At 45.8% G+C, this 121,285-nt stretch overlaps 2 protein-coding genes across 5 annotated transcripts; one reads left to right on the top strand and one right to left on the bottom strand.

Annotated features, from left to right (window-relative positions):
- The first annotated feature begins 62,263 nt into the window (after positions 1-62,263).
- On the top strand, positions 62,264-69,065 carry dusp4 (dual specificity phosphatase 4). The gene is made up of 4 exons (XM_018749069.2): positions 62,264-62,847; positions 64,392-64,519; positions 65,308-65,527; positions 66,691-69,065. Exons 1-4 carry the CDS (start codon positions 62,472-62,474, stop codon positions 67,089-67,091), a joined length of 1,125 nt encoding a protein of 374 aa, XP_018604585.1. The 5' UTR covers positions 62,264-62,471; the 3' UTR covers positions 67,092-69,065.
- A 558-nt stretch (positions 69,066-69,623) lies between these two features.
- Positions 69,624-120,128, bottom strand: tnksa (tankyrase, TRF1-interacting ankyrin-related ADP-ribose polymerase a). 4 transcript variants are annotated; one of them, XM_029252770.1, is made up of 28 exons: positions 119,284-120,128; positions 116,937-117,161; positions 108,860-108,955; positions 92,496-92,532; positions 90,929-91,004; positions 84,043-84,063; positions 82,286-82,380; positions 81,628-81,694; positions 80,106-80,292; positions 79,364-79,485; positions 79,103-79,194; positions 78,901-78,979; positions 77,722-77,893; positions 77,548-77,627; positions 77,278-77,423; positions 76,881-77,046; positions 76,544-76,763; positions 75,522-75,631; positions 74,882-75,070; positions 74,507-74,744; positions 74,323-74,405; positions 74,127-74,247; positions 73,800-73,897; positions 73,599-73,673; positions 72,764-72,869; positions 72,167-72,353; positions 71,796-71,952; positions 69,624-71,589 (listed from the first exon to the last, which is right to left on the bottom strand). In XM_029252770.1, the coding sequence occupies exons 1-28, from the start codon at positions 119,825-119,827 to the stop codon at positions 71,503-71,505; spliced, it is 3,876 nt and encodes a 1,291-aa protein (XP_029108603.1). In that variant the 5' UTR covers positions 119,828-120,128; the 3' UTR covers positions 69,624-71,502. The 4 variants fall into 4 exon arrangements, with proteins under 4 accessions (XP_029108603.1, XP_029108604.1, XP_029108605.1 ...); XM_029252771.1 differs by having other exon boundaries at positions 74,323-74,402; XM_029252772.1 differs by lacking the exon at positions 84,043-84,063.
- Positions 120,129-121,285: the final 1,157 nt, after the last annotated feature.

The raw sequence follows: 121,285 nt of genomic DNA, 5'->3' as shown, positions 1-121,285 counted from the left end.
GGCCTGCCTGATCTGAACTTAAGCAACAAGTTACGACTAGAATTCCATGCTCGTCACAGACTGGCCATAACAAACACCACTTCCAATCACAAGTGTACATGGAATCAGAGTACCTCACAGCAAAGGTTGACAATTCGGCAGCTGGTAGTGTACTGGTTTGGTTTTAATCCCACCTCCAGCTGTGATACCACTGAGAACGGTGCTTACTCTAAATTGCTCCAGTAATGTTGCCCAGCTGTATAAATGGGCAAAGAGTTATAGGTAACTTTACACTGTAAGTTGCCTTGGAGAAAAGCATCAGCTGAATAAATACATGTAATTGACTTTGTGCTTGTTTATTGGCCATGTGTATGACAAGGGGTGGTGAGCTATGAACAGATCATAACCCTGGGGTGGGTTGGGTCACGCCATTGGTGAGAGACCAAGCAAATGGTAGAGGAATCCTGTGAGTCCCTGGTGGAAATCCTTTGATTTCCACATACGTATTTCTTTGGTTTGTAGGAGAAAAAAACAAAAAAGCAGAATAATTTCCTAATCTTAGGTTATTCCATGGGAAATTTTTTAATTGCCCAGACAATATTACTGGCAAGTACTTAGAAATAGGTAGATTTCAAGTAAGTGATTCTGTATTGCTTTGTAACTGAACTCACCTGTGGTCAACTGCACAAGCCTGCAATATAAAAATCCTTCATTCAATTAGCGTGAATAGAGAAAGGGACACATTCTCCTTTTTTGTGTCACTGTCTGTACCACCATGAGCATGGAAAAAAGAAAGAAAACCAACCAATTGTCTGAGGTCAGGCAAAAAAACTTCTGCTAATCATGGACAATCTGAAGGGTACAAGTCCATCTCCAGAGACCTTGATGTTCTTGTTTTCACCATACATAATTGGAGAATGCCCGATGGGCAGATGAGACCAAATTAGAGTTTTTGATGAAACATATCATCTCTACAGAAAACAAAATGAATCCTTCAAAGAACAGAGCACCTTTCCTACAGTGAAACACAGAGGAGGTTCGGTGACCTTTTGGGGCTACTTTGCTGCTTCTTGAAATTGGTGCGGTAAACCTGTGCATGGCCTGATAAAATCAGGAGAGTACCAAGGCATCTTGGAGCATATTATCACAGTCAGTGTCAGAAAGCAAGGTTCCTGTCAAAGGTCATGAGTGTTCCAGCACAACGACCTGAAAAACACTTCAAAAAGGACCCAGGAATGATCCAGGACAAACCACTTGAGTGTTCTGGGGTGCCAAGCAATGATTCCAGATCTAAATCCGATTGAAAATGCGTGGAGAGATCTGAAAACAGTTGAGAGAAGGCACTTTTTCACAAGGCATGGGGAATGAGCAGCTTAGTTTATGGTCATGAGTTTGGATAGTGACCAAAAGAAAATGACTGTGTATAAGAAGTGGAAATTAAGTTCTTCTGCAGGGCGGTGGGGCTCACACGCTGTAACAGGTTATTGAGCTCAGCAATCATGGAGGCCTTCAGAGTGGAGCTGCTGCTCCTCCAAATTGAAAATGCTGGTTAAAGCAAATACGAAAATATTAAAGATATCTAAAATTTAACATTTTGAGATGGACTGTAATCAGTCCGGGGGTGCGGTGGCGCAGTGGGTTGGACCGCAGTCCTGCTGTCCGGTGGGTCTGGGGTTCGAGTCCCACTTGGGGTGCCTTGCGGCGGACTGGCGTCCCGTCCTGGGTGTGTCCCCTTCCCCCTCTGGCCTTACGCCCTGTGTTGCCGGGTAGGCTCCGGTTCCCCGTGACCCCGTAAGGGACAAGCGGTTCTGAAAATGTGTGTGTGTGTGTGTGTGTGTGTAATCAGTCCTTTTACTCTGCTAATCAGATTGCAGTTTATGTAGACGCAGGATGCAAATATTTGGCTTTCCATTGACACCCGGGGAAGAAACCTCCACACATGCTGACCTGCAGCAGAAAACCTATTATTTATATGTAGCAGATCACTGATAGCATGGCAATAGAATGGAGATTAGTGAAATGAAGCCATCCTGTCACCACAGGACACAATGCTGACATGTAAATAAGGAAAGCAGAACTAGAGGAACCACAAGATTTTCTTTAGAAATGCCAGGTTATGGGTCATTCATATTTTATATCATCAGTGTGGCAAAAATATAAGAACTTCTAACAAGCAGAGCAGCCCTCTCTTAAGTAATCAGTCTAATGTTAATTTAAAAAAAAAAAAAACCTGAAGCTGCCAGAAGATACTTATCAATAATAGCAGAGCTTTATTTTATGGACAGAGAAGGAGGTGACATCTGCTTTGTCTGCTCACAATGGCATGTTATGTCTCCAAATCATCCGTTATTGTTTCTGTTTCGCGTTGAAATCCACCTAGTGGGTCCATTCTCACTCCTCCAGCTTAGTTCTTAAACCTGGGTCCCACATAATATTGTTCCGTAGGACCTGATGTACGTGCAGAAAATCAGTCTCTTCCTTCAAGTGCTGAAACGGATATTGAAAGTTATTTCTGTAACATTCGGGTTCACTTCGTATACCGTATTGAGTTAATATTGCTCCAGTTGTGTCTATGTTATTTTAGATTTGAAATATTTACATGAGACTCTTTGTTAATAGTTTACTGCTGAGCAGGAAGAAAGACAAAATGAAAGCAGAGAAGGAAGGAGACACGGAACAACGAAGGCCCTGTGTATAAATCTGTCAGCACATCCCAGCTAAAATAAGAAATCTTTCCTCCTATATACACTTGTTTTAGAAATGACTGGGCAACATTTTAAAGTTCATTTATTCTTATTTTCATTTTCTTCACTCATCTATTTTCTAAAAATTCTGTCTGCTGCAGAGCCATCATGCGGCCTCAGGGGGTTGAGATGGACCCAAAAAAGGTGTAGGCTCTGCTTTCTTGGCCTTTGCCGAAGACGGTGAAAGAAATTAAGAGAGTTTTTGAGTTTTCCCAAGTGCTATTGCCGTTTTAGCAGCATTACGGCATCATCCGCATTGAATCGGGGCGGCTCAAGATGATCTAGAACCCAAAAGCGCTGCAAGCTTTTGATGGACTGAAGCAACACTTCACCACATTCCCTATCCTGACATCCAGATCCATCATTGCCTTTTGTGGTCGAGGTGGATGCATCAGAGGTTGGGGCTGAGTTGTCACAAAGGCAAGGAAATCCTCAGAAAATGTGCCCCTGTGCATTATTTTCGCCCAAGTTGTCCGACTCTGAAAGGAATTATGATGTCGGAAACAGAATTATTGGCAATTAAACTCGCCTTGGAAGAATGCGGGCATGTACTATCTGGTGGACCAGGAGAGGTATGGGTCAGAAGAGCAATCCTGGGTCCCTGCAGGTGGCATCTTAGACTCGAGCCTCATAGAGGACTTCCACCAGGTGCATCCTGATCATCTTGCTTCTTGCCCAAGGGGGTGTCCTCATCAGCGACAGAGAGGCTAGAGCCGCTCCTAGAGAAGGGGGTACCGTCACGACCCCTAAAAATCAGACTCGGGATGAACGTAGCAGGCATCACCCTCAGAGCCACTCAGCCACATCACGTACACCTGAAGTGAATAAACACCAAATCCCCAGCGCCGCAAAAGAAGTGACGGACAGACATCTAGTTGCGGACTCTTGATCAGCTCTTCAAGGCATTCCCTCACAATTTCATAGTGATGCTCATTCTCTGTCAACTCACCTGCTTGTAAAGTCCTGTTCTCAGTGTGTCTTCTAGTCCTTAGCGCCAGTCCCGTCTCCATCTGTCCTCCGTGCTCTTGTCCCGGTCCCGTGTCCCTGCCCGGTTTAAGTCACGTTTCCGTGTGCTCAATCGGTAGACTACAGTCAGCGTGTCCCTTCGCTCCATGTTTCTCGTCTCACTTCAGTAATTCCTTTGTTCGCGCCGTACACACCGGCATATATTTTATTTATTTGTTTGCTTGTTTATTATTATATTTCTGTATTTATTTTTCTATATTTTAAATACACACACACATATGAATTATATATACATATAATTCACTCTGCTTTTGAGAACATCGCCCTTCTCGTCTGCATTTGGACGCGCAGCAAAACACATCCGTGTCCGTGTTACCTCCGGATGTGACAGGATATACGCCTTGGATATAGAAACAAATAAAATGTCATAGTTCTGGTCCCAGTTCAAGCGTGTTTGTAGTACTTGCAGTACTTAATAGGTCTCATCCCAGTCTTCTTTACATGGTGGCACATTGCAGGTATGTCATACGTATACTGCGTCATACTAACACTGGCGTCGTTGGAGTTTTTTTGTGTTTCTGACCGTTATAAACAGTTTTCTTGGCATCTCCCCATCTGTGAAGCTGGACTGAGGCATCAGCCCTGTCTAACATCTCTGTCAGCAGACAGCATTCTTACGCGAACAATCGATGCGACTGCTAGCAAAAGTCAGCTGTCGCGGTCTTGGGATCTGACTATCAGGCAGGTGTTCCTGCGAGGGAACTTCATCATTGTCGGTAAACTCAGCACCGACAACAACATTCTGTTGTATTCCACCCCAGAGCCATCGTGCCACACTAAACACCAGAATAATTTGTTTACTGAGCAGCGGTGACATTACTCTGATAGGCCTAAAGGGGGGACAACTTGCGGCACAATCTCCGTCCCACGGTGTGTGGCGCCTGACCAGAAGACCTCCTTTACAGGAAATGCATCTTTTACCACAAAACTCACCACAACCCGCACGCCTGCAGGTCCAAACAAAAGTTCACCTAACAAAGGCATTACCACATCTCTGCCTCCTTATGGCCATAAAGTATCAATCTAGGTAATAATGCTGTCAGGTAAAAAGTACTACAAACACAAATGTCAGATACATTGTTTAATGTCATGCTATTTTACATTTATTCACTTAGTAGACACTTTTCTCCAAAGCAACTTCCAATGAACTCTGTGTAGTGTTATGAGCCCACACCCCTTATTCACCGTGGTGAATTACACTGCTAGATACACTATTTACACTGGGTCACTCATCCATACATCGGTGGAACACACTCTCTCTCTCTGTCACTCACACACTGTGGGTGAACCTGAACAGCATGTCTTTGGACTGTGGGAGGAAACGAGAGCACCCAGAGGAAACCCATGCAGACACAGGGAGAACAAGCAAACTCCACACAGATCGAGCAGGGATTGAACCCATGTTCTCTCGTACCACCCAGGCGCTGTGAGGCAGCAGTGCTACTCACCCATTTTATTGCCATTACATTATTTTTCCAAACTGATATATCCTAACTTATGATCGCAAGATGGTGGAGGTGGTGGAAATGACGCATGGCATTGTTCAGACTCTGAAACTGGGTGACCTGCTAGGTGTAGAGGTAAAGACAGGTGGAAAAGGGCTGGTCCTGAAAAAAAAAAGCCAGTTGAGAAGGGCCTGTCACTGTCTTAGAATGTCACCGGTTTGCTTCCCATTGGATGTACACCGGGCACACCGAACTGGAAGATTGTACCTCTTGTCTGGTGTGCAAATGTCTGGGGAAACCCAGGAGCAGCTGGAGACTGTCACCACAGAAAGAGAAGTATGGTGTCCCCTGCTCAGCTTGTTGGCACCATGACCACAACAAGGTATTTTGAACAAGGATTCAGAGATGGATACTCTGCCAAAACTAATTTTATGTCCATCAACATGGTTAGCTGTGGAGAACAATGTTTTTATTACTTAGGATTTCAAAAGTTGAGGGTTCCAAGATTCGAGAAATTCTTAAACACATTTCACCCTCCAGGGGGGTGTGGTGGCGCGGTGGCGCAGTGGATTGGACTGGGTCCTGCTCTCCGCTGGGTCTGGGGTTTGAATCCCGCTTGGGGTGCCTTGTGATGGACTGGCGTCCCGTCCTGGGTGCGTCCCCTCCCCCCCCGGCCTTACGCCCTATGTTGCGGGGTTAGGCTCCGCTCCCCTGCAACCCCGAATGGGACAAGCGCTTCAGACAACAATTTCACCCTTTACTGAAGGCACAAAACCATACTGGAGCTAAGAGAGTAACAACTGGTCTTTTTTCACATGAACGACACATGAGTCATTGAACACTAAACATTTTCAATAGCTGTTTTTAATGGTAAACACCATAAAACACCCACAGATGACATGACATTTAAGATCTGAGAATGAATTATTAACTACTGGAAAGTATGCAGAAATTAAATCCACGCATGCCAAATCCATGGAAATCCAATCCGTACAGTGTTCTGCTTTTTTCCTTTTTGAGGCATGTTTGTCCCAAACATGCCAAAGTGAGCCAAAGTGGTCATACATGTATTTCTCCAGATTTCTCCAGATCACACGTGTATTTCTGGCATGTTCCAAGCCCATTACTTCGGGCAAACATAGCGTTAAACTTCATGGAAAGGAGACAGAGCCCAGGACAATCCCAGGAAATCTATGTCCTTGACCCCTGTGATTTTTGCATTTCATCAATGTAACACCGTGGTTGAGTTCCAATAGTAGCTGCTTTAGTCTTTTCCTTGATTCCTGTACCTTGGCATCCTCTGCGATACGGAAATCAAAAATCGGCTAACATCTTAATGGCTATTAGCGTAGGAAATGCGAAGGGAGCCAAGCATTTCCTTTATTGTCTGCTCTGGCGTAGGACGCATCAGTGTACTTGCACACTGAAGAGTTTTTGAAGGATCTTTGACATACGCTAAACTCAAGCCTCCATCCACCCAAATGTTTTACGTGTTTTTAAAAAATATCTTCTATGGAATATTATTTGAAGCAGCTGGAGTTTGATCATACTTTTATTGTTTGGAAAAGCTCATATAGCACATACTGTATAACACAATAACTACGTATAAGGTACTATTTGTTTTTAAGTGTCAAAAAATGCTGCTTAAATACTGATTACCTAATAAAAGGTGCAGAATAACTATATGTATAATATTAATCTTTATACGTATTATGTTAAATTATTTGCTTTTCATTTTCTTGCTTAGAAATACATTTTAAAAATTCTGGTACCAAAAAAGCGTACACAAAATCCTTTCTTTTTATATTCCAGCTCTGCTTTTTTCAATCATTGGTGAAATGTGTATCAACTGTCACATTCTCTAAATTCCCAGTGGGAAAAAAAAAAAGTCCTGGATGAGATGTAAGAAGTAACTGTGTGTTCTCATCTCTTAAATTTGAGGATCCAGCCAATGGCACACTACTCATTCAGGTGTCAACATTAGGCGCATGCAACACCGAAATCTCCGCTGAGATGAGCCCGAGCATAGACTGCACATGGCCTGAAAATGCGTAATAAATCTCTGCAGTTTGAAGGAAACTAATGAACAAAATCACGTTAGAAGAGATGCAAAAACAGTAAAAAGGGAACAACAGCCTGACAGTGTATTGTACAGAAAGGCCGTTAAGTGTGAAAAAATGAGAAAGCCTATTTGGGTTTCTGCTTGCCATGCAGATGGTGTGGTGTAGAGCTGCTGCTGACAAGGGTGTTAATCATGAATAAATTGATCTCGTCTTCTTTTCGTCACAGACGCGGAACAGGTGTAACACCGGCTACAACGCAGAGAAGAACCTCGCAGATATTTACTGCGGTGGGACTCCAGACCGATCCGACCACAGTGAGAGACATTAACGGTTTTCAGCACCGCGTGTGATGCTGCGGGAGCTCTTCAATGAGGAATCCGTAACAAAGCATTTAGGTCACGATGGAGCGTTTGCCATCCTCGTCTGCATTTGCCAACGGAGAACTGACTGCATTATCAAACGACACATGCCAAGTGTTGATGCTACAGGACCGTGCTAGGAAATGACTTGAGAACGGAGACCTCATCACCATACTTCACCCACCCAAAGACAAAGGAAATGAGCCTTTCTTTACCTCAAGTTGTTCAGGCCAATGGCTTGACACCCCAACACATGGATATGAGTTACACATGCTTATAGCCAGCATACAGATTCACAGCATCAGAAATGGGAATTAATTACCAAGTGATGTCATGACTGTGAAGAAAATTGCACCGAATTGCTAATTCCACTGCTATTGCTCCATACCTTCAGGATGAATAGCATCCGCTGGAAGAAATATTACAGCAGACTGTAATGACAAATGTTCCAAATATTAGACATCTTGCACCTTCCTACATGCACTGTCTTTATTCCTGTCCTGCAGACAACATTAATATTACACAAGCCCAGGCCTTTGTTTCACTTAGGAAACACATGCCATTAAAAAAAAAAAAAAAAAACTGTAAAAGCGATGGTACGTTACAGAAGGTTAGTACAAGAGAGCTGGTAAGTGCCGGAGAGTGTTACTGTTTACAAATTAAATTAAAAGTGTTACTATTTACAATTTATTATTAAAAGCAGGTGAGACCCAATAAATAGGATTTATTTATTGGGGTGGTGCGGGGGTACGGTGACACAGCAGGTTAGGCCTGCTCTCTGGTGGGTCTGGAGTTCAAGTCCCACTTGGGGTGCCTTGCGACGGACTGGTGTCCCCTCCCGGGTGTGCACCCAAGGGCTTCGCGCCCTGTGTTGCCAGGTTAGGCTTCGGCTTGCCGCGACCCAGCTTGAGACGAATGACTTCCGTCAATGTGTGCGTATGTATTTATTTAATATATTTATAAACTTAGATTGAAGTTGAACAACCTTTCCCAGAATGCCAGTTGCATGACAACTATAAGGGAATTGAGTGTTTAAAATATAACCAATACACATACACTTTCTGAACCGCTCGTCCCATACGGGGTCGCGGGGAACCGGAGCCTAACCCGGCAACACAGGGCGTAGGGGACACACCCAGGACGGGACGCCAGTCCGTCGCAAGGCACCCCAAGCGGGACTCGAACCCCAGACCCACTGGAGAGCAGGACTCGGTCCAACCCACTGCGCCCCCACGCCCCCCCATATAACCCATAATGCTCAGCTCTTACACACATACATACTAGAGTTACACACTGAATATTTCCCCATTTTACACCTATGCTGTATGGTCGTTAAACTGTCTTGCATTAACAGAGTCCATGAGCTGGAAGCAGTATTTGAGAGGTCATGCTGTGTGCCAGTCCAAGTTGACAGCAAAGCCTTTTGGTCATAAATTGTCACTGGTTCAAATCCCAAACATCGCATGTTTATTCTACAATACTGCAGTCTTGGATGAAGGCAGTTGCACAGCTGTACGCTGGCAGCGCCAGCGCACAGGGGCGGGGTGGCACAGCCAAGCCGTGAAGCCATGCGCCGTTGTATGGTCCACGGTGAGCATCCACCCATGACTTGTGGAACCAGAGCCTAATATGACCGTTATCGAAAGCGAACAGTGACATTTAGGCATATAAAATGCATTTCGCAAGACCACATTTTTCCATAAACAACGGAATAAAGACTATCTTTTTCATGTGGTCAGATGGCATGCACGTCTCCGGTCGGGGATTCAAAGTCTTCCATTCATTCGGCGCACTGAAATACATTCTGTGAATTAAGCAATAAGGAGGACTGTAATTGTTTGTGAAAGGGTAATTTTCTGCGTTGATCTGTTCAGTGAAGATGTGACAGTCATACCGTGGGCACAAAGGCTCAACGAGCACATAAATGGCGTGGAATAAATGACTTAGTGCACGCCACGGCGCGATCGGCCCGCCGCTGCCTTGTTTCAAAGACCATTTGAGCGTCCAGTAAATGGAGTGGGACGGAATGAGGTCTGACTGAAACTGCATTCCCTCACCGCACCCCCATCCAGCCCCATGGCGGGTAAAAATCACTGACTCTCAGCTCGATCTCAGCTTCACTTGAATCGGAAAAAATGGTTCACTATTGACCATCTAGAGCAAAAAAACTCCAACGTGCAATTAACCAATGGCACAGCATGGACAGGTGTGGGATGTGTCCGCTCAAACTTCACCCGAGCCTCATCCCCCCACCCCCCTGAGTATACATACACAGCTTTTTTGGAAACCATTGCTGATATTATTTGCTCCCCCAATACCAGACTGTAATGCACCGGAAGATGGTTACTGGAATGGTGGTGTGCATTACTCCCTATTTCCCAACCGTACTGCTTATAGCAGGAGATCATAACCGATTCTGGGAGATGGGCATGAAAAAGAAGTTCACTTCAGCACAAGCACATACCCAAGGCCCCAGCAAGCTCGTAAATCTTAATTACCCGTCTGCTACCTTATGACAGTTTTTCTTGTAATGTTCATTTTAGATAACCTACTGCAGCAGATAATTTTTAATGAGCAGCTCTGTAAAAGTGTCTGCGGTGGTGTTACTTCAGATGAAGACACCCGCAGATTATGAACCCTAATGACGCTACTGTGCGGCACATTAAAGCTGACTACCTGTGTCTGGTTCGGTTATTCCAGCTTTCAGACCGGAGGTGTTTCTCATGATCAATGCACGTGGTCACGTGGTACACATCCCCCCCTCTCAGATGCTGGATGTGTGTGTCAAGTTAAAAACAACGCAACAATTAGTTGCCAATATATCGTTCGTAACAGGAAACTTAATTGTCGAAGACCTGCTCAGCTCTAAACACTACCTCAAGTAAACGCTGCATATCCTCTAGAGTGTCTCTTTGATAACATACAGAACTGGATGGCACTTCATGTGTTTTATTTCAGTCAAATTACATTCTGACACTAATGCTGGAAAAAAATATTGCTGCCGTAAGAGAGAACCAGTCATCCGGAAATGTGGTATTCCGTTGCAGTTAGTTATGAGTTCAACTGCAGTATTAAAATCTTCGATCTCGACTCCTTCTTGAGGTCACGGGAGGACAATGGAGCGCTTACAACAAGCAATATTGACTGTGGGTCTCTCATAATGAGCTTTCACTGAATTTCATAAAATACCCATATGGTAGAGTTTTTCTTACCCATTTATTCAGATGAATTGTGCTGACCTCCCAGTCGCTCGTATCCCTCTGTCTTATAGCTTAACCAAAATGTTATTTTCAGTCTATCATAACAATGTTTTGAGTATAACACGGGCTGAAAACAAGTATGACAGCAGCAAAACGCAATTTATCAAGAGGCAGTTATTTAAAGAACTTCATAGAGATGTTTCAAAGCTGTCAAGCCGATATATATCTTGCCTGGTGGGTCACTTGGTCCATTTTACACTTCATACAACAGTATGAAGCTGTTCAACATGAAGTTGATGAAATAGAATATTCTATTCAACTATTAAGTCATGCAATAAATTACCATGTTTGTTTCCAGTACCGTGAGTGGCATACAGTAAAGGGATTCTATTAAATCCACAGTTTTCCACAAATCAAGAAAAGACAAAGGGTTTTCTTTTTGTTCATGTGTCATGATATTAACATTATTAAGGAAATACAGCTAGTCAGAGGACCTTTATTGGGATAAATTAACTTCACAGGGGAAAGAGCAACTGATCCAAGATTTTGTACAGAGATGAAGAACAAATTAAACGACAATGCCCAGCCTGGCTGATGCGCTACATTCTACTACGGGACACGAGGCATTTTCAAATAAGGTCATGTACAGTGTGACAACAGGTATGAAGATGCATTTGGGAAATATTTACAGTTATTTTTCAGATGCTTTTCTCCAAAACAACTTGGGAGGAAACCCATGCAGACATGGGGAGAACATGCAAACTCCACACCCGCGGGGATCAAACCCACATCCTCTTGCAACACCCAGGTGCTGTGAGACAGCAGGGCAGCTCACTGTGCCACTATGTTGCCCCAATAGGCTCAATGGAGTCACACAGATCTTATAGAATAGTTCGTAGCCTTCTTGTGCTTCTGCGAACTTCATAAAAGTGCAACAACTTCTCAGGTATATTCAAAATAAATTAGAAAACCAGACTGAAAAACTGTGAATAACTGAATCTGCTTAATCTGAACACAGATTAAATTTTATTTTAAAAAAAAAATCACAAAGCAACTGTAAAAACAAAGGGAAAAAAAATCTCCATCCTGTTCCATTTCAATCTCAAAAGTTAGAAGATATTCATTAACTGAGCTCTCCTTGGAGGGTCATGGGAAATTGGATAACTGTGTTCAAGTTCGTTTGAAAACGACTTGTTGATCTGAACTGGAACTGAATGTGTCGCAGGTTTGATCCAAAACAGTCCGGCACTCAGAGCTGAGGATTTGGGTTTACGGGGCACATTACAAAGCTATCATCCTTCCCCATCCTCCCAGGACCTGATAACACAAAGTTATGTAAATCATGTAATCATGTAAACACATCATCCACAGAAATAAGCCGTATTCCTGAATTAGTGGTTGCTGTAGTGTTTACAGTTAACATCAGGAGACTGTGACACACTGCTGTTTTTACTGACCACTTTTTTGCAGTTTCCATTCATACACTCGGGTTACATGGTGATACAGCGAGTAGCATTGCTGTCTCACAGCGCCTGGGTGGTGCGAGAGGACGTTGGTTCAATCCCTGCGAAGTCTGTGTGGAGTTTGCGTGTTCTCCTCGTGTCTGTGTGGGTTTCCTCCGGGTGCTCTTGTTTCCTCCCACAGTCCAAAGATATGCTGTTCAGGTTCACCTATAGTGTGTGAGTGACCGAGAGAGTGTGTTCCACTGATGTATGGATGAGTGACCCAGTGTAAGTAGTGTATCTAGCAGTGTAAGTCACTACGGTGAATAAGGTGTGTGGGCTGGTAACACCACATAGAGTTCATCGGAAGTCATTTTGGAGAAAAGTGTCTGCTAAACAAATAAATGTAAATGTACACTTCAGCAACATGTTTGTAATGTACTCTGTGCAGCACACTTTAGAACACTGCAACAAAACTGAACCTCTCTTATGGTCCAGAGAGAGCCAAACCCAACCCCGTCCCACCCCAGATAGAGACATACCCAGTACTTCTTACATCCTAACCAGAAGGTAACTGTAACAAGGTGACAGCTCCTGTAACCCTGCATCCACACCTCCACACACACCTCCACACACACACACCACTCATATGATGACGATTTATTTCAATTTATTTATTCAACTTTGATGCTTTTCTCCACAGCAACATACAATGTTAAGGTATTTACAATAATTTACCCATTTTTTCCCCTTGGAAATTTTACTGGAGCATTTTAGGGTACGTACCTTGCTCAAGGGTGCTAGAGCAACAGGTGGAATTCAAAGGTCCAAGGTTCAAAGGTGGTGGCTAACCTAAGCTCAGGGACAGCTGGGAACGTAGTGGTTAGTGCTGCTGCCTTTGGACTCCGAAGTTGCAGGTTTAAATCTCATCTCCAGCTGTAGTACCCTTGAGCAACCTACCCTAGATTGCTTCAGTAAAACTACCCAGCTCTATAAATGGGTAAATAATTGTAAGTTACTTTGGAGAAAAGTGTCAGCTATACAAATAAATATGACCTCAACACTACCTGCTGCTGCCTTAATGTCCAATTTTTTTCAAGCCAGCAATAAGCATTATTTGTCTAAATATTAATATTAGTATCATACATCTTTATTAAACTATAGCCACAGAAATTAAGTGAAGGCAACACATCACTGCCTGGAATGTGAACTTGCAACCTTGAGGTTATTAGATCAGTTCATATCCATTACAGACTTGACATGTCATCATTAGTCATTTGACTGATCTACGCGGAGCAAATGGTACAAAGAACTGTGCTGTTTCCTTTTAGTTTCATTTAAGCAAAGTATATTTTCTTCTTGCAAATGCAATACCCTCAGTTAACGTTGGAACCCTGACCTACAGTGTGTCACTATGTTGACAATCGCCCATACCAGCCTTAAAAAAGTGATGTTAAATAGTGTATTTTTATTGACATTAAACTTGCATGCTATTTCCATCCCAAAGCTCCAAACCTGAAAAGAAATGACAACCGCTTTGCAGCGTAAAGAATAAAGTGAACCCAGAAGACAAGCGGACAAGGCGATGACATCAGGTGTAGCTGTGAGCGGGAAGGGAGACGGAGGCGAACATGATACACAGATGTCCCAAGGTAATAAAATAAAATATAACACCTTAATGAACATGCTTAGGTGCCCAGGAAGTCAGTACTGAAAGATATAATACATGAATGACACATGGCCTTCACCTTGTCTCCTTAGAGAAAGTTGTTTTTACAGCCATGCTGAGGTTTTTAGGGATTCCATTAACAGACCAAACATCCACAATAAATTATATTGCAGTATAAAACATGTGTTTTGTAAGCTGTGTAATAAGACAAGGAGTTAAACACATTTCAATTATTTCTTATGTAACTCTTTGATTTTGAAATGCCATCATTATAGCCACTTTTGCTCTAAGTTCGCATACAGACGTTCCGGATGAGGGTCCCGTTCAGCTTTAACACTCAGCTCAACGACTCACGTTGTCGCCAAATCAATCTCGGTTTCTTTCTGTCCGCTGCGCTTTAATTCTGCGCCTAATTAAAGCCGTTAATGCCGTTTTCCATCTCAGATTCGCACACAACTTGCCTCCTGCTCCACGCTCCGCACTCTCCATGCGGGGGGTGTGGGGGGGGGAGGCGGCGGACCCGGCGGACCTCCCGCACACACACCCGCGAGGCTCGCGACCTATAAGGATCGCACCCCAACTTTGCTCACCTGTGGGTTCTGCGCCTCGGTCCTCGGGTTCGGGCGGCGCGCTCGGCTGTTATGCGCGCTCATATTCCCCCGGAATCGTGTGAGAGCCCGAAAACCGGCGGGGACGCACTGGCAGTGCCATCGGAGTGCGCGGGCGCGGTACCATGGTGCCAAAGCCTGGGCAGCGAGCCTGCAGCCGTTAGTCCGCTAACCTCGACATCGGACTGCGATCTGTGCTCGGACGGGTTCGAGGACCATCGTCGGCGGTTCATACTGGGACCTGCAGCGCCACACTGTGGCCGATTACACACACACACACACACACACACACACACACACACACACACACACACACACACGCGCGCGCTGAAGTTGGGCACAAAAGTGTCGTTAACATATCAGCACACAAACCTGCGATCATCTTCCCACTTTGCTCAAGGGTACTATAGCAGGAGTGGGATTTGAACCCAGGACCTTCTGATTATGAATTGACTGCCACTAGGATATCTGCTTCACCTGGCTCTTTATTAGCTGTAATACTGTATGTGTTGCCCAGTGCACATTGAAGGTGTCTTGCTTTCATAAAAAGTGTGGACATTGGAAAATGTTTTACAGTTAAGTGTTTTACCTGTCAGAGGGTGCGGTGGCGCAGTGGGTTGGACTGGGTCCTGCTCTCCGGTGGGTCTGGGGATCAAGTCCTGCTTGGGGTGCCTTGTGATGGACTGGCGTCCCATTCTGGGTGTGTCCCCTCCCCCTCCAGCCTTGTGCCCTGTGTTGCCGGGCTAGGCTCCGGCTCGCCGCAACCCCGCTTGGGACAAGCGGTTTCAGACGATGTCTCCGTAAATGCTGTGCTGCCCTTCTGCTTTTTCCCCCAGTTTATGGCACTAGATGTGAGGCCCTTCGCAAGCAGTGGAATGTTAATTTGGATTTACTCCACTTTATAGCGTTCACGCGAGTGTGACAGTAAACACCTGTCGGCACGAGGAAGTAGAAAAGCGTCGCAGGTAATCAGTAACGGGCTGTATTTCTTCAGCAATACCGCGGAACCCCCCTGGTGTCATGAGCCACGGGGGCAAAACCCCTGGGGACCAGAGGGGGCGCCACTCAGCGCCACGCGCACAGACACGTGCACCTGCTCGCGACCTGGTGATTAGTCAAGTTAGAAGGACTAAAGAACTGAAGCAGGGTTGCGATTTCCTAACGAACCTTAGTCACAAGTTTCCTCAAGTCTTACTCCCTAGGTGTTTATGTTCCAGGCCCGCGTGCCTATCCCGTCTACTCCTGCTTGCGCTCCTGTCCCGATCCGGGATTCCAGTCCGGTATTTCGTCACACCTCCGTGTTCAAGTCCCACTAGCAGATTCCTGGCTTACTTTCTCGCCTTTGTGCAAATACGCTGTGCGTGTCTTTGTCCCGTGATCATCGTTTCATCTCCGTACTGTACTTTACAGTTTGCAGTTATAAATACACTCCCCACGTGAGATCGTAATACTTTACGTCCGTGTTCGGACGTTACAGCGACACGTGACGTTAAGCAGAGTGACTGACAGATGGACGTTTCGCGCAGTCTTGGTCGCAGCAGCAATTCGTCCTTCGCTGCGTTTGTGTTGTGGAGGCCAATACTTACACCATTACTGCGTTTACCACAGCTGCACTGGATATGAATTCCTTTAGATGAGGCCTTGCGATGAGTGCTGTGCACTGAGCTCGTATACTGTATAATGAATGCCCGTAATGCCGAAAATCGCGCACAATCGAACCGCATGATGATAGAAAGCCAAGACGGCGCAAAGCGCGCGCTTGCATACATAAAAGTTGTAGTAGGCCTATTACATTTACTTATTTAGCAGATGCTCTCTCCAAAGCGACTTCCAATGAACTCTATGCAGTGTTATCAGCCCACACACCTTATTCACTAAGGTGACTTAGACCGCTAGATATACAATTTACATTGGGTCACTCATTCACACATCAGTGCAACTCACACACAGTCTCTCTGTCACTCACACATGGGGGAACCTGCATAGCATGTCTTTGGAGTGTGGGAGGAAACCAGAGCACCCAGAGGAAACCCACGCAGACACGGGGAGAACATGCAAACTCCACACAGACTGAGCGGGGATCGAACCCATGTCCCCTTGCACCACCCAGGCGCTGTGAGACAGCAGTGCGACTTGCTGTGTCACCCGTTACATATAATATAATAGAACTTTACCGTTAGATTTATCCGAAATTTGTTTTCTATCACCCACCGACATATTGCACATGATGGACAAAAACAGACATTAATTTAAAAAATAGATAATAAAACACCTCCTCCGTGAACCGCCACCTTATCGTGGTGGAGGGGTTTGAGTGCCTGAATGAGTCCAGGAGCTATGTTGTCTGGGGCTACATGCCCCTGGTAGGGTCTCCCATGGCAGACAGGTCCTGGATGACAGACGAGACAAAGCGCGGTTCAAAAACCCCTTATGACAAAAAAATCAAGGCGTCCGTTTACCCCGCCCGGTATGGGGTCACCGGGGCCCCACCCTGGAGCCAGGCCTGGGGGGGGGGCTCGCATGCGAGCGCCTGGTGGCCAGGTCTATGCCCACGGGGCCTGGCCGGGCTCAGCCCGAAGCCACAACGTGGAGCCGCTCTTCGGTGGGCTCACCACCTGCCGGAGAAACCATAAGGGGCCGGTGCGTTGTGATTTGGGCGGTGGTCGGGGCCGAGTGCCCGGCCGACCCAAACCTCGGGCGCCAACTCTGGTTTTTGGGACTTGGAATGTCACCTCACTGGCGGGGAAGGAGCCTGAGCTGGTGCGGGAAGTTGAGAGATACCGTCTAGATATAGTCGGGCTCACTTCCACTCACAGCTTGGGTTCTGGAACCACTCTACTCGATCGAGGGTGGACTCTCCACTATTCTGGCGTTGCCCAAGGTGAGAGGCGGCGGGCTGGTGTGGGCTTATTAATAGCCCCCCAGTTCAGCCGCCATGTGTTGGAGTCTACCCCGGTGAATGAGAGGGTCATCTCCCTACGCCTTCGGGTCAGGGAACGGTCTCTCACTGTCGTTTGTGCTTATGCGCCTAGCGGCAGTGTAGAGTACCCGGCCTTTTTAGAGTCCCTGGGGGGCGTGCTGGAAAGCGCTCCCACTGGGGACTCTGTCGTTCTACTGGGGGACTTTAACGCCCACGTGGGCAGCGACAGTGATACCTGGAGGGGCGTGATTGGGAGGAACGGCCTCCCTGATCTGAACCCGAGCGGTGAGTTGTTATTGGATTTCTGTGCTAGTCGCGGTTTATCCATAACGAACACCATGTTCATGCATAAGGGTGTCCACCAGTGCACTTGGCACCAGGACACCCTAGGTCGGAGGTCGATGATCGACTTTGTAGTCGTTTCTTCTGACCTTCGGCCATATGTCTTGGACACTCGGGTGAAGAGAGGGGCTGAGCTGTCAACTGATCACCACCTGGTGGTGAGTTGGATTCGATGGCGGGGGAAAAAGCTGGACAGACCTGGCAGGCCCAAACGCATAGTGAGGGTCTGTTGGGAACGTTTGGCGGAGGCCCCTGTCAGAGAGGTCTTCAACTCCCACCTCCGACAGAGCTTCAACCAGGTCCCGAGGGAGGTGGGGGACATTGAGTCTGAATGGACTATGTTCCGCTCCTCCATTGTCGGTGCGGCTGTTCGGAGCTGCGGCCATAAGGTCTCCAGTGCCTGTCGCGGCGGCAATCCCCGAACACGGTGGTGGACACCGGAAGTAAGGGATGCCGTCAAGCTGAAGAAGGAGTTCTATCGGGCCTGGCTGGCTCATGGGACTCCTGAAGCAGCTGACGGGTACCGACGGGCCAAACGGAGCGCGGCTCTGGCAGTCGCCGCGGCAAAAACTCGGGCTTGGGAGGAGTTCGGTGAGGCCATGGAGGAAGACTTTCGGTCGGCCTCAAAGAGATTCTGGCAAACCGTCCGGCGACTCAGAGGGGGGAAGCGGTGTTCCACGAACACTGTTTACAGTGGAAGTGGTGCGCTGCTGACCTCAGCTGAGGATGTTCTCGGGCGGTGGAAGGAGTACTTTGAGGATCTCCTCAATCCCTCCGACACGCCTTCCGTAGAGGAAGCTGAGGCTGGGGACTCGGAGGGGGACTTGTCCATTACCCTGGCTGAAGTTGCTGAGGTAGTCAAAAAACTCCTCGGTGGCAAGGCTCCGGGGGTGGATGAGATCCGCCCCGAGTTTCTCAAGTCTCTGGATGTTGTGGGGCTGTCTTGGCTGACACGCCTCTGCAGCATCGCGTGGAGTTCGGGAACGGTGCCTCTGGACTGGCAGACCGGGGTGGTGGTCCCTCTTTTTAAGAAGGGGGACCGGAGATTGTGTTCCAACTACAGGGGGATCACACTCCTTAGCCTCCCTGGGAAAGTCTATGCCAGGGTACTGGAAAGGAGAATCCGACTGATAGTCGAACCTCGGATTCAGGAGGAGCAATGCGGTTTTCGCCCTGGCCGTGGAACACTGGACCAGCTCTATACCCTCACTAGGGTGTTGGAGGGTTCGTGGGAGTTTGCCCAACCAGTCCATATGTGTTTTGTGGACCTGGAGAAGGCATTCGACCGTGTCCCTCGTGGCATCCTGTGGGGGGTGCTTCGGGATTATGGGGTTCAGGGCTCGTTGCTACGGGCTGTTCGTTCCCTGTATGACCGGAGCAGGAGCTTGGTTCGCATTGCCGGCAGTAAGTCAGACCTGTTCCCGGTGCATGTTGGACTCCGCCAGGGCTGCCCTTTGTCACCGATTCTGTTCATTATTTTTATGGACAGAATTTCTAGGCGCAGTCAGGGAACGGAGGGTGTCTGTTTTGGTGGCCGCGAGATCTCGTCTCTGCTTTTTGCGGACGATGTGGTCCTGTTGGCTTCATCAGGTCAAGACTTGCAGCGTGCACTGGGGAGGTTTGCAGCCGAGTGCGAAGCGGCGGGGATGAGAATCAGCACCTCCAAATCCGAGGCCATGGTTCTCAGTCGGAAAAAGGTGGATTGCTCCCTCCGGGTTAGGGGGGAGTTGCTCCCTCAAGTGGAGGAGTTTAAGTATCTTGGGGTCTTGTTCACGAGTGAGGGAAAAATGGAGCGGCAGGTCGACAGACGGATCGGTGCGGCGTCCGCAGTAATGCGGTCATTGTACCGGTCTGTTGTGGTGAAGAGGGAGCTGAGTCGTAAGGCAAAGCTCTCAATTTACCGGTCGATCTACGTTCCTACCCTCACCTATGGTCATGAACTCTGGATCATGACCGAAAGAATGAGATCGCGGATACAAGCGGCAGAAATGAGTTTCCTCCGCAGAGTGGCTGGGCGCACCCTTAGGGATAGGGTGAGGAGCTCAGTCACCCGGGAGGAGCTTGGAGTAGAGCCGCTGCTCCTCCGCATCGAGAGGAGCCAGTTGAGGTGGCTCGGGCATCTGTTCCGGATGCCTCCTGGACGCCTCCCTGGGGAGGTGCTCCGGGCTTGTCCCACTGGGAGGAGGCCTCGGGGCAGACCCAGGACACGTTGGAGAGACTACGTCTCCCGGCTGGCCTGGGAACGCCTTGGGGTTCCCCCAGAGGAACTGGAGGAGGTGTGCGGGGAGAGGGAGGTCTGGAGTACTCTGCTCGGACTGCTGCCCCCGCGACCCGGCCCCGGATAAAAGCGGAGGAAGATGGATGGATGGATGGATAATAAAACACACACACACTTTCGGAACCGCTTGTCCCATACGGGGTCGCGGGGAACCGGAGCCTAACCCGGCAACACAGGGCGTAAGGCCAGAAGGGGAGGGGACACACCCAGGACGGGATGCCAGACTGCCACAAGGCACCCCAAGCGGGACTCGAACCCCAGACCCACCGGAGAGCAGGACCTGGTCCAACCCACTGCGCCATCGCACCCCCCCTACATGATAATTTATTTTAAAAAAATGTTATTGCTCATAAATTGATAAACCGTAAGACAACGTCAATGCACGCAATACTAGTTTCCTATGTATGTAACAAAGACACGTTTCAGTTCTTAGCCCTTTCACACTGATGCTGCGACGCTGGGGCCGCATCTCGCGGTGTCACTGCACACCAGGAGCGTTCATTGTGGGTCACGTGATTCACGGGGTTCGCATGGAATGCGCTGAAACACGTGTGACGCGCGGAAATACCTTTATCATATTTTTTTCCCGCCAGAAAACATTTAAATTGCCGGTCGCCTCGTTGAGGTCAACAGCGCGCGAGTGGAGCGCGCGAAAGACGCGTGTGCGCTGTATTGCCAATGCCGCTGCGCTCCTGCAGATGGCGCTGCCTCCCACTCCCCTCGACCGCCTTCTGCGGGGACCGCGTTGCGTGGAGAGTGGGCTTCCTTTCACAGAACAGCCTTCATTGAAATTCTCTTTAAATGGCTTCTCTTTAAAAGATGACTGGAAGGTCTTTGTGTGGCTGAAACAATCTGCTCACTATCCTGATGGAAATGATGAAACACAGCCTTTGTACTGGAATGTCGGCATACATAGTAAAACAGAGGTATATGAGTATTTTTTTTTGTAGAATAGAGAGTAATGCCATGACAGCTGTTCGACGTGCTTAGTGCTTTATTTTCCGTTTTTCGTTGTTTGACGGAACGAGCTCTATTTACCATGTTCTCGTTTGCTTTACTATAACCATGGCCACGCGGAGTGAACATGCCACGAGTGTGAAATGCTTTCTGACTACATGATTCATTGCTTTGCCATTGAAATCTCCTGCGTATCTTTGTGTTGCTACATTCTCATTTCTTTTAAGTTAAACGGTAATCACTATTCCGTTTTATTTTCCTGATGTTTATTCTTTGTTACCAGTGAAGCGAACCTCATCTGAATCAGTTAGGCAGGAAAAGTGTGTACCATGCTAGAATTTCAGAATTACACAATTTAAGAATGAAACCACTACGTCCTGTCCATAAGCTCCTTGCGTAGTAATAAGCGCGGAGTGCAACGCACTGATTTTCATAAGAAACAATAATGTAAAAGAGGAGGGTCGTGTCCCCAGTACCGACACGAGCTGGTGTAAAATTACACTGTGTAAAAGTCCGATGCTAATTTTCCTTAACCCCTATTATGTATCACACCTGACACCTGGCGTGTAGTACGGCACGATTGAATTTTATTATATATTTCGTGCAGAACGGCCTATTTACAGTGGAACTCAAACCTGGAACACGGAGTTTTGCAGGATTTCGGAGGCTTTTTGCTTCCCTGTGCAGGGAGATCATTCAATGGTACGTTTACACGCGTGAATTTCAGACGGGCTCACGAGACGATCGTGTTGCATAAACGCAGGCAATGAACGTAACCGCCAAGAGTCCGGGCTGCAAACCCCGCTTTCCGATCAGGTCCATCGATTCATTCGGGTTGAAGCAGATTTTCCTGCTTCTCTGGAGGTGAAGCGACATCCGACTCCGATCCTCGTGCCCCTCATCCGCTCTCCGTAAACGGTTGCCATGGGAACGCGGAACGCTTGGTTGCGCGTGGTGGCATAAAATATGTGTGTGTGGTTTTTTTTAAACTATTTTTATCAATGGAAAAGGTCACAAGGTGGCGCGGCAGGCTTGGCCGGGTTCCGCTCTCTGTGATGGGTCTGGGATTCGAGTCCAGGTTGGGGTGCCTTGCGATGGACTGGCGTCCCGACCTGGGTGTGTCCCCCTCCCCCCCCCCCCCCCCCCCAGCCTTGTGCCCTGTGTTGCCGGCTTAGGCTCTGATTTGCCAACCCTGCTTGGGACAAGTGGTTTCAGACTGTGTATGTCTTTGTATTATTAGTGGGGAATGGTCAGATGCGAAAAGGATGTGACTCTCCCACTTCCCTGTCCTCCTGGTCATAGAACCAAAGTTCTCTTTGGAACATGTCCTCCTTCCATGTTCGCAAAGATACATTGTGCCAGCATGTAAATGGGTGTGTACCTTGGTATTATTTCTTTATTCCAGTAATCCCATCTCTTTTGTACAATTATCACGGCAGATAACAAGCTCATTGGTCTCCCGGGTCGTATCTCTGCTGGGAAATCCTTTGTCGTAATGACCCATGTAAAGTCATTTGCCGTCACGGCACGCATGTAACATCAGATATGGGAAGCATGGGGGTTTCCTGAGAATAATATGACAGAAATAACAGATCTGAGATTCATATTCTTTATTTCAAACTCTGGATTCTCTTGTTTCTGAGTAAGCAGGGTCTTGATTTAGAAGGCTTGTATTTAAAAGCATTTGTACAAAGGGAAATTATAGTCAGATATCAACGTATAGTTAAATCTACTCCAAAAATTAAGCCCTTTGAAAACACCAGAACCAAAAAATGGCCTTGATTTAATACTACATGTTTTACTGAATAGGTGAACTCCAGAGCAGGATGATGTGGGTCACTGGCATAGCTATTATTATGTCATTGTTTACTCTGCCATGAGTCAGGGGTCATGTGGCAGACAGGTGTGAAAAATGTACTCCTTTGGTTAATGAGCCATTAAGACAAAAAAAGGAAGTCACTGAAACCGTGAGGTCACTGCATGGACCCTTTGGCATTTAAAAAGTACATTTGAAGCTTCTATTTTTAAAACACAGTTTCTGCTTTACAAACACACTGTCTGAAACCACTTGTCCCAAGTGGGGTTGCAGCAAACCAGAGCCTAACCCAGCAACACAAGGCGCAAGGCTGGAGGGGGAAAGGACACACCCAGGACAGGACACCAGCCCATCACAAGACAACCCAAGCAGGACTCGAACCCCAGACCCACCAGAGAGCAGAACCCGGCCAAACCCTCTGCACCACCACGCTCCCCGTCGCTGCTTTCTTGATTCATAATTTTTTATCATTTTTATTTGGCAGTACAAGCAGTGGGATCGATGATTATTAATTTCTTGCAGCCAAGACTTACATTACATTTACATTTATTCATTTAGCAGACACTTTTCTCCAAAGTGACATATATCTTAGCGAAAAATACAATGAGTGCATTACATGAGTAGAAGGAGAGGTTTGGATGCAGACACATGATTCTAGAGTATCGTGCATTTGACACATTTCACTATATGAACAAGTATACATTTACAAGTGGATGCTTTAAGGTTTATCCACTAAGGCTTTGGTGGGGGGAGTGGTATAGTGTTCGTTTTATGTTTGTGTTTTATTTCCACACGTCACTTCAGCCCTTGTTCTTTTACATTTACATTTATTCATTTAGCAGATGCTTTTGTCCAAAGCGATGTACATCTCAGCAAAAATACAATTTTTTTTTATAAGATACACAAACAAATACATACAATGCCGGAGTAGCGGCTGTATAAGGGCCGCTTTTATTTTATCTTTTATTTTGTGCTTTTATCACAGACGTTTGAAAGGAAAAAATAATAGGTGCAACAAAAAGAGGGAAAGCTGGTCCTCCAAGGAGATGTAACGTGGGGGAATGTCTTCCTCTGCTTTAGAAAGAACAGCACATTTCTGTCAAGAGCTACTTTATCAGTGGGTGCTTATGTCCAGTTTATAGTTAATGCAATTTTTTTAAAATCATTTTTAGGAAAAAACTGTTATAAGTGTTATGTAGCTGTACATCTGTGCAATGCAGACCACAGACCACAATACTGCTGTGTTCTGGTCTGTTTTACAAGATGCTGTTTACCATGTTAACTCTTATTCTACTCTTTAATGTGTAGCTGCCACCTTCCTGCTGCCCACAGGACTCTAAACAGACCCCGAATCACCAGGTTCACACGGGAGAGCGTATCCTCTGGTTAATTATTGATAAGTCATTTTCCTGTTAAGATAAGACACGCGATTAATATCTGATCAGTCAAGCTGAACAGAATTATAGTCATATATACAACTTGCACTGTAATGCTGTATCTGTTCCAACTATTCACAAAGAAAACACAAGCAGGCATCGAGGGGCACCGAAGACTCTGGATGATTCTGCTGCAGTATGATAGCAGCAGGATGTCAGCAGCGGCAGGTTCCCTCAGGTCAGAGCGGCCGACCTACGTTCAGCACCGGGGTGGTCAGTAAGTTCTTGGTGTTGTGCTGGCTCCTTCGATTTGTCACACTCCGTACCTGCAGCCCAGTAGCTTTTCCTTCCGCTGAGAAAAATCTGTGGGCAGAAATTCCTTCCTGATGTTTGAGAACATCTGGGTCCCATGATGCAAACAAAGGAGTTTCGCTGGGCAGTTATGTAGGTCTTCCCTCACGTAACATCTTGTTTGGTTAATTTTTTTTCGTTGTAACAGCTCTTGGGTTTTAATAGCACTTTTTCTCCTAACGTCCTATAGTGTCGTCGGCAAGGACGAAGCACTGTCGATATTTTGAATCGCGTGCCGTCATGCCGCCTTGTCGGGTACACATTACCCATAATGCACTAGTGGTGTAGTCACACACCTGCTTCTGAAGTGTGTGCTTGTCCTTTGCCATTGTTTTCTGGGGGAATTTCCTGTACTTTGGCAAAGTGAGCCCCAGCAAAGCAGAGAAAATGTGGCAGAAATTTGTTGAGAAGGATGCAAAGCGAAGTAGAAAATCAATAACGGTTCAGGGACAAGAGAGAAATAATAAAGCATATAGAAAAACATGAACGTGCGAAAGATGTAACCGTGTGCGAGTGATTAAATAAAAAAGTTTTGAAGCAACCATTGACTCAAGAAAAAGAAAAGTTACAGGAACAAGGCATCATGCAATGGAAACACTTGAAAAGTACCTGGTTCAGCGGAGGGAGAGAGAAACGACACCGGCGACCGACGACCTCCGCCTCCGTCTCAATCAGCTCCAATCAGCTGATGACTGACTGCCAGTCTCTTCCTCTTTCGACATCGAAGATTTCACCATGTTCGGTTTTACTATGTGCTACTGGACTTGCAGGAAATTGGTTGGTACTGGGAGAGGGTTATGTGAATGCATTCATTTTTTCCATTGAAAACAATGTAAATTCTTTTTTTTTTTTTTCACTTAACATTTTTTCTTAACATTCAGGTTTTCAGGAACTATTTAGTGACAGAGCGGGGGTGTGGTGGCGCAGTGGGTTGGACCACAGTCCTGTTCTCCCGTGGGTCTGGGGTTCGAGTCCAGCTTGGGGTGCCTTGCGGCAGACTGGCGTCCCGTGTGTCCCCTTCCCCCTCTGGCCTTACGCCTTGTGTTGCCGGGTTAGACTCCGTCTCCCCGTGACCCTGTATGGGACAAGCGGTTCTGAAAGTGTGTGTGTGAGTACACTGTTTCCATGGTATGAAAACAGAGTAAACATTTGATTGATTCTCTGTCTGTGCTGCTGCAGTGTGACTTTTGAACCCTGTTATACCTTTAGAAAAGGGGGACAATTAAGTTATTTAACATGATGTTTGTTTTTTGAGTTAAATAGTCCCAAATGAAAAAATATACCCAAAATAAATCTTCTGCTGGGTGGCACAGCGAGTAGTGCTGCTGTCTGGTGGCCCGAGAGGATGTGGGTTCGATCCCTGCTCAGTCTGTGTGGAGGTTGCATGTTCTCTCCATGTCTGTGTGGGTTTCCTCTGGGTGCTCTGGTTTCCTCCCACAGTCCAAAGACATTCTGTTCAGGTTCACCTATAGTGTGTGAGTGACAGCGAGAGTGTATGTGTGTATGTCACTGATGTATGGATGAGTGACCCAGTGTAAATAGTGTATCTAGCAGTGTAAGTCACTGCGGTGAATAAGGTGTGTGGGCTGATAACACTACATAGAGTTCATTGGAAGTTGCTTTGGAGAATGGGTAAATAAATTTCAGTGTGCTGCTCAGTGAAGCCAAATAAGATATTGAAATTGCTTAAAAACAGTAGTCTAAGCACCTTTGTAGCAGTGTATCAGGAACATTTTAAGAGACAGCCTCTTAAAATTAGAATTCATATGCTGCAAGTAAATAACCCAAATGGAAGTGCTTTGTGTGTACGCAAAACACAAAGATTGTTGTTGTGTAATGTTAAATGCTCAGACAAGGATAAATGATAGAGGAGAACGGAGGATGGACAATCTCTGCTGACTTTACAATAGAGTGTAAATGACAGTGATTTTTCTAAATAAATACTTCACTGCAGCAGAGGTTTTTCAGCATGAATCCTTTTGATTAAATGAAAGGTAAAACAGAGAATAGGAAGGGAATGAACAGAGCCGTGCATTCTGGATAACTGAAAGGGCAGGTGCAGAGTGATATAAGCTCTTTTAAAACATTAAATACTATAGGAAAACGGAAGAAGTGCAGATGCAAAAATAAGTGAACCCCAAGTTGCATTGCTTAAACAAAGTAGCTCGGTTGAATCAGGTGTGTAAATCATGGTCATTCATTCATTTTATATGTTAATTTGAAGAACTATGATTAGGATTTAGAAGTTTATCTTCATATTTTATACAAGAATAGTGACTGTTCCTATTGGGTTCACACACTTTCAAGCAGCACTGTACACAGCGTGACGCAAACTTCCGTCGTTGTGCAGCGAATTTGCTTTGCATCTGTTGGCCCCTGATTGATTGACCTCTCTGACCGGAAGCAATGACATCATCTCTGACAGGGGTGATGTCAATCAATGTTTCCCCCTATTGATCTCCGGTTCTTGATGGCTACTGAGTACCAGCCGAATAAAAACTGCTCATTAACGCGACTGGCCCAATATCATTACGGCATTTATTTGCTTTCCGGTTGCCCAACGACTTACCGTAACGTGTTCTTTTCCCTCTTCATCCATTTGTACATCTGGTTATTCTTGGAAAAATTTAAGGTGAAGTACCATCCCCGAAAATCAAACAGCAGGTCCTCTGCTTAGACTAAAATCTTCAGCTTTTACACTGCAAAATCTGGTGCGATGTCTCAAAATATTTCTTATACCAGAGAAGAGAAGTGTGGTCTCCCGAGGTTTGGGAAGGCAATGACAAATTTTACACGGCACGATACAATGCCGTGGCCCGGCTGCTAATAAGCAAAGTACTCCAGAGCTACACAGAAGGCAGCCAGGGAGTGAATGTTCGCAGTGAAAGTGTTTAGTGAGTGGGAAGTGAAATGACTGAGCAGCAGCATGGGACTGAATCGGGGGTTCTGTGTCAGCCCCCTCATTACAACATTCACACCTCTGTTTACAGGAAGGGATGTCACAGAGCAAAGCTGGTGCATCATTGAGCACCTGCTCATCTTCCTATTGACTGACATCAACAGGTATGTTGGGAAATAAGGGCTCTGAGGGAGCCTGAGCCCGAGTCATCAAGGAGACGGTGGGATGACGCTGCTCTAATTGCCACCACTGCTATTAACCAGACTGAAACGGGCGATAATAGATGTGCATTAGGTATAAATATTCATAACACTCATAACCAGGAGACGGAGTTGTCGCAGTGACGGAGAGTCTCGTGGGGAGAGGCTCCGCGGCCCTGCAGAAAGCCGTACCCGTGGCCACCAGCAGGGGGTGCTACATTTTGCACTGTGGAGCAGTGACTCATCTGCACTTGAAGGACACTTCTGGGATTCGGAGAGATGTCGCGAGGCCAATGAAGCTGGGCCTGCAGGTGGCGCTGGCGCGCAACGGAAGCGCGCAGCGGAACGGCCTGCACATCCGAGGGTGCAGGTGATGGGGGGGCGGGGGGCTGGCGCTTTGCCGCGGTGCAGCGAGGTGTGCTTTTGGGGGCAAGCACTGACGTTCGCGCATGAGAACAGCAGCTGCCAAATTTAGCGTCCCGCTCAATTAGTGGGGGTCCGTTTCCATCCGAATTGCAGAGTATTGAGTCAGTCCCTGTCGGATGGGGTTTGGGGGGGGCCGTTGGATATGCACAGTTTGCATCAATGAGTGTTATTTACCTTTCTTTTGTGTCGTTGCCACGCTGTAATTACTGTCTCCACAAACTCAGAGGTGGTGGTCTGCCGTTAGTCGTGATTCTTTAATTTGTTTTTATTTATTTACTGGAGTAATAGGTTTATCCAGGAACTAGACCCAAAGACACGAAGGCCGTGGGATCAGATCCCGGGAGGCAGTCGGACCGAGGTACAGTCGGACACGGCGAAACCCAGCCCGCCGTCGATCACATACCGATGGCCAGTTTGCTTCAGCAGCAGATGGGCCTCCAAACCCAGGCTGAACCCATATGCTCTGTGTGTGTGTGTGTGTGTGTGTGTGTGTGTGTGTGCATGTCTGCGTGTGTGCTGGGGTTCAGGTTGTGGATGGGATGGCATACATAAAACATCAGCATCTGCCCCTCCTGCTGTTTTTGTAAACACATTTTAATCCCCACAGAGGTGTGAGCCTGGTCTCTGTGTCAAGTGCAGCAAAAGAGTCATTACAGATATTAAAATCACCACATTTTGGGCACAAATGAGAATATTTCCGCATCCATCTGTTATTCCGTCACTTCTAATGTCATAATCAGTTTTTTACTACGGTTATGGATTGTAAATTCCCGCGTTTCGTCTCATCACATGCGTAGGGTGGTGCCCCGAAGTTCCCGGACGGTGTGAGCGAATGTGGGTTCGATCCCCGTTCGGCGTGTGCGGAACCTGCGTGTTCTGAGTGCATTTCCTCCCACGGTCCACGTGACCTGTGTTTCAGGTAAATTGCTGACTCTCAATTTCCTTTTAATAGGTGTGTTTGTGTTAAACTGCTCTTGGCTATAAAGGGGTGAAAGATTGTAAGGTGTTAAGTGCAATATATGTAGGTAGGCTAGAGGGCAGATAGTAGGGTAGTAGTTAGAGCAGCTACCCTTAGACCCAAAGGTTCTTGGTTTAAATCCCACCTCCAGGTATAGTTCCATTAATCCAAGCACTTGCCCTGATTTGCTCCAATAAAATACCCTAGCTGTCTAATTGGGTGAGTAATTGTAAGGAGCATAACACTGTAAATTGCTTTGGAGAAAAAGTTCATCTGAATTCCCTGGAATAAGGGTGTCAGGAAAATGTTCTGCTGGAGATGCTGTATGCTGTGTTGCAAAGTGGCATGTGAAGGAAGAGAACATGATTGTCATCAGTAAGGAATAGTATGAGGACACACCCCTCCAGAGGAGAGAGAGATTGAGCTACATCTTGGATCACACAGTGATGCTGAGTGTCCATGGTGCTCATCATCCATACCTTTCTCACTCACTAATGTCCAGTCATAATAGAGCTGCAAACAGCCGTTCTCTTTCTTGTTGTGTTTTATTTTTATTATGTCATGGTGGAACAAGCAAAACACCCACAGCCATCAATTATAACAGAAGGAGAGGTTTGCTGTGTATTAAGGGGTGACCAGGCATCAGCTGTTAATCATCGTCCGTCTGCTGCAGCGGTGCAGCTCGGGGCATCTGCGGTTTCCATCACCGCGGCAAAGTCATCAGCCTCTGCTTCCGGCCGTTCGCTCCACAGTTTCGACCGGTTTTACAGCAGCTCCCCGTGCGGAATCGCGGGTACCTCGGGATGCTGCAGGGCCGCGGCGTTTCGGTGACGCGGCTCATTTCCACTTTTTCTGTTGCACTTTCTGACCGAGCGGTTTCCGTTTTTCGAGCGCACCTCCGGATAAACGGCAGAAGGGCATGCTGACACGTCCAGAAACAGACCCGAAGGCACCACATGGGGATCGGCGCTGGAGTGGGGGCTGGGCAGCTGCTGTGATGTCACTGCTTACTCATAGACTGGCTCAGCTGAGCTGTTAAACAAGAACAGGTCCCAGGAGGGGGGGGGGGGGGGGCATCGTTTGTGTAAAAACCATCACTATGAATTCAGTTTCTTTCGAAATTGTCGACAGTGTGTATGTGTGTGTGTGTGAATGTGCTCATCTACTCTAAATAGGCACTAAAAGCATTAGGTTTTGTTCATAGCTTTTACACTGAAGACACCACAGTGCCTAGAATGGTGTGATCTGAGTTTCAACTGCAACCGAAATAGCTCTTCTCTGAGGCCTATATTGACCTCGTCCCCCAAAAACTCGGCCTTCCGCGTGCAGCGGCACGCTCTCGTACACGGGCGCTCAACTACACACCCGCATTTAAGGAGTTTGCATATTTCCTCTATTATTAATGAGAATCCCTGCTTCTTTTTATGCTGATCGGGGTCTGATTGATGAAGGGCCGCGCCTCCTAGCCGCTCCACACACCCACCAGCTGCTCTCTTCCGCACTTCTCTTTTCCTCTTTTTCGTTTTTTTAAGCCCTTACAATATTCAGGTGCACCGTGGCTTCTCATTAAAGGTCCTCGGATGTCCCAAGGCTGCAGCGGGCAGCTTGTTTCAGGCGCCGAGTGGGATCCTCCAGCTAATGGGCAGCAGCTCCGCAGACTCAGGGCGGAAGCTCACCGAGGAGCACCCCATCCAAAGCTTCAGCCGCGTGACCATGTGGCCTTGGTCTCAGACTGGACAGTTATGAAAAAGTTTTGCTCACTGGAGGGCAACACCGTATTCAAACACTGTATTCAATCCTGACTTTTAGTGGTGCAAAAAAACAATGCCGGAGACTTCTTTGGTTTTTAATGAAATCCTGTGGGCAGAGATGATGCTGATGGAGTAGAGGCAGGAGGTCGGCAATGGGGTCAGGTTGGGATCAGAAGGGCTACTTTTCATTTTCTGCCAAGGTCAGCATCCCTGAGCAGTGATCACTTCCCCCTTGTTTATTAATGGTCATGTATCCAGGTGCAAATTATTAAAATGAAAGGATGTGCGAATGTGTGCAGCTCTACAGCGAGATATGAGTTATGCAATAAATAAATTGTTTTGTATTGTCACTCTCAGGAAAGGAATTTTATGGATGATAAAAAAATTTCTTTTATGTGATTATGTGGATGTTCTCAGCTGAATTTGCATGAATGTAAGTGTTGAGAGACTGGCCTTTTTTCTGTAAGCTTACTTCAAATGACCTCATGAGCGTGCCCGTTTGGGGCCTAAATATTGAGAATACGGAGAATATTGTCCCTTTGCGTCGCTACCCCCACATGACAGCAGGTTCAGGGGTCAGGGATGAGAACATAATGCACGGCCGAGGCCTGGTGTCGGCAAGGAGGGTGACTCGTCAGCTCGCACCCCGTGGGTTTGACTCAGCGCTTCTGACCTCGTTTGCTGCTTTTCACATTTAATTCTCTGTGGCATTGAGAAAGACTGAGGGAGGGAGGGAGGGGGGGAGTAGCTGGAGTGAACACAGTGACCCAAGGGCACGGCCCCACCCATTTGGATAAATGGAACGGTCATAGGGTTTGTGCGCTTGTTGGCATTGTGGGGGTTTGGCTCTTAGTGACCCCTCCACGGTCCTTGGCGAAGGACACCCACAGTCACCGTGGTCTCTGCGCCGGTGTTCCAACCACACATCCTGCCGTCGGAACTTCTCACCGCTCTACCGAAGCATTGCACTTTGTCCTAAGTACGTCCACATCATCTGACAGCGCACGAGCTGTTATTCATAGTCGTTGCGCTGTGCAATACTGCATGGACATGTGCGTTGTTCATTAGTTACCATATCCAAAAGAAAAATCCCTTTGATGTTTCCGCACTTCATTTCGGAGCGCACCCCTTTGCGTGGCTTTTTTTGTTGCTAGCCGATGCAGGCATGGAAGTTGAGGATGACGCAGTTACAGGAGAAGGGTGGACTAGTTTAGAGACCCGCCCCCGCGTGCTGATTGGCGGCAGGTGAAATGGATGTGAGCCGTGATTGGTTGAGCCAGCCGAGTATGGAAAGGTTCTTCCATTTAAGGACATCTGTGGTACGTAGTGGCTCGTGCTGGGGATTTAAGGGCTTGGAAGTGAATTCCCGAGCCAGTATTGCTTAGACGGGACCGGTGTGTGTGCGTGTGCGTGTGTGTGTGTGTGTGTGTGTGCCTGGAGGACACATCTTATCTGTCATTGGGTGCATCTCCTCATGGTCCTTCTGACCTTCTGACCTTTCTGATAACCATAACCTAGCAGGAACTGTCAATGACCAAGGCAGAGTAGACCTGTTATTTCTCAGGAATCTTCTAGAAGACCAGGGGGAGAGACAGTGCATGTAGGTGTGATGAGGGAGGGCTTCCTGTGTTTATGTCCTCCCATGCTGCTTGTGCAGTCAGCTCACAACGCAGGTTGGGCTCGCAATCCCAATCTGGGATGATTCACCGTTCCACCTCTGAGTTTCGCCAGCATCGCAACCGGCAGAGTGCTGCAAGGAGGGCGGGGGTGGGGGGGGGGGCTTCGGTATCACGGCTAATCAGTGAATCTGCTCCAAGTGCTCCGTTCCCCCGCAATCAGAAAGGAGCTCAGCTCAGTGCCTCCGTGTCCCTGCAGTCCAGCATATCGGAGTAAAAGCAGCGAGTCCGCCACCAAGGTGACGTTTTTTGATCTTTCAGTTTCGTTTAACACACTCGCGCAGGATGTGCAGCACCTTCATCTTCGCGCTGCGTGAGCCATGCAGATGCGGTCGCTCTGTGCCTGAGGTCGGGCTGTGCCCAGTGATGGAGAGAGATGTGTGTCACTTTATTTTACTTTATTTTACACCTTATTGCTAGTTCAGGCTGGTAGAAAGCCGAGTACTTTTTACACTTCCAAACACCTTCACAGCTGCACTCGGGTCCGTAGCAAGTATGTCCAGCCGCTGGTTACAAGCCCTGGGGAATGTAGCCAGGACTGGCACAGACAACTGGCAATAGATCCATAGATCCTGGTGCAGGTGGGTCTGTGCTCGAATGGTGAGCAAACGAAGTGGTTAAGGTACATGGACAAAGCCCATGTTCATAGACAGCACTAGTTCCTCCTTCCGAACCACATGTAGCTCCCCGGCAGATTGATTATCATATCCGGCAGTCAGACTCAAATTAAGCTGTGTCATTTGGCCTTGTGTCTTTATTAACCGTGTGATTTAATTAATAGGCTTTGTATTGGGGGACCGGAGGCACCGACTCTTGGCCCGCATCACTCGGGTATAGGGTCTAACGTCGGCCCAGTCTGAGGCGGTGTGCCGGGAGGAGGACCCACGTGCGCCTCTAATTAAATCAAATATCACCATCACAATCAGAGCGCGATCTATCTGAACATCTCATTAAGGTATAGCGGTGGTGGAAAAGACTGAAGAGAAAGGCAGCAGTGATTTTTGTTAACAGCATGAACTTCCTTGATGGGTTCTGAGACTCAAGACCCCATCCTGCATTTCTCACCTGTGGCTTTATCGACGTTTGTGATGACGGCACGCATGATTCGACATGATGAGACATTAATCAAAGCGTATAACTAAGTCTACTCGTGTGTGTGTGTGTGTGTGTGTGTGTGTGTGTGTGTGTGTGTGTGTGTTACGCAATCGGCAATATGCCTCCCCGTTTCGTTGTGCGCTGCCTCCGCTGGTCTTTGAGCTGCAGCAAAAAGAGACAACCAAAGTGACAGCACTGAAGGTCACTGGATCTCTCTCCCTCGGTCTCTCCTTCTCCCTCAGTCCCGCTCCCCCCCGCTTTCTCTGCTCTCTCTCTGCTCCTTGGAGACTGGCAGCAAGCAGAAGTTGCCATGGCGGCAGGTCACCTGATCCCCTACTTGCCAATGGGGTCTCCCCATTCATAACAAGCTGGTAAAAGGAGAGCTTGGTGGGGGCTGGGAAGTGGAAGGGGGTACAGATGCTGTTCCCTCTCTTGATGCCCTGGGGAGGGGAATGAGTCAGGAGTGAGTCAGAGCCCCACCCCCCGTTCAGGCAGAGGGAAAGCTTACCACCGATCGCTGGAGAAGCAGGGGTTTTTTCGTCAGAGAGCCTTCTCCAACATAACCCCAGAACTGCAGTGTTCCTCGAAAGTAGAGTAACGCATGGAAGCAGAGAGAGGGCTGGAAATCGCAAAAGAAAAAAAAATCTGCCATGAACCCGCAAGAGCGGTCTTCCGCCAGGGTCTGCAGACACCGGGAAGTTCTGGTTGTTTTCACACTCAACGCAGAAAGCTCGCTGTATGTCGGTACCGTTTTCCGAAGGCAAACGCACATCCAGTGATACAAATAAAGGTACGACGGGGAGGGGATCGTCAGATCATCACAGGTGACAAATCAGACTTACCTCATCGCAGATCAGCGGAACCTTAGTCATGTTCTGATTCTGAGCTAAAACCAACAGTGACTCAATCTGTAAGACTGATAAAATGAATTACATCCTGAAAAGTAAACCTCGCCACGTTTCTGTGAACAGAGGAAAATGCACCTGTTTTCATAAGAACCCTGGTATATTGGGTAATGAGTTAGTGTCAACATTGATATTTTATGTTTATTCTTTGGGGGTTGTGATTGCTACAGAGAACTAGTGCCATTTTTTTTAACCATGGATAGCCCACACACACACACACACACACACACACACACACACACACACACACACACACACACACATTTACTGAAGCCACTTGCCCCAAGTGGGGTCGCAGGGAGCCAGAGCCTAACCCAGTAACACAGGGCACAGGGCTTGAGAGGGAGGGGACACACCCAGGACGGGATGCCAGTCCTCTGCAAGGCACCCCAAGCGGGACTCGAACCCCAGACCCACCAGAGAGCAGGCACAGGCCAATCCTGCTGCCCCCCCATGGATAGCCATTTATTCTAAGTCATGATTATTGCTGTCCTATCCTGGAAGCACTAAGCTAAACTGGGTACGACCAGGATGTGACCTCAGTCCGTCACAGATTAGCCGCACGCACTCAATTTTCGCACACTTTTGGCAATTTAGAGTTGCCGATCCGCCAGAAATCCATGTCTTCGGACAGTGGAAGGAAATCCATGCAAACACTGGGACAGCATGCAAACTGAACACAGTAAAGAAAGACTGAACCTACGGACGCACAACCCAAGTGCTGTGAGGGTCCTCTGCTCCCCACAAGTTTTTCAACATAATTGTAATGCTCTATAATATTTAGAAAGGAACATCTCCCTGTAAAGTGAGCAGTCCAGGTGCGTAGGCGGGTCAATCTGTGCTTTTCACTGGTTGCTGCTGGATTCAGCTTTCCTCTGTGTAACCCCATTAACATGGTACAACTGTTTTGTGGCCCCGGGTCCAGAAATGGCCTCATTCACTCAGTTGGAGGATCAATGATAAAAGGGAGAGAGGGGCCAGGCGAACGGTCAGCGCGGAGCACTGCGTGTTCCGTATCTTTGCCGTTTTATAACAAGGCAGCCCCATTGTGTAGAGCACTGCTGAAGTCTGAGTCCTGTGGACATGGTGTTATGTGCAGGGACACTCGGCTTCTGTATGACCCTCTTTCTTTACACTTTCAGCACAGAGTGTGTCACTGTGGGCGGTCAGCTGTAGAGGCCAGTGTGTTCCTGGGATGTGTGGGGGAGATCTCTGCTCTTCATGCATTTTCTCCATCACTGCAGGGACTGTTAATGAGGTCTGCATCCCTTTTGCTTCTGTCCACCGGGCCTTTACACTTGGGGGTGACAGTTGGGTGCCTCTTTGGAAGAGGGTGTGAGTGGGGTGGAGGTGCTGTGAATCACTCCCTGCTCCATGATTGTCATAAACGTGTGGGAGGTTGTTCAATCCCCAAACGTGTTTTTTCTGAACGCATACTGTACCTCTCCCGAACTTCACCCAGAATGCATCTACACTGCTTCTTGACCAAATCCTCATCAGCTACCTTTGGTGGACTCCATCTTCTTAACTCCACCAAGCTCACACTTCTACTCCAACGCAGAGGATCGCTGGCTTTTCTGGGCTTCTAAGTCATGGTTCTTGTGGATCCAAAGCCCACTGTATCCGCTCACCTGGCCATCCACTCACAACCGCAGCGATCACTTGTGCTTTTGCTCCCATTTACATTTATTCACTTAGCAGGTGCATTTCTTCAAAGTGACGTACAACTAAAAGTAAACAAAAGTGCATTTCACCAACAGACAGATACAGGTGCAGACACATCAGTACAGTAGTTGTCAAAGTGCAGTTAGTTTGTCCAATACCTACATTTTTTTGGCCAGTGCACATCACACAAGCAGTTGCATATAGAATTTACAAGGAATACAAAGGCGGCTTTTTAAACAGGCAACATAATCCAATCTTATGGAGCAGATAACAGATCTTGGCAGTTGAGAAGGATTCAGCAGTTCTGAGGGAGAGAGGGAGCTCATTCTGACATTGGAGCCAAAATCGAGAACCTTTTATCTTTTGTACCTCTTGTCCATGACACTGCCAAGCTGCCAGAGGTACATCGGCGATGTGCTGTAGTTTCTCCCCATAGTCACTGACTGGTACATGGATCAGCAATGTCTCAGTTCACACCTCCTCCACCTCTTCTACGACGAGTCAGCAGACAGTGCTGCCAACCAGTTTCATAAGTTCTTTTGCTAATTGTGCTTTTTTGTGTTCACATCAGCATAGTACGTCCACAGCTGGGCCTTGAACGGATGCCAGAGCATTGCAGAGCACTGTTACATCACCTTTTGAAATGTGTTCAAGCTCTGCCCTGTCTGTAAAACAGCATGCTTATGTAGGTCTTCCAGAGGAGAACCTGTACTCACCTTCAGAGGCTAAGAGACTGAGCCTGTGGGTATAACCTGAACTCCCATTGTGACTAGTCTGTGACATGCACATGGCAACACCTGTAAAGCTCTTGAGTCACTGCATTTAAATGTCTCTGCTAAGCAACTAGCAAGAAGAATAAATGACTAAATACGTCATTTCCACATGAGACTAACTGAAGGTAGCAATGAAATAGTACAGATTGCTGAAGCTTGCTCAAACTGCTGTTTGGCAAAAGCACATAAAACCACGTTCATCAATCTTGCCCCCTGGGACATTTACAGGGAAAAACAATAGATAGCGGCGCTGCCACGCTGGCTGGCTCTTGAGCAATAAAGATGCACTGACTGGCTAAAAGCCAAGTGGAGCAATCCTGCACATTACAGTTGCTGTAGTACAGATTCTGCTGACTTTGTAGGAGGCTACTAAAGGAGCAGCTTCCTCCTCCTCAGCTCCAGAAGGCCGGTAAGAGAACAATCTCCACTTCTATAGGCAAAGAAGAGAGGGGAGGAGGCTCCTTCTTCTCGGTCGTTGCCCAGAGTCCACCAGCACGGCTGGTTTCTGCTTCCTTTCACTGCAGGGATGAAGATTCCTGGGAACCTAGAACTTTATTCCCAGGGACACAGGTAAGCATCCTTGTTCAGAGCCTGAGTAGGATTTAGAGCGCATAGGCCTCGTTCTTCAATCAGTGTGTAGAGTTCAGGGTATGAACCTCTCTAGACCTTGTTCTTGAGTTTAGGGGAGGGTCTGTTGGTAGATCTCGTTCCTTAATGTGTGTAGTTTTGACCAGGTGCTCCCAGCTCTCCTTCAAAGAACCACCATACTGTGTGATAATATGGAAAGTCAGCGCTACCAGCTTGCTGCCCCCAGGCCCAGAAGGCCACCCCACTCTCAGTAAATCGATCCCTTCCTTCCTCCCTCTGTTGCACAGAAAGTAAATTATTCATGGGGCATTCATGTAATAAGGAGGACCACACTCCCTTCTGCTTTCCCAAATTCCCTTTCTTGAGCTGTTTGCCAGACTTCTAATGTGCATTTGGACAAGAGTGTTTCTCTGCATCTCTCAGTATAACTGTTCATATATCATATAGGGAGTGAGCAGAGTATTTCTTCATGAAAGCTGTTGGAATACATTAAATATTATGAGCAAACTACGTTCAGTACCTTGTGAGGAATCTTTTTACCACAAGTTCAGCGCTTTGACCAGTCTGCCACCCACTGTTGCCATCTCACTGGCTTCAAACAGTTTTAACCTCTGTGCAATGGGGATTTTACACAAAACATAAATCCAGTCTGATTTCATTCCTGAGACCACAAAGTTGGGAAATTGGCCAAGAAAATGCTTTTCAGTCAAGAAATGCCTGATTGAGTGTTGAGTGGCATAGCTCTCGAAGGCTATGCCACCTGCCCAGCTCCTCACACACCTTTATAACCCTAGAGAAAGTAGAATATGTGAACAATGACTGTACCAATTGGTTGAGGTTATGTTAACCACTTTTGATGACTCTTCTGTAATGGCAGATGTTTTGTTCATGCTTTATCTCTTGGGGTTCTCTCATGAGGCTGGACACATGACCACTTTATATCTACTCTCCCCAGCCCTGCCATGAATGTTGTAACTGGCCAGCATTGCAAAGACCAGAGTCATCACAGAAGGTAAAAACAAAACATACAACTAATACCAGGGTGGGTCATTTGGAATGTGGTATGGAAACTGAATAAAACAGCAAAAAAAGCAATATTTTTCATTCAGTCTTTCAGAAAGCCTCTCAGAAGAGTACAAACCAGTGCCCCAATGGCAAAGAGTGCAATTCACTGCTATTTGATTGAATGAAATTGAATTTGCACTTGACATCTTACTTTACCCCATGATGCAACAATGTCCCTGGTAACATGCCATCAGCCTAACAAACAAAATACAGATGTAAAGTGTAATTGATAATTTTTTCCAATCATAGTGGCAAGAAGAACAAGTTGCTGCTTGAATGCTGAGTGCAATTAATATCTGTAGCGACTGACCTCACAGGTTCCACCAAGAGAGGCGAAGAAGCAAATGGCAAAATGAAGGTGAAACAGCCTGACATCTTTTTTCTTGAGCTACTGTGAGGTTGATGATGATGACGACGACAACATTGCACTCCTCCACAACAGCCTACTTCAAGGTGGAATCTTCCTGTCTTATTGTGGCAAATGAATAAAATGTACTAGATACAGGACTTGTCAACACGATAGTTTGGGAGGTCCAGGAATGGTCACTGACTAAAGGAAAACAATGATAGAGCAACCCCAACTAAAAAGGGAGGGCAAATGCATTCTCAGTTTGCCTAATAGTGTAGCTTTGACAGTGTGATCAAGCGTAGATGGGGGAGGTGAAAGGTGTACAAAGAGTGGAAACAGTGACAGGTGTATCCAGTGATGACAATGGCAGTGATGCTGAAATGCTTTGACTGGTACTGTCCTGTATGTTCAGCATACAGGATTTGCTGATTTGAACTTCCGGTCCCCAGTCTGTGTGGGCCGACTGGAACTCGCTTGTCAACAAGCGATATTGATGTTGGTCGCTCAACCCTTGCAGCAGCAGCCACACAGGACATGTAATGATACAGCCTAGAAAATAACACCTACGCACGTCAGTGACGTCAGCCACCAGATCTCACTGTAACCAGGCCCAAAGGTTGGTCCAGGGGCTGATCCTGCCCACATCAGTCCTGAGAAACAGGGAATTATTACATGCTCAGACCAAGACATGACAATTTGGCTGTTCAAGTTCCATTATGGCTTAACCACAATTTCGGTGCTCTCAGTTTGAAAACAACCATTCAAGTTCTGGTGTCTCTCTGCTGCTTGCTGATAATGGTGTAGAGGAGAAGTCAGGTGTGGAAGTCATTACCGTTCGCTCGCCCTCTGCTTTGTGATGTCACCAACCCTCCTCCTCTCATTTGGTTCTAAAGAGCACACTGCTCTTTCTCTCTGAGCTCCATTTAAGTGGATGACTAACATTTCAGACTCAGCCTATACTGGCCCCGCCTCCTGGCTAGCCCCTCCTCCTCGTCCCCCCATGGAGTCCGCCTTGCTTCGAATTCAGGTGTCGCAAGTGAACTCGAGGGGCGTGGCCGAATCGGAAACCACTCTGCGGTCTTTATATGCCATTGTAATGACAGGGACATGCATGTCAGAGTGGATGTGAAGAGATTCATCATGGATGAAACGACTGTGGTGACAGGCAGCATTATCTGTCGGGTACCATGGCAACAGAAAGAGAAATAGGTTGGGGAGGCTGCCAGTGCATTCAGACTGAGTTGGCTTATGTGAGTGCTTCAATGGCCTGGCAGAAATTCAGAGAAGCATCTTTTGATTCTAAATGCGATGCTAGTTGGGTTTTCGTGAGGGGTTCTCCTGGGAGATTTGATGCCCATGAGACCGCATTGCAATTAAAACATACAAACACTTTCATAATGAAAATACTGCGCAAGACATAACTGTTTGTGCTTGAGCAAACATGGAAACTGAAAATTGTCTAACCGATACATTTGCAACATCGTGGGATTAAGAACATCTGAACAAGGACAAAACCAAGTAACATTGTACCAGGACTTTTCTTTTCGGTTTTCTTTTTCATTCATGCAACCCCAAGGTTGTTATCATTTTTCTGTTTGAACTTCACCCCTAAGCCCATAAAGACTCAAAGCACAGCTGAGGAAATGGGCCTCGTCCACCCAACAGAAGGGCATCTTTCAGACAGATGAAATCAGTTGCTTCTTCTCATACACCTGACGGAGTTTGTTTCCATGGTAACGAAGACTGATAAAATGATAACAGAGCTTGAATCTTGACCACTGAGCTCAGGTGAAGTGTAAATGTTGAATGATGATTGTAAAGTTGTGTTTTTGTTATCCATCAATGTGTATATGTGATGCCATCCTGGTACACTCAGTGGCTGATGTAGGGGACAGTTTGTGTAAATCATTTTACTGAATTTTCACTGAAGTAATGTGATGCAAAAAGGAAATTGTCAAGGGTACGATGGAAGTTCCACTCATAAAATTTGACCTTAAAACTATCCCGGCCAAATTAACGACCAATTCTAAAGAATTTTTAAAATGATCCTTTATTTGATAGAAGGGGAACAGTTCCACGATCACTTGCAGAGCTTAACCCATATCAGGTTCCTTATTATAGTGCTGCTACTTGCTGTAGCATGTTGGCTGCACAGCCTGCACCTTCTGTCCGAGCCGAAGTGCGGTATGCCAGGCAGAACAGAAGGGACGGTACCATGGCTGGTGGTCAGGAAGTGAAACAAAGACAACTTGAGCACAACTTCCTGCTAGGGAACATCCACAAGGCTGATTTGCCATTCATGGGTTAAAATATGACTGACACAGAGCCACTGGATTGTTTGTAGAAATGTAACTGTGAATACAGTACACTAATAAGGTGCCAGCAAAGTGTCCATTTAGCATCGTAATACAATGTAACGCATCGTTAGGCAAATGAAATGACTTGCCTACAAAAGCATAGATGTCACCTTACTGGAGAAGAGACCTGTTCCACACGAATATCGAACTGGCGCTGCAGCCCATAATGCAGTTGTCAAGGAATGCCCTCATTGCCACACTGAGGGCTCCCCAGTTGCATCTCTGACTCACATAGCAACCGGCGTCACCTAGCAACTGCTACACTCAGTTCCACTCAAGTGCCTGGCTGCCAACATGCAAATCTCATCTTTCGCAACACGTCATGTGGATTCAGTCAGTGTCTGCAGCCAATAAATGACGTCTGATGCCATAATATCTACTAATACACTGTGTCTAAACTATTGTATGAAATGCAGAGGAAAAATGTACAAATGGGTTACTTGTTTATTCATTTTATTTCAAAAGTGAAAACGTTTATTTACTTTAAGGATTTGCATTTTTTGACGGGTTTTTGTAACTTAAAACAAATATCTTAATGATTAATTTTTTCATTATTTTCGAAAATCTTTCTCCCTAAGTACTACCCATAAAATGTGCATCTGTTATAATCTGTTCTTCACATGTTCTTATGCAGGATTCCTTCCTTTAATAATTGTGCATCTTTTCTGCTCTTACTGTTTATTTACTGCATCCTTTACAGCTAATATGAAACAATCCTCAATACCGTAATGCCCCTGTTCTCTGTTCTTTTCCCATACTGTTATTGTGTTCTATTTAACATTTGTTCTTCTTAAGTAAACCTCCACCTACCCCTTAAGTAAACCTTCGCCTACCCCTACCTTGTTTCTTCTTAATTTGACCAGATTTAAATTACCGGTGCAATGATGGGAGGATAGAGATCTAAACCAGACTGACCATGTTGGGAGCCGCATCAGTTCCTGTGTGGACACCATCACACCTACTAGGACCATACGTTGCTTCCCAAATAACAAAACCTAACCACAAGTAACCTGAGAATTCTTTGTTTTCAGAAGTAGAGAGTCTTGAAGGCAGGTGACAGGGAGGAAGTGAGGAGGATGAAGAGATCACTGACATTAAGGATCAGGTATGCCAGGACCTCTGCAGGAAGGAGGTAGAGGACAAGCTGAGTCAGAATGGTGTGTGGGAGATGTTGAGGGTCTGAAGAACATCGTTGGCTTGAGTGACCACTCAGTGGAGGGTGACCGTGACAAGGTCAATGACTTCAACCAATTTTTCAAAAGTTTTGACAATGGGCTTCCTGCTGACCAACTCTTCAGCTCATCCTCTTATAATTATGGACATTATAAGCTGCCAAAACTCCCCACACGCTTTCTTCTAAACCTCACCCTAAATCAGCCCCATCTACTGTGCACTTCCGTTCCACATCTCGAAAAAGAAGCACACCTCTTTACAGCAAAACTGTCAGGTGAGAACATTACGAACCCCCCAACCCCCCATCTTCACTGTGTTACACCTCAGGACTACAGTCTTGTTTTCTGTCATCACATTTATCCTTTCTCCTCCTACTGCCATCCAGGCATACTTGATTGTTTCTTCCTACCACTCTGATAAGGAAAGAATCAAGGATTCTCCACCAGGTTAAAGCTGCAGGGCCTGGTGGCATTATTCCAAAGAGTTGAAGATGTATATAGAACAATATGCAGAGTTTTCCATTGTGTATTCAGTTTGAGCCTGAGCCTAGAACAGGTCCCAGTGGTGTGGAAAACATTTGGTTCCATTCTAGTTTCAAAGAAAGGGCAGCTGTCAGCTTTAAATTACTATGGGTCAGCTTGACATGACTACACATAAAGATCCTAGAAAGACCATGGTCTTGGCACACCTCAAACCATTGGTCAGGGCTGCACTGAACTCTCTCTAGTTGCCCTTTCTGGATTGCATTGGGTGGATGATGGTGTTATCTACCTGCTGAAGAGAGCCTACCCCCAGTTGGACATGGCTGTTGGCCCAATGGGAATCATCTTTTTTTAATTTCTAAAGTTCATTTGATATGGTACAAGCTGAACTGTTGGGAGGAAGCTTTGGTTAAAGTAGGTGGATCCCTTCAGTGGGACAGTTGGTAGTGTAGTGGTTAGAGGTGCTTCCTTTGGCTCCCAAGATCACTGGTTCAGGTTCTATCTGTTGGTGTAATTCCCTTCAGCAAGATACCTACCTTGAATTGCTCTAGTAGAAATTGCCTAGGTGTGTAAATGTGCATTTACGTTATTGAAATAATGAAAGTTTCCAACCTTAAATTCTCTCACAGCTCTGCCTTTAATGTTGCATCTAGCTGTGTGAGGATGTTTTTGTGACCGACAGAGCGGTAGCTATGACATGAGAACATGTGTTTCCAGAGGAATTTGTATGTTTGTGGAGAAATTGTTCAATGCATGAAGAGATATGTGTCATAAGTGGCTCAAGTATCTGCAATTCACAAGGTGTTATGTGTTTACGTGTGTATTTCAAAGTGTGGGCTGCAGTGCTTGTAGGTTGTGCCTCCCCTTTGATTGAACTCAAGCTAAAGAATGCAGTTTACCACAGTACACATAACAAAATACTGCCAATCCCCAATTTACGCACTGTCAAGGAACTTTTTTTCATTACAAACTTTCTGAGTTGTACTTAGTATTTATTTTCTCATAAACAGAGCTGGCATACCAACTCAAACTGAACGCTAAAGCTTCGCCCGATTCTCCGACAGACAGTGATCCCAAGCAGTAAGCGCTGCCTTGGGTTTGCCGACACCCTGCTCTAGTCCAGACCAAAGATCTTATTGTGCTTTATTATTTGCATCAGGTCATAAATTCTTAATCAGGGTGCTCAGAACATGCATGAGGCTATCTGCCAGCCTGGTCCTGGACCTGCTCTATTCCCACCTGAAACACAGAACTGTCATGTTGCTCAAATTTATGTTTATATTTATTAATTTAGCAGGTCCTTTTCTCCACAGCAATGTACAACTCAGAGTAAACAAAGTGTATTTCACCCCCAGATGGAGGGATAGAGATACACATCCGATTCTCAGCGTCCAATACCACAGTTTTTGTGGGCACACATTACATAAGTAGCTGAATATAGAAATAGAAAAGAATAAAAATATAGACTTGATGACAAACCACTGGCCCACCTTGTGTTGCACTCGACTAACAAACTTTAACAAACTGACTCTCGGTCCCAGTTGAGTTCGTAAGTTGAGGACCCACTGTAACAAACAAATACTAACAAATAAATGACAAAATTTGCTTTTACAAATTTTCGTTATGCTAGAAAAAACTCAAGTGAAATAACAAGTGAAATTCCTCAAAGGTCACAGGACACTTTGATGCTTCTCTGTGTCGACGAGCTAAGAGGCCCTTGCGAGGTATTATGGAGGTGGGTGGCTGGTAAGAAGGACCTCATAAGCACCTCTTTGTGCCCCATAACTGAGCAATCTGGTGACTAAAGGAGCTCATAGTGATCACTTTGTGGAGGGGATGAGAACTATTGTCCATATTGGACTCCAACTTCCTCTTCATCCCGACCTCTGCCAGTGGGGGGGTCAGACCCATGACGGAAGTACTTTCTTTACAGGATTGAGCGTGTTTCCCCCAAGAACACCACACCACACACCTAACAGTTCACTCCTCCACTTTCACTCTTGAGTCCTAACACATGACACAATCCAGTTTTTTTCTTTCCTGTTTCATTTTCTGAAAATGTCAGTTGATGGGAAACCAAGGGGATGGTGATTGCGTAACCAAGGCACAGCATGGCCGCACACCATAACCGTACTTGTATTTTCCCCGGTTTTACACAGTGCTGCTCATGGTCATGCCTAAATTGCACAGACGTAACTTCTCAAATACCATTTGGTTTCGTGAGGGATATGAGTCTTTGTGGTGTTTATTAATAACACAGCTTCACGTGGTTGTTCAGACATGCAAAGATTTCAGAAGAGAAAGAGATCGAGTGACCAGAGGCCATTCAGAGTAACAGTGGTTTAGTTCTTTCTTACATCCTAATTTAGAAGAATGTTATAAGAAAAGCAACCTTTTTTAAAAAAAAAAAAAAAATCTGGGCTGGCTGGGGCTTCTGATTCTTTAAGGTTATACTATTTCACCAGCTAGTGCTTATGTGGCAGTATCAGTAAAAAAGCTTACCTGCTGATATTTATTACTTTGATGGACACAGCCTTGTTCCATATCCATCACATAAACAGCTTCTTCACTACTCATCTCCATGAATGTCACCTAACGCTGTATTCCTGTAAATACCGCATGTCTTCCATGTGTTCACGTGCTGACAAGGGCTGGCCATGTTGAACAGACTACATAACAGTTGGCAGGTTACCTTGCAAACATATTTTCACTATGGCTCCTGTTTAGGACGTGCAAAATCCCCAGAACAAATCCCAGCGTCTTTGAAAGCATTTTTCATAATCATCCTCACGGCAGACCTGCAGGCCCTGGCAAATCGGTCAAAGGGGTCGTGTTAATCTGGTCATGCTTTTGCAGAACTGGTCACCAGTTTGACTCTGTTTCTTGTGTTCTCCTGATTGTGAAAACACAGAATGCCTCACTGTACCATTATGTCTACAGAGATATAGGGAGGAAATGAAGCCCAGGGAGGTTGTTAAATAGGCCGTACCGTGTCAGGAGTGACTCATCCTCCCATCAGCAAGCTTGATAAGCAGACCTGTCATGGACCACTTCGTCCTCGCGATTCCATTTATTTTGTGTGTCTTTCATATAGACGCAGCTTTTTGGAACTGAAGTCAGTATTAAATCAGCTTTGCGGCGGCTGGTCTCCAACCAAGCCTGAAGTGACACATTTCCTGCCTTCCGACCTATTTCTGGTCCAGCATCCGTGTAATCTGCTTACGCGTGATTCGTCTGTCTGTCCGCAGGCCTGCTCGGCACGTGGGTCTTGCGGCCGGGGGGGTCACGGCTGCCGCGTTGGACGGAGCCTGAGATGGACAGCAGTGGACTAACACTCCAGGTACCAGGGGCTGAGAGAGGAGGTTATGAGCAGAAACAATTGTCGTAAATATGGTCCCCTGCAGTCGCTGTTACAGTACAAAGATTCATACGTGGGCCACAGCTAGAAAAGTATAATTCACACTTATATTCAAATGTCCATCAAAATATTACTACATTTTTCAAATGAAAGCTATGGAAACTTATGAGCGTAGAGCAGGTTTTTGTTCTTCATTAAAACTTACCACATTACAGACTTGGTTTCCATGAGGTTCCGTTCTTTAGGGCTTTAACAGAAGGTAAAATTAAGAAAAACACACACATCTAAACCGCTTGTCCCATACAGGGTCGCGGGGAGCCAGAGCCTACCTGACAACATAGGGCGTAAGGCTGGAGGGGGAGGGGACACACCCAGGACAGGAGACCAGTCTCTCACAAGGCACCCCAAGCAGGACTCAAACCCCAGATCCATCCGAGAGCAGGACCTGGTCCAACCCACTGCGCCACCACGCCCTTAAGGAAAGCATTCACATTTATTTTGAATGTGTCCCATTTTCCACCTGTCAATATTGCTCATATTTTTCATGATTTTGGCCAGTGCTAGTTTCTAATTAGAGCAATACATTCAAGAAAAAAAATTAACTCGTCTTTGTGAGTGAAGCCCTCTGCTTTTATTGCTTGGCCTTATACTCCAGGAAAAGGGCACCTCTTGGTGACTCCATTGTTCCACCCACACACCCTGCTTTCATGTAGTATGAAGTATGCACCTGTGGAGGAAGTGTGGGAGAAGCGCAGGAGCCTGGAGAGGGAGAGCCTCATCCAGATGTTCACCATGGGGTCCATTTATCCTGAGAAGTTCTTGAATTTTCTGATAGCCCTCAAAAAACATTGCCCCAGGCTGTTCCTAAACAGGGGGATGTAGTGGCGTGGTGGATCTGGGGTTTGAGCGCTGCTCGGGGTGCCTTGCAGCAGACTGGCATCCTCCCCTGGGTGTGTCCCCATCCCCCTGATGGTCCACGCCCTGTGTGGTTAGATAGGCTCCAGCTCACCGTGACCCTGCTCCCAACCAGCAGTTGTAGACATTGGTTGGTTGTTCTTCACCATGCAGTCCTCTGTTCAAGCAGCAGGAGGCACAGTAAGACATGTGACCAGAAGGCTTTAAGATCAAATCCCCCTGAATCTTCTGGTATTTTGCCCTTAGAGAACTTTGTCTGAATTTATTGCAATATCTATGAACAGTTAAATGCCTTGCTTGAATTAGATACTCCTGATGTTACCTAGTTCAATGGACAGTATGAATTTGCCATCAATATTGTGATTGCAGCACTAAATATTTCAATAAACTGGCTTGTTGCAGACAACACATTTCCCGTGCTGCGAGAGAGGGGGAGACAGGGAGTTCTCGACTCACAGACAGGAAGCGGAGATAAGGCATCGTAAATTGATAAGCGGACACTGCTTTAAATAACTGACACATTTTGGTCACCCGCTACCGGCTGATATCTAAATGCTCGGTTGTGATACGGCACGCTTTTCCCATGCAAATGTTGGGCTGCTGTTGTATGACTTCATATCCATTCAGAAGCTGATGGAAATGGTCCTCCCGCCATCATAGGGGTTTTCAAAAACTGGTTTACCCAGCAGAAATGTTCTAGCACTTGAGACAGGAGAGGAAATGTATTTTGCTTGCCTGCCCTGAAATTGATGCTTTTCTGCTTTTTGACTCTAAAAACAGCTGGCCCACAGAAAAAAAAACTATGTATGATAGAAATATAGGGTCCTAAACAGGTGACTTAATGACACACACACACACACACAGAATCTGAAATTGCTTAACCCAAGTGGGGTCGAGGTGAACCGGAGCCTAACCCAGCAACACAGGGCGCAAGGGGGAGGGGACACACCCAGGACGGGACGCCAGTCCATCACAAGACACCCCAAGCGGGACTCAAACCCCAGACCCAGCAGAGAGCAGGTAGGCGCCACCATCCCCCCCGGTGACTTAATCTGGGTCCTTAAATAAGCAGGTCTTTTAGAGGTTATTATTTATTATACTGTTTAATGACTCAGCCACAGACCGGACAACTTATTTCCGTGCACTCTTGCGCCTCCTTGTTGGATAGGGCCTAGAGCTGCTAAAGAGATAAACCTGGACCTTTTTTTTAAAAAAAAAAAAAAAAAAAAGAAGAATTGGTTTTGGAAAAAGTACAGACTGGTACGTTCTCCTTCGAAATATAGAAACTGACGTGGGAAGTTGGGGACAAAGCAGAAAAGACCCGACAGACTGGAAGCAGGAATACACTAGTGGGGAAATAAGCACCCATGAGGAAAGGACTTGAGGAGCTGCTACAAGCTATGAACTATTCAGCACAGGATGAGGGAACTTGAGTAACATTAAGGTGGCGTAAGGGATACTGCGGCGGTTTTCCAAAAATAGTTCTGAGCTGTTGTGTATACGTGGGACACGGGAGATGTGGTAAAAATTTTGCTGGTAAGCACCTTTCCCTGAGAAGCAGGAGGGAAATGAAAACAACTGTCATGGAAGCATAAGCACAACCATAATCGAGGGCCAGCTGACACGGTTCAGCGAGAGACCGCAAGGCGTCGGACAGGTTCTTCCCCATCTCGAAACCGAGCCTGTGGAAACCTGCGTGAGGATAACTTCGTGTTCAGCGGGGACAACGTAGTGACACCTGTACTGTTTTCTGTCAAAAGCGATTATATTCTCTTAAAATATTAGCCGGTTCAACGGATTGTAAAAAAAAAAATTGAATTCAGACCTGCTTGGTACTTCCTGGCTCTTTCTCCCACAGACATGAAAACCGTGACAATCTTTGTGACAGTCTTGTCCCTCTCCAGGCCCACAGATGTACACTTAGCCTCCTTTGCTTACTTTTGTACAGACCATGGGACACTGTCCCACTGTTCGCATTCAAGCTATTGTAATTAAAACAGCAATAAAAATGTGATGTTTTCAACTTTACTTTTTTTTTTTTTTTTTGCTGTGTTCATTGCTGTGAAGCGCAGCGCATTCCTTCTTTTTATTTGCCGTCTGATGTTTTCGTGTTTCCCTTGGAATGTTGCGGCTGAACGGGGGCCGAAGCGGCCCATTCAAATCTCCTCTGAGGTGTTGCTACGGCAACCCAACCTCAGTTTGCTGTAAGGCCCAGCGGCTTCCGCTTTCAAGCCGTGTGATATTCAAAGTACCTCCTCCTAGTCTCGCGCAGCCTATTTGCCTGGCAGAGCCCCCGGCCCAGCTGACCACACTCCTATAACAGCTTACATCCCGACCTCATTTCGTGCTCATGACCCTCTCTGACCGAAAAGATAAGAAAATAAAAGCATAGAAATTCATGGTTAAATAAAGTTTGGGTTAAATCGTTGAGCGAGTTAACTTGTTTTCTTAGATTACAAATCTCACCAACTTCAGAGCTAGATGATTAATAATTCCTTGTTATACTCGGTCACTTCCGATATGCGTCAGATCATTCGGCACAAGGATGTTGGCTTTAGTGACGCTGCATTTCCTGGATGAAAATGGTAGTCATGCGACAACCTCCTTACCCCGCACTCTCTTTCACCAGCATGGACAAAGAGGTAATAACACCTAAGTGTTCTCCCCTGGGGGTGACGCGGTGGGTTGGACCGGGTCCTGCTCTCCGGTGGGCTTGGGGTTCGAGTCCCGCTTGGAGTGCCTTGCGACGGACTGGCGTCCCGTCCTGGGTGTGTGTCCCCTCCCCCTCTGGCCTTGCGCCCTGTGTTGCCGGGTAGGCTCTGGTTCCCTGCGACCCCCTATGGGACAAGCGGTTCTGAAACTGTGTGTGTGTGTGTGTGTTGTCCCCTGGACACCTTGCTTGACTTTTACCATCAGCTTAAAGTGGTTCACACAGATCCACATCAAAACCCCACTTGAGTATAGTGAATCCTGAGTAGATAATGGCCCTGGCCAGTTTTGAATAATTTGCAACTTTAATGGAGTTTAAGGCATGTTATGCTTATTATCTTCTCTCTCTCTCTCATGCATTTAACACTGCAAGAGTGTTAAAGATTAAAGCGCAGAGACTGCTGTACCCCCTCCAAGATCTCCAGACATAATAACGGCCAGATTTATGGCACATGGCTTTGATTTCCATTTGCCTAAACAGCAAAATTCAGTAAGTAGTACCACCAGCTGATGTGTCCCTATACTTGTGACATACCTGATGTCCACCTAACTCATAGCAGGACGATCATGGTGAAAGCCCACAGTTCACAAGTGTCGTGAAAGGATGTGACAGGAGGCTTTTCTGTTTCAAAACGTTCACTAAAAATGCTGTGGTGACTGCAGCGTAAAACATTCACAAGGTGTTTGTGAGAAACTGGGTGAACATTAGTCTGCTGATTTAATGGACAATCGCTGAGGTTTATCATTTTCCTCCCAGCTCTCCGGTGATATCACATGCATCTATGTCTTGTCTAAATCTGCCTTGTGTACGGATTTTATGGGCAAACATTTAGACTGTTTTTTAATGTCGCAAGCAAATGGCCTCAGTTGCGGAGTCGAACTGTTTCCTAAACTGTTGTACTGATTATGTCGATTCCAAGTAAAACTATCTGTAGATTCACACACACATTTTTAGAACCACTTGTCCCATAGGGGGTCGCGGGGAACCAGAGCCTACCCGGCAACACAGGGCGTAAGGCCAGAGGGGGAGGGGACACACCCAGGACAGGACGCCAGTCCGTCGTAAGGCACCCCAAGCGGGACTCGAACCCCAGACCCACCAGAGAGCAGGACTGTGGTCCAACCCATTGCACCACTGCACCCCCCAGTTATTCTGTAGATTCATACCGAAAGAAACCTGTAAACAATTGTGCCTGCAGCAACCACACCCAACACGATGGCTGGAACACAACCATTTTTGTAGCAATTCCTTCACTCCTACACTTAACTGATATAATACCCTTAAAATTCCAAGGGATATATTTTCTCTTGATTTCTGTTGCTAATGGAAATCAAGAAATTTCTCTGGAAATTCTGTTTCCAGAGCTGAATCACTGTCACGCCCTCGAGCCAAGCAGCCCCACCTGCCTTGAATCGGAGGCGTAGGGTATGAAACATACTGTCCCGGCTCACCTTATTGCAGAACCTCATCGAGTCACACTGCTTCTCCTGTGATAGCAAAGAACCCACTTACCTCCTCGTCCTTCCAGCCCCTCTTTGCCCTTTGTCCTTCGTTCCCTGTTTGCTGCCTTCCTGGTTTCAGATCTCCTGCTTGGCTTGGTCAACTTAGATTCCTGTCTCGTCCCAAGAATAACATCTGCTCCTCGAACGACCCGTGCCTGTCTCCGACTACGATCCCGGATTGCTCCTTGCCTGTACCGCAATAAACGTACCCGCAACTGGGTCCACGGTCTCCAACCTTCGTCCCCGAGACAACCACAGTTAGCACCCAGCCCATGTTTTAACTTTAATTGCTTTTTTTCTTTTTGTTTTGTTCATGGATATATGTTAAAAGCAATGCTTTTTCCAGTGCAGGAAACACGTTTCACATTGCAAAAGAAACACTACCATTCTGAACAATACCAGTCGTAGTTCAAATCCTCCGAGGCCACGGCAGCCTTGAACAATATATTGAACATGAATTTCTCCAGGTACGTGTTTCCAGCAGCATAAACTGTAAGTCGCTTTAGACAAAATAATACTCTGAATGAGCATCCAGCCCTGGGTCCTTGTGCTCCTCTGACCTCAGCATGAAATGAGTCACTTCAGCTCTACTATGAACTAATTGTGACTAAGATTAGCAGTACATCAAAAATCAAAGCATATGTGGCAGCAAGAACATTTATGTAGAGCCAAAGCACTGCAATTAAGGAGCACTGCCAAACTCATGGCATTTAAGAGTTTTATGTTCTGGCCTGAAGCTGGGTTTACACTGGAGTCTATCCCTGGCAACCGGTGCTTCACATCACTAATGCACTTGTTTAAAGACAGCCCAGCTCTAAAGGGTTGTCCTGCTACGGTCTCCATGTCACCAAGAGGAGTCACAGAGCCACATCCTAAGGTCAGGGCAGGTGGTGTGAGGAGGTGGAGTTCTGGCACATCGTCACTGCCTCCTTCCCATCCCCGATCCTCGCGCTCACGAGCCTGATATTTCAGAAGGCAGTTCTAGAGCAGACTAAACAATGAGCCAGGGATTGTCTCTGACTGGCCCGTAGAGTTATAAAACAGGAAACGAATGTGTGAGGATGAGTTCAGAGTCATCAAAATGATCCACGCACTTAATTCTTTTTTTGCGAGGAGCCATGATGACTGTCACACCGAATGGTAATGAGCCTCGTTGCTGTTGTTGATGTGTTGTCACCCAGGAAACACTCATCGCTGGCGAGGAGGCCGGATCTCAACGGAGGCTGTCCGTCAGCGTCAGACTGAAAATGAAGCAACCTGTTTTGCCAAACTCTTTCAAGAGCTCCACGCTGCTAAGCGATGCTCTCGGTTGACACGACGTCCCATTAATAAATTTAGCAGCTTCATGTGCAACGTACTCTCTACCGAAATCTGGCCCTCAAGACACTTCCTGGTTACTGGCTGGTCAAGACCTTTCTACATTTGCTGAATGATAAAGATCTCCGGGTGCTTCGCGGAGGAGCAGAATGTCCTCGGTGCTGGTCTGTTGACACTGCTGCACATGTCTACGTTAGCTGTGGGTGTTAGCGCGGCTGCGCTTCAGCCACTCATTCAGACACGACAGAACCGGCTGAGCGGGCGACACGGTTTAATCAGTAATTCGTTTTACTGCCCGAGCAGGCTAACTTGAGATGGAACGACAGCCGATATAACGAACAGGCCTCGACACTCGAGCATCCGTTCGTCATCGTGAGTCCTGCTAATTGCGGGCGCATGCGCTCGAGTGCTAAAGCTGCGTCCTTGTGCGCCTCTGTGTAATGCATTACGGGGTACATGAACTGGTAAGTTTGCGAACTTCTGGGACTGCATAAGTGTGTGACCAACTCTCTCGAATGGAGCCAGGAAGTCACACAGGATCCAGATGACAAGCACGGCTAAGAGTCAGCTGACTGCGTCACGCCAGCGTTCCGCAAACACTGCGTTCGCCATTCAGCTCCCGAGCAGATCTTTTCTGACCTTTTTCTGAGCCCGGTGGAGAACGGAATGTGAGCTCTCGGCTTTCCAGCTCTATTATCCTACGGTAGTGGCTCGTGCATGGATGAACTTATCTACACCTAAGTTACTGCAGTGTGGCCTAAGCCTCTCTTAATTGCTTTCCCTAAGACTCTTTTATATTTTCTGTCTTGAGTAGCAACACACAGGAGAAAGTGCTTCTTGGAACGTGGGTGTTGCGCAATACTTCGTGGAAGGGATGGAGTCTCACCATTTCAAAAGACAGACATCTGGACGAATCGTACAGCAGAGCAGATGAAATTCTTCACTGGTATCGGGATGAGGGGAGTTTGGGGGGACGGTGGCGTGGAACCACCAGCAATCACGGTATTGCCTAACAGCGTCTATCGCTGCAACGTACAACTTGTACATTTTTCTTCAATGCTGGGCTCAGAAAGCAAGAAGTGACGTAGGAGGAAGCCTTTTAAACATTTTCTAAGAGTCAAACAAAATGGATTTCAGCCCATTCATATCTGAGGCTTGAGAAAGGATCAGACGTTACTTTCGTTCGCTTCAGCTTTCAAGCGCTGCGGTCACACTGCCGTCCCCTACAGCCGGCACAGTCGCATACAGAGTTCGCCGTCCACATGCATCTACTGTTCCCGAAGAGCCATTCACGTTGAGGCTGGTTGCCTAGTAACAAAATGAAGATTACTTGAGAACGTCAAAATAACCGTCAAATTACCCACAGACCTGCGGGGAGGACAACCATTGTGTACAGAGCTCTGTCAACGGGGTGGCGATGGCAAGAAACCAAAGCGTGCATGTGAGCGCGTTGGACGATGATTGGGGGGATTTTGACGGCTGCACGTCATCGCGCACCACTTCCGGTCCAAGCTACCCCGTCACCGTGAATAAACGTCACTGTCGGGCCTACCATTAGCAGAGACACCGCAGCAGCGAAACAACAGGCCGCAGTAACCATTATGAATAAAAGATGGTTGCCGCGCGGCTGTCCGCGCAGTCCGATGCCATTAACAGCGGATGTAGGCCTGGGAAGAGCACCCGTGCGCCTCCTAGATGCGGGATCAAATGGCATATTTGTAATGACGGGCAAAGGGGATTTCATGAGTGCAGTATGCAGGGTAGTCATCTGTCCATTTCATGCAGCTTAAAACAGTGTTTCGGAGCATCTGAGGTAACAAGATTCCCGCTGTGTTCCCTGACGTGCGAGATCACACGGATGTCGCATTCATGGGAACGCACGTCACTTTTTTTTAACACAGCTGGCTGGTTCGAGGCCTTTTTGCTCCCAGCATAGAGCCAAAGTTGTGATTTTTATAATAAAACCTAGGAATTTCCTGCTATTTCATTCTCATATGGATGGAAAAATCTAGGGAACTTTGCATGGGAATGAGCTGAATTTAATTGGCACATAAAAGCAAAAATAATAACGTCAATTTAATTAATGCCTTCAGTTTTGTCAGGTGCGAGTCTCAGAGCAGCTCAGTCAAGGCACGATGCCTGGAATTGGCCCCCGCCCCACTTTACCCACCCTCCAGCGTTTGGGCCACGGCTTTGGGCGTCACACGGTCGTGATGCTGGTGAGGGGGGTGACGTGGTAGCGCTTCCCTACCGCTGTTGATCCTCCCGTGCGAGAGGCTGTGAGTGGCAGCCCTGGATGGTTGGCACATTCCAGGCGCGTGGTATCCAAAACACTGTTCGCTCCAGCGCATGCGCCTGTGAACATTTTCCAACGGGGGCGATGGAAAACCATTAAACATGGGCCAGCGATTGCGCTCCCCGACACGTCCGGCTCTGCTGGAACAGATGAGGGACTGTGACCCAGACTGTGGAAAACTATGACCAGGGTACTGGAGCATGAACACTGTGTTCGCAGTAACTCCGGGAATATTAAAGAACATGACTTCCCGAAAAGACAAGACTACTGTTTTTTATTATTACTATGCAAATATTATTTTAACCGGGACAGTCTTGATAACCCTGCGCGGAGGAACGTGCACTTCGTTTCCACCTTGAAATTTCTAATTCTGTAGTGTGGTTTCGACCACGTTGTCTTTACATTAGTTAGGTGCGGAGGAGATGTGTGGGACCAGACAGGAAGAATGTTATTCTGTTCAAAGTGCTAAAGATGGTAACTATGGTAACGTGATGATCTTGGCCTCCCTGTTGTTCACGCAGGCGCTTGTGCGCTCACGGCCCCACGTGTGCCGTGGAAGCAACTTGCAGCACCCCCGCCGTGCACAGCGACGACCTGCAGGGAAGCACGTTGCCGTGCCCCTGCAAACCAGCGTGGAATAAGCCGTGTGCGTCTGTAAGCGAGAGGGACGAGTTGGATGCAGTGGCTGCCCCGCCCCCCCGCAGGCACGTGAGCACGAGCTTTCATCGCTGTGCTACATCTTGGTTCGGTGCTCACGTGCTGTTTGACATGCCCCCCCCCCCCGACACACACACACTCATTCTCCATCCGGTCTCTTGATCTCAGGCGTTGGATCATCATGCCAGCCATGTGCTCAGACTCCACAGCTGCCAGCATCCCCCTCCATCCCTCGGGAGCAGATAATTCCCCCGCATCCATCTGCTAATGTGCAGATGCTCTGCCATGCAGGTAGGAAAGCATACCCCCCCAACACAAAAAAAGTGGCACAAACCTGCCAGTCGGCCATGTGACCTCACTTCCTGTTGGCGATTAACCTATTCAAAGCAGGAAGTTTTGTGAATGAATCTGAGGTATGGAGCAGATATCAGTCAGCGGTGGGCAAATGTGAACAGCACAGGTGGTGTGGTACATCTCCCCCTCATCCTCCTCACACCACATCATCCTGTTTTCTCGTCCTCCTTTCGCACGACCTTGAATTGCAGACACAACTGATGTGACCTTGACAATCCATCCCGGAGGCTGCCCGCTGCAAGGGGCAAAAGTCCGTTTCCGATCTCGTCTCGGAGCACGCTGCACATACGGGAAAATGAGGGCACAATTTATGCATCCGAATTTTTTCAGGGTACGTTTCTGAACGAGGATGAACTTGTGAAACTTGAACTAAAAACAAGTGAAACACTGCACATGCAGACTGAAACCAAAGCATTCTGAGAAAATACCCAGTCTTCTCTTCTTTTAACACTTTGGTTTCTCGTTATTAATGTCCTTAACCTTCATTCTGCTGCGCTTGCATTAGTCACCCACCCCCGATTGAGAGCCGGCAATGCACCATTTCTCACAATTCCACCCATCCATTTTCCCTAGCATCTTGTCCAGTGCAGAGCCACAGCAGTCTGAACCCTATCCTGGAAGTAGAGGACATAGGGCAGGGTACATCATGAAGGGGACACCATTCAGCTGCAGGGCATTCTCACACACTCACTCACTCACTGACTTAGGCACGCATACCTTGCAGCCAGTTTAGAGTCATTAATTCACCTTTGGATGTTTTTGGAGTGTGGGTGGAAACCAGAGCGTATAGAGGTTATCTATGCAGTCAGGGGGAGGACAGACAAACTTTGCTAAGACTGAGCCAGTTTCAAACCCCTGTCTGATCCCCCGTGAGGCACCAGCTTTACCCCCTACATTACCATGCCTCCCACTAGTAGCAGTAGAAGTAATATTAGTATTGACAACGATCATGATAATAATGATAATGTGCATCTCCAGTTACTTCCATATTCTTTCTTGACTTGCTTTACATTTCTTTGTTTGACTTCTTGTAACCTCAGCATGTGACTATTGTTGGTTCTGCATTAAAAATATGGCCCTACCAGCACAACAGCTCGGTCACACAAAGGTGGCGATTTTCTGGATCGGGGCACTTGTGGTGACCGAACGGCCGCCTTTGCTGGAACAATGTGTAAACTGTTACCTGAGGCGTGAGTGAGCATGGACCGCTACATTCCGAGAGACCTGGAGACGGAAAAAAAAAAAAAAAAAAAAAAAAAAAACGGAAAATGGAAAAAAGCTTTTCGAGATCCTGTCTTTTTTTTCTCAAGGACTCACACAGACAAAACAGAATAGGGAAAAAAAGAACAGAAAAGCAGCTCTTTTGGCTGATGAATAATGTGTCACTTCCTGGCACCGCACTGTATTTGGCTTTACATTTCCTATTTCGGGACCGCACCACCCCCACACGCTCGGTACCACACTACAGCGTGGAGCTCATGCACATCCGACCAGAGACCGACAAATTTGTCAGATTGTCTCGGCTTTGTAATAACTAATACGAACAGATCAAAATGAAAGAGCTGTATTGCGGAACGCGGCGGCAGCAGCAAAGAAGCACAGGTGTCTGGGGGGGGGGTTTCTCCAGCCGCATGGGACCTTTCCCTCAGGCCAAGTGCTTAGATAAAATCTCCACACTAGTGAGGTGCTGGGTCAAGGCCATTAAAAATACACAACGCCGACATGATCGCGATCACCGACGGGAACCCCATGCTTTTCCGATGCAAGCGCTGACCGCAATCCTCAGCCGAAACACAGACAACCGTTAAATTCCGCTTTCGGAACGCATGGCAGAGAAATCGCACTAATCTCCTTTTGTGTCGAAGCAATCGGCAGTACACGAGCACATTCATGGCTTACACATACATTTCCATTTCTGGCAGGGCCCTCACTATGTGTCTCTGCAGCAACAGTCTGCCACAGGCCAGCTTGGCAGGGTGTACTGGTACCGTCCCAAACTCCAGCGCTGCATGTCAAATTGAGGAGACCCACTGGAAGCACAACATAAACAAAACCGTGTACCTCCTGCCACGGCTACTATGCGTTTCGCTGCAGGAGAGCCGAAAGGGCCGCGGACGACCGCAGCACGTTGCTGCGAGCGTTCGGGAGGACGCCCCATCCCGAAGCCACAACCCCCACCCCACCTCAGAGAAAACTCTTGGTGCGCTTTGATGTGAAGGACATTGCGAAGGAGTCCACTGGGAGCTCTGGTGCCCAGTCTCACGCAGACCCAGAGGAAATGCGCGGAAAAGCAGCACGGAGCAGAAGAACTGGAATCGGTCGTGGGGGTAACGTATCGGAAAGTGCAGCAGTCTGTGGAAGGGGCGGAGGGGACCTTGACGGGCAGATAAACAAGCCAGCTGGGGGAGGGAAAGGGGGGTAGTGGGCACCACTCTGAGAGCAACTGTGGGCGATGCGTTCTCATCACTCAGCCCAGTGACTCATACTCCAGTCAGGATATGAACCGCTGACAGTTTATCATCCCAGAGCAAGACGCACAGGAAAGGCGGGGGGCGAGAGAGAGAGAGAGAGAGAGAGAGAGAGCACTCAAACTCCGTGCGCAGTATCGCTGTGACAGACACACGCTTCCGCTGCCAAACCAAAACATACCAGATCCAGCGTCATGTTTCGGGAGTATCTCGGCTTCTGAGCAAAGTGCCCATGTTGTGTGTGTGTGTGTGTGTGTGTGTGATCATCACTGGCCTCTGCATACAGTAACAGTGCAGCCTTGGCAGTTGCTGTATGATTTGTGCACAGAAAATGATCAGCATAAAATACGTAATTACATTCTTTTTAACACATTTCGGTATAGTTATTTATCGCCCTCCTCTTGCGCTGCATACTCATCTCTCACATCCAGATCACACCCAGTGCGAGCTGTTGGTATGCTGTCAGAGCGGTTACTTAGATGTGTTTGCTGTACATGACACCGGCTGCGCTTGTCCAATAGCAGTAATCAAAATAATCAAAACGATGTCAGTACTGAAGGTGCTTTTGCTGAAATTAGTGGAGTTTGGGCTCCTGAAAGATGATGCTGGTGATCTCAGGATTCTCCTACCCCGACCCTGGACTCTTGACAAACCCACCGAGAATTTTCCCACAGTCTCTGGAAACTCCATTCCAGCATGCGACAGGTCTGTTCCACAGGACAAGGGGCAGGGACACAGACACTAAACAGATTTTAAACATTTCCAAAACAGCTGACATCAGAGGACGGGCACTGGTGAGCTGAACATCCGGGGAAAACAAAGTTCACACACACACACACAGTCTGAAGCTACTTGTACCAAGAGGGGGGTTGCGGCAAACCAGAGCCTAACCCAGCAACACAGGGCGTAAGGCTGGAGGGGGAGGGGACACACCCAGGACAGGATGCCAGTCTATCACAAGGCATCACAAGGCACCCTAAGCAGGACTCAAACCCCAGACCCACCCGAGAGCAGGACCCGGCCAAACTCGCTGCACTACTGCACCCCCGTATGAAAGTTCAGCTTCTTACAATCTCACACCAAGTCACACGTCTTGCAGCAGCTGATGAACACAAACAAACCTTGTGGGATTAATGGGCTTTTACCGGAAGCCACTATTTTGGAAGACAGCAACAATAGCAATAAGGACACCAGAGCTGCTGACAAAACACTCAATGAACTCATCATTTAGCCTTGACCAGGGGGAAGTAAGGCATCGTTCACAATCAGCCTGTTCACACTGACAGAAAAGGCTCCCCCTCAATTTTGCAAGTTGCGCAGTGCCCTCATGCATTGTTGTGTAGAAGATTTACAACAATTGTAATTAATGCGTACAGAAATTCAAGCATTGTTCAGAAAACATCCAAACATTCTCCTAAGAAGATTTTTGCAATGCTTGATGAAGAAAGTTAATTTTTGATATGATGAAAACCACAGGTGAAAACCTGGATGGGGGTAAAAAGAAGGTCTAAGTACAAGGGAGAAACTGGTAGTGTAGCAGTCAGCACTGCTGCTTTTGGACCCAGAGGTTGCAGGTTCTCTACCCATAATGCTCTTGACCAAGGTACTTGCTCCAGTAAAATTACCCAGCGGGGTGCATAGATGAATAATTGTAAGCTGGTTTGGAGAAAAGTGTTTGGTAAATTAATAAATGTAAGAGAGACATAGACTCAGAGTGAAATTTATTTCAGTGTCACTGGTCTGTTACTTTTGGCTCTTTTTTATTTCCATTAGGACGAACCCTAACCAAACATATATTAAAATTCAGTCTTTTTCTTGATGGTTACCTTTCGGTGAAAACAAAGCTTGCTTTCAGAGGGATTCAGCCCTGAATGGACCAATACCTTACTCTGTATTCAGGTGAGTTTTTACTCTGACATTTTTCAAAACATAAAAAAACAGGTTAAGGCACGGAGTCAACTTGAATTTTTCCTTCGCTTGTCTGACCTTATAAACACAAATACTCCAAGTCTGGCTATATTGATCCGAGCGCCAAATCCAAAGCAACGTTAAAGATGTTCCCTTTTTAATAAACCTTTTTTAAAAAGCAATCTTGCATTTCGTCTTCACTTGGAATAGCACGAAATTCATTGTCGCTTCATTCTAATTCCTCCAATTCTTTGCACAGCCTTGAATGGTCACTTGTAGCCCATAAGCTTTAGCGGTCAGATAAATTTGCCTAGAAATGTTTCATTATTGAAATATATCAGGGAAACCAAGGCTGCATGAATCCCCTGCTTCCACCTGCACAAAACCAGGCTTGTCTTTTCCTCTACTACAGTTCTCACTTGATTGAATTGTTATTTTAGGTCTGTTACGCCTGTAGTGAAAGAAAGCTGGTCGAGCGGCGCAGTGGATGATGGACGGAGACAAGGGGGACAGTAGTGGACAATCGGGGGGGGGGGACAGGAAACTCAGCCGTCCAAGCAGGTCCGGGCTACGTGAGCAGCGGCAGCGCGCACTGCACATTATTTCGTCTCCGCGCCAACGATTTCACCCGAAACACCGAAAGCCCCCAAGTAGGGCTGCGCGATCCACGAGGAGGAGCAGCAGAGCGCGCGCGCAGATGGTTCGTGGGCGTGCGCGTCTCCCGCGCACAATCGCCCTGTTTTGTTGTCTTTCGGATGCGTGTTTACGCAGAAGTTTGTTCCATGTGGGGAAACGAGTTCAGAGGAAGAAAAAAAAAAAAAAAAAAAAAAAAAACACCCTTTTTGCCTTGGACGGCGCCGCAGACCTGCTTGCGAAACTGTGACTGTCCAGTATTTCTGAAAAGCAAAACTTTGGAATTAAATAAATAAATAATAAAGCGCAACACCATTGAAAAATGAATTATTTCGGGGAAATTTTAGCATAGGCGCAACAAGGGGCGTGTCCCCAATGTTCAAACATTTACGGCAGCTCGTAGAGCAGGCGCTTTTTCTCCCCGTCGTGTACGTTAACTAGTGTTTAATTAACACCTTTATTCATGGCGACTCGCAATGCTGGACCCTACACTCATTCACCCATTTATATAGCAGAGTAGTGTCTCTTTCTCGGGTGGCGCAGTGGCGCAGTGGGTTGGGCCGCAGTCCTGCTTTCCGGTGGGTCTGGGGTTCGAGTCCCGCTTGGGGTGCCTTGCGGCGGACTGGCGTCCCGTCCTGGGTATGTCCCCCTCCCCCTCCGGCCTTACGCCCTGTGTTGCCGGGTAGGCTCCGGTTCCCCGTGACCCCGTATGGGACAAGCGGTTCTGCAAATGTGTGTGTGTGTGTCTCTGTCTCTCTCTCTCACACACACCACCATCTACATGGACAAGCTTAATTTACCCCCAACATTTGCATATAACTCCGCCGAATACTTTTGCTGCTATTATTAATTTCCCCAAATACCCGAAGTTGCTAGAGTTAGATTTCTCCATTTGACGGATACAAACCTATGTATGTACAAAGGCGCGAAAACGCTGCCACATCTGCAATTGACACAAAGGGTTCGAAGCTGAGCACAAGAATAATTTACAATGACTGTTGTTATGTACAGTTGAAGCTCCTGTCACGATTCAATGGTCGTTGACTTTTATGAATGAAAAGGAGAAGGGTTAATGAATGGCAGGCTACTAGAAAGTGACGTTACTATTCCTGTGACGTCACTCTCCTTTTATGGAACTGGCCGCCGAAGCCCCATTCATAAAAAGGAAGGCGAGGCGGCTGCAAGCGATAGTAATCCTCTCAGGAGAATAACAGCACAACAACACGGCAGGAGGAGGAGGAGGAGGAGGAGGGCGTGTGTATCATGTGTATGTGTATGGGGGGGGCTGGTCTTCGCAGGATGAGCGAGCGTCCCATCATCCCACGTCCGCCCTCTTGTACATGATTTGTACAGTGTAGACAGTGAGTGTCGGGTTCGGTCGCGCGCGCGCTCGCTCGCCCGCCCGCCCTCCAGGAAATGGTTACGATGACCGAGCTCTGCGAGATGGACTGTAACGTGCTGAAGCGCTTTCTGAAGGACGACGGGGCCAAGTGCTTGCTGCTGGATTGCAGGTCCTTCCTCGCGTTCAGCGGAGGACACATCCGAGGCGCCGTGAACGTCCGCTGCAACACGATCGTGCGCAGGAGAGCCAAGGGCTCCGTGTCTCTGGACCAGATCCTGTCGGGGGACGAGGAGGTCAAAGCCCGGCTCCAGTCGGGACTCTACTCCGCCGTGGTCCTGTACGACGAGAGGACGTCCGATGCGGACAACATCAAAGACGACGGCACTGTTACTCTGGTTCTTAACGCCCTGTACAGAGGCACCTTCGGGACCCCCATCTATCTCCTGAAAGGTAACCCGAACACGTCTGCCTGTCGATTAATAAAATGCAGGGTTTCCTCTTCCTTTGATCGATGGACCTTTTCTGGAGCGATACGGTCAGTACAACGTGCTGTGCGAGTAATAGGTACGTTATTGTAAAGTTACTCATCTAGTAACACTGTAACTGTGTAAAGCCTGGCACAGCGGTGTCGGATAATGGCTCAATAAACGTTAAATGTAACGACTGGACTGAGTGCAGTTTTACTTCCCACACGGAAAAGTAAAACGAGAACAGGCGACCCCGTCTCACATATTATTATAAGCGTCTTAGCATTTTTGCAATAACTTCAAACAATGGGCCCGTTGTTGGCTTTAATTTCTTTTTTTTCTTTTTTTTTTTTGTAAACATGAGTGCTGCCAGCGTGGAAACAGTGTTTCACAACCGTGTCATGAGGACACGCCGTCAACAGTGGCTTTCAGCCCGCTGTCACTCAACGCCCGTTTGTCTTCATCGGACCCTCAGCAAATTTGCAGTCGCTGATTTAATTAGTAGCATCGAAAAATTAGTAGCATCGAAACGTCTTCTTTAGCGGTTCGTCTCCAAAATGCCACCCGAAAGCTGAAAAATGATGAATGCGAAATTCAGTGCCATGTATCGTGAAACGAGGCGACCTTCAAAAAAAATGAATACATGAATATATTAATATAAATCATGTGCTTCATTGTGAAAAATATTTCCATAATTGGGTTGAAGACACGCGGCCGGAATGATCCGTGTTAGCAAAAAAATACTGAAAGCAAATGTATTGTGTATTATGAAAGAACATGCCATTCATGTGTTCAGCAGGCCCAGCACAATTACTCTTATTCAGTGTGGAAGGAAATATGATTAAAACAGAGAAAAGGCTGCAGACAACCGCAGAGGACGCTTAACATCCGGAGATATTTCTGATAGGAAACAGTAACTCGTTCCCTTAAAAATACCCACATACTGTACCAGCTCGCAGCCTTCTTATTTAGTGTCTCTGTGTCTTTTTTTTTCAGTTAAAACAACCATACACACGTTTTCTTAGAAACGCGCTTGCTCTTTTCTCCTCTATGATTTGCTGGTTTTGACTATATAAGCGGTTAACAATGCAGCTGGTATTGTTTGTTTAAAATAATAAGCAGAGATAAAGGTGTAGTTCTGCCAGTGTTACATTAGTTACCCTAGTCTGCTATTTCCATTAAAGTTGTTTGTACCTCGCTGTTTATTATTATTATTATTATTATTATTATTATTAGCGAAAAATATAAAATGACAAAAACAACTTTTTAGTGTTTAAACACATTTCCTTAGCAATATCACTATGGCGACTGAGAGAGGAAATTGGTTGCATTTTATCTTCCTATATTTATATTTGCCACAAAACTGCGAATGAACTGGACTGATTAGCAAATATTATAACGCCTATAATAATATCACTACTGGAGAAATAGTTTCGTCACCGGAGAGTCGCGAAGGCTGTCTGTAAAGTCCTCAAACCTCATATTTCTCATATTTATCAATACTTTTTTTCTTTTTTTTTTTCCCAGGCGGCTTCGACAGGTTCCTCGCCGAGTATCCGGAATTTTGCCTGAAAAGCAAGTCTCTGACCGCCGCGTCGCTCCAGCCCGGCGCCGAGTCCGGCTGCAAGTCGTGCGGAACCCCTCACCACGACCAGGTGACTGACTGACTGACACACACACACACACACACACACACACACACACACACACACACACACACACACTCACTCACTCACTTTGGGGCGCGTCCCCCTCCCCTTTTTGTGGAGGTCGCGGCGCCGTCCGCGCGCCACTGACGCGCGCGCTCCCAGGCGACACACACACACACACACACACACAGATCGATCGTTTCCGGCGGACGACCTGTGACATAAGCGGGGTCCCGATCGATGGGCCCTGGGTGCGCGGGGCCGTCCTCGCGCCCCCCGCTGCGCGCGCGGTGCTCGTGGTTCACTGCAGGCCCGTTAATTAGTCAGGTCATTAATGAACAATTAGCTGCATGAATGAAAAGTGGCCCGAGGGAGAAGTTTTCTTTCAAAATGTTGTGAAATTATTGTAGGTGTTGCTTGGCTCCCTCCAACATCTTGCCAGGTGCTGAGAGACCAAAAATAATAATGCATTAGTATTCAGTGGATCTTAACAGGAATATTGAGGGACCCATAATGATTATAGTTGCTTTAACTTTGGGGACCCCACCCCCCCACCATGTTACACCTCTGTATATTAAACAAAATGTTTCACGCCTTTGTATGCACCCCTTCTCATGCGGTGTATCCTTTCAGACACGCACACATGAAATCATCGTGTTAAATGCGGTTGCCACCTGACCCACCCAGGACAGGGAGATGACAGGTGGTGTGAAGTGGCCCAGCTTTCTCGAAGGCCCTCAAAGCGTGACCGCAGTGTAACGCGCGCCCTGCCGCCCTCTCTTTGCCTCTCCCAGGGAGGCCCGGTGGAGATCCTGCCCTTCCTGTTCCTGGGCAGCGCCTACCATGCCTCCAAGAGGGACATGCTGGACAGAATGGGCATCTCTGCCCTGCTCAACGTGTCCTCCAGTTGCCCCAACCACTTTGAGGGCTTGTACACCTACAAGTGCATCCCAGTGGAGGACAACCACAAGGCCGACATCAGCTCCTGGTTCATCGAGGCCATCGAGTACATCGGTGGGTGCCGCTTCTCATCCGGTGGTTTCCGAACTCTGCGGTCTCGTTTGCCGCGCCTTCGGGCTTCGGCGTAAGCCGCGAGTGGAGCTCCGCACACTTCACGAGGATCGCTCGCATAAGTTTTGCCCCAGTAAATCCGTCTTCGCAGACTCCCTGGCTGTCGAAACCAGCTAATTACGTGTGCGGATCTTCCTGTAACGCGAATCAATAGATTGCGGATACCTTGTTTATATTCTGTCAATTTAGAAATCAGTGCAGAGATGCTGGGCATCGCGTGTGTGTGTGTGTGTGAGTGTGTGAGAGAGAGCTGAGACGTGTCGAGCTCAGAGGATGCGGACTCTTTGTGATCCGCGTGGCTCCCGCAGCACATAGACTCAGTGCTGGTGTTCTCCCAAGGCCGCCAGTGCTGGAGAAGGTAGGCAGAGATCAGTCCTGGTTCAGGAGCTCCTCCAGGTTCAAGAGAACACAGCGGCTGTGCGTCAGAGTGCGACGCCCAGGGACTGGGCTCTGACTCATCGTCTCTCCTCTCTGCGTCGGAAGAGCCCGCAATCCTGTGTGTTTGTGTATGCGTGTGCGGGTGTGTGCGCGCACGCGCATGTGTGCGAGAGAAATAGAGAAAAGAGAGCAGAGGCTGCTGGGAAACAGACGTGATATTCAGTACGAGATGCCCAGAAGAGAACCCCCCCAAAAGCAGAGCGCTTGTCCCTATATAGGGACCAAGTATAACATATATTGCTGTGTGAAAATCATCTCTTACATGACTAACAGATGTGATGAACACAATCACCTATTGACCTCCTGCCCCACCTCCTTGTTAATCAGCGCTTTGCTACCCAGGGTGGGGCAGATTGGTGGAAGGGGCAAGTGACGGGCAGGGGGGGCACAACGAGACAACGTCGCTGGCAGCCGCTTGCGCTCATCTGTCAGTCCCTTCGATAAGATTCAGAAACACAGCGAGGGATTTGCAGAGGGACGTGGTGGACAGCAGGGACCAGCAGAAGTGCGAGTGCTGTTACTCTGCGTGTAGTTTCCCTTAACACACTTTGGTGGGAGATCTGCAATATTCCAGGAGTTATTATTATTATTATTAGTATTATTAATAATTTGTACGTCCACCCCATCCTGTCCTGACCGTGCGGCTCCCCTTCCCCTTTGCCTTGCAGACTCGGTGAAGGCGTCCAACGGAAGGGTGCTCGTTCACTGCCAGGCCGGGATCTCTCGCTCTGCCACCATCTGCCTGGCCTACCTGATGAAGAGGAAGGGGGTGCGCCTGGAGGAGGCCTTCGAGTTCGTCCGGCAGCGGCGGAGCGTCATTTCGCCCAACTTCAGCTTCATGGGCCAGCTGCTGCAGTTCGAGTCTCAGCTCCTGGCCACGTCCTGCTCCGTGGAAGCGGCGAGCCCCCCTGCCTCACGTGGCTCCAAGGCGGCCACCGCCCCCGCCGAAGCCTCCAGTACCTCCACCTCACCCTTCGTCTTCAGCTTCCCTGTCTCCGTGGTGACGCACGGGCAGTCGAGCACTCTGTCCTACCTGCAGAGCCCCATCACCACCTCGCCCAGATGCTAGGGCCCCCCGCACCCACTCAGGGATTGAGACGTGTGCCAGCGCCCCCTAGTGGTTAAAGCTTTTAGGAGCTTCTACAGTCTTCAGTCTGTTGAGGCTCCTCCAAGACATTGTACAGAACAGAAGCTTCTAGAAAATTTCTGTACAGCTGGTGGGAGCTTCTAGAATCCCAGGCATGTTGGAAGTTCCAAGTAGGGGAGTTTTGCCGTTTCTAAGTAGCAGCTGAAGGTTAAGACCACTTTTGTGCTCTGCAGCGTGTCGACGTGTCCGTCTCTGAAACACGGTCCTCCTGTCTGTTAGATGTAGGCCGGGGAGGGGGGGGAGACAGTTCTGAACCTCACATAACTGCACATGTGCAAATGAGGTTTAAGTATCAGCCAGTGGACCTAAAGGGCGCACCCTCATCGTTAGTGATCTTTCATCTTCCTTCACACTTTCAGGGTTGGTTTCCTCGCACCGAAAGTGCAAAGTAGATTAATTGCTGCTCTAAAGTGGTATCGTTCATCTCCGTGTTCCTCATCGTGTCTTCCAAGAACTCCTCCGGGGCTCGTGGACAAGCCCTCCTCCCCTTTCCAACAGGAAGCTCTCCACCTCTGTCAGATGGTAGTGACACGTGCTGCCCACCTCCCTCACTTCTTCTACTGGACCACTGCTTTGATGGGGAACTTGAGGTGGTCCGTGGCTGGGTGTCCATAGCTGGGGACCCATAGCTGGGGGCCAGTGGGGTCATGTGCAGATGAGCTAGATAAGGACTTGCATGCTGCAGTGTAGCAGGGAGGAAGAGAAGTACAGGGGAGGGGGCGTTTTCCTTTTTTTCTTAGTGCCTTGTTCACAGAGAAGGTACAAGATGCTCCAGGAACTGCTGGATGCCCATGTCTGCATTCAACAGTTTCTCATCTCGATCAAGCAGAGAGAAAGGCAGGAAAGCATTTCGAACTCTTTCAAACCGCAATACACATTTACCAAGTGTCATTGTCTCTTGATTCTTACATTTCCAAATTGGAGCAATAATTTTCTTTCCTCTCTCCAGTTGCTGCCAAAGCACTATATTTCCTTGTAATACCTTTCTCGGTTTGTTTAAACGTACTACTTTTTATTTCATTGCCCATTTTTTCAGTAGCTTGACTTGAAACCTTTTTTTTTTTTAAAGATGTAAGATTTTTTTGAAGAATGTTTTTAGAAGTTTGATCTCCATCCCTGTTGTCTGTCTTCAAGTCCTGCTACTGCCAGGTCAGTGGGCTGGAAAATGTGTTCAACTTGTCTTTTGTCTGAAAAAGGCTGTAGATTCAAAACAAGTGTCATGCGGGTGCAACCTGTGAGACCTGCCCAGGCCCCGCTCCTCGCGTCCGCAGCGGATGGGGGACGGGAGCAAGGGCGGGTCCACGATGTCCACTCAAAACAGCCCCGAATGCACAAACTCTTATTCAAACACTGGGTAGTCTGAAATCACTGAAAATGTATCGAGAACGAGGGTGTGGGTGGGTGCTGGAGGGGTCCAAGTCACTTCAGATGGGTTTCTCCAAACCTTATATGAGTAAAACTACAGAAATGCCTGGTTTGTAAAGACCAAGGCTTCCCTGGATTGTTTATTACCTTTTCTTTTTAATCTATGTTTGGCGAGACACAGCTCTGTAAATGATATTGCTTTTGAATGCAGAGTTGCCTTGAGGACTCTGGCTTTTTCAAGGTGGTCCTGCAAACTCTACCAGCCCAGAGCGAAGGCTCTAAGCAAAATGTAGGATTGTTTTTTCCCTTTTTCAAGAATGTTGGCACCTTTTTATAGAGCACTTTTAAAGTGATGCAATATTGTGATGTACTTTTAAATTCATTTGCACATTAATTCAAGAAAAGGTAGTAGCTGACTTTTTTTCCTCATGTATTAGGGTAGTCAAGTGACAGTAATATGGTATATAACAGTCAACAATCATGAAGCAATGCAATACTTTATACCTGTGTCAAGTGAAATGTCAAACTTCCCATGGCAATATCATTCAGATATGTTTTTTTTTTTTTTTTTTTTTTTTAAATCCTTGCTTTTGTTATGTTCATTTATTTATTTCTTAAATTCCATTTAAATATAACAGTTTTCATAAACCAATGAGTCATGTGTTTTTTTTTGGGTCATGAAACATTTCTTAATGAATATTCTATTAAATTCTATAGGTGTGGGAATCGGGTTAAGATTTTATAGCGATTGTATCTGTAAAGACAAAGACATCTTCGGTTGGTGAACATGTGGAACGCTGTCAGGACAGATAAACCAAGCTGAGATTGACAAGCTATGGCTTTGGGGGACCCGTCGAATATTTGGAGCAGCAGCGCCATCTAATGGAAGCACGTATTTACACGTTATAATGCAAAGAATTTCTTGCACTCTGCAGCTGCCCTGTGTAACTTAGAAGGGTTGCACTGAGGTAAATTACTTGAATAAGCATTTCTTAGAACTTCTGAGTTGCTGACTGGGTTCTGTACCTGGAGCAGCCTTCTTGTAGCAGGGAGCTGATTTCTGTACCAGCCAAAAGAAGTCAAGACATGAACTGTCACATACTTTATTTTAAGACTAGTTTACAAGGTTGAATTGCGTTAGACAAGTCTTCAGATCAGCGGTGTTACACTGGTGGATGCAGGGTTTAGTTTCAGTAACAAAGACAAAATGTACATTAATAAGACTCATTCGAAGAAGCAGATAAGGAATACGAGTTTCCCTTGGTGGAGGGAGAGGCTTGGGTTCAGGGCAGAGCTTGCACTGATCGGCAGGGCCATAGCTGTTGATCTATCTGGTCATTTATGGTTCTGCATGGATACTGTTACAGAGAGCTGGCTGGGAATGGACCTACCCAGAATACAGCAAAGAGATCGAAAAAGTGGGAGAAGTTCAGTTTGATCCTACCCCAACCTGTCTGGTTAGATCTTCATTCTTCAATCAATCAGTTTACTCTGCCTCCTCCTCTGCCTCCCTGGCTGTGAGCTCATTCTCATAAAACATCCCATTTGAACCAGAGCACGATGTGAGGAACAGGAGGTCAGAGGGGTTCTTCCCAGAACTGTAAGTAAGGCAGCTTGCTTCCACAACAGAAAGTTACACATGTGACTGCACTCAGTAGTACATTAATTACAACCAGTTATTCAATCTCAAAGTGAAGTTTTACACACTGGAAGAAAGGGGGGAAAAAACTGGGTAATGAGTATGGCAACCTGACCAATCAATACATCTTTCTATGGTTAATATTCATTCAAAAAGGAAAAAAAGAAAAAAAAAAAAAAGTTACTGAACTGGACCTCCAAGCCATTCCATCTCCAAAACAAAGGGAAGAAATCCCAAAGAAACCCCACTTCATTTACAGTACTAATAAAATCCAATCTTCATCAGTAAACAATATCAAAGCTTTACAAAGGCATTATCTTTTACATAACCTGTACATTAATGGACATTTTTTTTTAATAATGTAGTTCTCCATTTCTAATAACTTATCTTTACTGTTTAAAAGTGCAAATCCTTTAAAATGTGAATTCTGTGACTAAGACAACAGGGCTTTGTGGCATTCACAGATCTCTTGTGCAAAGTAGTAGTAGAGTTGTGAAAATAATTAGCTTTTAGGTTTTTTCCACACCGTTTACATCTGTTCATCTACTGAACCCACTCTGAAACCTCTTTAAAGAAAGAAACAAAGAAAAGGAAGGTTGCTACACACTGTGTTTCCCACAGTAGCCTGTACACAGAGTAAAAGCAAAGTTAAGGTCCCTACAGACTAAACCGTGACATGGTCCATTTTATACTGTAAATAATCTAAAAACAAATTAGAAAAAATAAACCATAATTACAGTAAAAAGAATACAAAGCCTTGAGGATAAACACATTTATGGGCTTTAATTAAAAGGAAGCAAATCCATGGGTGTGTGGTGCTTGTGAAGACATCAGGGTATACATGTCCCTTCCCCCTATTCTGTCTCCTATCCTTAATGCTTATAGGTGGGGCAGTGAACAGGAGTCAGGAGGGCACAAATCACCCTGATGGTATGTAGTGAGACATCTCCATGGTAACTGCACCTGAAGGCATACACTCATTTCCTGTTTAACTGAAAGACCACCTACTGTGAGAGAACACCACTGGCCACAGCAGACAGTCTGGGCACTCGAGGGTGAGAAAGGGGCAGCAATGGTTAAGCAAGAAGGCAACTTTCTGTATACAGTGAGAAGGGGGTGGTTAAAACAAAACAAAACATGAACAGAAAGAAAGACATAATGGTGGCCATTTACAAGGTTATGTTGAAGTAAAATTAAAAAAAAAAAAAAAAAAAAAAAAAAAAAAAAAAAAAGGCATTTTAACTAAACCACAAGAGGGAGCATCAGTGGCAGTCAGTCCCGAATGTGTGAAGTGTTCAGTAACAGTCTCTGCGGTTCTGCTGAGTTGCACTACGACTTCTGCTCAGCGCCAGGGGCACTCTGGGCCGTGCTCTCTGGCTTCAGAATCTGGTAGGTGATGAGGTACTCGGGGTACGCCTGCAAACAAAGAGACACCAAGTGGAATGAGAACCAACTCACAGATTTCAAATGTTCCTGAATCCCACTATCTATGACTGCAGTACACACCCACATTTTGAGCATCATCAATCACTACAACTAGTATTATACACAGTAGTATGGCTCTGGAGAGAGTAATGCACTGCGGTTCAGACTGGGATTGAGGGCGACTAGGTCATGCTCACCTGCTCTCCTCTATAGATGACATACTCAGCATAGGCCAGGCCATTGACGCTGGGCCGCCCAATGACCGAGTGGTGGCCTGGCGGTGCATGAGCCATCTTCATTGCACTGAACTGCAGGAATGACTTTCCCAGTGTGACCCGACAGAAAAGCATTTGCCTGAAGGAGAATGGAACATGCATAGTCACGTGCGCTCACACTAAGTCACATGTACAGTCACACAAACAAAACAGAGCCAGGTCAAGAAATAGCTATCCAATGAATAGCAAAGTGTCACCGTTACCAAGGAATTAACTCCAAAGATGGAATAAAACCAAATGCCTTCTTTTCACTTCAAATGCTTTTATGAATGCATATTTTTGTCTATTCTCACCTGTGGCAGGTGTAACAGGAGCGATCCTTGTGGGTGGGGCAGCCTGTTCCACCCCCAATGCCATACACATACTGGTTGCTCTTTGATGAGTTCTCTGCAAAGTAGATGCCAGCACCGAACATCCCACCAATGTAGGCGTGGCGCTCATCAAAGCCTTTGTGAATAATGGCGTTGATGAACGGGGACCCTGGTAGATGCAGGAGGATGGTCAATAACCTTCTGTAGGTCCAAGCAGTTAAACTGACTCACTGCTGTTAAAGCGACTGCAACTGTTAAAGTGACAACCACTTTAACAGCTGCAGTATGGTAGGGAGGATGTGCAAGTGGAATCATGTCAACTCTCTGAAAAGATCCAGCTCCTTTGTACTCAAGCAGGGAGTCCTCGAGAATGTTCTGGACTGCTCACAGTAAAGAATGGAAATAGCAAAAATTCATAATGCATCTCGCTTACTAATTTCCAGGACTACGCCTTAAACATACCACTTTGAAACAAATGTTTCAAGCATAAGTACTGCCTTCAAGCATCATCTGTTTACATTGAAAACAAACGAGCAATGGGCACCTGTACAACGTAAGGTCAGTAACAGTCACACTCACCATGGAACAACATGCGCTCATTGTGGTGGTTGTGGTTTTCATCGGCAATTTCCTTCTGCCGATGTGCATAACGTTCCCTCAGCTTCTTATTCACCACCTTCTGTATCTGTATGGGATAGACAAACATACTGATCATCCAGGGGGCGATAAACCAGTGACCCACAGTTACTCACCTCCAGAGGACACACTGGCTCGCAGCCAATAACTCCCGATTGTAAGTAAACAAATGTAAATGTAGAGAAAATTCTCATCTTTCAAGAGGAAAGTGTTGGGACAATGAGCCAGGAAGACAAACAAGACACAAACTGGTTTACAAGTATGTCTCGGTATCTGGATATTTACATTCATTCAACAGAAGCTTTTCACCAAAGCTTTGCACAGTGAGTAGTATTTAGTTAACACCTTTGTCGAAGGTGGCTTAGAGCTCGAGAAACTAAAGTAAAAAACCAACGATTACTTGCCCATCGACAAAGTTGAATAATGTAACGATCTCTCTAGCTCTAAATCTCTCTCACTCACACACACACACACACAGCAATTTAGTCACTAATTCATCCAAAACATTTCTGTAGACAGAGAGGAAACCAGAATATCTGAAGAAAAGCAATACGAACATGGTGTGAACATGCAAACTCTACAAAGACCGAACTGGATTCACACCCATGTGCAAATTCATAACACTGGACCTGTGAAATGTCACTACAACCTGTTGAGCGACCATGCTACCTGACTGCTAAATATTTGTCCCTTCACATGCAACACAACACCTCCAATGGCTCTGTCACTCTCAAGAATAATGCTGGGTACCAGGCTGAGGTATGTTCACAGCCTTTACCTTAAGAACATTGTATCTGCTGAAAACCCCTCCTGCATTGCCCCCATCCCTGTGCTCCCGGATGGTGCTTTGGAGCTGTGGAGAAGAAGAAAGACAAGCTCAGAACTGAAGGCTATACCAAGAGAAACACACACACACACACACACACACACACACACACACACACACACACACACACACACACACAGTTTGTTGATGTACCTCCTCTTCCACTGACTGGAACTCCTTGTCATCAGGTGCCAGGTCAATGAGCACAGTGCCCTGGCTGGCGCAGTGAAATGTCAGGTAGGGGTTGGCGCCTGAAGCGGAATAGGACCAGACAGGTACATTGATATGATACCTCCCCAAGAACCGGCCTCACTCTCCTGCAGATCCTTCCTCAGGAGGCCTCTTTGCTGACTACCACTGTCTCCCTAGTGAGCCCCCCTCCACTGTACCACTCTAGTCCCATTACCAACTCCTTACCATCTCTCCTGGCAGCCCACCTCAGTGCACCCTGCTACCACTTTGTACCACTGAGGACCTCACCTTGCTGGCCTCCCAGCAGCCTTTCCATCCCCTTGATAAGCTTATGCCGGTGGCCATAGGCATTGATGCCAATTTCCTTCAGCTCCTCATGACCCATGTCAGCCAGCACATCCAGTGTAATCTAAAAAGGAACACAGCCAATCAGAGCATATTCAATGGATGGTTACACATGGGGAGAGGCTGGGTAACCACTCACCTGTTCTCTCTCAAAAATGTCCCTCAGGTGCTCCAGGCCTAGGCTCTTTAAGAACTGGCTGATGTTCATGTCCAGAATAGCTACTGGATCAAAGCAGACAATTTAAGAACACGCAAACTATGCAGTACCTAAGACATACATACTGAAACATGGCCTTCCAAGCGCTCTGGATGTCTCCACTCACTTTCGCCCTCCTTGCGGTCAGAGCCAGTGGCCCCGTCAGCAGGCCCTGAGGCCCCGGACACAGCCAGTTCAGCCAGGGGACCTGCCAGGTTGTCGATGCTGCTAGCTGCTGACAGGCAGGATGGTGTGGAGGCAGGCGAGATGACAGAGGCACTGACAACTGTAGCCTGAGGCTTGAAGCAACTGGGCAAAGCATCAGGCGGCATGGCATCCATGAGAAGAGCCCTGATGTCATCAGCCTACAATGGAGGACACAGGATGACACATAATCAGTGGGGTTTTTTTTTTTTTTTTTTAATGTATCTGCACGTATCATTAACATACTGGCGATCAGAGCAGTCAGCATCTTTTCTTAGATCCAATGTGGTATGTGTACCGTAGCAAGGTCGAGTGGTGTCTGACCCTCCTGGTTCTTCATAGTGGGGTCAGCCCCATGGGCCAATAGCAGGGCACACAGCTGAGTGCGGCCCTTTTGGGCTGCTTCGTGCAGTGGAGTGAAGGCCCACTTGTCTGTGGCATTGACGCATGTGTTATACTTGATCAGGAGTGCCGCAATGTCCACGTGCTGTGTGGGGAAGGAGGGGTTTCAGAGTCACTCAAAGTGCCTTATTCAATCTTTAGTGATACTTCTTAACCATCACAGAATTTGTTTTAACATGCGCCAAGAAACAAAAGCACACAATTTTACATGTTTTTAATTTTGCCAAGTGCATTATGCATTAACGTTCCTTGTAGAAAATTCCCTGGGAAAGGATGGTCAAAGATTTCTACTAGCCCAAAGAACGAGGTGGTTAGGGTATCAGTCTAGAGCAGAGCAGTAACTGCATACCCCAGAATCTACCCTGCTGAGAGCAAAACCCAGCAGACAACATTCACGCAACCAGTTTCCCCATTTCCCACATGGATTTGGACCGTGTTCTCTGGCGTATAAGTGTGTACTTTGATTTGATTGGCTCCCCATTACTAGCATAAACGTATGCTGAGGATCAGTTTCCTTACTGCTATGGGACACTCACTCCATAGGAAGCAGCATTGTGCAATGGAATAAGCCCCCCTTTGTCCTGGGCGTTGACGTCAGCGCCATGCTCCAGGAGGTACTCCGCCACCTCCAGATTGTTATAGCCAGCTGTGGGGTTGGTGGCAAGAGAAGAGATGTTATACAGACAATGTCACATTGAAAGTGCCCATAAATGTACACTATCTCAAGGTGTTCAATGCCCTGAAAGACATGGCTGTATGTATATTTGTGTGTAAAACTTATGTATTTACACACAGAGACATAATAAAAGACCAAGACATGTGCATTATATATACAGATGTATCCTTACCCACACACAGTGACACTTGGCTGCTATGTGACACTGGCACTCATTATCACAGCCTGCAGGCGTCACCGGCCCTTTCATCGTAGCATTAGAGTCCCACTAATTAGCATGATTACAAATACCCACCACATTGCAATAAAGCAAGAAGCACAAGGCCAGTGTGACCTGGGACATTTCAGCAGTTCTGTTATCTACCAGGCAGCGGCCACCATGATTTCTCATCCTTTGGGGAAGGGTTACTGAATAATGATCCACTGGTAACAATGACCATGAAATGATGATTATAAATGTGCAGAATAAAAATCCAAATTGATATGAAGCTGGAGGGGGGTGTCCATACAATTCCCGATCAGGATGCCATACTGTCATCTGGCTTTGAGAGAAGTGTGAATGATACTTCCTGAAATCCTCAAGCTGCAAACCTCTCCTCCGGTTCTGTGCTGACATGGTAGGAGCCATCATCACTGACACTTCAACTTCCCATATGACGTTCTGACCCCATGATTCCACCCGTTGGAAGGCACTCAAAAGCCTTCAACACCCAACAGAAATTCACAACACATCCTTTCTCATGATGTGGAACAGCTTGCACGCAGAATTCTTTAAAACTGTCACCGTATGTTTGCTGAGCGTGACTCAAATTTCAAGAGCAATTTGCTCTGCAGTGCTAGGTGTAGCCACAAGAGGGTGTAGCAGCATAGGCCAGGACTTACCTGCAAGGTGAAGCGGAGTGGAATTACGGCCCTGTGTGTCCCTGCAGTTGATGTTTTCGGGACTGCACAGCTTCTGCACTCGCGCCAGACAGCCCTTCTTGGCAGCATCCAGCAGGGCAGCATCACCCCTCAGCAGGTCCTGGATGTCTGTGTCTCCTTCTTTCACCATGTCCAAGGGTGTGTTTCCATCACGGTTCTTTTTGGTGGGGTCTGCCCCATGCTGCAGATGCCAACAAGCAATGAGTAATTCAACAAAAAACGCAACCAACAAGTCTTGGGAGCAATACCATTATCACGATCCCCACAAACCAGAGCCAATGAGCTCCAAGGACGGTACCTTGAGAAGCAGCTTGCAGATCTCATATTTGCCCTTGGCAGCTGCCTCGTGCAGCGGGGTGAACTTCCACAGGTCAGCCACGTTGACAGAAGCACCGTGTCGCACAAGCAGCTCGGCCACTTCATAGTGGCCATAAGAGCAGGCGTTGTGCAGGGGCACCAGGCCGCTATATGACAGTTGTGGGCAGTAGGGTGTCCGGGGGGGGGGCAATCACAACACAAAACAGATGTTATTCAGCGTGCCTGTAATTATTGTGGGGGAATTGTGATAGATTTCAGTAAGTGCTTGTGAGGCTGTTCGCTTTGCCACCTTCTGAAGTTAAAAGAAATAATGAGTAAAACTGACTGAAGAAATGGAAAGGGAACTGGGTGGTTCCAAGGAGAAACAGGGGGCTTACCCCTTATCCTTAGCATGCACGTCTGCGCCATGGTGTAGCAGATAGTCCACCACAGACACACGGTTGTACCCTGCCGCAAAGTGAAGTGGTGTAGAATGACGGCCCTCCAGGTCCCGGCAGTTCACATTTTGTGGGGAGCACAGTTGCTGGGGGGAGAGCAGACTTACTGAACACACCACTCAGACTGGATGCTAGCAGTGCCCTTGTTTCATGGGGGGTGTGTAGGCACCAGCCAGGTGAAGGACAAGAAAAATGACCTGCAACTCCTACCTTCACAGTATCCAGGTCTCCAGCTTTGGCTGCTTCAAGAAGCCGATAGTCAACATCTGAGTTGCGCACCGGAATGTTCTCTGAGAAAAAGAAATGGTGGGTTCATAAGAGCACAGTAGGCACACCCCCAGCATCTAATAAGCAACACACACACACACACACACACACACACACCATTGAGGATCTGCTGTACAGCCTCGTTGCCCATCTGTGCTGCAGTGAAGCCCTGCAGAGAGACAATGGCTGGGTCAGCGCCGTAGCTCAGCAGGAGCCTGCAGGTCTGCAGGTGTCCTGCCAGAGCTGCCCGGTGCAGCGCTGTCTGGCCAAGCGTGTCCAGTGCATTCATCTGAAAACAGACAGGACTCTACATCAGTCATCTAAGCCACACAACAAATACCAAACAACACAGATGCCCACCCTTACAAAGCACCATTTTGCCTTAAATTTACACAAGTAGCTGACAGTTTTCTATAAACCAACTTACAACGATTTACTCATTCATACAGAAGGATATTTTTGTTGGATGGATTTATAGTAGGTACCATGTTCAAGGGTACTACAGCAGCAGATGGAATTCAAACCTATAATCTCTAAGGCCAGAGGCAGCAGCTCTAACCTCTATGCTACATACTGCCAAAGCCTAGGATATGCATATGTGAGGCACAGACAGTGTGTAGTCTCACACTGTATATGTTGTTGTCTCCACAGCAAAAGAAAGCAGAAAGAAAACAGACTTCACTAAGGGGGAAAATGTAACCGCTCCCCTCCTCATAGCACTAAAAAAAAAAAAAAAAAAAAAAAAAAGGGCCCATAAATCCTTCCTCCTCAGCAACAACCTATCCCATCTGAATCTGGTGTCCTCCATCTTAGAGACAGCAGAATTCTGGGAAAATAAAAATAAAGCAAACCTAACTGCATACATCCTCCACAAGATCAGAATCTGAAAGCACTTGGCAAGTGTAGAATGCCTAAATCAATCCTTATATAACAGAGTGCCCTAAAAAAGCCAATCTGCTTAAAGAATAAATTGATTGGACAGCCTACCACTAGTCACCGTTAAAACTGTATTATAAAAGATTTCACTCTAAAATTGGCTGCCACTTCAGAGCACCCTTGGAAGAAATTAGAAAGCAATCTTTTTCTTTTCATTTCTCAGATAGAAAAGTCAATTTCCCTCCGATTGTGTTAGATTTATTTGAATGGGCACCATTCCTTCCTTTCATGACACTAATGACGATTCCCTTCCTCAGCAGTAGTGTTAACTCGAGACAGCGCGGGAGAACAGCCCGCACGTGATGACAAGCAGACAAAGGCTGGCAGGCATGCAAGAACCCTGGGAATGGTGTACTCTACCTTGGCTCCATGTTTCTGTAGCACCTCTAGGATTTCATTGTGTGCCCTCTCAGCAGCCACGTGCAATGGGGTCATGAAGCTGTGCAGGGCAGAAGTGCAAGACCATGAGCTTGGGGGCAATCACTCCACAAAGCATAAAAAAAAAAAAGAGTAGAGGGTGATGAAATGTCTGAACAGAGGTGCACAGGGTAGGGGGACTTACTCCTTGTTCTTCTCATTCACATTGGCCCCCTTGCGGAGCAGCAACTCAGTCACCTGTTTGCGCTTGGGGTGCGGCGAGGCCACTGCACAGTGCTGCAACACATGGAATATTAGTTAGGCCACTGTCGTTTACCAATAGTACTGGACTTTCACAGCCCTGTAGTCACTCATGGTATGGGCCACTTAGTAGAGTCTAAGCATTCACAGCAGGATCTACACACTGTCCAAACTGCGACAGCTACAGCAGTCCTCCTCTACTCACCAGGGCTGTCTCGTGGGACTGGGGATGCTTAAAGTTGATGACTTCCAGTGCTAGGGCCTTTTTCACTTTTGCCATATCAGCCTCTCGTGCTGCCTGGAGCAAAGAGTGGCCTTTGAACTCATCTGTGGAGTGAATGCAGAGGAGAGATGGGTCAAAGAAAAACAATCTCTGGGCAGCCACGTCCCACTCTTTTCACCCTGCATCTCAAAGCCAAGATGATGAGAACCCAAATGCAGAGCCACAGCAAGGTGCAGCACTAACCTCCCTCAGGAAACAACCAGATCTAAATATACAATAAAAGACAACCCAAATTACACATTTAAAGCACCCGGCTCAAGGAACACTGATCCATCGTGAGCGTAACTGTATGTTACAAGAAGTGACAGTCGATTAAAGCACAAAATGAAATAACCTGTTCAGCGAAACAGCTCCCCTTTGGTCCTTCCCTCAGAATCAAACTTTTTGGAGTAAGCACACATACCCACAGTATTGTGTCTAAGTCAGCATCTATCTGTGTGCAGAGGCATCTGAGTGAGTCACTATGTCAGTGTGTGCATTACTGAGTGCAGGCAATGCCATCTCTGAATGTTTACTGTGGTGGGTTCTAGTCAACATCTGAAGGGAAGCTTCTGGCTTGAGGTCACCATCTGGCAGCCTCAGCTGGTCAATGGCTGTTGACATACAAAAAAATCTGCTTTCAGAGATGGGGGGGAGGTGTGTGCGCGTGCGTTTTTATACTCACAGGTGAGCCGCTCCTTCAACTCAGGCGTAGGTGCCATGTCAACGGCACTTTTACCGTGGCAGTTGACTAGTGTGGGGTCGGCACCATGGCTCAGCAGTAAAGAACACACCTCCACCCTGTTCTTGGAGGCAGCCTCATGTAGCGGTGTGAACTGCCACAGGTCCATGGCATTGACACAGGCGCCGTGCTGCAGGGGCAGTTACACACAAATATTGCACTAATGCTAACTAAGAGGAACGGAAATACTACAGCCTGGTCTGAGATGAGGTTGGTTTACAGGCTACACACTGGCAAGAGGGGCAGTTACAGACACAGGATGCATTTAAATACACAGGTCTCACTCACAGTGGGCAATTAAACACACAGGTCTCACATACTAGGCAATTATACCCAGAGCTGACACAAACACAGGGTTCTCATCAGAAAGCTTCCCACACCAAATAGAAATTTAATGTCCACTTAACTGCTGTTTCCATCAAAGCTCTGCTCTTATAGCAAGGTCATTACAACTGTGCACCCACAATGACAATAAGACACTAGGTTGCGAAGATGCAAGAGCAATAAAAATGATATTATCCACACACTGGGACAAAAACAACATTATGCCGAATGGGCAGCTAAATCATCCCCTACAGTCAATGTACTGCCTGCATATTTCACACTTAGAGTGCGCTTCCATTTAGCACTATTAACTGGAGTGCAATAAAAACTTGTTTCTCGGGAACACGTGAACGATACTGTACAATTAGTAGAGGCAATGGAAATGGAAAATAAAAAGAACAGCAGCTGTGCTAGTTAAGTCAAAATTAATAAAGAAGCACCACCAAGCAGCAGAAAATAAACGCTGAACTTGAGTTTTTGACGACACAAGAAAAGCAGACCAGGTTCAGTCACTTACTGTTTGACGTATGACTGCTGTCACTCACATAAAACCTGTCTGCAACTTGTTGTTCGATAAGAGGTCTATGAACCCTCAAAAAATTTCAACAAGGGCTATAAGAAGCTAAAGAACATTTGGTATATCTAGTTACAGTTTTTGACTAAAGCTCATCCTTTATATAAACTGCTGCTTGGATCCCCCCCTGAGGTAGTTTGTGATCTTATGAAATTAGAATGTCTGCTAGCAGAGGAAAGTCATTAGGAAACGCTGATGCTGTCGGACCTGTGGAGGACTGAAGTAGCCTGAGCACTCATATTTATGTGGATGGTTTCAGAGGAAGTATTTCAGTAATAAGCATTTCCATGGAGCAGAAATCATTTTCAATTACACTGACAGCCAGAAGCAGAAGTGCAGCTCATCTGAATGCCTCCTGGGAAAGAGGGACCTGGGGTTTACAATGGAGTAACTGAGGAGATGCAACTCACAGTTCTGGCTCAGTGAACTGCGTCCTGGGTCAGTTTTACAGCTACCCCAAAACATACCGCTCAACCCTGACACACGCCACTTCCACTGTACTTTTCAAGTCCTTCACACATTACACAAGCAATGATCATAAGTTGACCTCCAGAGGGGCAAGCCTACCTTGAGAAGGAGCTCGGTGACCTCGTAGTGACCATAGGAGCAGGCGTTGTGCAGGGGGACCAGGCCTCTGAAGAATGGAGATTCATTCAGACTACTGGACACAAACTAAACTGGTGAATATCCCAGACTGCATACAGGTCACCTTTGACTGGAATGCTCTTTTGCACTTATTGGGCTGGGGCTGGACAGAGAGCCCACACTCCGGATACCTGCCCTACTCAGCCCTTGGTTGCCAGGTCAGTCACTATGATTTAGGAGCCATTGTCTTTTGGAATGGAGGAGCACTATCCATTAACTGGGCGGCGACAGTGGGCTGAGGGCCAGGCACTGCGGCACAAGGAGATTTACAGACATGCAGCACCCTACAGGCTGACCCACTGGGCCTTCAGAGTAAGAACAGACACACACACAGGGCCACACACATTCACATCAGTCTGGAATTTTGTTCAAGCCCAATGATCCTCAAACAAAAACTGATTTAAAAAGTTTTGGCACTTGGAAGTTCCTTGAAAAAAACAGCTACCTTTTATTAATGTTTCCATAAATTTAAATAGCCTAATCAAAAGGCAAATAAATTTTGTCCCATAGGAAAAAAGTAAAGTGTTCCAATGCTGCAGTGGAAACATCCAGGTGCAGACACACAAGCATGGGTACCCACCCTTTGTCCTTTGCGTGGACATCAGCTCCATGCTGGAGAAGCAGCTGCACAATGCGGACACGATTATATCCAGCAGCTAGGTGCAGAGGTGTGGACTGGGACAGAAAGGAGACAAGAAGGTCCAGGTGAGACAAAGAAGGGGAAGGAGCTCAGAGCAGGCAGTGTCTCCTGCAAGTGATGTAACATGGTGGAGATTAGCAAGCCTAGCAATGAGAAAGTGGCACAGGGTAGCAAAGTTCGGGAGACAGACATGTCATCGGTTTGGCTGTGGGAAGGAAGTGACCGGGATACCAATACGGCTCTTTCTTGATGAAGCAACGACAGACCCCCTAGCATGGCTTAACAGTTCAGAAGTCAGAAGTCACTGACTTGAACACCCCCCTCCCGGACACTGCAGTCCAAAGGTGAGGCTTGATCTAAAGTATGTCTGTCCAGCTAATGCAATGCCCAGTGCAATAAGACCCAGCATGGTTACCGCACCAACGTGCCAGCAAAGATTAACCTCCAACATGTGACCTTTCCGAGGACACCTGGAGCTTATTTCTAATATCAAGACGCACTGTCTTGATATTTTCCAACTTGTAACCTAAAACATCCAGGCTTAAAGGAATTATAGTAATCTTCATGAACTTCAACCACTAGGTAGACAAAAATACAGAATCAACCTCATTGCAGTTACTGCTATTAGCCACTTGAACAGAAATCCTTGCCACCCTCATCATTTTACTGTAGCTGCCAGGACCAAGTCACATTTGCAACAGAATAACAGACTACATGTCTAACTGCACATATTTCTAAGTGTGTGTTGATCCATTCTGCTGTTCTATTACGGATAGTGACATTCAGACAGCTGCTAACTGAAATGTATTAAGTCAATAATTTTAGGCTAGGCATGTTCAGAGGGGAAAAAAGTTAATGGTAAATAGCAAAACTTTAAATGAGTGGCTCAGTACCAGACTAATCCACAGGCAGTGGATTAGTTAGCTTTCGTGCATGGGGGCTGCAAAAACCAAAAAAGAGTGCATCATAGGAAAAGCTGGAAAAGTAAAACATAAGAACGAGCTCAAAAGTATCACAAAAAAAGGGGTTAAATGAAACAACACTGAAACAGGGTGCAGTGTGTCTAGCAATTTCATCTGGTCGATGTGCAATCGGTGATTGAAGGGCTTCCAGGTCACCATCAACTGGAGAACTACAGTACCAGGCACAGATGCAGTGGGGAGAGTTTCACTTTCACATCCTATATTCACCAATCGGAATTAAGGGAATTATAGCTTTTGCCCGCCCACTGAAATTGACCTTGACGATCTCATTTGTTTGAGAGATTAACAAAATGCAGAAACAAGCTTTTTCAGGCATGCATGTCAATAAAACAAAAACAAAAAAATTAAAACAGATTAATCAAGTCAGAGTGGCTCAAGCTATGGGGTAGGGTTGGCAGGGTCACTGAGGGGTTAGACTGGGCAGGAGGCCAAGGCATCATTTCCCAACTGGCATTAAATGCAGTCACTGTCAAATTTGGAACTCTGCAGCGGAAGAGGATGTCCTTCATGTGGCCCTGCCCACCCCACCCCGGTACAACAGGAGCATTGGTTGCTGGATGAAATGTGACAAACAGAAAGACTGATGCCCATAATGTGCATTTAAAGAGCCAGAGCTAGCTTACAGTAAATTAAACCAAAAAACAAAAAAAAAAAAAGAAAAAAAAAATCACAATAGTGCATCAGTCTAAGAGCTCTTATTTAAAATAAACTTACCAGCATTTTTTGGGATGTCGACTGACAGACAATGTCGCCAGAACCACACACAAAAAAGAAACAAAAACAAATAAAACACAAAAAATGATAAAATGATAACATGTCAATATCTCAGCAAGACCTTACTAAATATAATATATTTATGTAGAATTAGTTAAAAAATTGGTGGCGGTCTCCCCTTTCCAACAGATACACAGATACCTACAGAGTAATGTAAATTAAAATAAGTACTAGGAAGGGCATTAGGATGACATTAGGTGCAATCTACAACTTGAGAGCAGATCTAGGGGGTGGCAGGGGGTCTCCATGTTCGTGTCTTGAGGAAAAAGTCCCTGGGTGTGCGCAGTAACAATCCCAGCAGTGAAGCATCAGCGTACTATTACGCCATTTTCCAATGTGCTGCTTGAGGAACAAGTGCCACATATGCGAGCTCTGCACACCAAAGAAATGCTGCCCCTCCTTCCATTCAGCAACTGATACTTTAAAGGATATCTCATGAGAGGTGGGGGCACCTCTTTGTGGTTTAAGTGCTCATTTGCCCAAGCAGCTGCAATGCCTGGTTGTTCCAGATGTAAATTAACTTTAGACTGACTAAACCTTGTTTTGAGCTACACTCAGGTGGTCCCTGTGTCTCTACATGCCTGAAGAGGGTGTGGGACAATGAATGTGTAATAACCAGATGTACTGTTTTGAAGTCCTCTGATGGTCTTCAATGGGATTCTACCACTTGCATGATCAGTACTCGCCATTACTGATACCTCCAAACTATTACAGCATATTACAGTAACTGCAGTTCAGTGTATCAGTGTAAGGATTTAAATGCAGCCTATTGTAATGATCTCTGTTAGCAAGGGTGACATGCTGCTGATTGACTCAATCACACAGGGCAGGGGGACAGTACAGTAATGGCCTCCTCCACTATGGAGACACTAAGCCCCATACAGACGAAACAGAGCATTCATCGTGGTTCACTACAGCAAAAACACCAGTGCAGGCAGTGACGTTTTTCATTATGGCCTATCTGTTGTGGGAAGCATACGTCTAAGCCAGCCACCGAATGTCCAAGAGGCGAGAGGCTGCGTCGCCATGGTGACGGCACTGAAAATCTAGCCAGGCTCTATCCTGCAGGCTCCACCCCACAATCTGTCAAGGCCATGGGGTTGTCAGCATTACCCTCGCCAGCCAGCCTGGCTGAGATCCCTGAACATGGAGGCCTTTCCAGTGCTTACAGCTGAACTCTGGACAGTGAGCCTGCATGGCTGTGACCCCTAGGGATGTTCTGAGCTCTGCTAGGCTCCACCCTCCACCACTGACATAGTGGCCCACACTCGCTGAAGAAGGGAACAAGGTCCTGGGGCAGTCACCGTTCCCACTTTGGGGTCACCGTTTACCAGAGCAGATAATTGGACTGGAGAATATTGTAACTCTGTATGTTGCTTTCCTTCCCAAAACAAGCACCCAACACCTTGAGGTGAGTTAAGACATTTTAAATTTAATAGAATAAAATAAAATAAAATTTAAAAAAAAACCCTGCCTTTGTTTCCCAAAGGAAGGATGGCAAGCTCAGGGCAGAAAAGGAAGACTGAAGCAGATGTGGCAGCAAGTGAGGTGTGTGTGCTTGTGGGGACTGTTTTCCCTTTCGGCCCATGACGGATAAGAGCGAGTCTGATCTCCTAGCAGAAAAAGTGAAAGCTGAAGGAACCGGGCACGCAGCAGTGACAAAAAGCAAGTCCACATAATAGGAATGGCCCAGTGAGCTGGAAATGAAGCAGTAAAATGACAGACCCCTAACTGGGCAGATAACTCAAAATGATGTAGTCAAAGGCAAAACATTCACAAGGTGGAAAACTGCAAGCCTTGTTATAAAACTTACTGCAGACGCACGCACACACACGCGCACACACACAGGGGGTGGGGGAGCATGTGAAGAGACTTGACTGATGGAACAGGCACTGACACAGGTTATAACCAGACATTTTATAAAGACACACCATTCAGTGTAAATGGCAGGCTCACAAGCAGTGCAGGAGCAGAACAAAGACCCAAAGCCTGATGGGAAATTCAGGAGGTTTCAAGGCTGTGGGTGGGACACATGCAGCCTCTCCTAGAGGGAAACAATCCAATGCCAGACCTGGCCCAGAGCAGCCTACAGTAAAATCAACTACGAAGAATCCTTTAAACACCAAAATAAACTCTAAACAGTTCTCTGGAGGTGCTATTCAATCAATAATGCAGAAGATTTATTACAGAAAGGAAATAATTAATACCCCTTCCCCAGAGTATGGCAGTGCAAAATATTAAGCATTAATGGGGAGGGGGGAACCATTCCAAATCTACACATGTGCTACCTTCACCCACACAATCACTCCTCTTCTTTAAAGTCTGCTAGCCCTTCTTTCCCCTTTCTTTCCTTACATCTTCTTTCTGGAATTGTAACCTGTAACCATGCCAACAGAGTGATTACTGGCTGTCAGCTGTTGCCATGGCAGCAGAGCTTGCTGTAACAAGCATGAAATCAGTACAGCAGGAGTTCTGAAAAACATCTCTCCTCTGAGTTCATCCTCAGTTAATCAGTGGTGGCTGCAATAGAGATACACACCTCTATTACCGCTCCTCAACGTGGGGGGCAGAAACATTCTCAACTCGACAATGGACGTCTTACTCCTGCAGCTGCAGACATGCTGATTGGTTTGTAATGCGCCACAAGCCTCTGCTGAACAATACAGGAAAGCACTATATACGGACAGAAATAAAGCTGTCGCCAAACAATGCTAAGTTTCTCTGACTGAATTTATCCCTCGACATGTGAATTACTGATCACCAACCGGTGTCACTGTCTTGTTTACGTTATGTCATTTAGCAGACACTTTTCTCCAAAGAGTTCCAATGAACACTATGCAGTGTTATTGGCCAACACCTTATTCACCCAAGGTGACTTACACCGCTACACACACCTCTTAAAAGGGCTCACTTATCCATACATCAGTGTAACACGCTATCACTTAAAGTTATCAATGAGCATGTCTTTGGACTGTGAGAGGAAAGCGGAGCACCCGGAGGAAACCCACACAGACACAAGGAGAACATGCAAACTCTACACAGATTGAGCGGGGACTGAACCCACATCCTCTCGCACCACCCAGGCACTGTGAGACAGCAGTGTCACTTGTTGTGTCACTGCACCGTCCAGTCTCAAGAGCATTTGCCAACACCTACTGAACCCTATTCCTCACAACAATTAAAATGAAACACCTTACAAACAACAGTAGACCAAATAAGCAGTCTAAAGATAAAAATCGATTAAAATTGAAATTGTTTTGGAGGAAACAAGCACCACTCATCACCCCAACCTCCTTGGTCTTTCTCAATTAGAAACCGCCAATATTTATACACAATGATGTTCTGCTCCGTAGTCTCCAGCCAGAAAATGTGACCCTGTTGGGGGACGTGAAATAGCCCAAAACGCTCCTATGGTACTACTTCAAGTGAAATGCTGGAGAACAAAGTGGAGGGAACAGGAAGTGTAGACCTTCATCACCAAATCATAGGACATGACTAATGGTGACAGGCCAACTTCCAAAGTTCTCCACATTAATACATCCAACCGCTTGTCTAGAAAAGCTGCAGCACTGCCCACCATGTCTCCACTTCTTCATCCTCCACTTTAGCCCTATCACTCGCCAATTAAAGGCAGTGCAAGGGGAATCCTTTTCAGGTCACTCTGATAGTACTGTCAAATTATACTTAACTGCCCAAAGATGGACACCACAACCATCAGGGATGAAGGAGAGGAAAAAACAAAACAGCTTCCTGCACTATAGTTTCTCACAGTCACATCCCATGAGCAGAACTATCAGACTAAAAAGGTTGGCAGACCACTTAACTACCGCACCAAAGCACTGCTCACTGAACACCGGGCCAAAGGGCCGCTCCACCAACAAACAGGGACATAATGGATTATTCAATGCCACAATTCCCCACAGAGACACTATCACCAGCTCTCCCTGCCACAGGATTTCTGCTTAGTCCTCACTTTTATAGAAGTTTGCTAATAACTCAGCAAGGTGCAGCAACAGGGATGACCCGGCGACTCTTTCCTTGTGAGAGCACACTATAACTACTACTACTACTCTGAGAGCTATTCAAAGCCATTAAACACGGTCTAAAGAGAATGTTCCTGACTTAACTGACCAGAGAAAAGAGCTTCCTCAATGGCAAAACTCAAAACAGTTCCCAAAAAAAAAAAGGTCACTTGAATGCTCATCTCTGTCAGGGAGTTCTGATTTTCGACCTTCAGCACAAGGACCAGAAAAATACATGCTGAGATTCTAACACGTTGGAAAAGCAGTGCAGGCCACAATTCACTGGGAAACTAGGGAGCCAAGGTGCGCTGTGGTTACAGCCAGCACCGTCTGGATCACGATGGCTGGTGGTGATCGTGGTGTTCTCCTGCCTCCTCATGGGAAGAACACACAACTCACCACTGAAATGAAAAAGCAACTGAGAAGTTTACAGGCAAATAAGTAAACAAGCATCTGCTATAATCTGATTAACATAATCCATAATTAACAATCCATGCAATTTTCAGTAACAGTCTGTCACACTGAACCGGAACCTATCCCAGAAGCACTGGGTACAAGGCTGAGGGGGGTACACCTCGAATGTGATGCCAGTGCATCACTGGGTTGCCACATGTGCGCACGTACGTACACACACACACACACACACAAATTCACACATTACAGACAATTTAGCATCACCAGTTCACCTGCACTACTATTCCACAGTAGTGTGGAGTTTAATTCGCAAGCACAGGGTGCGAGAGACAGAACACACGATGATGCCCTAACTCAAAGAATAAATAAAGGAACTTATTGTGTACTGTAATTTTGTTCACTGTTCAGATGAGTGTTTATTCCATATTTACTTTGCTGCTGTGGTGCTGAATGACTGCACTGAATTGCCAACTGGGAAGTGGAGTTGCACTGTTGGGCATCTCCTGTGGGGGATAAGCACATGCATCTGTGATTAAATTGTCTGTGGTGTCTTTCTCAGAACCTTGTGAAGCACAGGGTTGGACAGAGAATCATCAAACAACTGACAAAAATATATATTTTAAATATGTATTTTCACAACCTTTTATTGTGATTTTTTTCCATTGTACAGAACCCCGTGGTACGAAAAGGTATCTTTATACTGTAAAACACCATTTGATCCACTTTTAAAAGCACTATATAAAATACTTTCACTATAATTACATGAGAATATTTACATATGCAATTATCACATACTTCAAGTAAATGAAATGAAAAGATAAAATAAGATGTTTATGTTGTGCAAATGCCGATTGTCTTCCTCACACGAAAGACAAAGAACCACAAGACAGTGGGCACATGTTAATGAGCTCTGTGAGGTGGGTCAAAACACCAAGCCAGAGGTCTTTCAGAGAAACACCAGTGGCAGGTCGCAACCCAGCAGGGAACCAGAAAAACCTGCTTCTTTTGCACTTTTGAGCACAGGGGTCATAAATTACCCACGAAAGCAGTTTGAAGGTCAGCAGAGTGATCTCCCTTCAGCTAGGCAACCTGGATAGTTGCCAAACAACCTTAACCACCCCCGCTGCTTTTACAAGCCCTACAAATGGACTACTCTGGAGACACCAACTGAAAGCTAAGGTCTGATGAATGCACACCAGTACTGTGCATAAGACATGCAAACATCTGAAAACACTAATTAAACTTTCAAAATTGCCTTAAACTTGAAAGGTAATAACATTCTGCCATTACAGCAGGCATAATCACTTTTGACCACTTGGAAAATTTGTAAGTCAAGGTTTCACTTATAAAAAGTTACTGTGAACTCTTCTTCCGCATCAGTGAAAACCAGCACCAAGGAGACAAAAGAAAAAAAAAAAAGACAAGAGTTTAATTTTTGAGGATGCAGTGAAGACAATTCACATCTTCAGCATAGTGCTTAGAACAGATCGAGAATACTGATGCCACAACGAATCCATCTACAACCAGACACTGTATCTCTAGTGACTATTTACATTTATTCATTTAGCAGATGCTTTTCTCCAAGGCGACGTACATCTTGCAGAAAAAGACAATGAGTGCATTGCATCAAAAAAAAAAAAAAAAAAAACTTAGATGCATATGCGTGATTCTAAGCACAGATAATTTGTTACATCCCAATCATGTGGGCGCATTAACATTGACTGCTTATTCATTTGCCCCACAAAGATGGAGACCACATGCAGCATTGTCCAGGAACCCTAGGCCACAGTGTAAGAAACTGCCAAGAGGAACAAAACCTTCCAGCCACTGTTTTGAACTCTGCTGGATGAAAAACTTAAAGCTTTAGGAACCCATCACCTTCCTTCTGCAACAATCACCCCAATAACTATTTACACATAGTCCAAATCCTACTGCCATCAACAGAAAATTGAGAAATATTTACCCTCATTAATACTGACAAACTACAAATGACTGAAGTGCAAGTACTAACTAGTGAAGCTGCTACAAGCACAAGGGGTGAAACTTTTTAAAAACACTGGAATAGCTAACTTCTGATTACGTGTCAGTTCATATAAGATTACCGAGGTAACTATGTTTCACATAGAAATTCTGTCAAAGTTTACGTGAGATGCACTGACCAATAACCATGTAAATTAAGATTTTTTTTGTGGTGTACAAAGGAGAGGATGGTGATGAACTGAAGGCTCAAACATGCAGCGTGAACAGAGGTATCAGGACTAAACAAGAGGATAGGAGCCATGGGGAAAGCTGCAGCAGCAGGGACACACAAGGCTGGGCTGAGCTAGGCCAGGCCAAGCTAGGCCAGGCTAGGCCAAGCTTCTGTGGGGCAGGCATTAGCTGCCTCTTACCTTGCGGCCATCACTGGCATGGCAGTTGACATTCAGAGGCGTGAGCAGTGCCATGAGCTTCTCCTCGTTACCACTCCTGAAGAAAAATAGGATTTCAGAGAGAGGAGGGAAGAACCACAGAATGCATTAAAACCTGAACAGAGCAAAACATATACTCTGACTGACTTAATTAAAGATGCGAGGAAGACAGGTACATCGTGAAGACCCAAGGGGTCTATCACAAGGAATGTCCCAACCCACAATTGACTTCCCAGCCTCCAGGCCCTGGAGGACACTCAAAGCCTTGATGCAAGATTTTTGCAGTGAGAGAAGATAAACCATTCTATGTAAGGAGCAATATGGTGGAGAAGGAATACAATAGTGATAAGGTGAAGTGGGACATAGGGGGCTTCTTATTGGCCTGATTTGTCTGCTAATCATGAAAAGGACCCATACAGAGGGTGGTGTGTTATGTCTGTTGCACTGCAGGTTCCAAAGAAAATCTTAGGATTCTTCTTTTAAAAGACCAACATGTTACTACTAATACTGGACACCCATCTCAGCATCTTCAACACTGAACATGGCTGTTTTCATTTCTTAGACCAGTGGATGTAAAGGACAACTAACAGTCGATCTGAGGTGCCATCATAAGGACCTCGTCATTCAAACCAGTTCTGATAAGGTTAGAACACAACAAGAATGAGCAAAGCCTCTGGGCAGGTGGTTTTGATATTTGGACCAAACTTCCTGGCACTGTTGAAAAAGAAACCAAGCTGTACTTCATCCCTGCAGTTCTCCATTTGGTCAACCAATGGTCCTAAGCAGCAGCATTCACACTGGTGAATGGACATGCAAGTCCAACAGATATGAACTGAAGCTAAAGCGTGGAGTGCTAATGTGTCTGATCCACCCATTTTTTTTTTTTAAAGCCTCCACTGCTGTGCTTCTGTACACTAGGCCTCCACAGGCAATCCTAGGTGTGAGAAGCTCCCCTGGAGTCACGAAAATCCCACTTGGTAGTGCAAACTGGGTACAGAAAGGCCCAATAGTTTAACAAGTTTCAAGGCTATATAATTGCTGGTGAGGATATCTGACCCAGCTCACCTTCTAGCTCCCACCCTTCTTTGCTCACAGCAACTCCAAGTCAAAGGTAATGAATTTAAATCCCCGAATCCTCTTGCATCCGTTCATCATGGCGATGGAGAAGCCCCACAAGAGTAGTGTGAGGACATGTGCTTCTTCTGAGAAACGGGGGTGGGGAGGGAAGCCTGTCATCCAGCTACTTCACCAGATCTGTCATTGATAAGTGTTCAAATTCCCCTGATCCTATCCCCATCAAAGCAATGACAGAGCTGTCCTAAACTGCTCAGCAAGAAGCAAACCCACGTGCAGAATCCATTCATAGAACCTGTCTGCTAAAGCAAAGAGGTGAAAGGAAGAAGAAAAAGGTGGGGAGAAGGGAAGAGGCTGGAGAGAAGAGAGGGGGGAGGGACAAACGAGAGGGGGGAGGGACAAACGAGAGGGGGGAGGGACAAACGAGAGGGGGGAGGGACAAACGAGAGGGGGGAGGGACACAGCCTGTACTCACCTTGCTGCTTCCAGGAGCTCATCCTTCTTGTATTCACCTAAGTGATTGCAAAAAATCATGGTGTCAGAGACTCGGGCAAAGGACAAACAGCAGCAGAAGACCAGAGTCACAGGAAGAGATGCCACAAACGCAGTGAATCCAGTACATGCACACAAGGAGAAACACGTTCACACGCACGCACACACGCAAGCACGCACGCACGCACGCACACGCAGCAACTGAGTGTCTGCCTTTCCCCGTTTCCTCCTTTCTTTCTCTCCCTCCCCGTTTGTCTCTCTCCCTCCTCTTTCCTCCCGTCTCCAGTTCAGCGCACACCCCTCCGGGTGATGACGGACTGATGCTAGGCGGCTTGTGGCAGCAGCATCTCCAGTGTCGTGGAGACAGGGAGCAAATTGACGCAGATCTCTGTCCAATCCTCAAATTAAATGGCTCTCCATCTAAGACAACCAATCAATGCAACACCCCCCTTCCCACAATTCTCCCACCCCTTCTGTTTTTTCCTTTATGTTTGCCTGGGAGGAGCGGTTGCCGTGATAACGCAAGAGGAAAATAAATAATAAATGTGTGAATGTTAGCTAGCACAGTTCCCTTTCCCTCCCCCCAAAGTGCCAGAGATGAACAACATGTTGGGGGAGGAGTCTGTCAATCCCCCATCCTCCTCCCTTGCATCTCATCCCAACATCAGGATCCAGAGAGAGAGAGAATGAGAGAGCGAGAGAGAGAGAGTGAGGATACCACACAAACAAACAAGGAGGGAGGCTTGTTGTTGAGAGCCTTTTGTTCCCTACGCAGGACAAGCAGTAGGGGAAATGGGGGGAGGGGTCCCAGGGGACTGTGCTGACGTGTAACTGAACGAATAATGCGATCACATTGATACGCAGCAAGCAAAAGCAGGCTGTGGACTACAGGAACCTACACGGTCTCCTCAATCATTCTGGGAGCTCCACATATTTCTCCACCTATCCACACAACAGGAGTTTCAGTGGAATCCAGCTCCTCAGGTAAAGCCCCTCACACTCCGTCCACAGGAGCTTCATTATCAAAAAACGGAACTAAACCAAAATTCAATTTGCATAGATTCTGTTGCAGCTCCTCTGCCACCCTAGCTTGGGAGACGCACAAATATATGCAAAACAGCGTGATTACGTACGTGTATGTGCGTGTGTGTGTATGTGGGGGGGTGGGCAGAGGTTGTGAGGGCAGAAGTTCAGAGGGAGACAGCCCTGTTACACGGACTTGGTTCAAAGCAGTCGTGGTAACACACTTCACACTGAGCAGAACAATGTAAATGTCAATGCAGAACATGGGACTATATAGTCTCTGTGTCTGTGCTGGTTATGAGTGATGGTTAGAGAGACTGCTGACAACAGGGATGGAAAAAGGGGGGAAATGGAGGCAAAGCTTACACGACCTGCCGATGTGTGTGAAACAGGGATGCTGAACAGAAAGGTGGAAGCCAACACAGAAGTGTGCCCACAAATGTGGAGCCCCGTGCAGCATAGCCAGAGACCGTATAGCACTGAATATATGGAAAGGTGAGAGATTAGTCTAGCGATGCTGAAAGGATCTATTACAAGCGCTCAACAGCACCAGCTATGCCACTGTGAACTACAGCAGCCAGGGTTGACCTGGAAAAGCTGCAGCTAAAGACTGGCTGGCACAACCACTTGAGCTGACCTGAAACTCAACAAAGTGATGTCTCACTCAATCATGGGCCAACCTAAGTGGATCCAGAGTTGTCTGTTACACATTGGAGAACATGCACTGCCATAAAACTGACATGAAGAAGCAGAGACCCATGGAAATAAACGGATGAAGGAAGGAAATGAAATTTCGTATTGGCTGCTTTGCACGCTGTAGGGCCACATTTTGGACAAATTACAGCAATGAATTCAGCAGATCTGTCCAGTGCACACTACCCACCGCCTGTAACTGAATCAAGACAGATTTCGGGAGGCACTTGAAAGCGGTCCTGACAAACTGCAGCCCTCTCAAACTGCAGACGACAAGGGAAGCATGATCGGTGTCAGGTTTAATGTGTTGTAGCATTTAATCCCATGATGCACCTTTACGGGAACTGAAAGAGGTGCAAAGTGAAAAGTCAGCAGCTGGAATTGAATTTGCCAAGTCTCTACAGTATGTTAATTTGTCTACAAACCCCAGCTAGCAGACACCTGGCGTGAATAGATAGCAGTAGCAGTCTCAGATCATTGGTGAATCTGTCATAATTTCCAGCTGATGTACAGTGACGAGATTTAATAAATGACCGGCTGTCAAAAGGAGGTACGGTATTTGCTGCAGGAGCAGTGGTTTTCAAGGAGAAAACATCCTTACCGTGACTACTCAGTTGCTAAAATACTTGAATCTAAAAAAAAAAAATAAAAAAAAAAAAAAAAACTTCCATTCCTTACTTTTTTCAAATGTATAGCTGTTGACGTAAATCTTTTCTCATAGTCGTTTTCCACACGTACAAAAGCAGGGCATCTCCCGAGACTTGACTGAAAACCTTCTGGACACAAGTCTATGCGCTTCAGCCTTAGGCCACCAACTCATTCGGCTGTGCTTTATCTCAGTCAGACACATGTAAATTTCCCTAATGCTGCAGGATATCGAGAAGAGTGAGGTGTGAAGGCGTGAGGGGTGCTCTGAGCTGATGTTCAGCAGCTGGAGGCAGAGACCAGGCACTGGATTGGGCATACAGAGGCAGGCATGCAAACTAGGTTGCAAGGGGAGAGGTAATTACATTTGGCTCTGCGACAAAAATCCTTTCAGGTACCTGATAGAAGGGACAAGCTGGGTCAGATTCTGCTCTCTCCAGGTGGCGCACTTTTGGGTACAGGCTCCTCTGGTCCCATCTGGACCTTCTGCAGACAGTTGTGCTCAGCAACACCACCTCAGGAGAGTGTTGGCTGCCCACTAATGGACCAGATGTGCACAGCCACCAGGGCTGAGGGTCACATCAGAGTACACCATTTGTGTATGGCATAATGCTTTGTTAGTGTGAGAATGCATCCATGCGAGTTTTTTTTTTTTTTTTAATGTACTGTTTATTTAAGCAAACACTGCTTTGCTGCAGCAGTCAGGGCATATGGGCCTCGGTGGTGTCTGTGAAAGTCCGTTCCAATGGACCGCTTAGCAGATGGTGAACTCAGTCAAGCAGGTGTGAATACGTCAGGTCTAGTCACAGGCTTCAGTCCTGAGGACAGACTCAAACTGGAGAGGAAAATGATTTCGGGGAAATGTTCTCTCGCTTCACTGACAGAGAGGTACCAGAAGGTTCGAACAAAGAGCTTGGATAGCTGGCATGGCATTTCGACTCGATTAAATATAAAACAGAACAGAAAACAATTAGCCTGCCAGCATGGAGGATCTGATAAGCTGTCAAACCCTGACAGTTCCCTCATTCGGGCTATTTAAAGAATACAGCAACATACCAACTAATTCCTTAACAACGTACAACAAAGCGGACGCACACACACAAACACACACAGAGAGCAACAGCTGCAGGGATTGAGGTAATTCCTATTCCAGTAGGGATGACCAAGCCACACATGGCTTCAGCTAACTCAAAGATGCCAGCTAACAGCAGTTGTACCACAAAACCCTGAGGGAACTAGTTCCAGTATCGGAACCACTAGGACAGAACGTGTGTTCCAAATGCTTTCACATTCATGAGTGACATGAGCTTTCCTGAAAGTGCTGGATCCACAGGACCAGCACAAACCCAGGTTCATCCACACAGAGAGGATCCAGCAGGTGCAAGGATCAGCCCTCAATGACAGACCTATTCCAATAGTAGCTCTAGACACACACAGCTCTTGCTAAGGACTCCTGGTGGGTCTGAGAAGCAGCAGAACACCACCTCAGCATGCTCCAAAAAGTCTCTGCAAACAGCTAATCCTGCTCTTCCTTGGTCCCAGTGAGGGGATTATCTTGCTCTAGCAGAAGGCCCTGTACAAGGCACAAATAGTGCACTAGGGTCAACTCAAGGTCCATGCAAACTTGCTAAGCTGAGAGGCAGATGTAAACAACCACAGCAAGCAAAGCAGAGGCAGGGGTTTCAGGTCGGAAGTCAAAAGCACATGTGCATCAGCATAATCCATTCATGTTCAACAGTTGTCCCAAACTAATAAATTAATTGCCAAATCAAAAAGGATTCACTTCATTTAAAAAGGCAGAGAGCTATTCATCTTTTAATTATAGGACTGACATTCACAACCTCTTCAATTACTGCCCTTATTATCTCCCCAACCCTATATACATGTGGTCATCTGAAGAAGTTTGGTTCTCTTCTACCACAGTGTGTTTTATGCCCATGGGCCCAAGGCACATGAGGCAGAGAAAAGTAATGTGTATCACTACCTGACCACACAGGTGGTGTTTGGAATAAGATGTACTACTTCATTTAGCATTCTTACCCTAACACAGCAACATATCAGACCCAGGAGCTGGAGTTACATCCTCAAGTGGGTGTGCTCCTAACACATTATTTCAATAGGAGAGGAACAGGCACAATAGCCTTTTTTTTTTTTTTTTACTAGGGGGTACAGACACACGTACCTCAAATGACAGGGATAAGGTGCTGTTCTTTCTTGCATTGACAAGATAAATGTGTTCCATTGCACTCCAGAGATCCATACAGAGAAACCAGGAATATACTGGGGTTCAGTATAACACTGGAGTATCTGTGTTGCCATACTGCAGCCAAAAAACAGGAAAGCACACATGTACACAGCAGAAAGCCATTGAATGCAACCTAAAACACAGAAGAGAAACTAATGCAAACTAAGGTGACATATCAGAAATGCTGGATTTCACTAGATACACTGAGTTGCACACTAAGCCTGATGCTTGCACACACAATCAGTGTATTTTGTGCCAGGGGTAACGCTGCGCTCAGCAGCATAATCAGGCCGATGAGCTGAGCGCCGCAGCCGGCTGCCAGATCACAGCTATGCAGTGTTTGGTGTCCCACACCACTAAGGCGTCTTAAGCCCATAATGCACCATCATCCAATTACAGACATCAGCAATCTCCAGCACCGAAAACAGACGCCTTTCAGACGTTCGGAGTTGTTCATTTCACAAATGGATCATGCATCACCCTGAAGCAAATTGAATAAACAGACGTTCTCTCTGGAGAGGCACAGCCAGGCTGTGAGATTCACTATGCAACTTCTAGGAGTACACCCAGGAGGAAGTCCACACAACACAAATGTACATGTAAAGACAACTGCAGGTTTATTTTATTTTTTTAATTATTACATTAGAAAAGCATCAACTGTGTGGTGGTGAAAACATATTAATAGAAATTATAGTTGTGTATGTAAATTTACAACACAATGCATTGCACGCTCTCACCAAAGGTGGTTTCAGCAAACAGGTTTGTTGGCAGGAGAGCTCTTCCAAAAAATATTTCAGGGGTACATCCCCCTAGTGCCACAACTACCCAAGTGTTGGCCAGGGCTGCAAAGTCAAACTATAGATCCCAGTAGGCAATGATCCAGGCCCCGATTACTAGACAGAATGACAACAGCAGTTTACTCATAAGGTACTGTCCATGAGGGGGCGGGGGGGGGGGGAGAAGAAAAAAAGAGCGAGAGAAAGGTGGCTTCTGAATACTAACAACAAAAGTAATTAACTGGAGTTAATGTTGCCTAAGATTGCCTTTTCTCTGCAACTACTGTGAACTCCTTTTATTGATGTTCCCACATTTGATTCATCAGCAGAATAGGTTCAGTGTGGAGTTGTACTTTGTCTTAGGAAAAGAATCCTGAAAACCCAAACTTATATGGTGAAGACACATACAGCAAATTTACACCATATATCCATGGCCTTCATAATCAATCACTGTTTGTGACATTTTCGTGAAGGCAGGGTATAAGAGAACATAACTGTTTAATTTTCCTATGTCAGAGTACAAAAATATGAGATTGTATATGTGTATAGTCATATGTGTGTATATAAATTTCTTAGGGGTGCATTTTATTAGTCCCAGCTGGGTTGAGACTGGGAAAGGGGTTGCCGAAAGGATACAATTATATAGTGTGCACAATGTTCACTGTAAACTGTTAAGGAAAATATAACACACATTGCTAAATAAAAAAAAAAAAAGGCTTAATTCCCAACTGTGCATTTAAGATGAACTGTTAATGTACACAAACAGTCTACTTCTGCCTCAAATGTGGTCCTGGGGTTCGAAGCTTTGTTTTGGAGGGTGGTGTTTCAACAGACCACCTTCAGACTTTTATATTGCTAAAACAGAACCAAATATCATAAGTCTGGACTTTGCAGACTTCTGGTACTACTACAACAACAACATCATCATCCATACAAAACTACACGGTCCACAAAACATTTCTTCAGAGAATAAAGAGCACATGAATGTCCCTCTATTTTAAGTTTTCAAGGTTATATCAGTCTTGCTGTGAGGTTTTATTTTCTTTCTCCTGTCATGGAAATGACTTGAATGTTGGCACTGAATGTTGCAGAGACACTCCAGATGCATGACAAATGCAGCCAGGCAGTTTCAGCAGTGGATTTCAGGATGGCTACAGCCTACAACCACATCAACACCTCCATCAGAGAATACAACAGACAGCACACAATTTGGATGACAAAACCAGGAGCAATGATCAGCATGGAACATTTGTTACTGCAAGTCATTACTTTCATCAGAGATTAATTAAAGCCAATTCAGACTATTTGGTACATCAACTAGGCAGAAAAAAAAAGTGTCAGAAACCGAGCCCCGTCACAGTGCTGTGGACACACTTGAAGTTCTCCCAAACTCACGAGCCCAGAGCAGATCCAGAGCATGATGGCAGGCTGAGTGGCAAGCAAACAAATCCAAAACCATTTCACAGTACTGCCAAACTGCCAACAGGTCTCAGTTCCTTTGAGAAGATAAAGTGTCACTGTAAGAACATGCTAAGGTTCTGAGGGAATACAGAAGGTCTTCTAGACACGCAGCACCTATACTGATCCATCACCGACTGCCCTAAAGGGAAGAACTGGTCACTTATCTACTTAACCAACTGTAATCTGAGAAAAGTCATTTCTCCATTTTAAGGGACCTGCAGACAACCTGTCTCTAAATGAGAATGCAGACTTTGGGTCTAGGGACAAGAACTAGACAAGAATCAGGTATGTGGAACTACATGTCAGTAAGACAAAGGGCATCACATCAAACTCAATCACAAATTAAGCACAGTGCTTTATCAGTTGCCCACTGGACATATTCATGGAAGGAATTATTCATAGGTAATTCTGAGAAGCAATGAAAACCAATTAATTCAATATGCTTTACCAGTGAACTGCATAAGAAAGGAAGAGCATTTAAGTGAGATCAAATAAGACAAACAATTAAGTGTCCTTTCTGAGCAGTGAATATACAAGTACCATTACGCTCATATTAAGTATTCCCATGACAACCTCACTGTACCTCCACCACACTGAAACATTTTTATTAACAAGCTGTTTTTAACGCTTATAAATTTGGCTGAAACTGTGAGTGTTCAAAGCTTAATTTAGCCTTTATAAGCCAACACACTGACTCAGGGTCGAGGATGGTTTACGCCCCCTTCAAAACTAGAAACTGGGGAACCAACTAATAACTGGAGAGACCAAATTTAGTTAATTCAACTCTGTAGTCATAAACAAGAATCCCTAAAGCCATCTTACATCACTTTCCATAAAAACTAAACATTCCAAAGAAGCTTTTCCCTAGAAACATAAAACTTCAAGACACTAAAAGGAAAAGAAACATCATCAACAGCGGCATTTTAGAAATGTTGGTAACAGAGCCCAAGTACCCTGAGATTAAAGTGGAACATAAAGAGAAATCATTAGTTCTGCATTTATTCCACAAATTTTTACGTGCACCAAGGTGTAAGCATTCATTCACAAAGAAAACGGGCCATTAGTGGGGTAAACAGTACAGAACCACACTTGAACTGGAGACAAACACACCACCACACACATCCAGATTAATTATTTGGTAATAAAAAAATCCACAGCAGTCTGGAAGAAGTTCAGAGCTCCCTTTACCCAGAAACAAAAACCACAAACATCAACAGATCAATAAGGTGGCATGGTGAGAAAATACCTCAACCCCAGGAACAGTGCATTCTGCCTCAGTTTGTTCTGCACAAGTTCCTATTGTGTCAAGCGTTTGCATGATCCACGTGCTTCTAATACTGGTATGTTTGCTATCATTTCACATAGGCATATTGTCAGTAGCACAACACTCCCGTGACCCACCTTGGAGTTAGACAAAGGATCCATGAGCCAAAGGAGGGGATAACAAGGTCTCATCATGGAGCACAGGTATTATCTACATAAAAAAAGCTCCACATTGACTTCATTCAATGGCCATAAGAATTAATAACCTTCTCTGGGCTCAGGCAAGCCACATAAGTAGACAAAGATGTCCAGAGATGAGTGCGCAAAAATAGGATTAATATCAAGACGACAACACATGCTGGTGTATTGTGTGCACTTCCATAAGGTTCCTCTCCACTCCAAGGCCATCAGAAAACAATGAGTAGAAATACATACAATCTTGTGGTACTGACTGGAAAGTAATTTTCCTGTCAGGTAATGGATACCTGATGGCTTGCTCGCCATACTGCAAACACTGAAATCTCACTTATTGCACAATCCAGTTCACCTACTGTGTCCCCCCAATGATCTTAAGAATCTGCAGCCATGGGCAACTGCACATGCTGGGTCATTGAAGACATGGGTTTCAGGTGCTACCTCTGTGCAGAGTGGATAAACGGATTAACAAACCCACACACTAAAAATCCTCCAGCAAATCAAGTCTAAACTTCCAGCTGTTGCACAGAAAAAAAATGAAAAAAAAATTCCTTCAGCAGAACATTATGCTAAATACATTCTTACTTAGCCAACACTTTTCCTCAAAGTGACTTCCATTGTTAAGATACTTACAATGATTTATCCATTTACACAGCTGGGCAATTTTACTGGAGCAATTTAGGGTAATACCTCGCTCAAGGGTACTACAGCAGAAGGTGGGATTCAAACTTGCGACCTTCAGAGTCAAAGGTGCCAGGTTCTATTCACTACGCTATCAGCTGCCACCTTCTAAAAGGTGGGAGTATGAAGCAATATTAGATAAGCCTGTAAGCATTTGTATATCGTACACACTGCAATAGATGACAAATGTGATGGTAAAAGGTTTACTAGAAGTGTGCAGAATTGTCTAAGCCACCAGAAACCCACAGAGCGTGCAGAAACATACTTGAACTCGGTTTCACCATAGATGCATCTCCAAACTTAGCAATAAGACTCCCAAGGACACATGAACATCAAGCTTGCTGAAGCTGACACACACACACACACACACACACACACACACACACACACACACACACACACACAGCACACAAATGCTTCAGGATTAAGCCACCAACATTTTTAGTGTCACCATGTGCTTCTCGTTCAGAGTCAAATCAATAGTTCTGCATGTTGAGGTCAAGAAACAGACAAAGTACCGGAAATCAGAACAAATGGGGTGGAAAACAACAGAAAGTTAAATGATGGATGGCATTTGATAACTAGAGCTAGATGAGTAATGTTGAGGGTGGGGAGAGACACTGGGTGTTTGCAAATGCTGACAGTCTGTGACTGACAGATGTCCCTTATAACAAGAAGGATCCACAGTGCAAGTGTCACAGAAGGTGAAAACTTCCATTTTGTCAGTACAGCAGCAACGTGCATCAGTGCATTGGCCTTTGGGTTTATATGAATGAGATTAATGGTCTAAAACTGCAAAGCAGAATGACCTTGTGCAACAAGGAAACTAAATTCTGCTTGTTGAACCGTGAATATTGAAAATACAAAACGGATGACAAACTAAGCAACGGAGAAGATGGCTATGACGTGGCACCATTTTCTTCAAAAACCTGATCTGAAAGTAGAGCGAGAAACTAAGGGAGCCTTCAACTGACTTGCACATACATATGCAATTTATTTTAAACAAATACATGCAACTTTACATATGAATTATACACATGCACATATATATAAATATGCATTTTCCTTCTCTCCATTAGTGATTTGCAGACACCATGATTTTAGACAGCCGCAGGATCGTGCAGGAAATGCAGGACAATAAGCACCTGATCAACAGCTGAGTTCAGCAATGGCAGTGACAGTAAAACTAAGTGCAATGTCTGCATGGTCCTCTTCAGAGAAACTCCTCTAAAGCTACGGACATCAAAAGTAAACCCTTCGCTCATCTCCATAAAAGTAAAACACTGTGAAGTGCGTTTTGGCTGTGTAATCGGTGGCATGGAGTGGCCTGAGGACCGCACACACTTCATTAACTCCTGCCAGCTCTGAGGCTCCATCCCATCCACATGATTTATTTCCTCTCTTTCGGCCTAATGGCAGCAGATGCCAGCATCTAGGTTTCATCTCCCTCACTAAAAAAAAAAAAAAAATGAACAAACAACAAATTAGCTTTGCTAAACAACTGAGCAGTGAATTAAACCACACCCACTGCAAATTTAAACCATCCAACTTGCTCCGCAAGCAAGCAGAAATTAAAATTACTCCTTTGTTGTGATGACAGGAACACAGGATTAATCCTAAGGCACCAAGTATGGCTCATCTGAACAACGGCACAACCCCAAATGCAGAGATTTCCTCTTCAAGGCACAAAAATTGGCACCCAAAGAGATAAGAGATGGATCATCCAGATTAACTACAAAAGTCCTTCGGGCATCATCTCCTTCCTCTGGTTTTCTCCAAACCAATGCGTTGACTGCAGCACAGAAGTATGCAATGTTTCAGACGACGACAGGAAAGGACCCATTTTCGGCAGGGTTATTTATCAGCAGGCCTTCCCAAACACTGCGCTGGCTAAGGCACCATATAGCAAGCATACGCTAGAGCGCTTACATTCTGTTCATGTTTATTCATTTCCAAGTACCGTAATTAATCCCTAAAAAAAATCCATGAGCCATTCAATGAGCGAGAGTACTGAAGAGACGACCATCAGCATTTTACCGCCCTGTGCAGCTCTGTAAACATTCCCAATGCCAAAATGGAAAACAAAGGCAATCAGCACTGCAGCAAACAAAAATACAATGTTGATACTTAAAAACAAGAGGCCGTGTGAGAGCATATGGGAGAGCAGAAAGAACTAAATGGATCAATCGGCAGGATTGGAGGCAAAATTAAAGTAAAAATGACACTCATTTAAACTGTTTTGCCAGGCTTAAAGATGTGCACTTATACATATTTATAAAAGCCCACACTCACCTTGAGGCAAAAAAAAAAAGCACCAGCAATGTCCCTTTATTCAACAAGCACGCAAAACGGAAACCTGGCGCTACAGCAAAGGAGCAGGAGCCAACAAGAGCCCCATAACCTCCACAGCTGTTCACTGTCACTACGGGAAGTCAATGGAGCCTTGAGAACTGGGATGCCTCCGCCACCAAGAATGAAGGTGAACAACACACCAAAGAGGACAAGGGTCAAAGTCTGCTACTAAGCACCCATGAGGAGGTGCTGGGGGGGTGGAACAAGATGGGACAAACAATGAGACAGTCCATTTGGTCATAATTTTCCATATTTCATTAGATACACAAAAATCTATCAAAATTAAAAAAAACTAAAGCCCAGGGGCATAAGAATACCAAGACAAGGGAGATGACTGGGGCAGAAGGTAGCATAGTGGTTAGAGTTGATGGCTTTGGACTCAGGACTTGCAGGTTCAAATCCCACCTTTTGCTGCAGTGCCCTTGAGCAAGGTACTTAGCCTAAATTGCTCCAGTAAAAACTACCCAGCTGTATGAAATGGGTTGATAAGTCGCTTTGGAGGAAAGCATCAACTGAAAGAATGTAAATTACTGACTGAAGGTATAAACCCAGTGATCATTTTTTAAATGAGCTCTTTTCTCAGCCGTTTTCAGTGCTGTGAGCTTGTTAACATGGGAGCCCAAATATGCACACTCAATACGTTTCCTCTCCCAAGGACAACAGAGCTGTGACGTTGGGGTTGGGGTCACTAATTAATCATTTTTGCAGCATATAAACCTAAAAAGGAATAGAGCATGACTGTAAAGGATAACACAGCTGTTCAATAATCTCCTCAAACCTTTTCAAAAGGATAATTAAATGGAATGTTTCTGATGAACACGAGAGGATGAGCATCCCAAACAAGATCCAGGAGATGGCTGTGACCCGCTCCAGGTTTGTCATCACATTGTACACGTGCCTCTCGTTTGCCTTGTAATTAGAGGTAATCAGTGATTAATGTGTTGGAAGCAGCTTTTGTGAGAATACGCCAACCCTCCAAGGCTATTTTCAGTGGCTCAGACAGACATTTGTATCTCTGCTAAAGAGATAACCAAGGACACCATTACGCTGTAGGAAGTGTACCCTCTAGCTTGTCCCTTTGTTTTTATGAGATGAATTTGCAGGCCTTGTGTTGAACAAAGCAAGCTGGTTAATAGAGAATATTCAACTATATATTTAATAATAATCTTCAATAGAACATATTCTTATTCATCTGTCACATTTCAAATTGAATTCAGTAGGATAATTTATTATTTTACGGTGAAATTTTGTTTAGCTGACAGGTTGTTTAATGACTAGTAAAATTCGTACATTTCAACTCGCTGCTGAACAGTCTCAGACATTCAATCCATGTACACCTTGGTCACAACAGCCCCATATCAGTCTAAAGAGGTAGGAACAGTGATGGTAGCAAAGAGCGTTTTGGAACAAATGAACTGAGGTGGTAGCAATGTAACGATTAGAAAATTTAAATATATTTAGTATAAGCTCAAGTATAAACTTTCCTACTTGAAATGGCTGATGGAAAAAATGGACAGATGTCAGCAAGCAGTGACCTCTGGTTTCTGGCAAGATAAAGTGTGCAATGTTAACATGTGGGATGCTGTCATGGTAGCAGTCTGGACAGCTGGGCTGCAGTACATTGATGTGTCCCATGCATGGAGTAGGACAAGTACTGTACTCTCCCTCCACCAAAAGACATGCAAGCAGCCACGTGACAGAATTACCAGTTAAAGCGCCAGGCCAAAGGTTCTCACAAACATATCACGAAGAGTTGTAGGGGAACTCCTTCAACCACAGCATTCCATCATTGTGTGAATTTTGGTCATAATGCGGGATATTGGGGGGCGGGGGGTAACTCACAGGACCGACAGAAGTGTCGCCCTCCACGCACACCACAAAAAGACAGTGCTTCATGCAGAGTCCCTTAAAGGTCATGCTGCCAACTGAGGATCTTGTACAGACCAGTTTTGGGACAGAGTGCTAAAGCTTTGACAGTGATACACCACACGATGACACACTCAGCTTTGCGATCAATCCCTTCAACCTGGACAGGTGCCCGTCCACTTAATGAATGTCTATGAATGAATGAAAGCAGGATTCAGAGTTGCTCTTCTCCCAAAACTGGCACCCAGGAAATCTCTTTCTGTGGGTAATTGTTCATCGAGATCCGGGCACCGCAGTAAGATTAGGGCACCGAACAAGAGCCGATTAAACTGAAAGGACTGATTAGCATGATGAAGTGGCGTGGTTCTCACGTAAAACAATCAGGTGATTATGAACACAGGATTTGTACATGTTGCACAATTTTATATCCTGTGCCACAGAGTAAGTATTGGGGACTGTTGCAATGGTAGAGAGAAAAACCAACAAACCCATTTTGGCTCTCAGGAAGGACAGACATGGTGTTGAGGTAGATGGCAGCACCACCACTGACCAAGACTGTAAAAGGCAGCCTGTTTTCAAGCACCTGCTGAAGTGGTCCGATGTCCATCACCCTTCGCCTACCTCCACCCCCTTTCCAAAAGAGTTTGTCGATTGGCTCACAGCTGCACCCCCACACACAAGCTCTAGAAGTGCACAGCCCAGAATTCTAAGCAGTACACACAATGTCTCTCTCAGGACCCTGTTAGTATAGCTGTCTTCTTCTGTAAGTGCACTGCAGGTCCAAGAGACCGTGTCAATTTCACTTCGAACTTCATTTAACTACCAGCGACCACTTTAATTGATTGGCTCATTAGAATTCCAATACAGCCAATACTGCTGGCATATCACTGTGACATTGAGCATGTCCAAAGCACACCTGCGGCCACACCAGGCTCAGAAAGAGCATGGTTAGTGCTGCAGAAACTTTCCAGGAATACATGCATTTTACATATATCCATACACACTTCATAAAGAATTAGCATATTATTAATTTTAAATAATTGATTTAACAGTTTCAAGAAAGATTGATTTTAGCAATTATGTTTAAGTATTTTTCTATAAGATAGAACACTAAGATTGCCTTTGGGTTTTGAAAAATAAACTGCTTGAAAAAATAAACTGCAAAGTTTATTTTTAAACTTTGTGCTAATGGCTATAATCCCTCAGCTAACTCTGCTACCAAATCTTTACTCGCCCGCAAACACAAAAACCATCCCATCATAGTCTGTACATACATTTTAACATTTAAATTATGTTCAGCCAATTATATTCTTACCCCTTTATTTGTTACTCTGTTCTCTTGTACTGAGTGAGGGAAGTCTCCATCCTAATATAAAAACCACTTGTGATTACTTTGGCTGAAACTATGGTTAAGGAAGTATCTTTACCTGAAATCCCTTCTAATACCCAGAACAATGCTGGCAAAGAAGATATAAAATAGGTTCCTCTGTACTTGTTGGACATACATTCCCAGATTAACATCACTAGGTAAGCTTACAGAAGTACCAAATTCTCCCAAAGCGATAAGCAGCAGAGGCTGGTGAGCTGCTGCAGCGACAAGGCTAGACTGAGAGCAGGCTGGACACAAACTAAGATAAGAACAGCCAATACAACAATTATCCGCACAACTAAAGAGCCCAAAACATCATCCCTGCCCTATTTATACATGCAAGGCCCAAGAGCACACCTCTGCTTGAAGACAAAAAATTCAGAACAACCTTGGGAGCTGTCCTAACACTTGCTTGTTTTCCAACAAGATCTTTTACGCTGCATCTATTGACCACAGCACTAGGATCGCTCACCTTTGAGAAAGCATTAAATAGCAGTGAGTCCAGAATAAGCGTAACACTCAGTCTGCTCAAACGCCTCCCAATTCGGAGCACATAAGCAGCCAGGTGAAAACCAGAAACCTAAATGTTGTCTTGCGTTACAAGGAGTATAAGCAACCTTTATGTGAGGGAGTGATGCAATGTGATGTAGTGGAGTACAAAGATGCAGTGCTGGTTGGTATATGAATTGTGGCTCAGACTGTAAAAAAAGAGTCAATATCCAAGCAAAGAAAACGATCATTTCATAAAGCAGTGCAGTGGCTAGAGATGCCACCTTCCACTTTAAGCACCCAGGTTCAAGTCTCACTTCCTGCTGTAGTATCCTTCAGGAAGGTACATACCTTACATTTCTCCAGTAAAAGTTACCCAGCTGTATTACGAGTAAATCATTCTAAGTACCTAAAAAGTCTAAGCTGCTTTGGAGAAAAGCATCGCTAAAAGAAACAAGTATAAATGTGTACGTAGGTTATTTTTCTGGTTCTAATGTTCTGGAGTTATTGTTCTGGAGATAATCAAATGAATGAATAAATGATAGATGTATTACAGCAGACCATGATTAATGAAGAACATACATACTTCAGGAAATGCTAGGTCTCCATAACATGTGCTCATATCTAAGGCAGCAAACATCCCAGATACAACCACTCTTTGGAATCAAACATATTCAATGCACTTATGAGTTAATTGCATTCTCTGTAAACTTTACATATGTTTACTATGAATATTTATAAGCCACAGAAAAATTCCTCCCTACTAACTTCAACTTAGTGCTTGCAGCTACCTGCAGCTTAAATCTGTCCCAGTGGATCCACCAAAATTTAAAGGGTGTACAGACAAGATCTGTGTACATAATGAAACTTCTGTTATTGCAATCTTACAGTTAAGGCACTGCTGCACGGATAGTTGGCAAATCTGATGTAACCTAGTGTGTACAATGTGTAAATGCGTGATGGTAAACACGGCCAAGGACAAGTACTCCCTCCCTCATTACCAATAATTCTCAGATCGCCGCCCAAAACAGAGAGAGAGGAAAACAGCAGTAGTAAAGGCAGCAAGACTCACAAGAGCATAACACACACATACATACACACACACACACACTTTTAAACAAATGCATGCACACACACACACACACACACACACACAAACACAGGCAGAAACATATTTAAAACCAGAGGCGGACAGGGGTAAATGTTGGGAACTAACATGTCAGTCAGGAAGACAGAAAAAAGACAGGGGTGAGGGGGATTAAGGAAGAGTGAACTTGAACAAGACTCACCAGTGAGGACAGCCTTGGCTGATGGGTCTGCCAGGTCCAGCGCGGACTTTCCGTCGGTGTTGCGGATGTTGGGGTCGGCACCGTGCTGGAGCAGGACTGTGCAAGGGAAACACAGGCAGTACCTCAGCTCAGGCAAACAGAGACACAGGCTTCCGCCACCACTGCCTGCGAGCGCACTGCGAGCCATGGCACGCGCACACACACAAACACACACGCATCACGTCAGCCAACGCACACAAACACCACTACACGGCAGAGCAGCTGGAGAAGCCATGTTATTCCAGGCAGGAGCATGTGACCAGGATCGCAGGTATGAGAGTGGAATATCAAAGCGTGCTTGCTCTCCTCCCTCTCTCCCTGTCCCCTACCGAGGGGGGGAGTGCTTTTCAAACCCTCTCTGGCTAGCGAGTGAACGAATGAATGTCAGCAAGAGACACAGCACCTACAACCAACTGTCCCTGAACTGTCTCTGCACTCCTTGTCTCCACAAACACACACACTCAAACACACCTCCTCCTCTCTCTCTCTCTCTCCCTCTCTCTCTCCCTGCTGTTTCTTTCACACTCCTGATCACCAGAGCGCCAGTTCAGTTTAGATCCATGCAATAAATGAATGGAACTGAAGCCCTTTCTGCCTATAGAAGCATCACGGTGAGGCTACTAAAGGGGACTAGTGGCCAAAAAACACATACAGTGACCACCATCCCAAAGGGAACAATAGCTCATACTCTTTTGACACACACTTATACACAGGCAACTTGCAACATGCCAGCTCTTAACATGCATACGGTGCCCAATATGGACTGCCAGCCAGGTGCAGCGAGGGGTAACTGGTCCCTGCAAACCATCTCTCTCCAAAAATGAGGAAGAAATACCAACCTCAGAGAGCTTGTTGTGAGGAAAAGAAATAAATGGGTAAGGGAGCAAAAAGTGTTATGTGTAACACCGCATTTAGACACCTCAGTACTCTGCCCTGTTCACCACCAGATTTAAAATAAATGCTAGTTACAACCGTCTGAAAGATATTAGCATACGTGAAAGAACCACAGATTTTTCCAGTATTTCTCAGCTCTCTTGCTGCCGACAGTTCTCACATCGATCAGAAGTCAAACGTCGCCTCACCATGAGCTGCATCCATAACCCATCCAGTCCTCCCTAAGAGTCTGCTCCCTCCCCCCCGCTCTCTACCCTGTTCCCATGGTGCACAGGGAAGCAGCAGCAGCGGGGTGCTAACATGCATGCCAAACGATGAATGAGGGCCGGGTGTTCAGAATTCTTGGGAGCAGGAAGCGAAGAGCTACCGCAACTCTGGAGCACTGGTGAGGCCAAAAAGCAGGGAAATGGGAACACCGAGGGATGCACCCGCTAGCAATGGGGCTCCCTGTGCAGGTGCACATCACGCAGCAGGTGGTAAAGGCGCACCGTGGGGAACTTGGGGGTTCGGTAATTAGATGCTGTGATGAGAGAGGGCAGGGAGCTGTGGTTATTAGCAGGCATTAAGCAGAGGAGATTAATACAAACTGCCCTGTGAGGGTACGTATGGCACAGAGAGGAATAGGTTTCACCGTGTCAGCCCCTGTGTTCTGCTAGAGCAGAATCACACTGTCGCTGGCAAGCAGGGGATGCTTCATTAATGAGCAACATTAAACATTGTTCTAAGGCATCCTATTCCCAGCTGGCTGCAGGAAACATCACAACCAGCAGGAAGTTGCCCGCCGTCTGTGCTACTTGACTACGTGGAAAACAGAAGACGACAAGTGACAACACAGCATCAAGGCAGACTGACAACACTTGCCAATGAGGTTCAAAGGTCAGCTCTGCCCCTCAGTCATGCCTGAGATACAGGAGGTACAGAAGCAGCACCCCCACAATATATAAACCGTAAGCCTGCACTATATAAAAATATAAACAGTAATTCTAAAATGTAGCATTTATCTGAAACTGTCCAATAGTACTTACAATTTTACTGAACCAATTCTTTAAATTTCTCTGGAGTATAACAGTGTTTCTCTTTTTTGAAAACTGCTGCAGAAGTGGGAGGCAGCTTTGCAAGAAAGTCTGGAACAGCTGGCCATCATTCAAAAATGTCTAATAAAAACAAGTCACTGGAAGACAGGGAAAAATGTCTCCCCAAGGGGAATGAATGCTCACGTTCCTTCACAACAAGGCCATTGAGAGAGCCGAAGACGGAGAAACGTATGTTTAAATTTTCTGCCCTCAAATGGATGCCATTCACACTTACTGCATAACGGTAGTATTTTTATTTTATACAAATGAAGATCCATATCTTCTGTCAACTTAAGGTGTCATGCTGCCACTTCTGCGAAGTTTACTAACCTTGCAATACTGTCTAAAGCTGGTAACCAACAAAAGACAGGCTGAGCTCAAAACTGCATGAGAAAGTAAGGCTAGGCAAGATTTTACTAATCAGCCTTACAAAATAAATTACACACAAAATACTAATTTTGCAGTAGATAACTAAACACAAAGTCTACTCTTCTGTTAACCTAAACTAGCAGCTATTCCCTCCAAAACACTGTAAACCAAGAGTCATCTGAATGCAGTATTCATTTTGTACCTGGTTGTGAGCAGATTTGGTGGTTTTCTTGAGACCATCTGCCAAGCTTCAACTGTCACATCTAAAGCACGACTTGTGCCAAAAACAAAATTTGTAGTCATTTAAAAGTCTGTTAGTAGCCTTTATGCAGCTACGCCAGTAATGTATGTAAATGTTTGAGTAAAAAAATTATAGGAAGTTGATTAGAAATCGTTGATATTCTGAGTTTTATGCAGCTACTCGTGTGATGAACATGTGCACATGAGGGAAAGAAACCGTACTTAAGAATCACATCTGTAACTATGTCTTTCTCCTAATGTAATGCATAAATTCTGTTTTCTATGAGGTGTACGTTGCTTTGGAGAAAAGCATCTGCTAAATGAGTAAATTAAATCTGACTGTATACATCTTTTTGACAAGAGTTCCTTAAGCTTACTTCTCAGACCAAAATAGTAAATATCAGCTATTCACACCACCTCTTAGAGACACATGCTTTATGTCTGAGCAGAATGGATTTTGAGCAACAATGAGATGCTGACACTCTTGAAAAGATGGGTTATGGCACATTGTACCATGTTCTTGCTGCCAAGAGCTGCATAACATGGCTCTACAACAGTACCAGCATAATGAGAGGCCAAGTTCACAAGCACACCTGCTGTGCTGTACGCATAAAGTCTATTAGAGACAGAACCTATTTATCATTTGAGAAACCGAAACCAAGCTAGCTCATTCATGGTATCTTTTTTATAAATATTGTCAATAATTTGGTGCTCACTGCTTGCTGTTCTTCACAGGCAGAAACAGATACATTACCTGGGTCCTGAAAGCTTTCCTGACAGCAGTTGTACCCTGGCACAGGGTACCAGCACACTGGCTAATGATACTGGGAGTGGAAACATGCACGTTGCAGGTTCAATTCCCAGGACTACTGCGGTTCATACTTTAGATATGATATTAACGTCAGACAACAAGCACTGTTAGTCTCTCGTCTGCAATCCAGATCAAATTAACTGAATTACTGACACATTACAACAGGACAAAGTCGTTTTAAAAGCACCATTGCATTCCTCCATCTATGAAGGGGTAGAGATGGAAACAGAAGGGCCATAAGTGACTACTAATCTCTTCCTATGATGCCCTGAGCCATATGTGAGCTAAACAGAAGTGTTGACTTCCCTCAGGGTGACCATTTCAGACCACCCCATTGGCTGTGTTCCCTTTGAAACCAAACTGTTTAACCTTTCACCACAGCTTTGTGTTGATCCTGAATGGCATCGGTAGAGTATCCACATAAACTGGTTAAACTCGTAAACTTCTGAGTGCTCTTGAATAAAGTAGTCTAAGAGGTTTTGCATTTATTCATTTAGCTGATGCTTTTCTCCAAAGCAACTTACAATGTTAAGCTACTTCCAAATATTTACACATTTACACAGCTGGAGCAATTTAGGGTAGGTACTTTGCACAAAGAAACTATAGCTGGAGGTGGAATTTTAACATGTAAACCTTTGGGTCCAAAGGCAGCAGCTACCAGCAAGGCCTAGTATTTCCTCAGCAGGGCCCACCTCAGAGTGACTGGTCAATTGGAACTGGCACAGCAGGGGGCAAACTGGGCTTCCAAGACTAAGCTCCACAAACATGAAACAAATTGCAAAAACCATCACCTAACTTTCACACCTGTTGTGTTAGTAAATGACAGCTGGTGGCAAAGTGGTAAGAGCAGCTTATTTTCGTTCTCGTGGGGAATGCCAGTGTAAGCACAACACAAAAAACAACATGGGTCACTTATGGTATTTTCTGTTCCAACAGTAGCCCTGGTACACACTCATGTTAACTCAGTGATTATTACAGCCTGAAAAATGGTGGCGGCACCGTGGCACAGCAAGTAGCGCTGCTATCTCTCAGTACCTGGGTAGTACAAGAGGACATGGGTGTGTCCCGCAGTCTGTGTGGAGTTTGCACGTTCTCCCTGTATTTACATGAGTTTCCTCCCACAACCCAAAGACACACTTTCAAGTGAACTGCTGATTAAAATTGTTCAGTGTGAGTGAGTGAAAGTGTGTTTCACTGGTATATCTGTGAATGACTCACTATAAGTAGTGAGTATCTAGCATTGTGAGTCACTTTGGGTGAATAAGGTGTGGGCTGGTATTATTACAATATTCACTAAGTCGCTTTGGGGAAATCTGCTAAGTGGAAAAAAATATAAAAAGCAGCTAGAATGACCTTTTAGTGACATTTTATACTAACACCGTACCAGGCTGACATCAGACCTTTCGTCACCAACGGCAAACAATGATAGGAAGTAGCTTTTCTTAGACGATGTTCAACTAAGGATGTAACACAAAATTTTTACATTAAGTTTTCTGACATCACACTACAGTTGCATCCAGTTAACATATTCACCCTCTTTAGCACTCAGTTCTGTGAAGGTAGGCTCCCTTATTTCCACCTGGTTTAGCATGGAGAGTGAGGTTCTAAGCATAGTCAAGTCAAAATGTAGGAACTAGATGTGACTGAGAACAACCCCTGCAGTGACATCTTCCCTCACCTGCTTTCTCATCCCCTCCCCTAAAAGACCCATGACCCAACTGACTGCATGATTCAGAGCATAACAGGCATGGGTGAGTGCAACCTTGGGTGTGAATCACATTTCAGGGGTGCTGGCCATGCCTTGCTCAAACTGGTATAATTAATATGGAGCGAAAGGAAAGATGAGCAATCATTAGACAGTGATTGCTCTCCTCGGTGAGTCCAGGTACCATTACAAAATCAGCAGCTAAAAATCTTGGCAAAAATCCTGCAGGACAGCTTGTTTACAATGCTCTCCACATCCTAGCCCAGCACTGAGAACTAGAATATAACAGCAAGATGCTAAAACAACACGCCAAGTGGAAACTCAGCACAGAACTATCCACATTACCTTTAATTAGACCAGACCGTATGGCCTGCTGATACAACAAGATCTCATTAACCTAAAGAAATATATATAATTTCATTAGTTCTACAATCAATTGCTTTATTTCAAAAGCTGCTTAAGCATCCTCATATGCACAGAACAAAGGCCAGGCCATGAGTTTAATCAGTCTCAACTATATTTCTCTCATTTTAGACTGACTATTTCATTACTAGGTGGAGGAGAAGAGTCCTTAAAGCCCCCGCTTTTATGGGCAACAGCAGCAATGTGTGTCCATTTTCCCTTAGCTCTCTTTTGACAAATGCAGGAAGTCTGAAGCCGTTTCATCTTTGCCGCTTTAAATCAACTGTATAAAATAGGGTACACCACACCCACTCTTCTGACATCACCATAATGGAGATTTATAGGCCATTTTCTTTCATGCGACACAGAAATAATTATTTTTTATGTGTTAGAAATTGTTCATAGATTTTTTCATCCTCTCCAAATCAATAACACCATCTTGGTTTTAAATTTAGGTAAACATTAAAATGTAGGCAATAACAGAAAATGGGGACATTTTTAGACACAGAAAGCCTGTTCTATGTTAACGCATGAAATTACATCATTTACCAGTACTAGCTAATCTGAGAAAGGATTCTTTACCCTAAAATCACAAATATTGACTTTACATATCAAAAATGAAACTGACATACACAAATTACAAAAATAGTTTAAGTATCAGAAAATTCAAACAAGGTTACGATCTTGCAAACCATTCTTAAGGTTAACCTCTTTTGCAAATGTGCACAAAAAAACATTTTAGGTGATTAAAAAAAATGTGGCTGCTGACACTCAGTAGGAAGAAACAAATCTATTAAGACTTCCACTTCCTCCCTGAATTTAGTCTGCAAGCATCAGCTGCAGCGCGGGGAAGATAGAAGAGATGCTGCTTATCTCCCCTTTAATTAAAATTTCTGCCGCATAATTGGATTATAAATAAAGGGAATGCACAGGCATACCAAAACGTGGGGATCTGAAAAAGCATGATAACAGAATTCACTGTTGCAGAAACAACCTTATATAACCAGAGCAGCTTGTTAGACAAAGGTAATTCTAAGTAATGCCTCTACACAATGCACTTTCCCCAGCTATGAAATAACTACTGTTGAGGAGGAGGCAAAAAACACCATCAATGTCAACCCTGCAGAGTTTCACGGTCAGCCTATCACAAAAAGTCTTTCCATGTCAAACCACTTCAAAAGAATGTTTTTTTTCCCCCAGTGAAGTTAAAAGCAAATCACAAAATGCAAACAGTTTCAGGCTGTCCATTGCAGAACACCGCAAAGAGCTGCCACAGTGAGTAGTGTTGGGGAGGGTAAATTATTTCCAAATTCATATTATTCATAAATACAGGCTATTCCTGAATAATCATTTAAGGCCATTTCAAGAGAAACACATTCAAATCGCTAAAAACAACAAATTGGAAAAAAGTCACAGTTAACCCATTTGTGAAAAGTGAGACATGCAGAAGGAATGTCCATAATGTGTCACAGATACCTCTAAAGGACGACATCCCAGAGGTGTGGGGTGGGGTTTAATGACTGGTTACAGCAGCACAGGGAGGCTAATGCAGATTAGGAAATTTGCTTATTTAGCTTGTTCATTGGAAAATAATTCCCCACGTGCTTGTGAACACCACATCTTATTGTCCCTGAAACATTAAAGAAAATCATAAAGGACAACACCCAGGGTTTCAATGGCAACGTAATCTTATTCCAGTGCAGGGGAGTGGTGAATTCAGTGAGGGCAATTCACAAGGCTGCTATACGAGCGCCTCCTACGGGGCTGTCACACACCTGCAAGTTACCAGCTAGTGGCAGTCAGTTGCACATATCCCGCCATCAGCAAATTTTCTCATGCATAGCACTGTTTATAGTCATTAATTTGGGCATTTGTACCAGATCTGATACACTGGCTCCTTTAGTTGTCAAGTTACAAGTTTCCAACCCAAACATTTCTTCCAATTTTTCTTAACAATAAAAAACACCTTTCCTTCAGTAACCTGACTCAACCTTTGTTTATGCACCAAACCAATAGTTGGCAGTAAAACGCACTCATAGAGAACAGGGGTGGGGGAGCATTGAATTCAGCTTACTCTGTGTTCACAGCTTGCATCTGGATTCATGAGGGTTAAAATTCTAGCAGCACCATTGAAAAGAGCGATATTGTTATCAGGGAGATATGAGCAGATAATTTAAATGTGCTGAAAAGATTAAGAATGTTGCACATACTCTAACTGGTCAGCAACTGGCAACAAACAGTAGCTTGGCAACACAATTTAAGCAATTTTAAATAACCAATAAAATAAAAATATTTACAGATGTTTATTGCAGTTATAGCCAATGTTTTTTATTCTAAACAGCAAATAAACTGCACTATTAAACTTTCTGGATAACTTGGGACTTGAGGGTAAAGAAGACTTTGGAGTTAAACAGAATGAGATTTGAACCTAACTGATAAAGGTTGAAAAGAGTGTTTTGAATTGCTAAAGGGCACAATTCAACTGGGGGTGGGGGACACACAACATGGAACCAAGTATTAGCTTTTAGAGGAGAAAGGTCTTACCAATGCACACATCAATTTTTCCCTTGATGGCTGCCTCGTGTAGAGGTGTGTAGTTCCAGTTGTCACGGGCGTTGGGGTCCGCACCCTGGCAGAGCAGTAGGCCCACAACCTCAGCATGGCCAAATGAGCAGGCGTTATGCAAGGGGATCAGACCCCCATCATCCCGCGCATGCACATTGGCACCTGTCTGGAGAAGGTGCTCTACGACGTCCTTCCTGCCAAAGCCTGTGGAGGTGGAGCCAAACCATCACTGTGGCACCAACACAAACCATGGTCTTCCCAAAGTTAACTACAATGGCAATATCCATAATCATCACAAGCACATTTAACAAGAAAAACTATGTGAACAGCAATACGGCAGCGCAGCAAACAGCGCTGCTGCCTCACTGCACCTCCCAGGCTCGATCCCTGCTCAGTCTGTGTGATGTCTCTGTTTCCTCCCACGGTTCAGTGACATGCAGTTCAGGGGGACTAGTGACCCCAAGTTGTCCACAGTGTGTGAATGGGTGAGTGCGTGTCTGGCTACCCAGCAATGGACTGGCGTCCTGTTCAGAGTGGACCCCCCGTGCTTCTGGAATAGGCTTCGGTTTACCGCAACCCTGCTCAGGACAAATGGTTACTGAAACTGGATGGATGAAAAACTAATAGTGACAAAATTAAAGGTGAAATAACAGATATACATCAAAAATTAAGCGTTTTTCTTTTTTTCTTAAGCAGTTAGAATCAGTTGTACAGGCTGCAAGTGCCTCAAACTTATTTTGGAAAGTCTGGGAGAGGATGTGATGAATGCCAACATATCAGACTTTCTGAGATTGCTGTAGCCCTCAAGAGGACCAGCAGGTGTCAAAGGTTAAAATCCTACTGACCAAGGAAACTTATTTTAAGACCATGAACAAATTTTAATACCATATATGACAAGTTTTCCACCCCTCCCCCCACAAACTATGCTATCCTTACACAAGAGTAAATCAGAGGGATATAACATTTAAATTCTGCAGAAAAATACCTACAGGCATTCTTTATCTTTTCTTGGACAGTTTATTTCTATCTGCAGATCAATACCAACTTTAATGCACTGCTAAATTATTAATTTTAGTATGCATGACAGACAAAAAACACACAAAAGTGCCAGTCTTCCACTTATGGATGTGTCCTGTGCCAAAAATGGAGACAAAAATATACCGGCAAAAAATACATAAAGATTTAACATCAAAAGGGCTGTTAAGTAAATCTTAAATTGTTTACTATAAATTTATTACTTAGCTTTTTCTGGCACTCAAATCCCAAGTTACATAGTACATACGATAGAAAACATCCAAATATGAAAAATGACCAAAAAATACAGAGCTTTGCCCTAAATGTAATTGTGACATTGCGCATTAATAAAATTAATCAGGTGGGACAGCTGGTAACATAGTGGTTAGAGCTGCTGCCTTTGGACCCAAAGGTTGTAGGTTCGATCCCCCATCCCTTACCTAAATTACTCCAGTAAAATTACCCAGTTTTAGAAATGGGTAAATAATTGTAACCTTAACATTGTAAGCTGCTTTGGAGAAAGTATCAGCTAAATGAATAAATGTAATCGTTGCTAGTAGATTAGTGGAAACTAATTAGTACATTTTCAAAAAATGTAAAGGAAACCTCCAGAAACTAAGGCATGGCTGGCAACTTAAAGTTTAAATGGCCATTCATTCATTTTTTGCGATTCCACCGTGGTTATTACATATCAACACTAAAATCCAGGGGCGCCTTAAGTTGAACTATTTTTTTGGGGGGGGGCTGAAAACTATGAACAACAACGGGAAGCGAGTTACAAACAAATACTCGTTTCGTTTGTTCTCATTGATTCAACACCCATGATTTAAAATGTACATAGTTGCGCGTTAAATAACTGCGAGTTCACACTGACTAAGTCTAAGTTAGTCTAAAGGGGCCCGTTCGGTAGGTACCAAATACCTGAGCAAATTCTTAAACTGTTAATAAAGCAAGAGGAACACTGTGTTCAATGGTTGCCCCTCGACTCGCCAAACGTTTGTACTTAGTACTTATTCTTATCTTAAGCTTGTTGGAAACGCTGTTCTGTTGCCCGTTCCATGATAATTCTAAGCAACCACAACAATAAACTGCGTCGCTGCTCCGAATTCCTTCTCGAACGGCCTTCATTTGTTGTTCGCCCTGAAAACAATCCGTTTTCAATCCGTGTTTCCACCGCGGCAAACTGACCCCCGGCGCACCCCGGGGCCCGGCGACGGCCGAGGAGCGTCTCGCATTCATTGTACGGCCTTGTTGCTCCGCTCCTGCAAGAAGGAAAGCGCACGGATCCGGGATCGGCGGCGGCGACACCGACCTGCGGCGAAGTGAAGCGGCGTGGACTTGCGGCCCGCCATGTCCTTGGCGTTCACGTTCCCCGAATCCACCAGCCTCTTCACCCGCGACACGTCCCCATTGCGACAGGCCTCGAACAGCTCCCGAAAAGCCCCGACACTCCCGCAGCCGCCGCCCCCAGGACTGGCGCTGCCTGAATCGGGGCTGGAGCCGCCGCTGCTGCCCCCGCCGGTCGTAGTGGAGCTGGTGCTGCTGCTGCTGCTGCTAAGGGCCGGAGCGGGGAGGTCGGGGGAGGCCGGGGTTACCTCCGGATCCCCGCTACACTCCTGCTCGGCGCCCGCCGGAGCCAAAACTGCGGCGCCCACTGGCCCCGGGGGAGAGCCCGGAGGAGTAAGAGAAAGAGAAGCGTTCCGTGGAGGTGAAGACAGGCTCTGCTGTTGCTGCTGAGACGAGCGACGAGACGCCGCCATTTTCACAACAATCCCTCTGGCAACAAAAACAGCCCTACAGAACTTCCGGAAAATGGCCGCGCTTCCGGTCTTCTCCCCTTTCGCAAACAATGGCATTTAATTATTAATAACTATACGACACTGCCACCTGTACTTCTGGAGACTTCCGTAGTCCGACTTGCAAAAAACCAGTTTTTCACGGACCATTTTATAAATAGCCGCGGGCTGCGACCGTTAAACGGTTTGCCTGGGAAAAGATCTGACACAATCACAAATCCTTGATTTTTCGTCAAGGGATTTCTCTAAATGAAGAAAGATATGCATATGGCTGATTTGGTGCAAGCACGGTGACAAATTCCCACACAACCTCTGTTTTCACCTCTTGGATACAGTAAAACATTTGTCTCCTACACAGGAATTCACTGGGCATTCTGACAGTGCTTTGCAAGGAAAGTGCTCATGCTGTCTGTTACACTGAATAAGGAGTTTTGCTTAGTCCTCCCTTGGGATTAACCACAAGCGAATCCTGTTGAAGTAAATAAAGAATTGTTTATGCAGGTGGAGTTCATGCACTGGGCCCCCAATCTGATATATTTCTGTATTGTCACACCCTCAGAGGTGCTACATTGGGTGTAAACATTGTGAGCAACTGAGATGGTTTCTGTTTGCTTTAGAGGGTGCATCAAAGATGGACTCTGTGTGAGGTACCATTTCACTCCATAGTTATATTCTTTTTTTTTTTCTGTGTTTGCTTTTAGTTTTTGCTCCACACCAGGTGTTTTTAGCCAGTGCAGTATACACAGCTTACCCTTTACCCATTTAGCTATTTATTCAGCTGGATACTGTATTCTGGAGCAGTGTTTCTGTTTCTGCTCACCGTGTTTCTTCTAGAACAAGGATTGAATTTATTAGCATTAACAACTGAAATCATTATTAAACCTTTCATTTGCGCAGATGTCTTGTGGTTCGTTCCCAAAAATCATCGTTTTATGACACGGTTTAGGTGACATTCAGAGGAAGCAGAAGAAAAGGTGGACTGGCAGAGAGCTACTGAAGATGTGAAGGTTCTCGGTTGAAATTGCGGTTGACTGGCACTGCTGCTGTCAGGATTAACTAACTTAGTCTGCATTGTGTGTTACACGATTTAGCCCGATTTTGGTGTTCCGCACAAGCTTTTAATGTAAAAGTGAGTTCCTTGTAAGAAGTTGCTTTACCGCTATCGTCTTGCAATGTAAGAGGCCCCAAAATTTAATGACTGTTTTTCCTATGGGATCATAGCGATAGACTCACCATTAATTTCAAATGTTCAACATTATTAGTCCCAGTGGGTAGCATAGCAGAGTTAGAGTTGTTGCCTTAAACTTGAAGGACGCGGGTCCAAATCCTATTCCCCCCTTAAACCAGGTATTTACATTTATTCATTTAACCGATCCTTTCCTCCAAGGTGAATTACAGTATCAAGCTACTTACAACTATTTGCCCATTTATACAGCTAGATAATTTTTACTGGAGCAATTTAGAGTAAGTACCTTGCTTAAGGGTGCTACAGCTGGAAGTGGGATTCAAACCTGTAAC

This window comes from Scleropages formosus, chromosome 6 (assembly GCF_900964775.1).
Source record: "Scleropages formosus chromosome 6, fSclFor1.1, whole genome shotgun sequence".
NCBI classification, from domain to species: domain Eukaryota; kingdom Metazoa; phylum Chordata; class Actinopteri; order Osteoglossiformes; family Osteoglossidae; genus Scleropages; species Scleropages formosus.
This window is presented reverse-complemented; position numbering and strand designations above follow the sequence as displayed.

Coding starts and splice junctions, on each gene's coding strand:
- tnksa (XM_029252770.1), bottom strand. CDS start 119,827: ATGCCATTGTTTGCGAAAGGGGAGAAGACCGGAAGCGCGGCCATTTTC. Junction 77,628..77,721: donor TGTACAGCAGATCCTCAATG/GTGTGTGTGTGT, acceptor TCTTTTTCTCAG/AGAACATTCCGGTGCGCAAC. Junction 74,745..74,881: donor CACCACTCGACCTTGCTACG/GTACACATACCA, acceptor CCTCCATTGTAG/GCTGATGACATCAGGGCTCT.
- dusp4 (XM_018749069.2), top strand. CDS start 62,472: ATGGTTACGATGACCGAGCTCTGCGAGATGGACTGTAACGTGCTGAAG. Junction 62,848..64,391: donor CCCCATCTATCTCCTGAAAG/GTAACCCGAACA, acceptor TTTTTTTCCCAG/GCGGCTTCGACAGGTTCCTC. Junction 64,520..65,307: donor GAACCCCTCACCACGACCAG/GTGACTGACTGA, acceptor TGCCTCTCCCAG/GGAGGCCCGGTGGAGATCCT.